Source organism: Pyrus communis, chromosome 15 (assembly GCF_041283825.1).
Source record: "Pyrus communis isolate YQ-2024b chromosome 15, ASM4128382v1, whole genome shotgun sequence".
NCBI lineage: Eukaryota > Viridiplantae > Streptophyta > Magnoliopsida > Rosales > Rosaceae > Pyrus > Pyrus communis.
In genome coordinates this window covers 28,417,111-28,555,464 of record NC_142579.1, presented here as the reverse complement: position 1 = coordinate 28,555,464, position 138,354 = coordinate 28,417,111, and the positions used below count along the sequence as shown (strand labels likewise).

At 37.4% G+C, this 138,354-nt stretch overlaps 16 protein-coding genes, 1 long non-coding RNA gene and 2 pseudogenes across 24 annotated transcripts; 11 read left to right on the top strand and 8 right to left on the bottom strand.

Annotated features, from left to right (window-relative positions):
- Window positions 1-10,849: 10,849 nt before the first annotated feature.
- On the bottom strand, window positions 10,850-11,547 carry LOC137747988 (auxin-responsive protein SAUR76). Its single transcript, XM_068488109.2, has one exon. The coding sequence runs from the start codon at window positions 11,476-11,478 to the stop codon at window positions 11,116-11,118; it is 363 nt and encodes a 120-aa protein (XP_068344210.1). The 5' UTR covers window positions 11,479-11,547; the 3' UTR covers window positions 10,850-11,115.
- Window positions 11,548-21,016: 9,469 nt separating this feature from the next.
- Window positions 21,017-29,419, top strand: LOC137708736 (uncharacterized). Of its 2 annotated transcripts, none has more exons than XR_015956867.1 (12): window positions 21,017-22,041; window positions 22,558-22,834; window positions 23,023-23,208; window positions 23,306-23,458; window positions 23,599-23,683; window positions 23,776-24,116; window positions 24,293-26,557; window positions 27,005-27,204; window positions 27,296-27,446; window positions 27,794-28,028; window positions 28,131-28,438; window positions 28,684-29,419. XR_015956867.1 is itself a non-coding variant. In XM_088686129.1 (12 exons), the coding sequence occupies exons 1-12, from the start codon at window positions 21,293-21,295 to the stop codon at window positions 29,012-29,014; spliced, it is 5,286 nt and encodes a 1,761-aa protein (XP_088542255.1). In that variant the 5' UTR covers window positions 21,017-21,292; the 3' UTR covers window positions 29,015-29,419. The 2 variants fall into 2 exon arrangements, 1 of the variants encoding a protein (XP_088542255.1); XM_088686129.1 differs by having other exon boundaries at window positions 27,291-27,446.
- Window positions 29,420-31,657: 2,238 nt separating this feature from the next.
- Window positions 31,658-37,605, bottom strand: LOC137734092 (sucrose synthase). 3 transcript variants are annotated; one of them, XM_068473371.2, is made up of 12 exons: window positions 37,373-37,605; window positions 35,274-35,406; window positions 35,019-35,145; window positions 34,782-34,933; window positions 34,405-34,597; window positions 33,862-34,293; window positions 33,586-33,762; window positions 33,356-33,472; window positions 33,108-33,274; window positions 32,794-33,018; window positions 32,131-32,694; window positions 31,658-32,043 (listed from the first exon to the last, which is right to left on the bottom strand). In XM_068473371.2, exons 2-12 carry the CDS (start codon window positions 35,369-35,371, stop codon window positions 31,872-31,874), a joined length of 2,424 nt encoding a protein of 807 aa, XP_068329472.2. In that variant the 5' UTR covers window positions 35,372-35,406; window positions 37,373-37,605; the 3' UTR covers window positions 31,658-31,871. The 3 variants fall into 3 exon arrangements, with proteins under 3 accessions (XP_068329472.2, XP_068329489.2, XP_068329481.2); XM_068473388.2 differs by lacking the exon at window positions 37,373-37,605 and adding an exon at window positions 36,105-36,994; XM_068473380.2 differs by lacking the exon at window positions 37,373-37,605 and adding an exon at window positions 35,507-35,718.
- A 5,619-nt stretch (window positions 37,606-43,224) lies between these two features.
- TES (ATP binding microtubule motor family protein) lies at window positions 43,225-48,803 on the top strand. Of its 2 annotated transcripts, none has more exons than XM_068457336.2 (15): window positions 43,225-43,456; window positions 43,917-44,169; window positions 44,398-44,487; window positions 44,590-44,690; window positions 44,800-44,913; window positions 44,993-45,074; window positions 45,372-45,439; window positions 45,540-45,599; window positions 45,686-45,810; window positions 46,096-46,294; window positions 46,412-46,504; window positions 46,648-46,737; window positions 46,815-47,750; window positions 47,838-48,148; window positions 48,241-48,803. In XM_068457336.2, exons 2-15 carry the CDS (start codon window positions 43,938-43,940, stop codon window positions 48,566-48,568), a joined length of 2,829 nt encoding a protein of 942 aa, XP_068313437.2. In that variant the 5' UTR covers window positions 43,225-43,456; window positions 43,917-43,937; the 3' UTR covers window positions 48,569-48,803. The 2 variants fall into 2 exon arrangements, with proteins under 2 accessions (XP_068313437.2, XP_088542030.1); XM_088685904.1 differs by having other exon boundaries at window positions 43,247-43,456; window positions 46,809-47,750.
- Window positions 48,804-53,408: 4,605 nt separating this feature from the next.
- Window positions 53,409-55,806, top strand: LOC137719896 (eukaryotic translation initiation factor 3 subunit K). Its single transcript, XM_068458889.2, has 8 exons — window positions 53,409-53,734; window positions 53,831-53,887; window positions 54,322-54,372; window positions 54,464-54,526; window positions 54,839-54,889; window positions 54,967-55,033; window positions 55,191-55,273; window positions 55,411-55,806. The coding sequence occupies exons 1-8, from the start codon at window positions 53,609-53,611 to the stop codon at window positions 55,612-55,614; spliced, it is 702 nt and encodes a 233-aa protein (XP_068314990.2). The 5' UTR covers window positions 53,409-53,608; the 3' UTR covers window positions 55,615-55,806.
- Window positions 55,807-56,042: 236 nt separating this feature from the next.
- Window positions 56,043-64,296, bottom strand: LOC137719882 (phosphoinositide phosphatase SAC3). Its single transcript, XM_068458878.2, has 17 exons — window positions 63,762-64,296; window positions 63,394-63,670; window positions 62,928-63,132; window positions 62,684-62,849; window positions 62,050-62,272; window positions 61,585-61,661; window positions 60,933-61,120; window positions 60,759-60,856; window positions 60,369-60,502; window positions 60,143-60,271; window positions 59,314-59,695; window positions 59,018-59,139; window positions 58,642-58,755; window positions 57,898-58,086; window positions 57,288-57,461; window positions 57,005-57,116; window positions 56,043-56,816 (listed from the first exon to the last, which is right to left on the bottom strand). Exons 2-17 carry the CDS (start codon window positions 63,499-63,501, stop codon window positions 56,697-56,699), a joined length of 2,541 nt encoding a protein of 846 aa, XP_068314979.2. The 5' UTR covers window positions 63,502-63,670; window positions 63,762-64,296; the 3' UTR covers window positions 56,043-56,696.
- A 7,276-nt stretch (window positions 64,297-71,572) lies between these two features.
- LOC137741859 (suppressor of mec-8 and unc-52 protein homolog 2) lies at window positions 71,573-75,598 on the top strand. The gene is made up of 11 exons (XM_068481570.2): window positions 71,573-71,792; window positions 72,076-72,219; window positions 72,289-72,338; window positions 72,585-72,699; window positions 72,926-72,974; window positions 73,059-73,148; window positions 73,448-73,516; window positions 73,596-73,719; window positions 74,245-74,609; window positions 74,725-75,105; window positions 75,203-75,598. Exons 1-11 carry the CDS (start codon window positions 71,746-71,748, stop codon window positions 75,479-75,481), a joined length of 1,713 nt encoding a protein of 570 aa, XP_068337671.2. The 5' UTR covers window positions 71,573-71,745; the 3' UTR covers window positions 75,482-75,598.
- Window positions 75,599-81,509: 5,911 nt separating this feature from the next.
- Window positions 81,510-84,659, top strand: LOC137740624 (uncharacterized). Its single transcript, XM_068480461.2, has 5 exons — window positions 81,510-81,790; window positions 82,117-83,008; window positions 83,184-83,384; window positions 83,684-83,879; window positions 84,143-84,659. The coding sequence occupies exons 2-5, from the start codon at window positions 82,133-82,135 to the stop codon at window positions 84,325-84,327; spliced, it is 1,458 nt and encodes a 485-aa protein (XP_068336562.2). The 5' UTR covers window positions 81,510-81,790; window positions 82,117-82,132; the 3' UTR covers window positions 84,328-84,659.
- Window positions 84,660-85,294: 635 nt separating this feature from the next.
- On the top strand, window positions 85,295-86,769 carry LOC137708828 (E3 ubiquitin-protein ligase RSL1-like). The gene is made up of 2 exons (XM_068448019.2): window positions 85,295-86,374; window positions 86,546-86,769. The coding sequence occupies exons 1-2, from the start codon at window positions 85,359-85,361 to the stop codon at window positions 86,622-86,624; spliced, it is 1,095 nt and encodes a 364-aa protein (XP_068304120.2). The 5' UTR covers window positions 85,295-85,358; the 3' UTR covers window positions 86,625-86,769.
- Window positions 86,770-87,422: 653 nt separating this feature from the next.
- LOC137739788 (E3 ubiquitin-protein ligase RSL1-like) lies at window positions 87,423-89,419 on the top strand (annotated as a pseudogene). The gene is made up of 2 exons (XR_015956431.1): window positions 87,423-88,454; window positions 89,209-89,419. The product of XR_015956431.1 is annotated as an E3 ubiquitin-protein ligase RSL1-like (transcript).
- A 10-nt stretch (window positions 89,420-89,429) lies between these two features.
- LOC148690821 (uncharacterized) lies at window positions 89,430-90,141 on the top strand. The gene is made up of 2 exons (XR_015956432.1): window positions 89,430-89,510; window positions 89,600-90,141. It is a non-coding gene; the product is annotated as an uncharacterized LOC148690821 (long non-coding RNA).
- A 1,044-nt stretch (window positions 90,142-91,185) lies between these two features.
- Window positions 91,186-93,545, top strand: LOC137742885 (E3 ubiquitin-protein ligase RSL1). The gene is made up of 2 exons (XM_068482831.2): window positions 91,186-92,248; window positions 93,318-93,545. Exons 1-2 carry the CDS (start codon window positions 91,344-91,346, stop codon window positions 93,400-93,402), a joined length of 990 nt encoding a protein of 329 aa, XP_068338932.2. The 5' UTR covers window positions 91,186-91,343; the 3' UTR covers window positions 93,403-93,545.
- Window positions 93,546-93,685: 140 nt separating this feature from the next.
- LOC137708986 (uncharacterized) lies at window positions 93,686-97,314 on the top strand (annotated as a pseudogene). Its single transcript, XR_015957204.1, has 6 exons — window positions 93,686-95,414; window positions 95,546-95,626; window positions 95,794-95,892; window positions 95,990-96,055; window positions 96,147-96,212; window positions 96,789-97,314. The product of XR_015957204.1 is annotated as an uncharacterized LOC137708986 (transcript).
- Window positions 97,315-98,352: 1,038 nt separating this feature from the next.
- LOC137740520 (1-phosphatidylinositol-3-phosphate 5-kinase FAB1B) lies at window positions 98,353-106,702 on the top strand. Of its 2 annotated transcripts, none has more exons than XM_068483350.2 (12): window positions 98,353-98,745; window positions 99,038-99,746; window positions 100,119-100,853; window positions 101,043-101,196; window positions 101,364-101,708; window positions 102,061-102,954; window positions 103,058-103,389; window positions 103,535-103,658; window positions 103,750-103,917; window positions 104,038-105,534; window positions 105,653-105,919; window positions 106,253-106,702. In XM_068483350.2, exons 2-12 carry the CDS (start codon window positions 99,121-99,123, stop codon window positions 106,568-106,570), a joined length of 5,460 nt encoding a protein of 1,819 aa, XP_068339451.2. In that variant the 5' UTR covers window positions 98,353-98,745; window positions 99,038-99,120; the 3' UTR covers window positions 106,571-106,702. The 2 variants fall into 2 exon arrangements, with proteins under 2 accessions (XP_068339451.2, XP_068302394.2); XM_068446293.2 differs by having other exon boundaries at window positions 98,386-98,745; window positions 99,035-99,746.
- Window positions 106,703-107,249: 547 nt separating this feature from the next.
- On the bottom strand, window positions 107,250-114,587 carry LOC137713310 (conserved oligomeric Golgi complex subunit 3). Its single transcript, XM_068455762.2, has 24 exons — window positions 114,367-114,587; window positions 113,983-114,180; window positions 113,860-113,904; window positions 113,692-113,766; window positions 113,472-113,567; window positions 113,266-113,343; window positions 112,762-112,847; window positions 112,569-112,635; window positions 112,398-112,460; window positions 112,186-112,287; window positions 111,876-111,980; window positions 111,671-111,763; window positions 111,316-111,404; window positions 110,834-111,053; window positions 110,619-110,705; window positions 109,887-110,000; window positions 109,755-109,787; window positions 109,471-109,557; window positions 109,322-109,384; window positions 108,951-109,067; window positions 108,657-108,749; window positions 108,083-108,193; window positions 107,841-107,941; window positions 107,250-107,689 (listed from the first exon to the last, which is right to left on the bottom strand). Exons 1-24 carry the CDS (start codon window positions 114,442-114,444, stop codon window positions 107,557-107,559), a joined length of 2,334 nt encoding a protein of 777 aa, XP_068311863.1. The 5' UTR covers window positions 114,445-114,587; the 3' UTR covers window positions 107,250-107,556.
- Window positions 114,588-115,598: 1,011 nt separating this feature from the next.
- On the bottom strand, window positions 115,599-118,383 carry RAD51 (RAS associated with diabetes protein 51). Its single transcript, XM_068457426.2, has 9 exons — window positions 118,134-118,383; window positions 117,570-117,714; window positions 117,352-117,462; window positions 117,162-117,253; window positions 116,708-116,802; window positions 116,514-116,627; window positions 116,211-116,340; window positions 115,985-116,106; window positions 115,599-115,910 (listed from the first exon to the last, which is right to left on the bottom strand). Exons 1-9 carry the CDS (start codon window positions 118,221-118,223, stop codon window positions 115,787-115,789), a joined length of 1,023 nt encoding a protein of 340 aa, XP_068313527.2. The 5' UTR covers window positions 118,224-118,383; the 3' UTR covers window positions 115,599-115,786.
- Window positions 118,384-120,765: 2,382 nt separating this feature from the next.
- Window positions 120,766-123,603, bottom strand: LOC137715745 (putative pectinesterase/pectinesterase inhibitor 45). Its single transcript, XM_068455087.2, has 3 exons — window positions 122,476-123,603; window positions 122,232-122,392; window positions 120,766-121,888 (listed from the first exon to the last, which is right to left on the bottom strand). The coding sequence occupies exons 1-3, from the start codon at window positions 123,414-123,416 to the stop codon at window positions 121,191-121,193; spliced, it is 1,800 nt and encodes a 599-aa protein (XP_068311188.2). The 5' UTR covers window positions 123,417-123,603; the 3' UTR covers window positions 120,766-121,190.
- A 1,584-nt stretch (window positions 123,604-125,187) lies between these two features.
- LOC137715608 (putative pectinesterase/pectinesterase inhibitor 12) lies at window positions 125,188-127,848 on the bottom strand. Its single transcript, XM_068454953.2, has 2 exons — window positions 126,708-127,848; window positions 125,188-125,954 (listed from the first exon to the last, which is right to left on the bottom strand). The coding sequence occupies exons 1-2, from the start codon at window positions 127,633-127,635 to the stop codon at window positions 125,266-125,268; spliced, it is 1,617 nt and encodes a 538-aa protein (XP_068311054.2). The 5' UTR covers window positions 127,636-127,848; the 3' UTR covers window positions 125,188-125,265.
- A 2,214-nt stretch (window positions 127,849-130,062) lies between these two features.
- LOC137742609 (pectinesterase/pectinesterase inhibitor PPE8B) lies at window positions 130,063-133,574 on the bottom strand. Its single transcript, XM_068482523.2, has 3 exons — window positions 132,916-133,574; window positions 131,619-132,140; window positions 130,063-130,819 (listed from the first exon to the last, which is right to left on the bottom strand). Exons 1-3 carry the CDS (start codon window positions 133,223-133,225, stop codon window positions 130,122-130,124), a joined length of 1,530 nt encoding a protein of 509 aa, XP_068338624.2. The 5' UTR covers window positions 133,226-133,574; the 3' UTR covers window positions 130,063-130,121.
- Between the last annotated feature and the right edge of the window lie 4,780 nt (window positions 133,575-138,354).

Below are 138,354 nucleotides of genomic sequence, written 5' to 3'. Positions count from 1 at the left end.
CAATATATGATTTGGCAATCTGAGATGTGGAAGTTATTTCGTATCGAAATTTTATGAAATTTTACTAAGATGCATAGATTAGGAGATGATACCATTTCTCGTTCTACTCTCTGTATTTTGTAAATATACATTTTAAAGTTAGACTCTAATCTTTATGTCAAATTGAATTACGATTCGGACAGCAAACCATATAAATTTTAAAGTTAGCCTCTAACCAACTTATCAGCCTTACATGTGGAAATACAAAGAGGGACCTTTCACCATCAAGTTTATAAACTGGTATATAGAGAATCAATTCCCATTGAATTCACACTAAGCATAGCTAGGTCTTTAGTTTGCATGATCCTGACTGCGTGCTGCCATGGCGCGCACCATTCAGCTTACTGCTCTCTACAATGTGACGCTTCCTCATGTCTTCTCGTGCCCTCTTGGTAGTGGCAGACGATGAACCCTACCCACACCCCCACTCTCTACTACATATATATGCTGTGGGCCGGCATATATAACCTTTTTTTTTTTTTTTTGGTATTTTTCCCCATTCAGTGATCCTTCATTTGTTTGTCAATTTCATCTCAACTCGTTTCCTTTTTGGGGTCAAGCCAATAACCACAAAAGATTAATTAAACATAGGATAAGACCCCAGTATCAAAAGAAAACCCTAGCACAAACAAAACGAATTGCTAACTCACTAACTTAGAAAACAGAACACAATCTCATAACTTTATTATTTTTGAATATTACTGTGAACAAAATAAGTATTCTATATCTACTAAAATTATCCAACATATTTCATATTGTGTTATATAATTTATAAATCCAACATGTTTTTTTTTTATATACATACATATGTCCACATAGTAGAAGAACTATTTGTAATATTACCAATTATTTCTTGAAGTACTTTTTTTTTTTTTTAAAACAGACAACTGGTTATCCACCTCTTTCGGGAGTCGGAAAAACTCACAGAGGCATTTCAGTGTCTCATTGGCCATAAGTTTGGCTTCCACACCAACAGTGGGTTTCGAACCCAAGACCTCCAATTTTTAGTTTGAAACAAAACCTTGCAATCCATCATTCACCACTGAAGTACCAGCTCGCGTTTATTAAAGTACATTTTGAGTCTGACTAACGAATTCAGTCTCTTCACTCGTGCATGCATGAATATTTTCATGCGATTCATTAAAAAATTAAACACTTCATCACATGGAGTGGGGACTGGGTCAAATCCGATTCGGCGACGTACTCCCACGTGGGCTGGTTCTTGGCGCCTGACTGAGTTGATTTCAGACAGAATGACATAAATATCCTCAGACAGATGCATGTCCAGTCACCAAAGGACACCGAAATCAATGCAAGGGATGATTGGCATCCGGGGGGGGCACCCCTACCATCAAAAGCGGCGAAAATTGCGTCTATTCTGCAACTCCTTTTTTAAAAATAATAATGTCATACCTTATCTTACGAATTTATGTCAATGTCACACCTCCATCAGTTTTTCTATTAATTTTTCTGTTAAGTGCTGACTTGGCTAGAGGCGGAACCCACTCATTAATCCAACTGAATTAAAAAATTATTAAATATATTTTTAATAATTAAAAATATATTTTTTTATATTAAATCTCTCTCTCGCCTGTCTGCATCCCCAAACCCCTTCCCACTCGACCCCCCCCCACCCCCGACCCCTTCCCCCGTCCCCCCCCCCCCAACCTTCCTCCACCACGCTCTTTATTTCCCCTCTCTCTCTCTCTCTCTCTTCTCTCTCTCTGGACAAGTATGGGGGATCCACCCCTAACCCACCTAAAGTCTACTTCCTCCCCACTTCTCTCTCGCCGTGCCCAAAACCCCCCAAACCCACCTGGATTTTTTCATCCGCCCTCCTTTCTCGGATCTACCTGTAAGCTCCAACCCGTTTCCCTCTCCCACTCCATTGCCCATCGCCGATCTGCCGTCGTTGCCGTCTCCAAAGTTGTCAAGGAGAAAGGGAGAGAGGGAGAGCTGTCAAGGTCGGGGCCTACAAGGCTTCTGTTACAGCATAAAAGGGTGAAAGGGAGAGAGAATACGAGAGGAAAGAGGATGGCGGATGAAAAAACCCAGGTGGGTTTGGGGGGTTCTGGGCACAACGAGAGAGAAGTGAGGAGGAAGGAGACTACGGTGGAGAGGAGAGGGAGAGGCAATGGGAGATAGAAGGTGGTGAATGAAGGTTGAGGGGGACGAGTGGGAAGGGGATGGGGGGACATGTGGGAAGGGGTTTTGGGGATGCAGAGAAGAGAGAGAAGAGAGGAGAGAGAGATTTAATATAAAAAAAAATTTATTTTTAATTTTTAATTATTAAAAATATATTTAATAATTTTTTAATCCAGTTGGATTAGTGAATTTTTAAATTCCTCAGAATCAAAATATTTTTTAGGTTAAAATTTTCATAAAATTAATTTAGTATGATCTACATAATTTTTTTTCTTTAAAATAAATTAACCTAAATTCATTCTTTAATATTCTAAGGCAAAAAATTTAACCAATAAGGATTGGAGCAGAATAGTTGTTTATGGGTTAAACCTAAATTTTATGGGCTAAAAATTTTAGGTTTTAACCTAAGAGTTGGAGATGGTCTTAGGAGTGTAATTGTGTTAGTCATAGTAGGTTTGGTATAAGAATCTTAAGAGATTTAGAAGACCTTTCATTGTGCAACTTGTATAAGTTGAAGATCAAGTTTCTCTCTCCCTTTTTAGTATAAATAAAGGAACAAGGCAAGAAAGATACAGACACAAAATTCCTCAAGCCCTTCTCGCCCTACTATTCTTCTTTGGCTGATCTCCCTCTCGTTTCTCCACTAAATTCATACTACAACACGTTATCAACACACTCCTGTTGCTGTGCTAAGGAACTGAAGGATTTTGGAGATGAATCTTCTACAACATTCAAATGCTTTATTGTTTCCGTCAAATCCAGTTCTTCTAAAATACGAAATCGATATTTTATAAGCCTTGATAACATGAAAACATTCAATGTGATGCATGAATTTATTTTTTGCATATGTTGCTCAATTATATATATTGTTCATGCATACGCAATATTATTATGTTGATTTGGCATACGCACTGTTGTTTATAATTCGATATTGTTGGAGTGAATTGTGTGAGTACAAAGAAAATACAAGTAAAAATTAGGATTTCAAACCCCTAAATCGCGAGTGAACCGTGGCCTGAAACCGCGTCACACCAAGCTGAGTTGAGCTGCGATTCATGGCCTGAAGCCATTTGAGCCACGCCACTTAGCCGAGTTGCCGACCCACTAAAACCCAGAACCCAAATTGGATCAAAATAACATTGTTATACATCGTCCCCTTCCTTGATCCACTGCGCACCCCACCATTTCTTCGGTGATTGTTTCTCACAGTCAAGACACTTATCGAAAAACATTGGGTTTTCTACCACCGCCTCCCACATTTGTAAAAGTTTGAAGACCAGGACATCATAGTCTTTGAAGTCAACATTGTTTGAATCGATCAATTTGATAAAATTCAACGCAATTTCATCAAGATTTCGACCCCAATCACGACTTACCCTAGCCGCCATCTTTCGAGACATCGCCCGTTTTTTAAACCCACGGAAAGCGCCTACAGCGGTTCGTCGTTGAATTTCTCTAACTAAAACTCGAACCAAGTTTCATTGGGCTTGTTCACGACTTGGACCCTGCCTTTTCGGCTCCACTATCAACCCGACCCATACCTAGCTTGATGTTGGGATGCCTCACATCGCTACCTGACCCACACCTATCAGATTATTTTAGTGACCCGCAATCAATAAATTCGACAAAAACCGTATTTTTGGCATCCCAATTTTTTATAGATAATGATCCAATATTTTATTTTATTTTATTTTATTTGTTTCTTTAGACTGTTGACATCATTTCATAGTCCTGGACCTACTGACATTTGGTCCCCCAAGCAACCCATATTTACCAAACCAGTTGTATATTATATCTCATGTTCTTCTAGGTACCCATGAACTGGATGTTCATTTAAATCAAACCTGTAGTTTTGAATTAGTGCATTTGAAACTCGAAGTTTTCATAAAACAATACACCTATGTAAAACTCAAAGTTTTTCATACAAACCAAACTATCTCTTAGAACTCGAATATTCTAACTTTAATGATTATGGAGGTATTTATTTCCCATGGCGCTAACCACAAACTTGTTCCCTCTATTTAATGGATTCCGAACCGTCAAAAGTTCAATTTCACTAACATGGAAGTTTATGATGAAACCTACTTTATGTAGGTACAAGACATGAAGCTTCACTTGACTATCAAGAAGTTGAGAATCCAATGAAGCTAACAATGGCGTAAAAGAGATGAATAAGCCATTGTTATGCTCTTCATTTGAAGACTTATGCCTGAAGCATTACAAATGGAAGTATATAGCCAAAGAGGATTCCATGGCTCTTTGGCTCGCTCTACGAACTGTTCAATCATGAAAGATGATCTTGTCTAAAGAAAAACATGATTGAAATCTTTACGTCCATGATTAAGTACAGTTCTAAAGCTTATGGCCTTGCGTGTTTATTAACAAGTAATCCGAATTGCTAAAGTTGCAGTTTATGTCAATGACAGAAATCTCACTAAGACTTTGAAAGAGCTTAAGAAAACTGCCACGCACCTAAAGATGAAATTTAAGATAAAAGATCCTGGGAAAACTCATTTATGCCTTAACCTGAAGTTCGAGCATTATTTTGATGGTATTTTGATCTATCAGTTGAACTACACCCAATGGATGTTACCTTTTGAGTATACATGTAATCATCCATAAGCTAAATGCAAATGAGGTCCTAGAAGAGGTTGTGAAACCCGAAGTTTTATATCTAAGCTCAACTTTGCGCGTTGTTATACTTAGCTCATTGCATAAGGCATGACATCTCTTTCGTTGTTGATATGTTGTAAAGATACATCACTGCACCTACACGCCGCCACTAAAATGGCATTAAAGGCATTTTTTTGCTACCCCAAAGGTATTACAGATTTTGGCTTATTTCTACGCATCTCGAGTAGATCTAACCCCATGATTGTTGGAATGATGTTTGCCTTGTTTGTTATGCTAACGTTGGCTTCTAAATGATTATATCATTACCGTTAGAGATACCATAATATCTTGGAGGTCCACGAAATAAACCTTAGTTGCAAAATCTTCAAATCATTCCAAAGTTCAATGCGCCACACATGATAAATATGGTTAATAATTCTTGTTGAGCATCTTCGAAGTACCTGTGGTTTTTCTTCCATCACTGAGTCCCAACGACGATCTATGAAGATAACATGTATCGACCAGACCAAGACATGTTACATCAACAAAGTCAACACTAAGCATATTGCACCATCATCTCATCGCATGAAAAGATTGACTTCGAGCAAATATGGCGACCATTTCATTAAGTAGCAACTGAAGTTAAGAAACTTGTCCGAGGAATTAGTATCTGTAAATTGTCTTATTTGTAATGTTTATACTTCTCATTTGGATGTTTTGTCAAACTTAGAAGGAGTATCCAGAGGTATACTTACTTGACCTCAATGTACTCTTTTTTCCTTAGATTGTGAGTATTTTTTCCATTGGATTTTAACTACATGACAAGATTTTAACAAGACACCTATTCTCAGGTGGTCATACACTTATGTGCGTTTAATTTGCATCTTAAAGGCATTTAGTTTTGACTTAATGCAACTTCTCACTTTTCTCCCTAGACTATGGGTTTTATCCTATATTGGGTTTTACCATAGCCATATGTTGTGAGTTTTACTACTTATGCATTCTTCTGTTTATTTTTCAAACTCGCATTCGCTTATTAGGCTGACTAGACGAGACGACTTCATCAATTATTTCTACATCATCACATGAAGACCTAATGCACCATTTACTTAAGTATTTACACACTCAAGGGAAAGTATTGCAACCCTAATTTTATTAGGAGTATGATTGTGTAAATCCTAGTAGATTATGTAGAGAAATCCTATGAGATATAGAAGAATTTTTTATTGTACAAATTGTATTAATTGCATAGCAAGTTTCTCTCTTCCTTATTAGTATAAATAAAGGCAATAGGTATGAGAAATATCACACATGTAATTCCTCAAGCCCTTCTTTCCCTTCTCTTCTTTCTGGTCGATCACTCTTTCTTTTCCCTCACTAAGTTCATACTACAACAAGCGAATTGTTAATTTAGCACGTTATTTCTAAATCAAAACTGACCAAAAATATTATTTAATCGAAGTTATTAATTTACCGAGTATTAAATATTGAGGTTTTACTGTACCTTATTATGCTAGTTAGTTAGTCTTTAAAACTTTGTCATTTAGAGGACACTTTAAAGATTCAAACCACCACCAAGGTCCTATTATCTATTTTTGTAAATATATAATTGATGAGTGCAACCACCTTCACCAAGAGAAACATGGTGTAGTATGCAAAAACTACTATGAGTTTTGGATTAGATTTTTTTGGATTAGATTTTAAAAACCTTGTTCATTGGCTTCAACTTATTCAATGGCGCCACGTAGATTAATATATTTTTTTGTGCCCAAATGGAGGTATTCCACACCTTGAAATGTATGATTAATTTTAAAGAAATCCTGAAAGGCTAAATATATATTAGCCCATTTTTTATCATAGAAGTTTTTAATCAGAGAATCACCCTTATTTTTACTAGCTTCGTGCCTTGAATCAAAATCAGAGAACATACCTAACTTAAAATTCTAATGTATTTCTACTATGTTGTGGTTATTAATATTCCATTTATATGTTCATCATGCATGCATGCATGACCTTTGGGCAGTAAGTAGGGGTGGGTTCGATTTCATTCAGTTCGGTTTTTTGCCAAAACCGAAACCGAATCAAAACTTCTTTTGGTTTTTTTTTTTTTTGTTTGGTTTTGTTCAGTTTGGTTTCGGCTCGGTTTTGGTTTTTTTTTTTATTTTATAAAACTTGACCTTTTTTCAATATGGAATTTAAAAAATAAGCTTGAATTGATAGACTAATAATAAGAACATGGGAAAAGTTGGAAGGTAATTGTACGTATACAAGATAATATAAATCAATCATATTCTATCAACGACTTCAATTGAAAAAAAAAAATTGATCACCATATTCATTCCAAAAGAAAACAAATAGAGAAACTCTTCCAAGTTCTAAAGGCTTCCAAAATTTTCCTTTATAACCAATGGAATATCCTCCATAATTGAACCAAGTATCCTTGAAAAAGCCCTAGGCATAGTTTGAAAACAAAGTTTCACAAAAGAAACATCATGGACATACATTAATAAAGTGTAAAGGAATTCGGTTTGGTTCAGTTTCCGAACCTTCAAAATCGAAACCGAACCAATAAAGTTCGGTTCAGTTTTTCTTTTTTTGGTTCAATTTTTTTTTCGATTTTCGATATTTCGGTTTCGATTTGGTATTCGGTCCGCTTTTTTTCCCTTTTTTTAGCCCACCCCTGACAGTAAGTATAAGCTGCCGCAAAGCTTAAAGACTTTGAAGCCTTACGGGTTGGCACTGGCAATCACAGCTCGGCCAAGACGCGTTACTGGTACTTGTGCGTGCATTCCAACAAAGTTTTGTGTCTTCCACTTCGTACTATATAATTGATTAATTAAATTCTTTAATAATTTCTAATTAAAAGTTTTTTTTTTTTTTTTTTAGTATATTGATATTTTTACAGTGAGGAAAGAAGTTCGGTAAAGTCATACAATTGACAGTCTAATTTAATATCGAATTCTTCATTCATGAGATTCAAATTTAAAACTTCTCACTTTCAAATAAAAAAAAATACTACTAAAATATAGTACTGAGTGACTAGATATATCATATAAATCAAACAAAAGAATTTAAGCGTGTGGTTAGATACATCATATTTCTATGTCTGTATGGATCGCAAAGGCATCTCTAACTACCTAATCATTAGCCTCCTATTTAATAAACTATATGTATTAAAAAGCATTTCTGACTTTTTATGTGTAAGAATATGTTGAGTAAAACTTAATAATGATAAAAAAAAGGTAGCTTAATTTAAAGCTGTTGACTTCCCTTCCTCTCTCGTTTTGCAGCTACCAACGTAATTTTACATGCCTATTAATTTTTTTTTCTGGCTATTTCAGAGTTTCTCTAGGTGGACCTTTATAATTGGTTAGTTACAAGGGTGTATTTAACTTAGTGATTGTATTGAAATTGACTTCTAAATTCCAATGGAAAAAACCTTAATTTACATTTTAATTCTCAAACTTTTCTATTTTATATGTAGCACCATTAATATGAAATACCTTTGTGAGTCTTCTTAATCTCTAAAATAAGTGGATAACCGTGATTTGTCAGTTGCCACCAATTGTTCCTTTTTTAAAAAAGAAGGGGATATAGCACCACTAGTATTTAATTAATTATCGCCAAGTCACATAATTCCTCTCCACTTCAACTTACAAGAAAATTTGGTAGGCATCTTGCGTCGACGGGCTCTAGCACACAAAGCAATGAAGTATATTAAAATAAATCTCCAACCTGTACAAAGAAGAAAATAATTTTAAAAAGTTTCACACCCATTTTTGAAAGAGTGTGCCGGCTGTATACAAAAATTTGTAATATCGTTTGTCTTAATACGTAAAGATTAGTGAGAGTTTATAGACAAAAGGACATCACTAGCTATCCAAGCTAACTCTGAATAAACTTTTTATACCATTAATATAATATAATTTCGGCGTGATACTTGTAGGGTTCGGAAACTTAATTTCATCAAGTAATTGACATAGTATTTTCAAAACAAAACACGTAGGATTAGTAAGGATTTGTTGTTTTTGAATTTGAGATATGAGAAAAGTATATGTATGAAACAAGAAATGAAGAAAGATGATTGGATTCATAAGAATAAATAAAGAAGAATGAAACGAAACAAAATCTTTCAATAGAAAACAACTTAAAGTACCTTTAATTTTTTAATTTGTAGTTTTCACTTTATGTCTTTCCTTGTACATTTCTCTCACCATCATCCTTCATTTACCCTTATTCATGTTCATTTTCCCATGCATTTCCCATATACCACTAGCTAACACAGAAAGGAAAATAAAAAACCAAAAAAAACAAAATGGGTATCAAACGCGACTTAAAATTATTGTATTGCAACATTGTTGGTGATATTATAAAAGAAAAATACATTTTAGTACACACAAGCTATTGGATATCTCATATTGGAGATTTGAAAATACAAATTACAATTTATATACAAATGGTTCCATTCTTTATTATACTGAGGCATTTTAGGATAAAATCCCACACCTCTTGCACTATATGTGGTTAAGTTGGGAATAATATCGGTGTTGAACCATTTGACCCCTCTCTTTGAAACTTTGACATGGTAGTAGAGCTGGTTTGTTTCGGCCTGAATACTAGGTATGTACTCTTTTTGGACCCCTACTGGGTATGTTCCAATGTGCGTAGTATTCACGTGTGGATCATTAAGGATATAGTCCTACGTGAGGGGGCAAGTTAGAAGTCTATCTTGTAGATTTGACAAAACAAATTACAATTTATGTACAAATGGTTCTATTCATATAATTACACCGATGTCTTTTAGGATAAAATCCCACACCTCTTGGGTTACAGGTGGTTAAGCTGTGGACAACATCGGTGTTAGACCATCCAACCCTTCTCCCTGAAACTTTATTTAGGCCTCGCTTAACATAGAGAATTGGCTTGAGTAGGACTACTCAATATATTGAAAGCATTTTTAAAGAAGAAATGGATGACAATTTTCTTATTTTGTCCAAGTTGAAGGTTACTTGTGGACAAAATAAATCGCAATTAATCCCCACAAAAATGATAGTATTAAAATTGACAACTATTCTTTATGAGTAACCATCAACTTAAACAAAATAAATTTATCATTCATTTATTCTTTTAAAATACGTTTAATATAGTAATTAGTTTTATCTAAGCCATTCTCTCTACCAAACGAGAGGCCAGAAGGAATTGGAGGCAGCCATTATATTTCTGTTCCTTACCAATTGTAAATCTCACACCTTTTTTTAACGGTCTTCAAAAGTACTCCTGTAAAGGACCCATGAGCATAGAAATTGATGGGTCATTTTTGTGACATAAAAATACGAACCACACACCATTGTTTCTCTTTTGCACAAGTAATTTGAAATTAATCACATTGTTCACAAATTGTGATAAAAGGAAAAATCTCATTTATTCCCAAATGTCACAAAGTTGTTAGTTAATTAACTAGGACATAGTTCTTATCCAAATAAGGATAGTGTCATCCACACTTATTTTTACCTCTCACACACTTAACTTAATTTCTAGTTTTCGAATCGAATGAATAAAAAAATCAATGGACAAAAAGTGTGAGGTAAAAAAAAAAAGTGTGAATAGCACTACCTTAAATAATGCCTCAGGTAATACCAAATTTGTGTGGGACATGAAAATAATGTATGTACTCTATATTTCGTTATAATGTTGACATTATTTTGGACAGACTACCATGTGCTACATATGTACCACTTTATCTCATTTCTCATATGGCTTGAATTTTTTTCAAATGATAGATTTTGTTAGATTAGATGTTAGGTTAGCCACCGACGGGGTTCGAACCTACACCGTCATGTAAGGACTCAACTCATTTCCACCAGTGTGGTAAATGGCCACTTATAGTATAATGGTAGTTAACAAGTATATTACTCTAAGTTACATTTTGAAAAATGTGAAGGTTCAAATCTGAGATGCAATGAGTTAAAAAAATCATATCATATTAATCAAGACAATCTACCACTTAAAAATTGAATAAAAATTACCTATGAAAAGATCAATCCATGAGAAATAAACAATAAAATTATATATATATTACGGAACTAACGAACTTTCCCACCAGCCCACATGTGAAATATTGGGTTAATTATCCTCAACCGTGCAATCAAATCACACTCAAATTTTTTCCCTCAGTCGATGATCTATTGACAATGTACAACTTTCTATACCGTGCAGATGACCACACAGAATCACCCCCACCACTCTCTCATTATTTTCCTCAATAACCTACTCGCTCGCACCATGCACATACATACAAGGCATTACTAAATATTTCCCTCAGCAGGCATAGAACTCAACTAACTCGTTCAAGGACTCGGGCTGTGGATCGGCATTGTCGAGCATCCACAACAAGTGCTCGAACAGCACGACCTCGCATGCGACGTTGATCGTGTCGTCGTCTGACCTGTCGGCCAGCTCCTTGAATAGCGGGTGGTCTACGATGTTGGAGGCCACAAGATAACGTCTTCGGGACTTACCCACGTAGACAGGGCGTAGGTCTCCTGAGATTACGTCCGTGAAGTAATCGTCATCGGCGGCGGAGACAACAGAATTAAGGCTGCGGCGGCTGTTCTGCTTGCTGAAGGAGTTCCACTTCTTCAGTACTGACTTGAGCTTTGTTAGCTTCCCACCTTTGGCCATTTGATATGAATAATGGTTTTTTCACACAGAGAGAGAGAGAGAGAGTTGAGTAGTGCTGTGTTGCTTTGGGGGGATTTGGAAAGGGGAAGGAAGGTTCATATTTAAAGGGAACTTAGGTAAGGAAAAGGGGTGTAGTTGTAATATCCTTATATTATTGGGCCTAATTGCATGAGGAAATTTAAAGGGATTATTATGTGTGCTGTGACATATTTTATTTTTAGAAATTATAAAAGAAATAGATGGGCACTTGCGGCGCAAACAATCAACTTTGTAATGTATATGTAATCGGTTGTATAATTCAAATGATTAAAAATATTTTCTTTTACGCATTTTTATTTTAATTTGATTTAGAGTTTAGTATCGTAGACGTAACAGTGTGCTTTCACTTTTCTCAATTACGCACATTTATTCTAATTTTATTCAAAATTTGGTAACATAGATGTGAGACCGTACTTCCATTTTTCTTAGTTAATATAAAAACAATATGACGGAAATGTTTATTTTTATTTATCAATCTAATAAATATGAGGGTTTTCTTCATCATTTACACTATGTTTGGGTGAAGAAATTTAAGATTACTAAGGAATTTAAAAATGACGGAAATTGAAATGACAAGATTTTATTTTTTAGAATTTGTAAATTTTCTTGTTTGGTCAACCTAAAAGAACAATAGAATTGAATACGGAATTTGTTATTTTTAATCTCTCAATCATAGAAATTGAGAAATAATACCTATTTACATGGAATTTGAACTTGGGATTTGGAGGACCCAAATTTCAAGTTTTTTTTCCACGCGGAAATTCTAAATTTCTATGTTTATGAATCCAAATAAGAGAATTAGTGTTTGTCAATTTATAAATTATGACTTTTACCAAAATTCCATGTTTATTTCCCTCATCCAAACATAATGTTTATTTCCATGTTTATGAACGATATATTTGTGAATATATCATCGGTAAACTTAACTACACTTTTAAAAAAAACTGTGCAGTTAACCATGCACACTGAAGAGTAATTGCACTTATTCAAAATAATCAATTAAATTCAGTCTTAGGACATAAACATATAAAGTTGTTTAGTAAGCAAACATTACTTATGTTGGCTTTTGGCACATAGTGCCTTCAAAATTTGGTTGCTGCATGACGCTTACTAGAAAGTTGCTGGTCTCCATGATGGGAATGCATGTATATTGATTCCTTTTATAAAAACAAAACTGATTTAATTCTAATATTTTCCATTTCAATTTTAAATTACAAAAGTATTGTCAGTGAAAGAGACAAACATGTGCAGAGTTACCAAGATGGTCTTCGTCAAATCGATCATCCATAATTTTTTTTGTTTTTGGAAACTCCATAATTTATTTGTTTGTATGAACTTGTTTAATGTTTTTTTTCTTCTGGTAAACGGTTTGAGAAGGTGAATTTTAAAATTATTGAGAATTAAGAAGATGATCGTTGCCTCCATCTTCCAGAATATGGGCGCCAACAGCTGGTAAGTGGTAACAACTAACAACCTTCATTTTCAATATTATCAAAAAAGACAATTGAATTAATTAATGCACTTTATACAGGTTGAAATTGTCATTATAATATATATATATATATATATATTTTTTTTTTATGAAAAATGATTAGACGAGATTAGCCTTTCAGCTATGATCACGTGCGAGGCATCTTTTCTCCCTCAAAAGGTTGAGAACCATTACACTCAAAACCCACCCGCCTGTCCATTCTCCACCAATTTTTTTTGTTTATAATAAATGATAGTAAACAAAAAAGATACATGCAGAGGAACCATGCCAAGACTCACAATGACAAGAACGATCAACGAAAATGGTAAAAAATGTCACGAGAATGAGCAGAGGCTACAAAATTTGAAATTGTGGACCACCAGCATAAGCATAACTATCTGTCCCAAAAGAAGCTAAAACATCTACAACCTAATTTCCTTCTCTTTAAATATGTGTACACATAAATCGCTTTTGACGAAGCCGCCGAAGACAATTCTTCCAATCCACCATAAGAAACCACAAGACTCCATTAGGAGCCCTAAAAAGATTGTAAATACTAATATGAACTTTGTTTTAATCCACAAATGAAGGCAAAATATGATGCTTTTAACTCCTTGCACTTTCTTTTAGAATAGTCATTAAAGAAGGAAATTCAACATGAGAATTTAGTGAATAAAGGTCATTTAACACTCAAACAAAGTTGTATTTTTATGATGAGGTTAATTACAACTAGGTATCAAACTATTACAAATAAATATTTTTGTCAGGTTCACGCGAGTAGAGTTCAAACCTCCTTGAACAAAGTAACGACAACAACAGCTAATTAGTACATTAGAGAATCCCAGTGAGAAGTTCTATATGAGGCTGGAAAAGTGGTGGATATACCCCATTTTAGAGCTTCAAGGAATCTTTAGAGCTTTATAAATATAAAAATAAAAATCTCCCAATGAGAGACTATTTCTTTTGGGCTCTACATGGGGTTATATATATTTATTTATGTAATAATTTGATTATACGATATTTTTTTTTTGTGTTAACTTTTCTTAAGTTGATTTTTGGATGTATTATCATTTTTTTTTTTTTGCTTTTATGAACCTTTCAACCTAAAAAAGTTCAAATTCTGAAAAAGTTAGATTTCATCACTTATAAAACGTTCGTTGGATTAGATTCTCTTATCTTAATCTTAGCTGTTAAATGATACAAACCCCCAACTTTGCCCTATGAAATAATTTGATTTTCACGTACAACCCAACAATTTACCTAGCACCAATTGGTGAGCTAGTATCATACAATTTTGAAAAAAAATTATTTGAAAATTTCACCCACCAATATCCATGAACGTTAAATCAATTTGAAATTTTAATTCTTATTATGGAATTTAAAACAATCATTAATTAGCCAAATTCCAATAAATTACAAAAAAAAAACACAACCAAATGTTTCATCACATAATAAGGGGCATTTTAGCATTATAAAATTTTGTAATCTGAGTTGTAAAGCAAATTTAATGAATTTTTTTTTTGTTAAAACCCAGTAAACGGGTTTAAGTTGTGAAAAAATATATAGGATGTGTTAAAGTTTTAAGAGAGAAATATAAATTTTTAGATTAATAAAAGTGAGCCTTTTTAGTAGAACAGTTTATCTCATTTAAGTCTTAAGCATTAAACATACAAACAAAATGTAGGAAGATCTTTGGAACAAAAATATATAAGGAAAAAAAATTAAAAAATGAATAAAAGGAGAGTATAAGTGTATTTGCAAGTGGAGAGAGAGTAATAGAATTTGACTCAAATGGGCAGTGGCAGATCCACAGAGGGACCTGAGAGGTCCTAGGACCCTTCAGCGACCCTAAATCGCTGCTAAAAATTTTCTGAGGACCCCTCGTGCAGTGCAGGTTGCAGGTACGACATCTTCTTGTCGGAGAAGATGATCGGAGAAGAAAGAAAATAATTGGCCCAAAAATTTCAACCACCAATGTCCATGAACATTAAATCAATTTGAAATTTTAATTCTTATGGAATTTAAAACAATAATTAATTAGCCAAATTCCAATAAATTACAAACAAACACAACCAAATGTTTCATCACATAATAAGGGACATTTTAGCACTATAAAATTTTGTAATCTGAGTTGTAAAGCAAATTTAATGAATTTTTTTTGTTAAAACCCAGTAAACGGGTTTAAGTCGTGAAAAAATATATAGGATGTGTTAAAGTTTTAAGAGAGAAATATACATTTTTAGATTAATAAAAGTGAGCCTTTTTAGTAGAATAGTTTATCTCATTTAAGTCTTAAGCATTAAACATACAAACAAAATGTAGGAAGATCCTTGGAACAAAAATATATAAGAAAAAAATGAATAAAAGGAGAGTATAAGTGTATTTGCAAGTGGAGAGAGAGTGATGGAATTTGACGCACATGGGCAGTGGCGGATCCACAGAGGAACTTGAGAGGTCCCAGGACCCTTCAGTGACCCTAAATCGCTGCTAGAAATTTTCCGAGGACCCCTCGTGCAGTGCAGGTTGCAGGTACGACATCTTCTTGTAGGAGAAGATGACCGGAGAAGAAAGAAAATAATTGGCCCAAAAATTTCACCCACCAATGTCCATGAACGTTAAATCAATTTGAAATTTTAATTCTTATGGAATTTAAAACAATCATTAATTAGCCAAATTCCAATAAATTACAAACAAACACAACCAAATGTTTCATCACATAATAAGGGGCATTTTAGCACTATAAAATTTTGTAATCTGCGTTGTAAAGCAAATTTAATGAATTTTTTTTGTTAAAACCCAGTAAACGGGTTTAAGTTGTGAAAAAATATATAGGATGTGTTAAAGTTTTAAGAGAGAAATCTAAATTTTTAGATTAATAAAAGTGAGCCTTTTTAGTAGAATAGTTTATCTCATTTAAGTATTAAGCATTAAACATACAAACAAAATGCAGGAAGATCTTTGGAACAAAAATATATAAGGAAAAAAAAATAAAAAATGAATAAAATGAGAGTATAAGTGTATTTGCAAGTGGAGAGAGAGAGTGATAGAATTTGACTCACATAGACAGTGGTGGATCCATAGAGGGACCTAAGAGGTCCTAGGACCCTTTGGCGACCCTAAATCGCTACTAGAAATTTTCCGGGAACCCCTCGTGCATTGCAGGTTGCAGGTACGACATCTTCTTGTCGGAGAAGATGACTGGAGAAGAAAGAAAATAATTGGCCCAAAACAACAGAATTTTGGCCAATTGTTTTAAATTGTTTTTTAAATCCCACCCAAAGTGTTTGCCCATTATTTTAAATCCCTCCCCCAACCCACATCATCCCCACTGTCCCACCCTTCCCTCGTTTCCTGCTCTTCTGCTTCCCCCAATGCCAATAACATATTCACCCAAATTTCTTTTCTGCTTCCCCCAACGCCCAGCTTTAACATATTCATCCAATTTCCAATCCCCAACTCCTCAAATTTCAAAACCCTAAAATTCTAAATCCCACACCCAGTCCCATATTATAATTTTATTACTCTAATATCATACCTCCCCAAATCTCTAGGCCACCACTATTTGATATTGATGAAGATTTTTAGTTTATTATTGATATGATTGTTGATATGTTTTATGTTTATACTCATTTGATCATTAGAATTTAGTTGGAATTTTTGTTTATTGGGTAATTGGTATATGTTTTGTATTTTTTGTTAAATGTGTAGTTTAGAAATAAGAAATAAGGAATTTTTGTTTATTGGTTAATTAGTATATGTTTTGTGTTTTTTGTTAAATATGTAGTTTAGAAATAAGAAATATGGAAAAAAAATTCAAGCCAAAGCTAATAGGACCATCTATTTGTTCAAGCTCAAGACAAAAGGACCATATTTTCAATGTTATTTCTGTCTATAAATTTTTTTACCTTTATTAATAGGATCCCCTTAGTTTTAAATCCTAGATCCGTCACTGCACATGGATTGCTACTTTTCTCGTAGGACTCACGGTTTTTTGGGGTTTGATGTAGCCCAATTTTATGTTATCCAAGAAAGGAAGTTGCTAGCCAAAATGGTGGATCTAACACCATTTTTCAGCTCATTGGAGATAAAATTTTTCACTAAGACTTCAAATGTAGTAGCTCATGAAGGATAAAGGCCCCATTAGGTATGCCCTTATGTTCATATAATAAAAAAAAAAAAAAAAAAAAAACGAGCCTAAAAAGTTTAGGGTTGAAATTAAATAAAGGAAAATATTGTAACTACTCCGAGCTTATGCCTTATGATAACGTGCGTGAGGAGATGAAATAATATAAGTTTGGGCACCATCGACATTAAAATTAGTGGTCACTTAACCATGATATAGTTTGGCATTTTATGACAAATCTTGATAAAGATACATGACGGGCGCTGGTGAGCAAAATCATGTGAACAACACATGGACTTGGCATGTCCTAGAATATTTGAGCCATGTCTACAGACTAGTAACATATGTCAGGCCATACTTCCCCAACGTGGATTTGTGCAACCAAGTATAACTAGTGGTAATGGACCCATAATCTTGTCAAATTATTTCGAATATTGTATGTCCAATAATGGTTAATCCTAACCTCATATTTAACTAATTGCATTTTGATTGATTATCTATAAAATATTACTGTACTAGATAATCCTACATGTTTTAATCATGCCATGTTCTCCATAAATCAGTTTAAACAAATTCGTCTTTTATGTCTTTTCTTGGGAGAAAATTAAACTTAAAAGTTAAAACCTCTTCTAACAATAAGAATAGAAGGAGCATGCATTGCACTAATAACTAGTTGACACTCGTATTATGTATGAGTTTCTGTCAAAACTCTATCTTACGAACTTTGTATTAAAGGAAAATTAATGAAAAAAACCTTGAAAACTTTTAGTTTTAACGATAAGAACAAAATGAAAGGTGAAGTGAATAGTACCAGGATTGACTTTTTAGTTTTAAAATGTGATTTTTTGTTAAAGTGAACAGTACCATGAACTTTTCGTTAAAGTTCCCTTGTATTAATTGGTTGTGTTACTATCTTAATCACGAATTCAGATCTTCTTCGAATCTCATAGTTCAAAGCCGACGGACCAAAGAATCTAAACCACTTATTTTAAATTGTACTCCATTAGCTCATTTCACTGACCCACCTCACACAAACTAAGGGTCTAAACCTCTCTCTCCCTCTCTTGAACGGTCCAGATTACTCTATCCATCGGCTTCAGATTGTGAGATCCGGGAAGGACCTAATTTCCAATTGTAAACAATACCACATAGGCACAAAGTAAATAAGATACTCAAAATCGCAAAAAGAAAGTAAATGATTTAGGAATTTAGATCATTTCCGAATTTTATGGTCCGAAACTGACAGATCAAAAAATCCAGGCTACTCATTTTAAATCCTTCAACAAATTAAAGAACCATATTAGTGGAACCACAGTTGATTTGAGAAGCTAGTAAGCTACGAATTGCAGAGGACATTTGTAATGATTGAAAGACATACAAGCAATGAGAAACATGGACGCCGAATATAATCTTGTCATGTTGTATCCAATGATGTAGTTCGTAATTAATTAGTGATAACATCAACTAATCATGACCGATGCATAGTATATTATCGGACTTGGTAGATCAATTTCTTAATCATTCATTCATTAGCTCTGCAGATAATACATGTCTACTCAAGCACTAATAAGACGACCCTAATCTCCAGAAGGGAACAAAGATTAATGGATTAAACACAGCAAAAACGTGATACGTGGTTGAGAGTAATTGGGAGAGAAGGTGTTCAAGATTCTTTGTGTCCTCCTATATATTCATACGTCAATTTATATTTAGTTGTTTCTATACAACGTTATATTTACATCAGGTAGGTGGGGTGAAATTGGTTAATTAACGACACAATGATTAATCATAATAACATAATATCAAACTTATTGTACGATAAGAAAAAATCCAACTAAAATCTTTCACTTATAAACAACAAATACTACTCATCCGTAATGTTAAATAATAATTTCCTTTTGTTCGTCAATTCGAAAGCTATGTTGCATGATGGGCCAAGTAAGTTTGCTCATAATCAAAGAGCAGAAAATGATGTGATTAGACTGATTAGTAGAGATATGCAATCTGATTCTCTGTTGGAGACACAATCTCATAATCTGCAGGTGGGTATGTATGTGACAAAGAGCATATGAACAAATCTATGCCACATTTCGTGAACAACATAATTATTTGCTCTTTCCTATCAAGAAAAATTTTAAAAAAAATTATTATATATGGACAAGAAAATTTTCAAAATTGATTCCTACTGATTGGATAAAATAAATTGGAACAAAATATTAAAAGATATTGATTGGATTGAACATAACTAAGTAGATACATGACCTCATTTATTTCTGTAGCAATGGGCAATAATATATATAGGTTTCAAATCACGTGCTTAGGAAAATCTGGTCGACCCCATTTAAACATTAATGCAATTATCTTATCATATATGAATCTGGCTGTGTTATTAGTTTTGTCTTGCTGCTTTCTGATGCTCATATTTATCTGTTATCATAGGCGTGAAAAATCAAGGCATAAGATAAAATATTTACTGACATTGTGTTTGATCATGCATCAAGCTAAATACTATAATATGTTGTGCAAATTTTTTTGAAAGTAAATGGAAAACACTATAAGATGATGTAGTAGATGTTATTTTCTATGTAAAAGCGGTATTCTAGAATAAATTCATCTAAACTACGGTGAGAGAGATTCGAACTCAAGTGCATAAGAGAGAGAACACTGTTTTAGTATAATGTAATAGATGTTAGTTGATTGAATTGTTGCACTCCCTTTCTCCAACTCGGATTTTGTCCCACTCAGTTTTCTCGAGGTAAGGTTCTAATGACGTAAAGGATTGTAGAAAATTTGGCTTCTTCCAGACAAATTAGACTTTGCCATAATGTAAAGGAAAAACATTTTTCTTTTTGTAGTTTTAATATGATGATTTTGTATGTGTGTTAAATTGATGTGTGCGGTTAAATGAATAACTTCTTACATGTAAACGGGCAAACAATGTTGGCCTTCCCCCTTGAACTAAAACCTAAACCTCCCCACCGTGCTGTTGGAATCGAAGGATTTGAAGTTCATGATGAAATTGATTTTACAGGATAATGAAGGTGGGCCTGCCTAATGGGTTTCATCATGAAAAAGTATCCATAAGTGGACTATTCCAACACTCACAAGAGGCTTGGACTCTTGGTAGGTTCGTTTGAGACTAAAATGTGGGCTGGCTACAATAAGCCCGTTCTAATCGAAGAGTATACTTGGGCCACGTAAGAAAAAATCAAAACCCGAATGAGCTACGAGATATACTAAAGAAAAATTACATAACTAGTGAGAAAAAGAAAAAGGGGATTCTACTTTGCCTGCATATCTCAATCGGACATATATGTATAATCACTTTCTAAGATTTCTTATGGCTCGTTTGGATGTGCTTTTAAAATGATTTAAAGCATTTTTAAATAAAATATTTTTGGGTTCCAAAAACACTTTAAGTGCTTTTTCTAAGAAGTACTTTAAGTTCTTTTCAAGGATTTGCTAACATTTTTTTTCTTCTAAGGATTGCTTTCAAAAATATTGTTGGTCTTAGAACCAGAAAAAAATAGGTTGACTCTTCAATTGAATTGAATCAAAATAAAATTCTATTTCACTAAAAGCGCTTTCAGTTATTTTAAATGTACATCCAAACGAACTCTTAGTAACACTTAAAAATAAAATTGTGCGTTCACCAATAATTAAAGAACAAAGAAAAATGCAAATGATTGTTTTGAAGTGTCAATAAGAATACTCTTCTCTTTGTGATTTTAATTTGCATGTTATGCTGAGAAAAATGACTTTACACGTCTAATGATCATAACGTTATGTTATTAAATTAAAATGTCACCTTAAGCATGTACCCCGTACACTGAGTCCTCCTCCTAGCACGTGGAGCTGGAAAGCGAAACTTGTACCACAAGGCAGGCACGGCCTCCTGCAAAGATATGGACGGTCGAAGTTTACGTATTGGTTGCTCTCGTAAAATTGCCTTATAGAGCATTTTATTTCCTCTTAAAATATTACTTGAAAATATGGACCGTTGAAGCTCCTTTCTTTCGCTCCCGCCTCTTCTTCTTTTCTGACCAATCAGGTCGGATCCCTCCAACCTACTTTCCATCCACCGTCTTCTTCTCCACCGTCTATGTCACTCTCCATCACAACTCTCTCTCTCTCTCTCTCTCTCTCTCTCTCTCTCTCATTTTTTCGAAAACCCAAAAACGATGAGCAATCTGAGCTCGAATCTCTCCCACCAGTCTGCCTTCACTCCCTGTTTCTCGCCCAGGCACGCTTTTCAGATCCACGAGTTCCGCGTCTTCCGCCGCCGCAGACTCAAACCCGTCCCGCGAAGCCAACTCGGAATCGGAATCCCATTCCACGAATTCATTTCCCGATTCCCGTCCCCCAATTCCCTCGATTTCATCGCTCCGGTTCTCGGATTCGTCTCCGGTGCCACTCACTTCCTCTCCAACAATCCGAACTCGAACCCGAACTCGGTCGAGCAGAAATTCGACTCGGATATTGGGGAGTGGGTTATGTTCACCAGTCCGACGCCGTTTAACCGGTTCGCGCTGCTACGGTGTCCGACTGTGTCGTTTCAATGCAGCGAATTGCTAGAAGACTTGAACGAGAAGCTGGTGAAGGAGGACAGGCACTTCGTGCGCCTGAGTAGCGGCAGAATCCGATTTGATTTGGGAAGCGAAACGGGGAGTTTAGTGGAAAAGAAATTCGACTATCAGAGACTGTGTATAAGTACGGACGACGGAGGAGTAGTATCTTTGGATTGGCCAGCCAAATTGGATTTGAGAGAAGAGTATGGCTTGGATACCACCTTGGTTCTCGTGCCGGGCACGGCAATGGGAAGCTTGGATTGGAGTGTCAGGTCGTTCGTGTGTGAAGCTCTCCGGCAAGGCTGCTTTCCGATTGTTATGAACCCGAGGGGCTGTGCTGGTTCGCCTCTCACCACGCCGCGGTATGTTCATTCACTCAATCATTTCAGTGAGACTAGGATTATGTGTTTGTGAATTGTAGTTCAAAACTTGAAATAATGGGTTATGTTTGGACATTTGAAATCTTGGATTGAGTATTGCCTTTATTATATATAGCTAAGAAGTGGGTCTGCATTTGTTTTGGATTTTATGTTTTGGAAGGCTAGGATCATGTGTTTGTGAATTAAAGTTCAAAACTTGGAGCAGTCGTGGGCAGAGCCACATTGGATAGAATGCGTGTGCTCCCCCATATGCACCCAAGTTCGATTCTCCTCATAGTTTAGCTTAGTTTAAAGTAGAATATCACTTGTATCAAAAAGTTTAAAACTTCAAAATTTATGGTTGGAAATTTGGTATCTTGGATTGAATATTGCCTTTGTTATATATAGTTAACGAAGTGGCCTGGGTTTCTTGTGGATTTTTTTCTTTCTGTTTTTGGATTTTGGGAGAATCACAAAGTGGTGATCGTAGGGCTACTTAAGCTACTTCATGTTATATAGGTTATTTTCAGCTGCTGACAGCGATGATATCTCCACTGCTATACATTTCATCACTAAGGCGAGGCCGTGGACCACATTGATGGGTGTTGGCTGGGGTTATGGTGCTAACATGTTGACGAAGTACCTGGCAGAAGCTGGGGAGAGCACACCGCTTACAGCTGCCACCTGCATTGACAATCCTTTTGACTTAGAGGAGGCCACTAGGTCCTCTCCTCATCAGACGGCTATTGATCAGAGTCTCACTGATGGTTTCCTAGATATTCTAAGATCTAACAAGGTGGTTAATCAGCTTGAAACTTCTACAATAGTGCAAATTCATTACCTCTCAGGCTTTCCATCTATTACGAAACAAATTTCTACTTATTTCTTAATGTGGTTGCCATCTAATTATGTTCAACCCTTTACTTTGCGAAAACTATCCCTTACTGCTAGTAAATTATGCTATATGCATGCCTGGTTTTGTAGGAACTGTTTCAAGGAAAACCAAAAGGGTTTGATGTGGAACAAGCGCTTTCAGCAAAATCTGTTCGTGATTTCGACAAAGCAATCTCCATGGTATCTTATGGTTATGAGGCCATTGAGGATTTTTATTCCATATCAAGTACAAGAGGTGTGATAGGGAATGTGAAGATCCCCGTCCTATTTATACAGGTGCATACGTAGTTGTCAACTCAATGCTATGTTCTTCAACATTGACAAGAATACTTGTTTATTATACACTGATAGTTAAAATCTGTCAATTTATCAGAAAGATGATGGATCAGCGCCACTCTTCTCAGTTCCACGCAGTTTGATAGCAGAAAATCCATTCACAAGCCTACTGTTGTGGTCTTATTTGCCCTCTACTGTTACTGATGGTGGTGGATCTGCTCTGTCGTGGTGCCAGCACATAACAATTGAGGTAATCGTTGGTTTTGTTTCTCTTTCAGGTTAATGAAATTTTGTTTATCACTGTATCATTAAACCACCTCATGCTGAAGATTTGATGGAATCTAAGTTTGCATTCTGATATTCTGATAAGAATGCATGTGGTATGTGCAGTGGCTCACAGCAGTAGAGCTTGGACTTTTGAAGGGCCGTCACCCTCTTCTTAAAGATGTAGACCTACCCATAGACCCTTCAGAAGGTTAGCTCTTGTGGAAGGCAGACTGTTCAACAATAGTGGTTCCAAGCTGTTGGATCTTTCCCATTCAGATTCTTTAAATGGATATTCTGCAGGTCCCGCAGACAATATGCCAGAAGAAAATGATACTGCTGCCAGCTTCAGGATACGCTCCAGAAAGGACTCCGAGAGAAAGTCAGAGGTCCAAAACACAGGGTTGCAGGATGTGGATAATGGAAAGGACTCCGAGAGAAAGTCAGAGGTCCAAAACACAGGGTTGCAGGATGTGGAAAATGGTTCCCTGGATCAGACTAACTCTGATGATCGAGAATTGGTCAATGAGGAGGAAGTCAATCCTGTAGATGAAAAAGGTCAAGTACTACAGACAGCAGAAGTTGTTATGAACATGCTAGATGTAACCATGCCTGATACTCTTACAGAAGAAAAGAAGAAGAAGGTGGTGCTCGAAATTGCAGTTTCATGCTATTGTTTTACTTTTGTGGTTGTTTTAATGTTAATTTCATATGTTAATTAGGGTCTTTGATCTTCTCTATGTATGTTTCTGGTCTATCCAAATCAAATAATGTACCCGATTTAAATTTTATCTCACATTTATCTGGTATATGGGCCCAGGTCTTAACAGCAGTTGATCAAGGAGACACGCTGATGAAAGCTTTGCAAGATGCAGTGCCGGAAGATGTTCGTGGAAAGCTAACATCTGCTGTTTCTGGAGCTCTGCATACACAAGGAACAAAGCTAAAGTTTGATCAACTCTTGGGTGTTGCTCGGATTCCTGACATGTCTTCAGGTCTAAAGTCAAAGATCGAAGACAAGGTCATGGAAACCTCAAGTTCAGAAGGTGTACAGAAAGAAAATTGTTCGTCGGATCTGTTGAAAAAGGATGGTGATCTGGTGGATAGCTCAATTAACGAACTACCGGATGCAAACAAGCCTCCAGGGGGACTAGAATCAGAGGATCCTCCCGCAGAGGGATCAGAAAAGATTTCAAATCTAGACCAGTCACAATCATTGAGCAGTCAGGAAAGTGATATTTCTGGTTCTGTCGGAAAGGACCCTAGCAAATCAGGAAATGATTCTTCCAAAGAAAAGGCTTCCGAAGATCTTTCCAACAGTGAAAAGAGTTCAAACCTAGATCAGTCTCAATCACTGAGCAGTCAGGAAAGTGATATTACTGGATCTGTTGGAAAGGAAACTAGGGAATCAGGAAATGACAAGTCTTCCAAGGAAAAGGCTCCTGAAGATCTTTCCAATAGTGAAAAGGGTTCAGAACTAGAAAAAAATCCTAACAATTCCAGCCAGGTTGAAATTGTCGGTGGCACTGAGGAAGCAGTTGTAGAGGAGCAGAGAGACCAAGATGGTAGAAACAATCCATCAGACACGAAGAAAGAAGAAGAAAACGACATCCAGAAGAAGGATAATAAGAATGTGCTGCCCGTGGCAGACCAAAGTAAGAACTTCAGTGTTTCTGAGGCATTGGATGCATTGACAGGGATGGATGATAACACCCAAATGGCAGTCAACAATATTTTTGGTGTTATAGAAAATATGATAACTCAAAAGGGGGAGAGTTCAGAACAGGAAAGTGAAGTAAAAGAAGTTGACTCTGTGGCACAGTCTGAATTTGCAGAGGACCATGTCAATGATGACAATAGTCAAGAAGATTCAGAAGCCAGTAAGACTGACCAAAATGTACAAATGGATACATTAAGCAATGTCCGTGTATCTGATCACCCTGGGAATGGTATGGATTTGCAACCTGATGCACCAAATGGATGGGCAGAGAAGTCTAATCATACCCCCCCGTCAGCTTATAGGAATACTTTGAACAATTCTCAGGGAAGTGATGCAGTTAACAACGTAGATGACGATAAAAATGAAAAGAAAGATGAATTGGTTGGTCCAAATCTTCTTGCTGGAAGTGTAGACAAACTTAATCATGAAAAGAAGGCTCCAGTTTCCATAACTTCAATTCCAAATGGGGTGAATACTCTTCTTTCAAAGGTACCTGACGAATCACTTGATTTAGATTCAACCACCGCTCTGTTGTTGGACTATTTTCCAGAAGAAGGTCAGTGGAAGCTCTTAGAAAAACCAGGACATGTTTCCGATGGTACCGTTGCAACTCATAGGGGTATTGACAGTAAGATTCACACCCATTCACCTGCAAAGGTAAATGGTAAAGTTATCGAACCATCATATGCAATATTAGATACAGAAAGGCATCAGGAACCAGCGAAAGAGTATGAAACGGTGGAAAATATTGAGGGGAGAGTCAAAATTGGTGAAGAGAAAGTAGGGGAGTTTATGCGATTTGTGAAAAATATTATATTGAATACTTTGAAGATTGAAGTGGGTCGCAGAGTAAGTACGGATGACATGAAAAATATAGAACCCTATCTTTCCAAAGATATGGAACAAGTGGCTAATGCAGTTTCATTTGATGTTGGATATGACAAGTATGCTCCATGTTTGGAAGTTGAATACCATAGTATTATTGACTGCACTACAGAAAAAGTTGGTACTCTCCATGGTGAGCATATAATAAGAGCCATATCATCTTCTGTTCAGGGCACTAGTTACTTGAGAAGAGTTCTGCCAATTGGTGTTATAGTAGGCTCGAGCCTAGCGGCGCTGAGAAAATATTTTGATGTGGTTACGATCCATAACTATGATCAAATAGAAGCTCTGACGCTTAGTCGAGCAAAAGTTTCTGGAAAAAAAGATCTGGGCAAGGCTAGTGGCACAGAGATTCAACACATGCCTGTTGATAAATCTGATCGAAGTGCTAGCTTGGACAGTTCAGTTAACAGTGTTATGGTTGGTGCTGTTACAGCTGCCCTAGGGGCATCTGCATCTGCGTTATTCGTGGAGCACCAGGTAATCTGTTCATTTCTTCAGACATTTTTAGTTTTATAAAATGGTAGCTATACAAGTAGATGCCCATGCAAAATTGGTTTTAGGGCTTTTATTTCTTGAACCACTGCCCAAATTGGTAGTTACTAGACAACCTAGTGTCTTCTTTGACATTAACTTGCGGAAATCTTCCCATTTGTATTGAGACAGCTTTACTATGATTATTTCCACTGTTTATTACGAACTGGTTCAAAATCATTTATTTTGCATTTACCTTCCTTTTGGTGTTGTTCTGTTATTCTTATCAGTACGAGCGCTGCCTAAGATGATGTCCATATCACTATGTCAGATCCCATTGCCTTATCCTCTATTTTTGTGTTTATTTGAATTTGTTCTTTGTGAAGACAAAGTCAGCTGACTTTATCTATTTTTATATGTTGCTACTCATTATGCTTATATACAAACACACAGGATTCGTACAAAGGTGATGAAACTTCTGGCGAGAGTTTGTCCAAGTCGTTGGTGAAAGGTAAAGGTCAGAAGGAGCCTGACATGTTTGAGGAGGCTGAGAAAAACCAAAGTAACACTGTCACAAGTCTTGCTGAGAAAGCCATGTCAGTTGCTGCTCCCGTGGTACCCACCAAGGAAGATGGTGAAGTGGACCAAGAAAGGTATTAACACAAGATATATGTATTTCCAATATGTACAGACGTACCACTACTTTCTTTTACTAATTTTGTAACCCCTTTGCAAATAGATTAGTCACAATGTTGACAGATTTGGGACAAAAGGGTGGCATGTTGAGGTTAGTTGGAAAAGCTGCTTTGCTTTGGGGTGGTCTACGTGGTGCGATGAGTTTGACTGACAAGCTTATCCAATTTCTTGATATAGCTGAGCGTCCCTTAATCCAGAGGTATTGTGTAAGTTGTCTTGAGATTAACTAGATAGGTTAATTCTAATTACTGCTTTAGAAAGGCAAAAGGGAAGTCTTTATCTCAAAATTATTCGGGGTACAAATTTCTATGTTCAGGAAGTTAATCTTCCATGCCAGTCCATATAGTTTATGACTATGAAGAGAGTTTCAAATTGGAATTTTTATCTGTATGTTGCATCATGCATTCGCGAAATCGGAGATCTAATTTCATATAGCTTGTTGGGTTCCTTTGGTTTGCATGGTGATCTTTTTCCATTTATGCCCAGATTCTGTTCTTGATTATTTTATTTCCTGATATGCTCTTTTATCCTGATTTGCTTCTGTAGGATTTTTGGGTTTGTCGGTATGGTTCTTGTTTTGTGGTCACCAATTGTTGTTCCACTACTTCCATCGTTTTTGCAAAGCTGGACAACCAATACATCCTCTAGAATTGCTGAACTTGCTTGCATTGTTGGCCTCTACACGGCTTTTATGATACTTGTTGTGATATGGGGCAAAAGAATACGTGGATATGAAAATCCTCTTCACAGATATGGGCTAGATTTAACGTCATTGCCAAAGGTATGTGTTAGCTGAAATTGTGGACATGTACTCTAAGATCATGCAAAATAAGATAGTGTTCTTTACTTGCAGTTGTATGATTTTTCATCTCCTTGCTTGCAGTTAGGTGATTTTTTGAAGGGCTTGGTTGGTGGAGTTGCCCTTGTTTTGTCAATACACTCAGTAAGAGCACTACTTGACTCTGCGAATCTCTCTTGGCCCTCAACTCCATCTTCTTTGGATGCTGTCTCACAGCTCAAATTGTGTACGCAAGGGCTTGTGATGGTTGGTCAAGGAGTTATAGTAGCTACTGGTATTGCTCTTGTGGAAGAATTGCTTTTCAGGGCATGGCTGCCCCAAGAAATTGCTGCAGATCTTGGATATCATCGAGGAATAATTATATCAGGACTTGCGTTCGCTTTATCCCAGAGGTTTCTTTCTATTCATTTTACTTTACTCATCGCCTGCTAAAATCAGTGCTTTCTTTTTGTCTTCTGTACGGTTACTGGAATCAATATTTACTATAATCTTTTAACCCTTAAGGTGGCCTCAGTTTCTGCTATTGTTGTGATTTACACGATCAGCGCAATGCAATACTGGACTTTTCTGCATAATGATTTCTGCTGACCACGTGCAAGACAAATCTAACAGCCCTTTTATTTCAATGGAATTTCAGGTCTCCGCTATCAACACCAGGTCTATGGCTTCTATCTTTGAGTTTAGCAGGTGCTCGGCAAAGAAATGAAGGCAGCCTTTCCATACCAATTGGGTTGCGTGCAGGAATTATCGCTTCAAGTTTCATCATACAGAAGGGTGGCTTCCTGACCTACCGGGGTAACTTTCCTCCTTGGCTTATGGGGACACAGTCATTCCAACCGTTTAGTGGGCTAATTGGTTTTGCATTTACCTTAGTTTTAGCACTAGCTCTGTACCCTACACAGCCTCTTCGTGAAGAGAATGCAGAAAGGACTGCTGAAGAATTTAAGAAACAGAATGCTAGTGAATAGTGAGGCGGTCTTCTTGTTGCTTACTGATTGCGTTTGCCTGGATACTTCCACCTTGTAACGGGAACAGCCTCGGGCCATGGAGTTCAAGCATGAAAGTTTCAGAAACAGAGAGGTTTCTTAAAAGTTCAGTGCTTCATGGGAGCTTTTTGTCCCTAATGCTACAACTCGCCAAGGCGATGGCCTTAGTGTATATATACAAAACCACAGACCCTGCAGGCAAGTTTTGTAACTAGGAAATAACTGCACCAAAGTGCTGGTAGTTTAGCTCATTTTGCTTGTTTGCTGTTATATATTATGTATACAGTGTACAGAACGAACCACCATCAGTCTGGAACCCTACATTTGTTATATATCATGTGAATTCGTTCTTATTCCGATTCCATATACGCAAACAAGACATAAAAATGATGTCCGATAACTTGCCATGTTTTTCGTTTCGTGATTTCGTATATTTACAGAATGGTTCTACCTTCTTTGTAAATACAGAAATTCACTCAAAATTCTTACAGGCCATAAGAGAGTGGAATCCCACTGGTCTGAATCCAGTCACCTTCCCCATGCAAAAACAACCCGACTGTAAACTGCCTCACAATCTCCCCACTTTGACCACCCCCGGGGGTGTATCATATCTCCCAGCTAACCCTTCATCACAACTCTCCTTGAACAGTTCCTCCATGGCATTCCCAAAAATGTCGTGAAATTTTGCCTCTCGGTCTTGTTAAATTCCGGTGCAGGGACAATGGTGCACTTTTGTAGTGAAATGCCGGTGTTCTGATTCCGGTCCGTTCTGCCTTGTGCAGTGATTGTCACTTTCTGTGCGGGATTGGTTTTCGCACAACCGCCCCGCAGTTTTGGAAGACTGCAGCTGCATTTCCAAAATGAAATCAATCGTGCCTTGGATGATGCAGTCGCGGTAGCACTGGCAAAGCGAATGGACGTGGAGGCTGTCTTGGTATGAACTGAAGTTGCAGTGGTAGAAGGCAGATTTTGAGGTCACTCTTGCAGCAACCGCCTGGAACTTTATTGAGCCCCCTGTGTTGGTTATGGTCAGGTCCCTAGCTAATAGCTGCAAACATCAGAACAAGGAAAGGGTTTAACTTTCTTTCATCAAATTTCAGATACATATAAGAAGAAGGCCAACAACACACAAGACTTTAAATAATTTCCGGAACCACGAAAATGTGACGTACTTAAACCCTGGCTAAGAACCCCCGATTACAGCAGTAAAGATCCGAAAACACCCAAAGGGTTTAACTTTCTTTCATCAAAATTTTCGGAACCGAAAAAATGTGACATACTTAAAGTGGCTGTAGCAAAGGTGGAAAATCCATCTGCAAAGCTCTTAGACCGTTTGATTATTGTTGATTTCATTCCATCTCCAACAAGCATGATATTATACTTTTCGCTGCCGACCTCTACAGTCTCATTGTAAACACGGGATTTGAGTAAGCGGGAGACTAAATTTGTAAACAAAATTTGCAAACTAAATGATGGATCACCATAGAAATGAGCACGTTTATCAACACTTAATAAACCAATCATCAACTTCCATGTTGGCTCAACGATGGATTTTCAAGCACACTGGATGTGGCTCGACGTTGCCAACTATGCTTTTTGTTCGACTTTTGGCAAAAACGCCATGTCTACGAGGAGAAAAGATTACCTTCATCAAGATTTCGGGATATGTAATCGACAAGGACAAGTTGAGAAACGGCGCATGCAACTCGTTGCCTCGGCCTCCAGAAACGCCATCTACAAACTGACCTTATGTGACATCTATGTGGCGTCAAATACTGTGATTGCCGTGGGGGGCGTTTACAAATACGGATTATCAGTTGCCGAGCTCATCGTGAACGCCTGTATCATCCAGGGATTTAACCCCGTATTCATTATAAACAGCTATGGTAAATATTAAGGGCCTTCCAGAAGGGGCTGTACCGTGGGTTGACTTTGATCCTTTCTTTTCCAAACTTCCAAATGGGGAATTGGTTGAGTACCAAGACAAATTCGAGACGTCTCCGTTGGAGGAAGAGTTAATATTAGATGTTGTCAAGCCGAATCGTGAACAAGTGCAGCAGGAGATGAAGGTTCCTCTGCACATATGTGCGCCGGCAAGTCTCGAAAAAAGAAAACCAAGAGAAAAAGATGATGATGATGCAGCATTTCCTGAGACAAGTTTGAAGAGAATCCGTTCGGATTGATCATCGGCTTCAATTAAATAGCGAGGATTGCTTGAGGAAAGATGATGAAGCTTGTAATTTGTCAACTTCACCTGCACTTGATATGATCACTTAATGTATTTCACTGTCATTCGTACTATCTCAATCCGGCTTGGTCTGTGTTTGTCTTATTTTTTCTTTGTTTGAAGCGTAAGTAGTTGCCCTAGCACATAGGCGCATGCATACCCCATGCAGACTTTGACATCGAGAAGAAATGCATTGTTGTATTTGGACGGTGGCGATTTTCGCCATGACACGATTAGTGAACCAGGGAATTTCGTGCCAACTCGTTTAAAGGAGTAGTTTTTTGTTTCGTGATTTCGTATTTTTACAGAATGGTTCTATGTAATTACAGATATTCACTCAAATTGTTACGACCCATAAGAGAGTGGAATCCTTTTCGTGTTAGATTATTAAGAACAAGTGAAGCAAAGTTGACTTGAATTGATTAATGGGGTAAAAACCCAGATTCAAACATTTCCAATGGGAATCGAAAATCAAAAGTAAAGAAAAAAGAAGTTAAAGATCCCTTGTAAATCATAATATATCCAAAATCCGCATTCGACGGAGGAAAAAACTTCACCCAAAAGCCCAACCACTGCCTCCGCCTCTTTATTTACTTGGGAAAACGTTCTCTTTCACTCCTCCACAGCAAGAGGAACAGACGCCGCCAGCTTGCTGTACTTGAGGGCGTAAAACATCTCCAGATAGCGGCGGCTCTCCAGGCGATCAAGGTTTGAAACATGCTTCCAGAAGCCATAAACTCCCGTGAGGGTCAGGAGCCTCTGAGAGTAGATTTGCCATGTGTACCTAAACAAAAACAGAGCAAACATGTAAGATAACTTACAAGGCAAGCAATATAATTTACCGTGAAAAAAGGGACTTGATTTTGCTTACTTCTCATAAATGCGCTGCAAGCCGCCTTGAGAAATCTTGTCCCAGTGGCTAGGATCTGCCATGCTCTTCTCAAAGAAATCAACAAGGATCTCAGCAGCTTGATCGCCGTGATATGGATCAATGTGGTAGCCAGATTTCCCATGCACTATAATTTCAGCCGGGCCACCCTTGCAAGTGGCAAATGTGGGCAGTCCACAAGTCATGGCCTCAACGACAGTCAAGCCGAAAGCTTCATACACAGCAGGCTGCACAAAGGCTCCCTTGGTGTCACAAATGTAGCGGTAAAGTTCACCATTCCTGACACGGTTCATCTGGGAAGAAATCCATCTGAACTGCCCGTTCAGCTTGTAGGTGTCGATAAGCTCATACATCTTCTTCATCTCATCCTTCTCCTCATTGTCCTTGGACTCCTTGCGGCGATCACCAGCAACTACAACCAGGTTAACCAACTCTCTGAGCTTGGCATTCTTACCATACCACTCGACAAGCCCAGTGATGTTCTTCACGCGGTCCAGCCTTGCCATTGTGAAGATGATTGGCTTGTTTCTGTCCTTCAACACACATCTGTTCGAATAACAAATATAAAACCCATTAGTACATATTTGAACGGAAGATGAAATGAGCAAAACATAACCGCGGCAAAAAAATGATGCGGAAACTTACAAGTGTTCCTTATTTTCGACTTGGCTGTAAAGGAGCTCTTCGATTTCAGGGTGGAAGTTAGTCAGCCTCTTTTCTTTCTCAGTGTAAGGGAAGTAGACGCTCATGTCAGCTCCTGGTGAAACAATGTTGAACTTGGGATCGAAGACATCAATACCATGAACAACACGGTAGAGCCCAGGAAGAGTAAAAGCAGTGTGGCTCTCATACTGACCAACAGTTTCTTTGCTGCAAACATTCATAGAACACACATTTAGGATCCAAAAGATGTGACGGTTGAATGTACGAAAAAATCTAACGCCAGGTGATATTATTACCTTCCAGCAATCTCTTGATAGGTACTGGTGATGATGAAATCAGTGTGGTTCATGGCGATAAGATCAGCTGTAAATTGGCATGAGAAGTGATAACTGTCATCCAATTTCTTCCAGTAAAGGTCAGAATCAGGGTATTTTGACTTCTCGAGAGCATGAGCAATGGTGCACTGCAGGACCAACAAAAACCGAACAATGAATTTAGCGACTAAGATGCAAAAGTTATCAAATCGGAATCACAATTCACAAACCTGTGTAACACCCAATTTGAGTGCCATCAATGAGGCCACAATGTTGCCATCACTGTAGTTTCCGATGATGAGATCAGGCTTGCCATGCATTTCCTTGGAAAGTTCCTTGATCGCATCCTAATAACACAAAAATCGGTATGCATTAAAACCAAATACAAGCAAAAATTGGAATATGTCAGTGAAGGAAAAAAAATATGGAAACTGATATATATATTAACAGAGAAATTCACCTCAGCGTATGTCTCTAGGTAGGGCCAGACTTCGAATCTTGAAATCCATCTGCGGACAATGGCTCCTTTCTCATCTCGGAATGGAACACGAAGAATATCTGAATGCTCAGTCCCGTATACTTTCTCAAGTCGATCACCACATGTGGTTCCAACGGCATCAGGAAGAAGCCTTGTGAGCTGTGTTTAAAACATAATCAAAGCATCAGAATGGAGAGCATAAAATAAAATCACCAAACAACAAAAATTTCGGAGCCACAAAATTTCAGATAAACTCACAATGATAATGCGGGGTATGATATCCAGTCCCTGTTGCTTAACACGCTTGAGCATCTCAGCCTCCAATGCGCGAACTTGATCCAAGATATAGACAACCTGGCCACCGGTGTCAGGGTACCCCAAGACATTGTCTTGGGCGAAATAGCCGTGGGGGGAGAGGATCACAACATTAAAGACCATGGGGATTTGGTCAAGGAATTTCTCAAGAGTGCAAGGATCGGGTGCCTCAAGAAGGTCCAACAGAAGTTGCATCATTTCGAGCACACGCCCAGCAGTGTCACCCCAACCCCTTTCCAAGCCAATGGCTTGCAACTTCGGCTCGAACTCCTTGTACGGAGTTTCCGGGGCAATTGCAGATAGGAAATCCTCTGCCTTCCTCAGAACATGTTGCAGCTCATTCACATCGTTAATTTTGTTATTCAGCATCAGGTTCTGCACGAAAATGCCGATCAAATTAAATACAGAGATCAGCAAAGCTGCACAAGAGTACTAATATCATTCACAATCAAAGATGGTAAAGTTGAAAATGAGAGGAAATCATACCCTGCCCTCGTAGCAGTGAACACGGAGAAACTTGAGCAGCGGGTGCAGGCTCTCCTTGTCATGGAAGAGCTTTGCAGAAAGGTGGCGGTTGAGGAACTCAACGCCGTTTCCAATGGACTTGGAAAGAGTTGGGCGGGGGAAGGAGGCGTTGAATGGCTCGAAGTCCAACTCGAGCACAAAGTTACCGTTGGCACTGCAATTGAAACCAACACAAATTATTAACATCACAGACAGAGTTACAAACGGGTTTTATTCTACAATGCGATATTCTAAACTACTCTAATGAGTCTAATCTACGAACTCCAGCACAAGTAACAAACAATTAAGAACCAAATCGAAACTTTGGAAATCAAAATATAAAAAGACCCAAAATCTACCTTCCATCAACAAGTTCCTCCTTGAATTGCAAGTACTCAGCCACACGTAACTCCTCGACAACGAGGGCATGGACATTTACACGAATGTACTCCCAAACACCAGGCCTTGGGCGGACAGCAAGCGCCACCCATGGGGGCAGAACAATTACCTCCTACATTACACAAAACATCCACAAATCGTTCAGAAAACTCCTAAAAAAACACAGAAACAAATGATGTGTAATCGAAAATGTTTACCTGGGTGTTCTTCAAAACTTCACCAAAAGCCCCATCCAACAGCTTCCGCCTGTTCGTTTCAGGAATCTCTTCGAACTCGGCAAGAAGCTGATGGGGTTGCAGAAACCCTTTCCCCTTTTTCTCAATCCTAAAACCCCAAAAACCCTTTTAGTGATCAAACCAAACAACAACCTCAACAAATACAAAAGACAACAACTTTTTGCATGTTTTGAAACATTAGACAAAAACCCATTCGTGATCACGACGTAGTAGTACCTTGAAAGAAGGGCCAGAATCTCATTGCGGTGAGCAGAAAGGGTTTCGTCCAGCCTCTCCCGGAGACTCTGAACGCGGGTCAGCACACGTTCCGCCATCGACAGCAGCTTGGAAAATCAGACAACCTTAAAAGCTGCAAGAAAAAGCAAAACTGTAACCATAACAAGTCATCCAGAAAAAGTCAACAAATCAAACCTTAAATAAGACTAAAATCATGTAAATAATAATATTACTATTAATATTCTGGAAGACACAGATTTTATTTTTTAAAACTAAACCACCACCATCCAACAACGACTGTACAAAAGGTTCATCTAAGATTTGCAACCATAAATAGTGCTAAAGAATAATGGAAAAAGGATTTGCAGAGTATTCTCTAGAAGCAAAAGCACTGATATTTTTAATAATTAGAGCCCCGGAAACATTTAAGAGTTCAAACCCCATCATTAAATAAATTAATAATCCAGGCTTATCGTAATTAAGGGCTCTTAACAAGGATATTTATGGGGCATTAGTCAAAGTTGATAAGACCAACCAGATGAAAAATTAAAAAACCATATTTTCCTTTTGCTTGTTGGAGTAGAAAACCCAACACATCAAAAGATAAGAACAGATTTTTATATCTTGAACAAAAATAAAAATAAAAACAGGGATCTACACGAAAACAGAGCAAAAACCCATAAAACAAAATCTAAACCCAAAATTAAGAAGCCATTGATCCATGCGAAAATGTAACAAAAATCCGAGAAAAAACATCATTCGGCCTAAGAGAAACCACCCAAGAACAAGAAAAATAGATAAAGTAAAAAATGGCGAAATGAAAAGGAGTACCTAGAGAAAGATCGGTGGGAGAAGGAAGATGATTTGATGAACACAGATGGAGGGGAGTTTTATAGTGAGGGGAGCGCGAAAAAATATGGTAAGAAACAGACTTGGACAAAAGTCCATTTCACTTTTGACCCTTCGTCTTAATTTCTTGCGAAAAGTAAACAAAAACAGTGGTAATTTTGTAAAAATATCCACATTGGAATCGGATATGATGAGATGTTTCACTGCAAAGTATTGTAAATGTGGAAGGAAATAAGGGGCAAAAAGCATTTGTGCTATCTTTAATTTTTAATATTAGTATGCTAGAATTTAATTTAATGCATGGACGTGCTCTTCAAGAATTTGCCTTTACCGTGGGCCTTGCTGTCCAAGAAAAAATCCGATTGGATTTTTATTTGTTTACTTTTATGGCACGAAAATTTGGAAAAATTGCAGGGAAAGAGGGCTTATGTTAGAGAAAATTTTCAATGTGCTGCCAATACGATCCTATATATTAAGTATTATAATGTAATTTATTTAAAAAAATCCAAGTTTTCACTAGTTCATGATTACATTTATGTATCAGGCTGTATTTATAAGACACTAAAAAATCTATCATAATGTTAGGCATGGAATGGGGTCTAATTGTAGTTGGTGATGATTCAAAAGTTGGACTTTTTTAATACGTCTAGAACTTTGTAGGTGTTCTCTATAAAATTTGATGATGATAAAACCCTGAAATTTTGTTGCCCATCTCTTCGATTTGTGGGTTTGATGTAATCCACTTTTTAGAATTGGACAAATTTATGTGCATAATATTAATATATTTCTTTGTAATATGCACCAATGTCCGGTGTGGAAAAAAGTTTAGAAAAGAGATTATTTCGGATCTCTGCTCTTAAAGCTCAGAGATCAAGTGATCCGGATATTTGAAATTTGATTTAATAGCTAAAAACAGAGAAATTAGTAAAAACTTTTAAAAGTTAGAATAATTTTTGACCGTTTGATCAAATTTTAAATGTCCTGATCACTTGATTCCTGAGCTTTTGAGGAAGAGATCAGAAGAGGATCTCTTTCCGAAAGTTTATGCTTTATAGTACCATGTAGTAGGAGACACAATACAGGTTTTTAACATGCCATCCACAATAGATAAGATGTTTGAGGAATATTCCCAACTTATCATATTGTATAATATATAGACTGCGACTGCAACTAGTAGGAGCAATCATCGGAGCGAAAACAATGCGACAAAAAATTCTTGAAATGCGACTAGTAAAACTTTCTATCATTACCTTAAAATGTACGGAGAATTACCGCCAACGAATGCTCTTGACCAGAAGAGTAACGAATCGACGAACAAATTGAATGAACGAAGAACTTCAATATACAGAAACACAGAGAACGACAGAAATGAAGAGAGGATGAATAAGAATGGGATGGAGAAGAAGGAAAGCTAGAACGGCCCTTTATATACATGGAGGATGGAGCAAGGGAAAGAGAAAGATGACATGTCATGTGACTCATCGTCTTCCTTGGTGCGATTGGTGGGTAATGCTGCTAATTGAATTGATTATTCATTGAAAATTATTTTTGCTCATCATTCTCAAGTGATAGTTACGTTCGTCATTCTATTTGTCATCATTAAATGAGTTTAAATTTCGATAACTATGTAGTTGATGGATGCAAATTTCAAGAATTAAAATCGTTCGACAATAACAAATAGGATGGTAAATATTAATAAACTTGATGTATCAGATCGTGTTTCCGCCATACCGATGGTAAGAAAAACTAAAACCACTGGTTACACATTTCCTGTGGTTTCATTGTTGTTTTCACAAAACCGCTTTACTTTTTTCTGGTCTGACCCTAAGTTTTTTTTGTTTTTTTTACTCATTTTCCTCACCCACTTTCTCCTTCAACTCCCCCTTTTTCTATTCATTTTGTATAGTTTGTAGGCTCTTTTCCCATCATATATTATTGTCTCAGTTCCTTCTGAAACCTATAATTTTAATTAATCAAATGCAACTTGTTCTTATGTAATATTTAAAATTAACATGTGCATGCATGCTCTTATCCATTAACTAGCCTGGTTTTTTATGAATCCTGTCTTCTTTGACTCGACGCTAAACGGTGGTATTGAGTATTTGACCTAACAAAATGAAGCTAAACGGAAGTAGCTGGTACAGGCTACTTCGAGTTTGTCTTTGGTAGTTCAACAAATCAAGTAATTTGATTTTTAAATAATTTTCACTGTTCGATTATTTAGAGCCAATCTTTACTGCGCATATGTTGAACTACTTAATCCTGGGCTATTGAAAAAGAAAAATGAGCTAAAACATGTAGTTTTTATGAAGTTTCATTTTTGTTTTTGTATTTTAAATTGCATCGAATTTGATTTTTATCGTTAATTTGAGTTGATTATTTATGATAACGTACATTTTACATGCTGCACAGGTGATATTTTGTAAACTTAACGATGCTTATGAACTAGAGTCGTTTATCAAAATTTCAGACCAAATTTCATGCAATTGAAAAAACATCGAGGAAGAGTGGAACGTTGTCCAAGTACAGGGAAAATTGGACGGTAAAAAGGGCAAAGCTGTCATTTTCATTAAGCTACTTTAATCAATTACTTGTCAAATTATAAAAAGCTGAGAAAACATGGAATATTGGCTGAGCTGAGCTTTGTGGGCGAAAGTCACAGCGCACCAGCTGCGTTACGGGGCGGAGACACATCACCGCTTTGAAATCTTCATTTTTTTATCGTGACGTGGCGATTCCTGATGGGACAAAAGAACGAGCGCACAGTGTAGGGGCCAACAGAGAATCTCATTTCCGCAATGAGAGGCCACAACTCGAGGGCGTCAGCGAGGTAGCGAGTTCGAATCTGTTGCATCAGGGCGGCCAGGATTGTGGTACTCTGTGGTCTTGAGGCGATACGTTTCCTGCGGGGCCCACGCGTACCTATAAATTGGCGAGGTCCATGAGCATGTCACTGCAAACAACCAATAACTTTCCTTTATTTATATAATTACACGTAATATATTTTTTCCTGTTTTAGGCATATAAAATTTAGAAGTCTCTCAAATTTTTTTACATCTGATGAGGCAAACATTACCGACTTTATTATACAAATAGTAGAATAATATAGCGTACCACCAAGCACGTCGGACATGTTGAAAAATCTTTTTATATTTAATGTCTAATATGGCAAATACCACCGACGTCGTCGGTTTTTAACGTAAATCTGTGTTGCCTCGTTGGTGAGTAATTATATAGTTGGAATGAAACTGATAGTCTAACACGAGGAAGAGCACATTGGTTCGAAACCCATTGGCAGTTTTAGTGGTTTTTAGGACGCTGTTTTTGAGTGAGTACACTGTAAAACTCGTGTTCTATGGTTAAAGTTGAATAGTAGGGGGTTTTCAATTTTCGAGGATTCAATTTGTGTACAATGCATTCAATTGGAGTGTCCTTGTTTGGCATGGTAGGAAGTTACCGTTTGACCAATGAATTGAAAAGCGTTTTCATAGCATCTGCTCAGAAATGTAACGGTAGCGCAATTCCAGTTGTTGAATATTTGTTGAAATTACGTTACGCGTTATACTATATTGTACTTGTATAGTATCACATTTTATTCATTGATCACGAGAGTTTTGTTGTTTTCATTTTTGACAACTAGTGGTTATGAAGATTAAACATAACTAGTTTCTTATGATCTTGAAAAGAAACAAATTCTGCAAACTACAATATAACACACATGCATCTGTGAGATTGTATCCTATATCATAGTCTTCACAGAAGAATTTCTCCATATTTTGGGACCAACCGTTTCAATATAGTTTGGTACCATTCTAATTTTGCCAACAAGTTGTTTTTTGTTGCCATTACAGAATTGTCATCAAGGACGTTTTCCTACTCGATGGCAACTTTTTATTTGTTGCTACACTTAGGCTGCTACAAAATGTAAGTTTCTCTATTTGAAGTGTATGGTTCTATCAAAATCCTAGTTGGAATATAGTCGTGCATGGCTAACAAGCTCAAAAAGTGCATTGCATGTGTACGTGAGTGTATATGCAAAAATATTTTTGTTCGTCACTCTAAGGTTATGGTCATACTCGTCATTCTATTGATTATCGTTGGATGTAATGTATTGCATGGGATAGATTTTCAATGTGCCAGGAATACGATCCGATACACTAAATGTTATAATATAATCGGTTCATTTTCAAGTTTCCAACCAATTATATTATGACACTTGTGTACTGGGCCATATTTCTGACACTGAAAAAATATGTCCCACTTTAAGGCTATGAGCAAATATGCACTCATGTATAAGCCATGGCATCATATGTTTCCTTACGGCTCACGTCAATTTTAATTTGCAATTTTTGTTCTCTTTTACTCATCAAGTAATTATTCACATCAAATATTGCAAGGAAATTGGAAATCGATTTGCAAATCATCACATTAAAAGCAAAATGGAATATTGGGCTATCACAAAATGGAATTAGGCACTTCAAGGTAACTATGTTTGTGGTCCGTTGTGAAGTTTCTTAATTAAGAGTAATGAAGAAGATCAACAAGTTTTCTACTACCATTGGAAAGAAGCTAGTAGAGGTAGCTTGAAAATTAAAGGCACTTAGAATTCCCAATTTGAAAATTTATGTTCTAAACACGCCATTTCATTTGTGATTGAACCGAATTATACCTATGATGACACATAGTAGTTAACTGTTAGATTTGATGTATGAATTATTTGCTTTTGTCACTGTATGTTAAAACTGGAGCATATCCAACTCAAATCCACCGTCATTTACAAGTTAAGATTATCTTTTCGGAAGGAACAGTTTATACGTTGAGAGTACTACACCTAAAAATTGGTGAAGGGTTCATGCCTCTTTTGTGGTGGCCACAGAAAAGGGCTACAGTTAATTTTGTTGGTGAAGCAGATCAAAGGCTACATTTTGTTCTGTTTAAATGGGTAATAGATTGATGTTGCATTATAACTCACTACATGCTAGCTTAGAATTGAAGGAAAGATTTACAACTTGAGAAAGAAATTTGACCTATCTATTATCAACTAGGATATATAATTATGTCACCAACCTGCAATCCCCGTTCAACCCTTTTATTAACACAGAATAATTGAGTTTCCTTTGAGACGTGTGTTTTGTGAGTAATTGCACTTGAAAATTCGCTCAACGCGTGCTTTGTTCTTAACAAGTGAGTGTGTCATGAGAATTCTGATCCCTCATTACTGAAAACAAACCCTTCAACCCATTGCAGTACACACACACACACACACACACACACATATGTGATCAAATTACTAAATGAATCGTGAAGCACCGATCTTAAGTTACTTTTTTCTATTACTTAAAGGCCACGTTAATGATAAGATAGAACATGTTCTTCCTTTTTGTTTGGTGGAAATAGTCGAACTGAACACATAGACTATTTACCTAACTGAATCATTTTTAGTGTTAATTAAGATCCAAAGTGGCTGGACCCTTTTTCACTCCTAACTATTGAAGTAGTGGGGCGTAGAAAATTGGAAAACGATCGTCCAAGCGAATTAGGTTTTTGCATGCAGTCCTTGTCAAATAGGGTTAGTGAGATCGATGCAGCATGTACGTGTTTGTTGATTGGCAAGCACATATTTCAGAAAAAAAAACTCCACATTCAGCAAAGTCTACTCATTTTATTTGTCTAGTCAAATTGATCACTGAGAATGTGGCTTGTAAACCTCTACTCTGTCTCGGTGAAATTTTTATACAGTATCAGAGCAGACTGCTTGTCTGTGAACTATGAAAGCACTCGACACTTGTGCACTAAAAGGTTTTGAAATAGAAACTTATGTGCTTCGTAAATAAGAACAATCAATATAATTACCTGTACACCAAAAGAGAAAAACGAAGAATCCTTAAGGGCGATTTCAAGCCAATAAGGCTTTCGGTTTTGCAGGAGAAGGAGGGACGTCTATTGTACGCAATCTTACTCTTGTTTTTAAAAGAGGTTGTTTCCACGACTCGAACCTTTGAACTTTTGATCACAAAAAATCAACATTTCTATTGCGACAAGGCTCGCCCTCAGAAAACGAAAAATCCTTATTCCCAAAATTTGACTAGTGTCACAATCCTTTAAATCTTATCCGAGTTTGTAGAGAATTGGCGTTTAGCTTGCACATTGGTCGGCTTGGATCTAAAGTTTAATGGAACTATTAATTACATACTGATTTTTTTTTTTGAAGCACAAAGATATTGGATTGGAGTTTGTACTCTTTGAATTTTCCTTGCACATTGGTTGGCTTGGATTTAAAGTTTACCTTGAGATTTGACATTTGTGACTTCTAAACATTTGCTAAGCCTTTTTCTTTTGTTCGCTTGGTTTATTGCGACTCGATAATTATTCAAAGCACCCTCCCGTCTAAAAGTGTTTACATTTTCCAATTTTTTTTCATAATGAATTGTCAATAATTAAATATCAAACTCGTCATATATAGGAGTTAAATTTCAAATCTTCCACTTACAAGTAAAAGAGACTATAATTAGACAAATGCTAACGTATATTGATCACATGCCTTTTAATTTTATGTGTTAAACTGGCTCACCCAACTTACCAGTCATTGAAATGCAGATTACACCACCCAACAAATCAATTATCTTAGATGGTAAACAATGACGACATTGGAGATTTAGTAGTGCGGAAAATTGTGATGATTTACGGCACATGTAGTGCTTACTTTGAAAACTGTGTGTAGAGGAAAGCTACCAAAATGTTGAGAATTATACATTTTTTTTCCTAAAAATCGAATCGAAACCGTTTGAAACCGCACCAAACGAAACGAAACAGTGTCATCTCCAATTCAAGGGCTCAGAAGAAGCTAAATGGTGTCATAAGTTAGCAATCTACTAAAGCTTTGACTCTTCTTTATTTGCGGGCCTATTTTTATTTTGGGCTTCGTTGTTGGGTTCGGCTCGGTAGCTAATATTCCAGCTCTGCCCCGTGTCTTCGAGCTCCACGCCCTGACATTAATCGCCCCGTTTCCGTTTGAAAACTCAGAACGTGACTACTGCACGGGTGACACGTGTCCGTAACTGACGTGGGTCCTAACCCCCGTCCTCCCTGCTTGCCAACACCCGGGCGCCAGAAATTCAAAAATTAGGAAACAAATCTTTTATGTTCTCACTTCAGGTGCGCCTAAGCGGACGGAAAAGTTAACCGAAATTAAATAACGCAAGCACTCACGCCTGAAATAGCCGTTACTACTTCCATCTCCGTCTCTCTCTCTCTCTCTCTCTCTCTCTCTCTCTCTCTACAGCATTGCAGTTCTTCACTGGCACTCTCAAACCTCCAAGAACTCCAGTTTTACAGTAAGCATTTCTCTCTCTCTATTTCTCTGTTTCCCATGATTGCAGTGCTTTTGGATTCATGAAGTTTTAGTGCATAAATCGGCGATTTCTTTAAATATTTCTGTTTTTTTTTTTTTTTTTAAAGTAGTTTTAATTTTTCAGGTTAAATTTGTTGAGAGCCAAAAATATCAAGAATTTGAAACGAGTCTGACAGTTTTTTTTTTTTTTTTGTTGATTTAGGTTATTAAGATTTGAACTTGATTTCTTTATACTAATAATTCGTGAAGCTAGGGTTTCGTTTGCTCCAATTTGTTTCTGTTAAATTTTGCAATCCAAGAAAAGCAGTCTCTTTGTCACCATTAGGAAATCTCTGGATTGTTGAAGAACGAAAATGGGATTTGATTTACCATCAACTTACTGCACTATTGAATTTGTTATGATCGGTGATGATTCCGATTGATTTTGCTTCTGTGGTTCATAGAGTGGAGGTTAGCAAGTGAAGATGATGCCGGGGACACCAGCAACACCGTCTACTAAGGTGCGGAGGACTCCGTGCTCCACTCCGGGCGGTTCTAAAGTCAGTGAGGAGAAAATTTTAGTTACAGTTCGTTTGAGGCCACTAAACCGCAGAGAGCAGGCGTTGTATGATCTTATAGCTTGGGACTGCTTGGATGAGCACACTATCGTATTCAAGAACCCGAATCATGAGCGGCCCTCAAACCCCTACACCTTTGGTATGCATTATATGAAAACTTTCGTATTCTTCCTGTGCTTTCGCTAGTCTTGTTGTGTTCACTGCTGAAATTTGTCAACCGCGCAGAGGTTTGGATGTACGAAAATATTTTGATCTACAATATTGTAGTTTTAGGAAAGTACGTTCCTTTTTGTTTTCTTCAGAGGGCAGTTTCTGGGCAGACTTGTTTTTACTCAAGTAAATTCTTGTTGTGATTTAAATACAATAGATAAGGTTTTTGGCACGATGTGCTCAACTCAGAAGGTTTATGAAGAAGGAGCCAAGGATGTTGCTTTATCTGCACTTACAGGAATGAACGGTAATTGAACATTAAGCTGGTAACCTGTACTTTTATATACATTTTATGTTGTGCCAAATGGAAGTTTTCCGATTGTAAGTTTCCTACCTTTTCTTTTGACAGCAACAATTTTTGCGTATGGACAAACTAGTAGTGGTAAGACATTTACCATGAGAGGAATCACCGAAAATGCAGTGAGGGACATCTTCGAACACATCAAGAATGTAAGTCATAGTTCATACTATGATCTTTTATATAGCTTTTGGAATCCTCTTGTTATTGCTGTAACCATTTTGTACTTATGCCCTTGTTGCTTTCTTTTTGATCTCGTAGACGCCAGAAAGGGAGTTTGTTCTGAAATTTTCTGCCTTGGAGATATATAATGAAACTGTTGTTGACCTCCTGAAACGCAAATCAGGCTCGCTTCGGCTTTTGGATGACTCCGAGGTATACAAAAGAAACTTTCATGATGGAGATCAAATGGATTCATTTTCATGTTAACATTTCATGCCCTTTCTGAATGTAGAAAGGGACCATCGTGGACAAGCCACAGGAAGAAATTGTTCAGAATGGCGAACATTTGAGGCACTTAATTGGAATTTGTGAAGGTAATCTGTTAATTTAAGTTCATTGCAAATTGTAAGCTGTTTGGCCAAAACTTGAGGTGATTTTGTTGAATTGATGCTTTACAATTGTTGTTCCAATGAACAAATGTGTTGTTAACTATCCGATTGTAGTCGTCTTTCCTAAGCTACTGACATTACCTTCTTATCATCCGGTGAAAATATTTTCCCATTTGAAAATTGGTGGCCAAATGTAAAAACCTTTCTGCATAGAGTAAGATGATCCTTGTACCATATTTTCTATTTTGCATGAATGATCTAACTGTAAAGTTGTCTTTGCAGCTCAGAGGCAAGTGGGAGAAACTTCTCTAAATGACAAAAGCTCAAGATCGCATCAGATAATCAGGCTGGTATACTGTAATAATGAATTTTTCGTATTTAGAGTTTATGTTATGTTTTTCACTGGAAATGCTTGAGGATGGAATTACCAATTCGTTTAATTTTCTTCAGACCATAGAAAGCAGCCTCCGGGAGAGTTCAGGGTCCATGAAAGCTTTTGGAGCCAGTTTGGTATGTTTATCCTCATTCAGGTGTTTGGTAGCAAACAACAACGAAATTTTTATCAATAGAATTACTAGAATTCTGAAAATCTGCAGAACCTTGTGGACCTTGCTGGAAGTGAACGCGCCTCCCAAACGAATGCAGATGGTACAAGATTGAAGGAAGGTAGTCATATTAACCGTAGCTTGTTGACACTCACAACTGTTATCAGGAAGCTAAGGTAAAGCTATTGCAAAATGTTGATGACTTAGAGCATCCGCAGCTTTTGCTCCTTTAGTTTTGTGCTATATGTACAAGTTCAACTTATCCTATCCTGCCTTTTGATTTGGTGGTAACAAAAACCTTGAAACTTGTTGTACTCATCTGTGAGCATGGAAGTCCATGCTCAGCAGTGGTATCTAAAAAAGAAAAGTACGTTTTTGGGATAAATGCGGAGAATTCCTGTGTTTTAATTTGTTGAACATGTAAGTGCATGCAAGCTATCTAACAAATTTTTCTTTCACAGCGGTGGAAAAAGAAGTGGTCACATACCATACAGGGATTCAAAACTTACACGATTACTGCAGTCGTCACTTGGGGGAAATGCTCGGACAGCTATTATATGTACCATAAGCCCAGCTTTAAGTCATGTAGAGCAAACAAGGAACACACTCTCATTCGCAACTAGTGCCAAGGAAGTCACGAACAGTGCGAAAATAAACATGGTACAAGAATTAACTGCAATTCTGTCTCTGAATTGTGTAATTGTAATATTAATTTCTTGCCAATTAGTTAAAGTTTTAAAAATAAAACTAGTCTAACTTCGTGTACATAATTTGCAGAAGGAAGTAGCCAGACTTGAAGCAGAGTTACGAAGTCCAAAGCCTTCTTATTTGAGGTCTATACTAGAAGAAAAGGACTTGAAAATCCAACAGGTACGGTGCTTGGAAATACAATATTTTTTTCTGTTGGTCAAATACTAAATACTATCGTCAAACTTACTCATTGGCGTAAATTGAAAATAATGTCATTCTACCTATGTGCTGGCTCTAAACTGTGAAGAAACTTCCTTTGACAGATGGAAAGGGAAATGGAAGAGCTAAAGCGAGAAAGAGACCTCGCACAATCACTACTTGAATCAGAACGCAAAGCAAAGAAAGTGCAGAAGGTACTATTGTTGTTTGTATATGTTAATGATTTCTATGAATCTGGATTAATGTAATTGTTGACATATAAAAGTTCCAGGGGTCGGAACAATGTGGACCTTCTGGTCAAGTCGCTAGGTGTCTTTCTTTTCCTGGAGAGAATGAAATAGTTCCTTCTCATAGTAGAGATACTCCAGTAACTCCACGGTCCCAAACCAGAGGTGCAAACCGAAGAAAGGCTATGGTAAGGAGATCAGTTACTTCTACAGATCCATCCATGCTTGTGAATGAAATTCGAAAGCTTGAGCAAAGACAGAAGCAGCTTGGTGATGAGGCAAATCGAGCACTTGAAGTACTGCATAAGGAAGTAGCCTCGCATCAGCTCGGAAATAAAGAAACTGCTGAAACTATAGCAAAGCTTCTGTCTGAAATAAAGGAAATACAAGCTGTTAGATCCATTTCAGAAGAATCTGTGACCGGAGATGGGGCCAACCTGAAAGATGAGATCAGTCGTTGGCAAACCCAGGCAGAAGATATTAAATCTTTAGAAAGGAAGCTTGAGAATGTTCAGAAATCGATAGACCAGCTGGTTATTTCATTTTCAAATAGTGAGGAAATTCCAGAATGCAAGGCCCCGTCAAAAAAGAAGAAGATTCTTCCTTTCAACTTGAGCAATAGTCCAAACATGCAGCACCTAATTCGCTCCCCTTGCTCACCTCTGAACCCTTCTCGTAGGGTGATGGAATATGAGACTGAAAACAAGGTTCCTGAGAACAACGATGCTATGCCTAGTGATGAAACCGCGGCTGGGAGATATAAAGTTACTCCACCAAAGAGTGACGAAAATGGTACCCGTAAGTCATCCAAAGAGGGAAGTCCTGGTGTGCAGTATTCAAACACAGTTAATGTAAAGAAAATGGAGAGGATGTTCAAGAATGCTGCCGAGGAGAATATACGGAGCATTAAATCTTATGTGACTGAGTTAAAAGAACGGGTGACGAAGCTTTCATACCAAAAGCACCTTCTGTTGTGCCAGGTAAGATACATTTCCCATGTTCTTCAATTTCAAGAGTACTAGTGATGCTTTGTTCGAAATTATATTATACATTATATATGGCTTCAGGTTATTGCATTGGAGAAAGATCAAGACGCTGTGATCGATGAGATGGATAATATAGATGAATCTCTTCCTGGGACATGGGAGTTGACTTTTGAGGAGGATAGGAAGGAAATCATCATGCTGTGGCACCTGTGCCATGTCTCGATCATACACCGCACCCAGTTTTATCTGTTATTCAAGGGAGAACCTTCTGACCAGATCTACATGGAAGTCGAACTCAGAAGATTGCAATGGTTGGAGCAACACTTCTCGGATCTTGGAAATGCAAGCCCCGCGCTTTTAGGCGATGAACCAGCAGGCTCCGTTGCAGCAAGGTAAATCCATCAAAGTGTTCTTAGTATTCTAATTAGACTGATCAAGTATTTGAAGTAATCTGCTGAAATATTTGATATTTAATGACTTGCAGCATCAAGGCTCTCAAGCAAGAGAGGGAGTATTTAGCTAAGAGGGTGAGTTCTAAACTGACAGCGGACGAGAGAGAAATATTGTATGCGAAATGGGAGATTCCGCCCGGAGGGAAACAGAGGAGGCTGCAGCTGGTGAACAAGTTGTGGACAGACCCCCATAACATGCAAAACGTGCAGGAAAGCGCTGAAATTGTTGCGAAGCTGGTGGGCTTCTGTGAATCGGGTGAGCACATTAGCAAGGAGATGTTTGAACTCAACTTTGCGCACCCGTCTGATAAGAAGACGTGGATGGGGTGGAACTTGATATCAAATCTTTTGAACCTGTAAACAAGTAGTGAAGTGGTTTCTGTTCACTGTTGCAATGAAGGTTGTGTTGTACAAAAGTTTGTCACCGCAAGGAATTGCGATGTATGTATTGCTTTGATGCGATGAATACAATAACCACCGCCAAGTCTTATCCGACTAAGTGGGGTCTGTTGTATGAATCCTAGAATGCCACTGCACTCGTTTTTGTGCTAAGTTTTCTGTTAGCTTCAAGTATTACATATCTTTTCTTATAGTCTCTTTCAAAGTCTTCGTATACCCCTTTTGTCTTGAGTCTCTGTCTCATAGTCGCATTATCTAACCGAGCATCTGTAGGTATTCAACAAACCATCTTAACCGATTTTCTCTTATCTTATATTCAATTGTGGTCACTTCTACTTTAACTCGGATATCCTCGTTTTTAATCCTATTCTTTCTTTTGTGCCATACACTTCCAACGAAGCATTCTCATCTTTATTACACTTTTTTTTTCAAGTGTTGCTTTTTGACCACCTAACATTCCGTACCATAAAGCATTGTTGACCTTATTGTTATCCTATAAAATTTTCTCTTGAGCCCTCTCTAGCTTGTATTCTATGATTGAGATCTCCATCTAATTCTCCTTCATTTTGCAAGATAGATCCAAGATAATAATGAAAACGTTCACTCTTAATTTCCAACACTTCCCGCCAAAGGTTAAGCTTCGCATTTATTCTCTCCTGCGTTTCATCTATCAACACTATAGCATCTGCGAAAAGTATACACTTCTTGCCAAAGGTTAAACTTCGCATTTACTTTGATGAAATGAATGTAAAGGTTTATTTTAGTAGAATTTTATATGTCACTTGAACTCATGGGCTTGAACACATGACTTGAGGCGTAAATATAAGGGTGGTACTATCTACACGCTTATTTTTATCTCTCACACTCGTACTATCAAATTGAATGATTGATGAAGATCGATGAACAAAAATTAACAAAGGTATTTGAAAAGTAAAAATAGGTATGTGAATAACACTGCCCAAATATGAACGTGTTTTAACAATCTTGCGCTATTTTGGGAGGTAAAAGAGAAATAATCTTGTAACCATTCTTGTTTAAATACCATTTTGAACATTCCAATCTGCTGTATACATACATTGGATTGACTATTAATCAACCCTTTTTAAAAAAAAAAAAATATTTTTATTTATATTTTTTCTTATGGATTTTAAATGTCAATTTCTTTAATAATACTTTTTTTATCTTTCAAATATCCATTTGGAAACGGAAAAGTCTTGGCTGCTGAAGAATTTAGTAGTAGGTCCTGCTTACAACCAATTCCGGCTGGATACGTGTAAATCAAAACTTGGACATGTGTTCAGCCGGAATTGATTGTAAGCAGGACCTGCTGCTAAATTCTTCAGCAGCCAAGTCCAATTCTTTGGAAACAACCAAATCCTCAAAATTACATTGTTTTAGGCTTGATTGTAGCAATGATCCTTAAACTTTATCCCTAATTTTGATCTTTAAACTCTCACATTAATTTCTTTAATCCTTAAACTTAATAATGATTTCGGGTATAAATATAAACGCTCTTCAACCGTCTTGCAGTATTTGGGATGTAAAACTTCAACCCTCTTTTGCGTTTAAATAGTTTGTAATTCCTTTTTGAACATTCCAATCAGATAAAAAGGCTTTTTTTTTTTCCCAGATATCCATTTAGAAACAACCAATTCCTCACATTTACAATTTTTTAAATACAGGAGGGTATCCCTCACACTAAGGCTATCTCCAACCGAAGGGTCCAGAGGGCTGAAAATAGCCTGAAAATAGTCTCCAACCAAGGGCCAGGCCAAAGGGTTCGTGGGCCCTAATTGGACAAAAAAGGGCTAAAGGGTCAATCGGCCAGCCCAAACTAGCCAGCCAGCCAGCCTCGAGTCGGGCTGAAATTCAAATTGCAGCTAGCCGTTATTCTTTTTTAATATTTTTTACAAAATTTGTTTTAAAAATTGTAATTTTTTTTTTTATCCCCCATAACTTCCTAAACCATTAAACATTAATAACATTAAGTAACATTAAACAACATTAAATAATATTAAACAACATTAAATAACATTAAACAACATAAAAATAAAACATTTAACAACATGAAACTTAAACGTTGGAATTTGGAATTGGATGAGGACCACCAGTTGGAATCCGAAGAGGATCCAAAGTTGGAATTTATTGCAAACTTGAATTGAAAGAGATTGAATTGAAATAGATTGAATTCAAAGGTGTGTGAATTATAGTCCAATATCCACCCTATTTATAGCCCAAAAAAATCCAATGGCTAGCTGACGTCACTTAGCCATTGGATTTGAATTTAAGTTGTAGTTTTTAAATAATAAATTATGTTTGGCCCTATGGCCCTCAGTTGAAGATGGTAAGAAATATGACCCTGCACTGTTCATTAAAATATTAATTTCTTGGAGGGCCAGAGAGCTAAAACGAGCCCTCTGGCCAGCCTACGGTTCTTTTCTTCCTCGACAAAGTCATTTTGCTCCGCCATAAATTGTAATGAGGTCACAATTTCCTATTGAAAGGCGTAATCATCATTTGCCTTGCCATTTTCCTTCAATTTTCGGGCCTTGTTTCATATCATAGCCCTAGGTATGGAACCTTCACCCGAAGACGGATTTTCTACCCTTGTTTCTTGAATGGTAGAAGATCCATATTCATCCCTAACTGCATTTGAGGCTGCATTTCCGAACACTGGCATAAGACCAACTCTTTCTTGAGGTGGATCTTCAAATAACACCCACCCTTTACAAATTTCCCAACAACTGTGATGATTAAAGGGTTTCGAGTTGTCCTCCATATACAATTCCTCCACTTGGCGTACCTAGAAAATATAATTAGAAAAATTAAAGGACATTAATTTATGAAATTAAATGTAATATAATTAAATATTTAAAATAACTTGTGAAAACACTTACTTCGTCGTAGTAATTGGCTCCGCTTTCATGTTTGCTTTTGGCCTTTAACACTGCTTGATGCCATTTATTCAAATTTGGATGAAGATGTTTTTTCCATCTTGAAGAACAACCTTCGTGGTTTCGAGAATTTGGTGGAGTGGTACATTCGTAGAACTCATAGTACTTTTTGAACGTACGAGTCCAAACACATTCACTTGTTTGAGAACTCCCCTCACACTATCTTCCGAGACCCATCTATAAGCCCTGCAAAAAGCTTCATCTTCTTTTCGGTTCCAAGCCCTACCTTTCATTGCAGATGCGGTCATTTGAAAATTATTGAAATTTTTTGAAGGAAAGATTATTGGAAGAGGTAAGAGAATAGAATGTGAAGAATTGTGAAAATTATGTGAGAAATTGTGTAGGAATGACTTAAGTATTTATAGGAAAAAATGAGAAATTTTTAATATATATATTTTTAATTTTGTTTGGAAAACAAAAAAAAATCAAATCCAACGGTCACCTGTCAGCTAGCCGTTGCTAGTTGGTTGGCCTGAATTGGTGTTTTTGGCCCGGTGGGGCCCACGAGCCCTTTGACCTAGCCCTCGGTTAGAGACGGTTTTTGTGTTATTTCGGACTATTTTCGACTCTATGGCCCTCTGGCTAGATCGGTTGGAGATGGCCTAATGCCCCTCTCCATGTAACCCTGCTATCATATAATGTGACATCATATTTTTGGCCTCTAGTAAAACGATATACTAAAGTAGAGTTGGTGCACCCAAAATTGCGTTCGTGAGATTTATATATTTTTCTTAATTCCATTTTTGCATCAATTTTTTCCTCAATTCTAATTCTAAAGTTATTTTTTCTAAATCAAATTCTATTCATGAATTAAAATAAGATATTTACGGTTAAACAACTAAAATTTCAGGTTTTGATCAAATTTCAAATTTATTTTCTAAGTGGTGCTACGCACACCAAATTAATGCACAAAGTTTGTACGCCAATAATATAGCACATTCCACACTGTACCAATTTAAATTACAATTATTAATCAAATTCCCACTTGAATTAAATTATAAATTTGTAACGAAAATTTTGATTTACCTAGAGTTATTTTGATTTTCCCTTTTTTTTTTACCTAAAAGAAAACCAAAGAAAAAAAAAAGAAAGAAATATCATGACCAAAATATATAGGATAAAATGTGGTTTGACCCCTAAAACTATTACTCCAGTTGAAATTGGTCCCATGAACTATTTTTTTTGAGTAAATTAACCCTCTGAACTATTTAAAATTAGCCAATTAACCCATTATCGTTATATTCCGTCCACTATATGGTCAAATTCAAAGGCAAATTAGTCTTTCATCGTCAATTCTTACTTATGAGTTATAACCACTAATAAAACAATAACACTTAGACACATAATAATTCAAAAACTTATAGCATATTAAGAAACATAAAGAAACCAAGCGTTTACACAATGGAACATTTCACATTGTCATTCCACATGTCATAATTTTATTGGTAGTTATAAGTAACATGTAAGAATTGATGATAAAAAGACTAACTTGCCCTTGAATTTGATAGAATAATGGACAAAATCTAACGTCAAGGGGTTAATTGGCTTATTTCAAATAGTTCAGGAGTTAATTTACCAAAAAAATAATTCAGGGGATCAATTTCAATGGGAGTAATAGTTCAGAGGGTCAAACGACAATTTACCCAAGGGGTGTGCTATCCACACACCCCATTTTACTTCTCACACATCCCTTGATAATTTTGGTTCGTTGAACTTCTTCAATTAATCCGATTTAACGGATGAAAATTAAAAAGATGTGTTAGAAGTACAATAGGATGTGTAGATATCATATCCTTTTACGGGCTTTACTCAAATATATATGGAGTCTCCCAAACCAAAAAGGAAGTAAGGGGTATGTAAGTAATTTGGCACGACTCCAATCGCTAACGCGTAAGGATCCTAAACCCTCAAACCCTCCTCCTCTGCCTCCTTTAGTTCTCTCCACTTTTACAGAGCTATTGAAGGATAACGAAGATACAAAATTCACAGAAAACATATTATTTCGAATAATCAAACCAGAATAATAAAATACATAAATCGGCGAATAATGGGAAGAGAGGTTCTGCAGCAACAGCAGCAGCAGCAGGTGGCGTCCGCGGTGGAGGAGCTGCTCGCCGTGAATCCGTACAACCCCGACATCCTTCCCGATCTCGAAAACTACGTCAACGAGCAGGTCTGTATATCTCTCTCTGTGTCTTTTGATTGATGGAAACCGATACTTGGGTTTGATTAGTTTCGATTGAATGACTGGGTGATTTGGTTGTTTTAGGTTTCTTCGCAAACCTACAGTCTCGATGCCAATCTCTGCCTTCTTCGCCTCTATCAGGTAATTTGAGATTGGGTTTTTGTTTTTGATTGGTTTTTTGTTTTAGGTTTTGTAATTTACTGCAAAGCTGAGTTTTTTTTTTTTTTTTTAAATTTTTTATTTATTTAGAATTTAATGCATAAGTGAAAATTTTAAATTGGGTTTTGTTTTGTTGCAATCCATAATTTCCTGCAAAGATGAATGGTTAATTGGTCTTGAATATTTTTTAGTTGGTTTTTGTTTTAGAATCCATAATTCACTGCAAAGCTGATTTTTTTTAGTTGGTTTTCGGTTTAGAGTCTGTGATTTACTGGAAATCTGAACTCTGTAAAATTGGTTTGTGTTTTTAGATTCCGTAATTTACTGCAAATCTGAATTATTTTTAATCGGTTGGTTTTGGATTCTATAATTTACTGCAAAACTGAACTTTGTTGTTTTTTCCGCTTGGAGTGCAGTTTGAGCCAAATCGTATGAGCACCCAAATTGTGTCCCACATCTTGGTCAAGGTCTGTATTGAATCTTGCTGCTTTGAAATCTTTCGTTTAGCTGTAAATATGAAGTGTGTTTAATGTTTGTGAGTGTTATATTGATGTGCAGGCACTGATGGCAATGCCGTCTCCTGATTTCAGCCTTTGTCTCTTCTTAATTCCAGAAAGAGTGGTATAGTTCTCTCATTTGCTTCCTTCTTTCAGTGTATTACATACTCGGTTACAATTCTTTATTTTCATTCACATGGGTGACCGAGGTTTCAAATAGGTCGTGCACTCTGTGTGTGCGAGTCAGAATTGCAGAATGGTTTTCAAGTTCCACGTTTATTCATCTCTCATTAGTTTCTGGTTCTCTCTTTTATCATCTTGACAAATTTCATTATAAAAATTTGAGATATTTTTGGATGGTGAATGTTGTTCAACGTTTGGCCAACGAAGGTTGTCCAGCTAATTCTCTCTTTTGTTTGCGCTAATTCTTTATTAGCAAATGGAGGAGCAGTTCAAGACACTAATTGTTCTATCTCACTATTTGGAGGTATGTTTGTCTCTGTTGTCTTTGATTCGGTACTCAATACTCATGCATAGCCATAAACCTATTTCTTCCCTTTGCAGACTGGACGATTCAGTCAATTCTGGGATGAAGCATCCAAGAATCGTCACATAGTTGAAGCTGTTCCAGGTACTTTATAGATTTGTTTTGTGCTTTCGTGAGATCCATGGTTTCGATTTCTGGAACTGTTATGGATTTTGTCCTGCTACTGGTTTTTGTGATTGTCATCTTTCTTTCATGTTGTGTGTTTATGTTATGCACGGACTTACAGAAGAATTGGTTGCAGGTTTTGAGCAAGCAATCCAAGCCTATGCAATTCATGTTCTTTCCTTGACTTATCAAAGGGTACCCAAATCTATGCTTGCTGAGGTATATTTTTAAATTTGTACATACTCCGCATGGTTTTTAGGACTGTTTAACCCTACCACTATACTAAGTTGAGGGAGGTCACTGAATTTTGTATATTGTGCTCCGCAAAACGTGTAATCAATTGTGCTATGTCATAGGCTATCAACATCGAAGGTTTAGCCCTGGACAAGTTCCTTGAGCACCATGTAGCTAATAGCGGTTGGATTCTTGAGAAAGTTCAAGGCAGGGGTCAACTCATCGTCCTACCTCGAAGTGAATTTAACCATCCTGAGCTGAAGAAAAACAGAGACGATGGCATTCCATTAGAGCACGTGGCTCGCATCTTCCCCATTCTTGGTTGATCATCGTATTTGCTGATCTCCGTGCTTATGGCTCAGTGGGTTCATTCCGTCTTCTGTAGCTTTGTTTTACTCTGTTTGACTTCTTGAGTTTTATGTCGAAAACCAGGCGGCTGCTTACTCCGGCGGTATTCCTTGACCGTAATTTTATTTAAGCTATCAATTTTGTTATTGGAAAAATTTTCCGAGGCACAACAGGACTCTTCCTCTGTTCTGTCCGTTTCTTTTTGCTGTTTTCGATCCCAGTTTCTTTGCAGCCTCGACCGGCTCTGCTTCATCGGCCTTGGTCTTATGAGCATGAATATGGAATCGTGACAAAAGAATAAATAAACCCATATTGTTAGCTCTTTATTGTACATACAACATAATAGAGCAAGAATCGAACTTGAAACCTCTGAATGCGAAATAAACGCTCTCAACATAAACTGGGATTAATTAAATGGGGAAATTTTTATTGGGCCAAATTGGACAACTTATTGAATGAATTTTGTACAGTGAATCTTTATGCCAAACGCCAAGTCTTGGAAGGCTAGGCCTAAAATAAGCGCTTAAAGGCAAGAATCGCTGCATCATCAGTTGTACTACTACAACAGTAGGGTCTGATATTCCGCAACAGTCACCCGGCAAAGTCAGTTTTTTCGCCGGTCCACGAATTAACACGACGGAAAATAAAAGAATCGACGGCCTGCAATTCTAAAGTGGAGCTCCAACGAGCAACATATTTACAAGATTGAAATCTATTATCCATGAACTGACGGAGAAAGTGCTCCTAAAGAATCTCTTAACTGTTGCTATTTACTCATTTGTACTTTGGTATAACCTCCGATTGACTTTTTTTTCTTCTTCTTTTCATGAACAAATCACTGCTGTATCGTACCCGAGGGCCGGGACAACCTGCCTCCAGGAATAGTATCCTCTCACGAACGCCAGTGGAACGCCGGTTCCACTGCCTTTGTTTCTCCATTGTTCCCGATATCACTAACACGTACTCTAATAGCTTCTAATCCGTGGATCAGCATCTTTTGGAAAATGCTCGAGCCAAATGAAGGCAGGAACGAATTATTGAGGAAAATTGATTGAGAACTTCAGTGGCATAGCGTCTCTCCGAAGTTGACCCAGTTCACAAAGCTATCGGGGTACTCCTCGAGAACATTGGAACTCTCCCCATTATTAAGGGACAATCCCGTTCCTGTCTGCTCCTTCCCCTACAGAACATAAGGCCACAACAAAAAAAGAAATATCAACGAATGAAAACGGTGACATATGTTGAAGTGAAGAAAAATATAAGGAACAAAATTCTACAGAACCGCAGAATTTAATCAATTGGTTTCATAAACGGCTACTATTAAGTGACAATATTCATTGCAGATGTTAATTGCAGATGGTTACTTACCTTCAAGCTGGATCCATATTCACTTGTAGATGGAGTCGGATCCCCCATTATTCCATTAACAACATTCTCCGATGATTGCCCCTCAATTGGAGAGTTTGTAAGTACTGACGACCTGCAATTATTGCATCTCAAGTCTCAGCCAACACACATGTTAAATACACCACCCCGAAAAAGAAAAGGAAGAAAACAGGCTTTCAGGATTTCCATCCTCTTAAAATTTTGTTAACCTCTTTTCCATGATCAACAAGAATGGTATCTCTTCAGAGCTCGATTAAAAAAGTACCTCTCAAATGGCTCCTCCTCACAAGAATTTGCAGATGACGATAGCCAGTCTAGGTCAACAAAGTTTGAGAAGTTGTACGAATCTCCTTGTTCGGAATAGTAAATATGATCACTTTCACACCGGAATCTTTGAAACTCTCCAAAAAGTTGCCTGCGAGGCATTGAAGGAGTGTACCTACAGAGATACCCAAACCATTGAAGCATCATGACATGTATAGCAAAAACCGTATTATCCAGTCTTCACAAATCACAATATTACTTTTATAATATACCCATTTTGGTTATATGTCTTTATGTTCTGATTTTTCCATTCTACACGAGACAGAATTTATGGCATATCATGTGCTATAGTGAAGAGAAAACAGGATTCATTCTAAAATCAACTATTTCATACTCTATAAATAAACTACGTTTTTCCGACTTCCTAGTTTCTCATGTGCTCTTTGACAAATTTCTTCTCCTGATTGGTTTCCAATTTAAGATAAGTTACCTAACAATAGAGACATTACTTCATCACGTTTCGACAATGCTAGCACCAAACAAACAGCAGTTTGCTTGCTGCATCTACCAAGGAAAGTACTGAACCAATAAAGACAGGGTTGTAAGAAAACCTTGAAAATGCAATATCACTCTCAGAAGTTGATATATCAGGTGATGACTCTGAAAGAATCTTGCTTTCTTGTTGTGATTGATCAGGCATACAAGGGTTTGTAAATTTCTGCTTAACATGTGTGGATGAAATAGGTGAGCTGCTTTCTCGAAGAATGTTGCCATCTGAATAACATCTTTTGAAAATGGACCTACAGATACAAAAGCTATCAGGTGAGCAAATGGTCCAGCAATCAAATTGTAGGAGACATGCATAAGTAGAAAGCAGCTGAAAATTACACAATAAATACAAGATCAAACACATGTTATGGCCCATATATCATTACTATTTGGTACACGTGTTAAGGAAAAGATATTCATCAAGGATCACGCTAGTGAAAATTCATTGCAAAATATTCATTGGGTTAAAGGATGCACACAAATAAGCGCAAATATTTCATTGTAAGGTTCAATTTCACAACCATTTTGGACCGAAGGCTCCTCTGATGCAGCGGCTAAAAACATACAATGGGATAAAACGACGATTGAATTTAAATTTACTCTATGAAATGCCAAGTTACCAACAGGGTTTTCTCCCAGTGCCTCCATGGATAGAAAATGCAAACCGAGCAACTTTAATGTCAGGACAATCGCATACGAGTTAAAAGGAAATCCCAGCATGACTTGTGCGATGCACAGAGTTGGAGACTCAAATTGATGTATTCTGACATAAATAATGAATTCTTGAGGCTTTAATTAGGACATACCTTCCATCTAGATCCTTATCTTTTGTTTCATCCCTCCCAGAGTAATAATGTTGGTCAGAATCCAATTCCCACAGTGCAGGTTTACCTTCTTGTGGCTGAAAATGCCCAAGAAATCTGCTCAAAATATTAAAGGAATAAAGTCAATTCTAGCACTATATGCATGCAGTAATAAAAACCAACATAAATCAATGCAAGGATTGGCAAACAGGAACTTATAAAACACAACAGTTTCAAAGACAGGCGACAATACAATAAGTTATAACATTTATTGGCAGGCAGAAAAGCTCAGGGGAAAGAACTATCCTTTTTACAGCGCTGAAGTTGAAAAAACAGTTCAACAGGAAAATACGAGACTGAGACTTGGTGCAGAACTTACACATTAATTGCATCTTGCTTCTCTGCATCCATGTAAGCATTGCTGTAATACCGTTGAAGAGTTCTAAAGAACTCCTGAGACTGAGTTGCTGCTCTCCACTGACCCCTTCTCTCAGAAAATATCTGTGCAGAATTACAAGTTCAAAAGTTTTAAAGATAAAAATATAAAATCAAGGTCATTGATTAACCAATGATTTTTACATTTTGAGTTGGAACCACCGTAATAGTGCCAATATCTAATCAACCATCAGATCCAAAGCATATTAATTCATCAACATGCGAAATCAAACTTCTTACCTTGTTATGAGCAGCGGAACCACCGTACTGGTGTGCAAGTGTGTCACCCATTCTTTCGTAAAATCCCATCAAGTCATCAGCCAAAGGAGCATCGAGGTCTATCCTTGGATTGTCTATAGCTCCCAAAGCATGAAGCTGGTGTCCCAATGCAGCCAACCCATATGCATACTGAGCAACATTTGTGCGATCCAGACAGTCTATGCAGTTGGTTCTAAGCACCCCATTCTGGAACATGGATGGCTTGACAGAATGATCACCATTTGCAATATTTCTGCCTCCACTTGGTTTACACTCTATGTTATCGGCATCCTCTTTACCATTAGCTTCCTCATCACCATTAGCATTATGTATTTCAACAGACAAGTTACCACTGTCAAAATGCCTGTTCCACATTTACACTTTCAATGTTCTTTCACAGCGTTTTGCTAAAGAGCAATATACAGCAGTAAACCTCTTATGAGATCATATTATCTTATCATTTGAGGGTAAATCTTTACGAAGCTAGTGAACAAAAAAGTGCAACCACTTTTTCAAAGAGAGTGCCCAACAGGAAATGGAAAATTGTTCCCCAGTATAAAAGCAAGCAGAAAACTGGTTGAAATATCTTTCAATTCAGAGAGAGAAGAAGAAAAGTTTCTCAAGGGTTTAGTGAGGGACACCAAAAACAATAAATGCACAATAATTGCCGTTATATCTGCATTTTTCTTCTTCTAATGACTAAAAAGAACAAATGGTGGAAATTATAACAGACAAGCAATAGAACAAGTTTATAGTACAAGACAAACAGCAATTGGAGCACGAAAACCATCAAAACGAGATGACAACTTACCCAGGGGAAGGCCACTTAATGACACTGTCAGGTCGCAGTGCTGGGTTAACTTGACAATAGAAGAACCCAGTTAGTGTCAAGGCATATGTAGCCACCTTGCCCAAGAGTAGTAAAGCATTTATAGCTTTGCTGGATGGAGGAGAAACAATGGTAACATTTTTCAGTCAATTTAATTTAGAGTACCACATGATTAAAATAAATATTACAAACCAACCAGAAGCTATACCTCCGGGAATGCTTGTGGAGATCCCAGTGAAGGAATCTCAGACGGTTCTCATCAGATAGGTCTTTATTAATGAAATCAATTGCATTAGCAAACTCTGTACGCAGTATGGACTCTCGAGGCCTCCTCTCTTGTGTCTGTTGATTGCCCAAAAAAAGATAAGCAAACAAATAATTAGAGCAGAAACATAAACCAAGAAGGCAAGAAGACAACCAAAAAGAACATGTCAATTTCAGTTCAGCATATGTACTACAATTAGGCTCAGAAGGCAAGACTCTAGGTGAAAATTAGTTTCTCCGATGACATGCAATTTGAGAAAGCAAGAAAAAGAAAATGATGAATATTAATATGATACACAGCATCAACATAGAATCTGTCGCTGACAAAATTTACCTTGATCAGATTCAAAATAATTATGGGGTTCCCATATCTCTTGACAAGATTTTCAAAGTGAAGCCTAGTGGCTTCATAGTTTTGGTCCTTCTTTGACACTGGGAGGAGACAAAAGTTAGCAACAAGAATTCACGGAATAAATCTTCACAGATGCAGTTTATTCAAAGGACATACATATTATATCTGGTTTGATATTTAAACGTGAGGTTTCCTGTGACCAAAATAGAGGGATTGAGCCCCGGTTCTGCACAACAGAACTTATTTGCATAGGAAACCCCTCAGGAACATTCTCACAGACAATCTGTTCTGTCTCAACGTCATTAGCTACTCTTCCCTTCTCATTAACACCTCGTTTCAGATACCTACATGAGTAAAAGCAACAAGTGAGGCATGCACAATATAAACATGTCAATAAGCGTGTGAACCTATAAAAAAAAAATACATATGTTAACATCACATACAAGTAGGCAGTCATACACAATGAAAAAATGTAAAAGATCATAATCGTGTTACACAGCTTCGAGAAATCTAAAGTTATGGTATACTAAGAAGAAAATATCACATCACAACTTTGACAATCATGGTAAAGATAGTCCCATCGCTTTATCTTCTTTAAAGTATGGACCACATAATCAGCAGAAGATATCCCAGATGTACCGCAATAGAGGGTTCCAGATTACATCTTACAGGATTATTCAAACCTAGTAGCCAATAGTTCGAACATATTACCAGAAAGCCAATCCAGTTCTCTCAAACTATGTCTACGCATCCATTCATATTAAACATGGAATTCGATAAGGGAACCAAAGTATGAATGCCCCCTCACCTGGTGCCTGCATAATGACGTGAACGTCTTGCAATAAGGGTCAGCTTGAAGTCACGTCCAGATATAGAGAAAGTGGCCTACATTTAAATATCATTAATCCATCAGTATAAAGTCCAAAAATAAAGATCAATAAGAGGACATAAAGACTGCACTCAAGTTTTGCCATAAATTTTGAAACACGAAGAGCAGGTAAAGATCTTAAGAAGGTAAAAATCACAAAAGCACATTTACTTGAACAGATAATTTTTTACAGGACTTCATTCACTCCACAAATGAAATCACCAAAGATGTGAGAACCTTTGTATCAAAGGACAGTAAAAGGTACCAAATTTTGCAGTTAAAACAAGTTAAATACCCCATTAACGGGTATATTTGAAACCTGCACTAAAGCGCTACATATTAAACTAACCAGATAAAGCATTACTAGTTTCTTTCCAAATTGTCTAAAAACCATTCAAACCTGACCTGTTTAAAGAAGCCATAAACCAATGCAACTGTCCAAACGGTATTTTGGAGGTGATTCCGAATTCCCCGAGTTAAGAACTCATTCCAGACAAACATGGTTTCATAAAGGACATGTCCTGTCTCATTCTTACACATGTTCTTTTGCAGACTACGCATAACATGGTATGAGTAGCTGAAAAAGAAGTCCTTTGTAAGGTCCACTGTGCTTAAGAGCTTCTTATATCTGAAGCCATCAAAGAAGTAGAGAAATCATTAACAGTTGAAACCACACAAAAATTTTAGAATAAAACATTTGGTAAGAAGAATAGCAAAATGGGTGAACTGTAACAAAGAATATGAAAAGATTTTACAACATAAACCTTGGTAACACAATGCTTCTCCATAAATAGGATTGAAAATGAACTCATTAAATTTTAACAAGTCTGTCCTAATATTTGCAGAAATTCAGTTACATATATACCTCCATGCCAGCATATCATGACATTCTTATAGAGCGAGGGGAAGAATGTCACATCATAAAAAAGTAATTCCCTTCAAATAGAAGAAAAATATACAGTATTTTTCTGAGCAATATTCATTGTTTCCTTCAATGTCCACTAAATAAATACATGTACAAGCAAAATGGACTAAAGACCTGTTTTCATTTTTAGAATTAGTGGTACTGGATTGGACAGAAGAATTTGGAAGTGGTATCATTTCACTCTTGGAAATTGCATAGACCGTATGACCACATATGGCACCTATTTGTCTTCTTTTCGTGATAAGCAGCATGTAATAGGGCCCCAGAAATTTTACAAATCCTGAAAGCAGAAACCCAAAATGAGTAGTGAAATTATTTTGATTTTTCATTAATTGAAAGTGATGTCAAAGTCCTATACCAACAATTCCGTAACAAGTGGTAACAAACTTCAATCCACCGGTGGCCTTGTTCCCTTCATGTATCCGCCTCAACAGGTCAGAACATTCTCTTTCGGTGTACGTAGTAGAATCTTCACGAATGTTAAGCTCACAAGGGTCCAGCCGGTCAATCTTTAGCACTCTCCAATATGTTCTACTCTTATCTCTCCCAATCATGTAAAAGTTCTGAGGCATGAAAATGAAAATGTATAAGTTAGTACGCATTGAAACCCAGTTTCCACAAAGCACAATTAACATTTAAACTGATGAAAATGCAGCAATAACTAAACATATCATAAATTTACAAATTTGAGATTTCATATGGAGGCAATACAAAAAAAACAAACACATTTTTGAGAAACTTCACAGTTAAACAATGTAAACATTTTCAGTCCACCAAATGACAACAGATTGAACATAAACGGATCGAACGCAGCTGAAACTTACCGATCGAGTCCCATAAAGCCGGAATTTCTGCATATCTACGTGTTGAGGAGGAGGCCGAGTTTCGTCGCCACACAATTGAGACAGAGGTTCATTCTCTGAGGACGCCATCGATTCAAGCTTCGAAATTTTCAGATCCCCGAGCCTCAGGCTCAGGGTTTCTATCAGAATGGCATGCACAGAACAACCAAAATCCAAGCCACACAAAATCTTGTACGACCGAAAAACTACTCGAACTTCATTCACCTAAAGAACCCCATGTATGAATTGTGGGGTTTGGCTGCTTCAAATACAACATTTACAATCAAATTCCCAGCTTTTACAAAAAACAAAAAAAAAAAAAATCAAAACCTTCAGCTGCAGACTTTGACCTTGCCAATTCCAGCTCCTCCTCTTCCCATTCGCAAATCCAAATCTGGGTTCGTTTCAGGAAAGCAAGATTGAGCTTCTCCTGGTTCAAATTTCTGATCTTTTCAATCAAGCAAATCGAATAAAGGGGTCAGAGAATCAATTTTTTCCGGGATCGAATAACCCAATTGCCAAAATTAAGCAGGCAATCGGAATATATACGTATAATTATAGATATATACAGAGAAAACGCAGAGACGAAAGATAAGAGGAGAGAGAAAATGGAGGTTTGAAAATGGAAGCTTTATATGGAAGGGAAAAGCAGCAACTCGGAGAATATCAAGCAGAAAATTTTGGGGGCGAGAAGGATGATAAATACAAACCCAAAATGAAAGAAAATAAATTGTGGAAAAATAGAAAGAGTTGGGAGGTTCGAGAAGAAAGGGGCGTCGAGAGCTGAAAGCCTGAAACACTACAGCGCCGTAGAAATTTAAGACGAAAAGGAACAGAGACCTAATTATTGCTACTCATGTTTTATATATTATTTTGTTTTGTTTTGTTTTATTTTTGGTATGATTTGGTATTTTTCTGTGAGAAGAAACGTGAGAAAAGGGTAGGAGATCTCACACGGACTAAAAGGAGGCCACAACCTTGGGTGACCAGGTCGGACGGTCCACACATTTATTTAATGTTTTGAAAAAGGTGCTACTTGAAATTATGATCTAGTAATATTCTTCTTTATTTGTAAGTGAGAAATTCAATTCTCGTTAAAAAAAAAATTTGAATCACGTTATTATGGCTAGCCCTGTGTAAGGCTTAGTCTACTCATTTTTTGTTAAAAAAAAACGTATAGTTTTTATTGTTAATTTATTATGATAAATTCCATGAAATTAGTTGCTAATTTTTGCTAATCTTTCATTATAATTTGTTTCTAGGTACTCTTCTTTACTTGTAAGTGAGAAATTCAATTCTTATTAAAAAATGAATTTGAACCATGTTATTATGGCTAGCCCTGTGTAAGACTTAGTCTAGACATTTTCTGTTAAAAAAAAAACGTATAATTTTTATTGTTAATTTATTACGATAAATTTCATGTAATTAGTTGCTAATTTTTGCTAATCTTTCATTAAAATTTGTTGCCAATTTCAGCTGTTCTTGGTTTCTACTTAATTCCTTTTAGGCTTTTATCAGCCGACAACATAAGTACCAATTATTGAAGTTAATTAACCTTGTTAACCATAATTAACGTGTGTCATTAGCTTAATTGCCAATTATTCTCATGTCACCATTGTGTTAACAGCGTTTTTTTTTTTCCTTTAAAAAAAAAAAAAAAAGATCAACCCGTGGTTTCGTCATGGCAATCAACCCTTCCGGAATATTTTGTTAACCAAGAGTTCAGATAGGAATAGCGGAATATGAATATCAAATTCTAATTGTTAACAGGAAAACTCACACTCATTGGCCAATGCCCCTATCGTGTGATTCACGAGCGCTAGCAATCGAACTCAGGATGTGTCGTGTGAAATAGGGTCTGTAATTCGTCTCTAACCACTGAGTCACCTCGATATATTATTTTTTATTTGATTTGATAAGCAATCATGTGTAAGGAAAGAATCAAACTCGGGACATCAAAAGCAAGATCAAAAACTCAAAACCAATTGGGGTACAAATCTCTTGCTCAAAATTATTACTGGATTTGATCTCCTTTGGTTACTACTTGGATCTTGTCATCTTTCTAAACAACCGGTGAACTATAACCCTAACCCTAACCCGCGTAATGCGGTTAAGGGAAAGCACTGTAAACAAGTAACAAGTTCACATCTCATATGTTATGAAAGGAACGAGTCACTCACGGACTGCAGAACGAGAAAGCTCCATTGGCTTTGACGGATGAGAATCCCATTCAGATCCAAATGGTAGAGATCCTAAGGATCCTCATATCTTAACCGTTCATCGTATATCGTGTGATCATAAATCATTTGAATTTTATTATTTAAAATTAAACATAAATAATACCTGACGAAAACTGATCGCACGATATAAGATGAACGGTTAAGATGTGAGGATCTCTTGGATTCCCACCATTTGGATCCGGATGGGATCCTCATCCCGCTTTGACTTCAATTGCCGTACCAGAAATTAAAGATTGTGAAATATATCAATTTTTATTGATCTATTTGTTTTCATATACTATACACACATTGCTTTTTTCTTGGTCGGAAAAATATATATTTTGCTGATGGCTGAGAACGATCGGGCGATCGACAGGTTGATGTGAAGTGCAGTCATGAAATCAAACCACACGGATTTCGTCCTGGAAGCACTTGCACCCACGACTTCTTGTCACTTTATTTAACATCTGTCACTCTTCTATAAATAATTGAAATTGATTAGCATCACCGTTCACATTAGTATATGCTAACGAGAATTTCTTAAAAGTGATATTTTTATATTTTTTTTTAACTCATAATATTAATATAGAAATTGAAATTAAATTATAAAATAACAAAAAATTCATAAAGAATTCTACTTTAAGAGTCTTCGTATTATTTTTCTATTGACATTAGCATATTGCCCTTACATGAGTTGAGCTCACATTCTACATGGTACATATACAAACATCATCGTTAGGACATAAGAAGTCCTTTCAGAACAAACTGACAAATACAAGTAAATTTTATTTAAAAAAGAGAGAGTAATACGAACAAAATAAAAATAGAAAAACTAATGAAAATGATTTGAAAATTTTGAGTTTTAATAATAAAGATAAAATAAAGGGTAAAGTGAATAGTACCAAGATTGACTTTTTAGTGTAAAAATATGATTTTTCGTTAAAATAAACAGCATTATGATCTTTTCGTTAAAACTCTCAAGGTAAAAATGTGCTTCATAATTCAATGCTCTGTTCAATTATTGATGCCTTGGTTTGGTGGGATTTCCACGTGTTCAAAGTCTCCGTATTTGCAAGGTAGTTTGATTGGAGCAATTTTTGGATATGAATAGCACAATTGTTATTGTCATACTCATATTCTATAAAGTTAAAATTTAAAATTGTTGGAGTGTTATCAATTTACATCGGTACATGATACAAGAGGACAATATAATTTTAGCAAGTTGACTAGATAACATTGTGCTTCACCCTATACGTATTCAAGTTATGTCCTTATAATTTAGATTAAGTTAGCGTAATTATTTTGTAATTTGAAAACAAAAATATAAATGGTATAACATAAAAAAAACTTATGACAATGAGACACTGAAAAAGTTTTATCCTAATATACACTCTCGTTGTGTTAACATTCATACCACGACCACAAGGTGTTAAATCTCCCTTGCCCGAAGGAAAATCTTCGTCAAACAAGATTTTGGCGCCAAATCTCCATCAGCCTACATATTTCCTCCGCCTTCGTGCGACGAATATTTTCTGTTGTCAAGCAAAGGCCTCTTGAGCGAAGAAAATTTTCGTCGCTCTGTATTGTGCGACATCCCTTATTTCATCTCGCAAATAGTTTTTATACTACTGGTTGCCATCACAAGCAAAAACTTGATAATGCCAAAACAATTTTGGTGGGCGGTGGGCAGTGGTAGTGAAGTTTGTGAGGCAGCATATGCCGTACGGCTGAGGCGGGCTTGAGTATATACCATATGCTCTGTTATTAACCAAACCATATGCTTTTTTTCTTCTACGAACGACCTACCAACTTTAATAATACACAAATAGTACTTAAGAGGTTTTTTTTTTATTGTTTTTCTTTTCTTTTGGTAATTGGCACGTGTGAAATCATTGCTTTTTTTTTTTTTTTTTTTTTTGAGGAACTGGAAATTCATTAGCCAGGGCAAGAAGCCAAAAGTACAAGGAAAGCCACTGAGGGCTGACAAGACAACAACAAACAATGAGAAAGCAAGGAGGATATAAGAATTACGAGACGCAGCCGAACACATGCATTCATGTCAATCCAACGCTTGCCAATTTGTTACAAATAAATAAGCTACCACAACCATATCATTCAACTCATTTGATAATTCAATTCCTACCTGAATTAATCAATCCTAATGTTAACTAGAAAAATGTGTTTCACGAGCTTTTGCGTAAATACCACTCAAACAAAAAAGCTTGCCAATTTTTTATTTAGATTCTATTTTAAGCATGGATGTAACTCTATGAAAATCTTCGTAAAAAAATCCTTTAAAACTCATCATGTGTTGCGCATGTACGTCTGTACTTTGTCATGCGTATTTTCTCTACTCGAAAAATTTTAGACTAGGGATGGAAGAATAATATAGGCTTAACTTTGATTAACTAATAATAGGTGGTTTTAGGGAAACCCTAATTTCTACATAGTGTATCTTTAATTTTTTTTTTTTTTTCTTCAATGTATTAACTATGGCAATGCTGAATTGGAGTAGAACTGTAGAAGTGACTTTGTTGTTTTAATTAAAATAAAAGAGAATCATAGTGACTATATATAAGATTGTCCATGCTCTTACAATAAGCGTTCTAATATATGATAAACCTTATTCATAGCATATACATATAATTTGGAGAGAGAAGAAGGCATTCTTGTACACACGCAAATTCTTCTTTCACATATAAGTTCAATGTAATCGATTTATTATAGTTAATTTATTAAATCTATGATCCTAATTTTTGGTTGTTGTACTCTCCTTTCCAGAATATATCTTACGATTCTTACCGCTGGAATCAATATAATGAATCCTAATAATCGGGACCAAGTCAAGAAACAAAGCTACTACTGTTAAGTGTCAACAATTAAGAATAGCTTCTTGGCTGATCTGTTGATTTGTTTGTACTATTTAATTTATTCGATATAGTTGTTGTCTTGTTATATATAGGAATAGTATTCAAACTTGTAAATCATCCATACGAAGCAAATTTGTATCAAAAACGTAGATTTATAACTTGCCAAGTTGGCTAAAGTAGTGTCGTCTCTTATTTACACCCAAGTCGGAATTATCTCTTTTTAGATTAGATAAATTCCCTGTAGAATATCCTAGCTAAGTCAAAACTTGTGAACTTATCACGAAATTCTGCTCAACTCACATAACTTGAGTTTTTATTAAGCATGGATGATAGAAAGGTATCCAACAATTACAATCCGAGATCATATATAAAAATTTTAAAACAACCAAAGTGTGGAACTTGGATTTAATTGAAGATTATCTTAATTAATTCATTACCAAATTGTAAGAATATTGATTCAAAACATCTTTTGCCACTGCTGAAGCTGTCATTCATTAATCCAAAATGAATGAGAAAAAACATAAAAAAATCCTAAATAACCAAACGTAGTAGTAGTTAAGATCATAGCGTCGCGCTTTAAGTTTGACCACATATAAATCTCTGCAGAATAGACGGGCTCTTCGGGCACCTGCAAACCATCTAATCAGCCGGTTCAGTGAAACTGCACTTGGGGCATTTTTTCCATTGCTTAAGGTTCTTCAACATGTTCTTTTGATCTTCCCTCTTTTGAGCTTCCCTTCCCCTATCATGGTCACTTGGCTTCTGAAACTCCACACTTTCGATCCCATGCAAGGACAACGCACTCGATCTCAACCTCTTAAAAATCTCCTCGGGAGGAATCCGAGGGCAGTACTCGGGCTCCAGCGCCAGATTGTTGTTAGTCTTTAAATCCGAAGACTCTTCAACTTGATCATCAGTTTTACAAAAACTCCTAAACAGTTTTCTAATTTGCTTTTTCGAAGAAACCGTTCTGTTTGTGTCTCCGTTATTGTCATCATTGCTCTGGGGAATAATGAGTACTACTTTTCCTCCGAGGCCTGCGAGAGTAGTAGTAGTACTCTCTATCTTCTTCCATGACGAGGAAGAGTACTCTTTCCAAGGAGTGTCGGATGGATTGGACTTTGAAACTTTAACAATTTCTTCAGGAGCGTTGGAGGGATTGTTTGACACAGGAAGTTCAGTAAATCTATCTTCTTCATTAACATCACCATCACAGTCAGTTCTTACAACGTTTTTCGGAGGGAGAGTTTGAGCGTTTGAAGATCGTAGGCAACTGAATTTCTTCATCTTATTCATCTCTGGGTATCTCTTGTTTCGTCTCTTGAGTTTCTGTCGATCTTCTTCTACATGCACACACACACACACAATACATACATACATACATATATATATATATATTGGGATTATTAAGTTATCCTTTTGGTATTAGGTAAACCAAAAAATTTAGGAAACCGATTTAGACTCTCATCCATTGGTCATCTCAATCTAGGTTTCCTCGTCTTACTTGGAATCCATACGTACTAGGGTAAATAAAATTAAGTTAATTTTGTAATTTATTCTAGGCTTCGTTCTTGGCTTTGGAGTTGGTGGTCTTCTTGTTTCCTCTTCTACCCTTCTTGCTTGATGTGCACGTAAAAATATACAATCCTTACCAAGCATTGATCGAATCCTTACCTGGTAAAAAGATAATATTTTCCTAATCTCTTGTTTCTTCACTATCTTTTGCAATATTGACGTAAATTGAGTTTAGTTTCATAAAACTAAATAATAAAAAAGATTATTATTATTATTCTTAATACTATATAGGTCCTAGTTATTGTAATTTGTATTGTATTATACTTCAATGAAGGTGAAGGACTAAGATCAATTGCATCATCTTTGAGAGCATTTTATTTGTACAATAATGTTAGATTGATAATTTTTATAATCATATTATATTAGTTAATCACATAATGTGACATTTAGTGTTTAAAATATCGATACGCAAATTTATGAAAATATCGATATCAATTGCATTCAATGAAAATTTGTAATGGTGTGGGTATATCAACTGTCACATCCCAGCCCGGGGTCCACCACATCCTGGGCCCGCTTCACCACCGTAGCACGATATTGCCCGCTTTAGGCCCTGACTACGCCCTCATAGTTTTGTTTTTGGGAACTCACACGAGAACTTCCCAGTGGGTCACCCATCATGGAAGTGCTCTCGTGCGCTACTCGCTTAACTTCGGAGTTCTCATGGAGCCCGAAGCTAGTGAGCTCCCAAAAGGCCTCATATCATATCCCGGCCCAGGCCCCCAGCATATTTGGGGCTCGACTCCACCATAGCACGATATTGTCCGCTTTGGGCCCCTACCACATCCTCACAGTTTTGTTTCTGAGAACTCAGACAAGAACTTCCCAGTGGGTCACCCATCATGGGAATGCTCTCGCGCGATGCTCATTTAACTTCGAAGTTCCGATGGAACCCGAAGCCAGTGAGCTCCCAAAAGGCCTTGTGCTAGGTAGAGATGAGAATATACATATAAGGCTTAGAGGATCCACTCTCCTGGGCAATGTGAGATGTTAGACCTCATGCTAGGTAGAGATGAAAATATACATATAAGGCTTAGAGGATCCACGTCCTTGGGCATTGTGGGATGTTACATCAACTTAAAATCAGATAATTTAGTCGAAATTAAAGAAAATAATTTTAAAAAAATTTCAAAAGTTTGAAATCTACAATGGGTTCTGACAAAATTTTCGGAATGAATCAATTAATATCATCGATATTCATTGATTTTTGTATATCTAGTTGATATAGGGCGAAGTTTCCATTTCATCCTTTTTCATATACATTCTTAATTTTTTTTTCATATTTCAACGAAAATATCGACAATTTCGTTGATATTTTAAACACAGATGACAGTTGCTGTGTAATATAAATAGCTCTTATTACTCTATTTAGAAATTTGATAGTGAGATGCTGACCGATGTTGTTTACTAATCCAATTCCCAACTTAATTCTCATATAATTTTAAAAAATTGGAAAAAGAGAATAAATAGCCAACGACGGTGCGTTTCAATTATCGTTATGTAAAGGATGGTTTATCCGTAATTTTACCGCGCAACGATTTCTCCATGCGGCCTCATTCCCACGGCGACCTCGTTTTCGAAAGTTCGCCACTCCTCTGCAAACCCTAATTACTGCAATTGGAAAAATCTTTCTGTCCTCCCTGATTCCAGTTCGAATTCCCAATTCACCGATGACTTCGTCGAAGAAAAGTTACAAGGAGAAAGTTGCCCGCCGCAAGTGAGTTAAAAGTTTCAATTTTTTTTTTATTTGTTTTCACTATCCGACGCACTTATGCTTCCACTTCAATACAGGCAGTATTAATTTTGATCCAAAGTTTAAATTTTTATTATTATTTCTTAATATTTGTTATATTTTTTGTACAATTTAGCTGTTTTGCTAAAATCTGGGAAAAAAGATTTCAGCGTGATTTGCATGGTCATGTAATTATTGGGTAACGAATGTGGGAATGCAGATTATGCGTTTGATCTTTGATGCAATGTTTGTGTGATGGTGCATGCAGGGAGGAGAAAGCGGCGGAGCAACCGGAGTTGCCGAAGTACAGAGACAGAGCTAAGGAGCGAAGGGAAGATCAAAATCCCGATTATGAGCCGACTGAATTGGGTTCTTTTCATGCCGTTGCGCCTCCCGGAAACATTGATCTCCGGTTAGTATCAAATTTATCAATGCCTCTGCTATTTTAATAGCTTAATTATCTTTGCATTGGTATTTGCAGGGCAGCTGAGGTACAGAAGTTGTCCATTGAGAAGAGCAAGTATCTTGGAGGTTTGTGTTACGCTTTGTTTTAGAAATTTGTTCCCACTGTATTGTTTACAGGGTCTCAGTTTTCGGTATAGGATTCATTTTTTACCATGTTTGTGAGGCTAAGTGCGATTGACGTTGCATTTGTTGATATCTATGAGAATTCGTGGAGTCACGAGTCACCTAATCAATAGTTTTTTGGCTGGCCATTTTTGTACATGTGGAAGGGCGTTGACTTATTTTATGCTGAACTCGATTAATGTTGTCCAGGTGATGTGGAACACACACATTTGGTCAAAGGATTAGATTACGCTTTACTTAACAAAGTAAGAAGTGAGATTGACAAAAAGCCAGATGATGGAGATGAGACTGATGCAAAATCTAGGTAATTGTATGTGGATTACTTATATTGTCAAGTTATGTCTAATCTTAAAAACATCAAGTGTTAAATTTCGCAAACACGATGTATTTGGGTTAAATTCTGTTGATATTGTTGACCATATCTCAAGTGTTAATATGAAGAATGATAGCCATATCTCAATAAACTTCTTTAGCAGTTTCATAGTGCGTGTGCTACTGCTAACACTTGTGTGCTTCCTATTCACTGACAGAGCATCTAAGGAAGACCAAAAAATTTCATTTCGCACTGCTACTGCAAAGGTATGTCACTTTTGGTGATATGATGAGGCAGTTATTTTGTTAAATCATTATCTGTTTCATTGATGTCTCATTTCTGTGTTTCAGTCAGTGTACCAATGGATAGTCAAGCCCCACGCCGTTATCAAAACCAACGAGATGTTCCTACCTGGTAGAATGTCATTCATTTTTAACATGGTAAGAGCCTTTGATGCTCTTTTCATATTAAGCTTGCTTAATTTAGATCATATTAGTCTTTTCTGGGAACAATTTGTGCTCATGTTTTAAGCTTGCCTAAACCCTTATGAACCTTGGGTGGCCTGTTCAGGACCATTTCGTGTTTAGTTGCCACCTAAATCATGCGTGGAAGTTCAACTTTGAGAAGTGCTTGTAGGCACTTCTCTGAGAGCACTGAGCTTGCTATTGCAGGATACTCAATGAATGTGATCTCCCATTTTCCTGAAATTTACATCTTGTTCTCGTATTTTGCATCTCAGGAGGGAGGATACACTCATGACATCCCAACCACCTTGCATAGGAGTAAAGCTGACTGTCCACAGACAGAGGTTAAAAGATCTGACACTTTGTGAGGTCTTCCCATCATTGTTAGACTGTTTATCTTATTTTGGCTTCTACTTTGTGCAGGAAGCAGTAACTGTCAATGTTGATGGTTCTGTACTTGACCGAATTGCTAAAATTATGTCATATCTTCGTCTTGGATCTTCTGGGAAGGTTCTCAAGAAGAAAAAGAAGGAAAAAGATGCAAGAGGTATGCTGCTTTTGGTCAAAAGTAACTGAATAATCAGTTTTACGCAACATAAGGCCTTGATAGAGTTGTCTATAATAAACTGCTATGAATATCTTTTATAAGTCAAAGCAATCAGATACGTAAAAATGTATTTGAAATCATTTTTCATGATAAAAATTGTATGGCCTTTATGCCTAAATGGCTATATGGCCCTGTGCTTGGAGCTAAGCATCCCAAACTCACGGTGAAACAGGGCAGCTAACAACCAGTTCAGATAGTCGTATCTTATTCAACTCAGATTTTTCTGGGAGAAACTAAACCAAACTAAACTAACATATATCTGTGTACTTTTGTATCCTTGGTTGCCTGATATCATCGCAGACATTGGCATTTTGAAGTATTTCGTGATGAGTGAAGTGATCAGATTCCATAATTTGTTTTGAGATTTCACATCAACTATTTTCATCCTTCATCCCTTCTGCCCTTTTTGGTTGTTTATTCGTCTAATTACTTAATCAAGTTCTTTTCTTGGTCCATCTATTTTAGGTACAGGAAAGATTTCAGTCGCTGGTAATGAGTATGATGGAGAGGATAAGTCCTTGAAGCCTGATGAAGGGATTTTGAAGAAGGAAACTAGAAGGGAGATTTTGCCACCACCCCCTCCCAGGAAAAATCACATAGATTCAAAAGCACAAGGCCCAACTGTTGCCAGAGTAGACGAGGATGACATTTTTGTTGGGGATGGTGTTGACTATGTTGTTCCTGGTAAAGACTTGAGTCAAAGCCCTCTCTCCGAGGACATGGAAGAGTCTCCTCGGAACAAGGAAAGAGTTTCTTATTTTGATGAACCTGCTTATGGTCCTGTCCAACCCGTCCAATCCTACGGGGTGCCTCAGGAATGGCAAGATATGGTACATTTATCCTTTTCATTTTCATTCTGAAAATTGTAGTACAACTATGTTTCTAAACAAAACTTGACTTGCATTTCACCTTGGATGGGTATTTTATGTTACATTTTGGGTTCAGAACGGATACGATGCGGCACAAACACAAACTATGGACGGTGCCTACCAGGGAGAGTGGCCAGAATACCAATATGCTGAGCAAATGGCTTGTCCTGAACAATACCTCCAGGCAAATATGGAGGGTTACGATGAACAAACAGGCTTAAACATGCAGGATCCACGCTTTATGACTCAAGAGGAGAAGGATCGGGGTTTAGGATCTGTGTTTAAGCGGGATGACCAAAGACTTCAACAATTGAGGGAGAAGGATGCCCGAGAAAAGGATCCAAACTTCATCTCGGAGAGTTATTCTGAATGTTACCCTGGTTATCAAGAATATAATCGCGAGGTGGTTGACAGTGATGATGAAGATGACTTGTCAAAAATGGACATGGGTGGACGAGTAAGTTTCTGATAAAACATAAAGAAAATATGCTTGATTCCTTCTAAAATGTGTTGCAATCATTGCTTATGTTATTGTCACTATATTTCCCTGACAGGCTAAGGGTCGTCTTCACCGGTGGGACTTCGAGACAGAAGAAGAATGGGCAACATACAATGAGCAAAAGGAGGCTATGCCCAAGGCAGCTTTTCAGTTTGGTGTGAAGATGCAGGATGGTCGTAAGACACGAAAGCAAAACAAGGACCAGAAGATCACTAATGACCTGCACAAGATCAACAAGATACTTGCTAGAAAGAAGATGGAGAAGGATATGGACGGTGAGGGTGGCGGCCATTATGACGATGATGAACAGCCTGGCAAGAAGATTCGAGTTTGAAACTAGTTTAGTTAGGTTAACAGATTGTAATATTTAGTGGGAATAATTTGATTGCACCTTCAAACTGCGTTGGATGGAGGTAAGTGAATGGAAAATATCCTTTACGTTGTTTGGAAATTTAACACCAACTTCGACTCGTGTCTTGGGACGGTGGCTATCTAAGAAAGTAGGCTCGGAACAAACTCTTTCGACCAAAGCAGGGAGCCCATCTCTTGAATCTGGAAGCAACAAATACACGGAGAATTGCCGCTCCATGTCTTTGCCTTGTTCGTAAAGAAGCTTCAAGACTTTTAAACCGTCAAAGGCTTTTACAAATTGGTCCTTGGAGCTTCATGAAAGTTGTCCTCTTTTAATTGTTCCCCGTGCATTGAAGTTGTCGCTCCAAAGGCCTTAGAAGTATAAGGCTTTTGAAAATATAAGCATCGTTTTCTCGTCAACTGACTCAGGGTTCTGGAAATTAACATGTTTTATAGCCGCCTTGTAAACAGTGTCCACAACCTTCTTGAAAGAAGGTTTGATGGGGAGAGATTACTGAACCCAAAGGCCATTGGCAAAGTTGTTGACCCTAAAAATTACAAAGTTTATGTGGCGCGCAGGCCGAGTAATTACGTCCTTCAGTTGATGCGGGACATGCCAAATCGTCGGTCGAGCTTTGACTGAGGAGTAAAATTTGTTGATGTTGCGTTGAGCGCGTTGCTAACTTCTTGATCTTACGACTGCGGCCGAGGAAGGAACAAGTCTCGGCCTTCGGATTCTTGAGCCTGAAGACAAGGCTGCTAGTTCTGCGAAGTTCACGAATCGTCGGCGCCAGATTCGATCACAGTGATTATATTCGTGAGAGTATAAGCACATCGAATCAACACCAGACTATATGGACACAAGTATTCAAAGGAGATGTATGTCTTGATGGTAAATGTGGTTTGGCCGTCAGAATGCCGAACTCTGAAACTCACTTGTGAGTATCCAATCATAAAATCACTCGGCGTTCAATGTGCCGAATGTCGTAACTCATAACACCTTACTTCGCTGAGAAGGCTAATAAGATGACATCTGCCAATAAGGATTGGGAAACCCTTCTCGACCGAGACTTGGATAGGAAACCAGTCGGCCTCGACGCAGTGCTATTTATCCAAACTGAAGGTGCTCCTTAGTCGATTGATTCTACGACAACAGTGCTGTTTATCCAAACTGAAGATGTTCGCCGGTTGCTTCTACAGTGCTGTTTATCCAAACTGAAGATGTGTTGGTGGAAAAAGAAAATGAAAAATCTCAAGTTGTTTGAGAGGTTTGCGCAGGGCAATTATGTGCTGAATTCGAGAGAGCCTGATTGTTGCATGATGCCTTGTATTTATAACAACAAATCCTCCTTGAGATCGAGTTGAAACCATATCTGGATTAGGACTTCTTATTCTGTTCCAACTCTATCTCGACCAATCCTACTCCTATTAGGACTTTGAACTCACCCCTTTTTGAGGTCGTATTCATTGCTGGTCGATAATCCATATTGCACTAGGACCCTTTATCGTATTAGGACTTCTTCGACTTCTCTACTCATCCGAACTATTCCTTCTTGCGATTGGACTCGACCACCTTTGCTGAACGGCCCGAGACTGCCAGGCAGCCCATATAATACACTCGGAAAAGTTTTGGGCTGAACCTACGCTTGACCCAATAACATTTTGGGCCCAAACAAAAGCATAGGCAGGGACCGCCTTTATTGGACCGGTCTGCAAAGATTAAAGGGACAAGATGGGAAACGAGAAAGTGGAGTTGATCGGTGGAGTTGGACTTAAGGGAAGAGAGCAACTGGTCCTGTGTGGAACCCTTTGAACCGGCTGTTAACAGCCACAACATGACCTGGATGGATAGCGACGAGTACACATTGTTCTTCTCTTTTCCTTCAGTCATAAGAAGATGCTTAGTGATTTTGAGTGCGATGTCAGTTAGGTTGCTGGCTACTTTGGGATCCATGGTGAAACTGTTTATTTTTCAATCACAAGTAATATGTGAAATCTTTGGTTTTTTCCTGGATCGATCGCTATGGGACAAGGGAAACGACTCGTTTGCCTCGGCTGCAGCAGAAGTTGAGTCATTCGCATTCGCTAGATTTTTTATGAATCGTTTGCGACCCATTCTTTGAGAGTAAAACTGTCAGTGTAAAGAGATGGATTTGAGATAGTTGGATCGGTCGGTATGAGGAAAGAAAGACACCAGGCAAGTGAGAGATTTTGGGTAAAATTATTCAAACCCTAAAACACTCACGGCTATATTGTGAAGTAATTAGGTTTATATAAGAAAGAAATCCATGGACCTTGAGATGTGGAAGCCCATCTCTTGCTTGCCGCACAAGAATATTTGCTGTAAATTTCCTTAAAAAAATCCCTTATTGTTGTAGTCCTATTTGTTTAGGAATGTAATTGTGTAAATCCTATTATATCTAAGATATATTGAGTAGATCCTATCATATCTCCTAGCCTAAATATTATCCTGTCAGAGTTGTAATCCTATTATCCATTTACCTTCCTAATACTATAAATAAAGGCGAAATGGTGTGGAATAACACGCATCACCATTACACATCTCTCTCTTCTCTCTTTATGCCGCCCTCCCCCTTCTCTGTCCTATATCAAGATTTAAAGCTAGATTGGTTGCACATGGGTATACTCAGGAACAAGGTCTTGATTATTCTTAGACATTTAGCTCAGTGGTCAGGCATACCACATTTCGAATTATACTTGCATTATCAGTATAGTTTAGTTGGTCTTTGAGACAACTTGACATTAACAATGCATTTTTACATGGAGACCTTGAGGAAGAAGTTTATATGAAGTAGCCTCAAGGATTTGTGGATCCTGAGTATCCTAATCATGTTTGCAGGTTGGTTAAGTCATTTTATGGGTTGAAACAAGCCCTAAGGGCATGGAATTCAAAGTTCACTAGTTATCTTCCAGCTCTTGGTTTTCAATCATCACTTTCAAATGCAAGTTTGTTTGTTAAAGTTGATAATGGTGATATTATTCTACTTCTGCTCTATGTTGATGATATAATCCTCACTGGGTTAAGTCCAACTAAAATTCAAGAAGTGATTAATAACCTGGCATAGGTGTTTGACCTTAAGGGCATGGGTAAACTCACTTATTTTCTTGGTTTACATGTTCAATACAGTGGTGATGGAGCTTTGTTCATACATCAGTCAAAATATGCTAAATAACTATTAAAGAAAACTGGTATGGACACCTGCAAATCAAAATCAACTTCATCCAAACCTCACACTCAGATACTTGCAAATAAAAGAAGTATATTATCTGTTCCAAGTCACTATAAGAGTATTGTGGGAGCTCTCCAATACCTTACTTTTACAAGACCGGATCTTGCACACTCTGTCAATATAGTGTGTCAATATATGACTCAACCTACAGATGCTCATTTTCACTTAGTGAAAAGAATACTCAAGTATGTGCAAGGGACCATTAATTATGGGTTACACTATACAAAGAGCATAGAATTTCAAGTTACTACCTATTCAGACTCTGATTAGGTAGCATATATCAACACTAGAAGGTCTATTTCAGGTTTTGTAGTGTATATGGGATCGAATCCAATCTCATGGCAGTCGAAGAAGTAAACAACTATCTTGAGAAGTTCAACAAAAGCTGAATACAAAACATTAGCTCATTGTACAGCTGATGTGTTTTGGATCCAATCTGTGTTCAAAGACATTCATCAGTTCTTATCAAAACCACTTTCACTTCATTGTGACAATCTGTCAACCTTGGCATTAAGTTCCAATCCTGTGTTCTATTCCAAGATTAAACATCTTGACACAGATTACCATTTTGTTCGAGAAAAAGTACAAAATGGAGATATAAGTGTGCACTACATTCCAATAAAAGACCAAGTCGCAAATATCTTTACCAAACGTCTACACAGTCCAGTGTTTCTCAAGCATTGTAGACACCTTGGGTTTAGGACCTCCAACACCATTGCAGTAAACTACGCTAGGCAGTACTACACTTAGTTTGAAGGGGGAGTAATAACTATAGTGTACATGTGGCGATTGGTTGTTATAAGGTAGTTGTATGGATCAAGTTAGTTAGAAATAGGTGGGATTGTAAGAAAGGGCAATATAGTAATCCTGTCATTAGTTAGTTTACTATAAAAGTAGAGTGGTTAGGCATTTTGGAGATTACCTTGTAATTCATTCATTGTATTCAATTGAGCTTTTCCCTTCTCTCTTTTCTCTCTAGTATTTCTCAGAAATCCTTCAAACTTTTCATTGTTCTTTACACTATTATGACCGCTAGGTGTTGACATGTGTCCTTCTTGATGACTTGTCCAAATTTGATAAGTCACATCCATGTGTACCATTTGTGTGACGCATAGCGTATGCCACGTATGCCTAGACATGTCGAAACTTTAATGTATTGACGAACATTTATTTCATTGAAATTTTGATGTCTACACCATAGGTTATGCAAACGCAGGGAGATGCTCCTTTGGTTGACAAAGCACTTTTAGCCGTTTCATAAGTAACTGTTATCTACAGAGCACTTCATTATGACAATCTAAATGAGATACAGTTACAGGTTGCTTCAAATGCACGCCATAACGCCCGTCGTATTAATAGTCTCAGTGTACTGGTCGATTACTTTCTGTAAATTGTCATAGCACGTACAGTTACAATTATCTATCCAGTACTAATGTTGTAGAACCAAAAACTCTAGTTAAAGGCTAAGGGTTGAGTTTAAAGGTCAATATATTTTTATCATACTTTTGTTGCAATAATTGCTTATGTTATTGTCAATTATATATAAAGGGGTGTTATCCGCACACCTATTTTTACTTCTCACACATCATTTGTTAATTTCTGTCTGTTGATCTTCTTCAATTCATTCAATCCGACGATCGAAAATTAGAAGAGTGTGTGAGAAGTAAAAAAGAATGTGTGGATATCACACCCCTTATATATATTTTCGACGTATTTAGCTGTGGGACTTCGAGAGAGAAGAATATGGACAACATACATTTAGCTAAAGGAAGCTTTCCAATTTGGTATAAAGATGCAAAATGGTCGTAAGACACAAAAGCAAGACAAAGACGAGAATATCACTGATGCCTACACAAGATCAACAAGATACTTCAGAGAGAAGATGGAGAAGGATATGGACGGTGAGGGTGGCGGCCATTATGACGATGATGAACAGCCGAGCAAGAAGTTTCGAGTTTGAATTAGCTAGTTTAGTTAGGTTAACAAACTTTAATATGTAGCGGGAAATTTTTGATGTCACTTCAAAACTGCGTTGGATGGAGGTAAGTGAATGGAAAATATCCTTTTCATTGTTTGGAAGTTCAATAGAAACGAATGTAAAGATTATACACTAATATTAATCATTTGGAGCACTTTGATCTATTAAATATATACAGAGCTTATGAGGGAAGAGATTTTCATTTTCTTCAAAAAAAAAATATGGATTAGTTGTGGGACCTATTTTACATAGAACTTCAACGACATGCATGTCTATTTTTCAAGTTACATCTCATAGATTATCTTTACAAAATATTAGCCAAACTGAAAGTATTTGAGGCATCTAATTAGATTAAAAGAAATTGACGAACAGTATATTTTAAAAAATATTAAAATTTCATTGTGACAATTAAATAGACAAATGGTTTCGGATTGAATTGAATTTTTGCAAAAATGATCTATAAATTACTTACAAAATAAATGGTTAAGATTGTTAAAGCTTAATGTGAAATAAGTCCCACAACTAATCTTCATTTTCTTTAAAAAAATGAAAAACCATTCCATTAAAGAACCCTTAAACCTATACCATAAAACAATGGAAACTTTAATGAAAACTTTACAGTACTGTTTATTTTAACGAAAAACTATATTTTACACGAAAAAATTCAATTATGATACCATTCACTTTACCTTTTATTTTACCTTATTGTTAAATTCAAAATTTTGAAACTATTTTAATTAGTTTTTCACAATATATCGTCCTTCGGGAAACGACATATCACCGCGTGAACTACTGCCATAAAACAACGGCATGCCATTTCCTTTTAAAATGAGGAATTTTTATTTATTTATTTATTTTTTATGAAAAAAAAACGTGTACCGGACTGGATGTTGTTCTTGTGATCACACACGGACGCCAAGTCTTTTCGTGCATCCGAAGAACTCCGGGTGTCTTTTCTTCTTCTCCTTCTTCTTCTTCGTTGGTCGCAAAACCCTGAAAATTAAATCCCTAATCAAACCAGTTTCTCAATTTTGTTCAATTGCCAGCTCGAATTGATCAACAGGTACGTCTGCTGTCGGTTTATCTTTTTTTTTTTTTTTTTTTTAATTTAATTCAATTAAATTACCCTAGAACAAACCAGAAGCAAAATCCCCAATTCCCGAATTCGAATTCGTGTTATTTTTTGCTGAAAAGATAATTAATTTACGATTTTTTATTATTTTCCAGCTGCATATTGTTGTCGTGCTCGTTTCCCTTAATTTAATTCTGATTTTTTACCTTGATTTCGCTTTGACGTCAAAGTTGATTCTCTTTCTGGGATTTATTTATTTTGAATTTTGTAACATATTCTGGTTTCGAATTCGAACCGAAAAATTGAATTTTGTGTAGTGGTTTGAGGAATTGTATGGAGAGCTTTGAGGGGAGAGTTTCGTATTCGTCCCTTCCAAAGATAGACAAACACCAACCCCAATTCCACTATGGTGACGAGTATGTCGGTTCCGATTGGCCCGAGCCAGAACACTGCGGGAAAGTTAGTTACCCGGCAGTAGCATCCAAGCCCGAGAAGCATGATTATTCGTACCAGTTTCCTCTTGAGTCCGAGGATTTTGTTGATGGCTGCGAGTATGATTCGAGCGAAGAGCCTTGTGATTTACCTCAGACTAATACGCAACCGGAAGTCAATTTGAAGAATGTGCTGACTGGGGTATTTGCCATTCTGACTGGCGGGAACAAGGCACCGGGTCTTCCATCAGACAATCAGCTACCCAATTCGAATGTTTCATTTTTGGGCTCAGAAAAAAATGGTGATACATGCTTGCACTCGTCGGTTTATATACCCAGTGCCCCACCCCTGCTTGAGCCAACAACATTTAATTACAACGCATACAAAGATGTTTTGGAAGCTGAGCCCCCTGAGTGGCTTCCTGATAGTTCTACTACAGGTTGCATGCAGTGCACTTTGCCTTTTACTGCACTTACTCGTGGAAGACATCATTGTCGGTTCTGTGGGGGAATTTTCTGCAGAACATGTAGTAAAGGAAGGTGCTTGTTGCCTGTCAAGTTTAGGGAGAGGAATCCGCAGAGGGTCTGCGATGCCTGCTATGATAGGCTAGATCCTTTACAGGGTATTCTAATTAACAGCATCAGCAATGCTGCACAAGCAGCCAAGCACGATGTCATCGATTGGACGTGTACAAGAGGATGGTTAAATCTTCCTGTTGGGTTTTCCATGGAACAGGAGATATACAAAGCATCCAACACATTGAGAAGTTACTCCCAGGTGCAATTCTGAATTCCATATAAGTTTTGTTAAGTTAATTTTGTTCCTACATTTCTGGATTATTAGTTTCGTTAAGTTACTCCCAGGTGCAATTATGAATTTCAATTCATTTCGTCTAAAGAGTTCTCATATTCCAATTAAGATGATTTCTGACATCTTATGTTATGTTTGACAGGTTGCTAGGTTGAATCCTGAGAGGTCTATACCCGCAGCTGTTCTTAAAGGAGCCAAAGGTCTGGCAATCCTAACAGTTGCTAAAGCTGGTGCACTTCTCTCTTACAAACTTGGTACTGGTTTGGTAATTGCTCGAAGGTCTGATGGATCATGGTCTGCCCCGTCATCCATATTTTCTGTTGGCTTAGGATGGGGCGCACAGGTATATATGCAATATTTTCGTTGTTCTAATGTTATTTATCTGCTGTTTCCATCTATGATTATTTGTACATGCTTAAGTTGGAAGAAAGGAATTTCAGAGGAGTAATAATTCATATACATTATTTACAAAAATAATAATAATAGTTCATATGCATTTGTCACCAGCAGTTTCTTTTTAAAATTGATATGGTTAGTCTCTTCCGCTTCAGTAAGTTGAGAAATTCTAAATCTTGGCTGGAATTTTCTACTTAGTTCTATTCCAGGCGGTAATCTTTGCATTCCCATTGTTTCTTTTTCCAGATTGGGGGTGAGCTTATGGACTTCATCATTGTGCTTCACGATTTAAAAGCTGTGAAAACATTTTGTAGTCGCATGCATTTTTCTCTTGGTGCTGGGTGTAGTGCTGCCGCAGGACCTATTGGTAGAGTGCTGGAAGCAGACATGCGCGCTGGAGACAGAGGTTCTGGAATGTGCTATACATACAGTTGTAGCAAAGGTATGATAACAAGTTTAGATTGGTAAAGCTTTCCAGTTAATGACTAGGATCATTCGCTGTATACCATGGCACGAGGGTCTTTTCATTGGTACAAGTAGCAAAGATTGTAGTGGAGTATTGGTTTGTCATTTTACTTTTCAAATTCTTAATATGTATCAGCCACTGTTTGTTTAACGCATTTTGAGGGTTCTGTTATTCGGGGTAGTATGGGAGCTTGGAAAAGATCCTACTCCTGACGGTGTGACGTTGCGATGTTTTGACAGGTGCATTTGTTGGAGTATCATTGGAAGGGAACATTGTGGCCACGAGGATGGATACCAATCTACAGTTTTATGGTGACCCTTACTTGACGACTTCTGATATACTACTCGGAACTGTGGACAGACCAAAGGCTGCTGAGCCCCTGTATACAGCCCTGAAAAACCTCTACTCCAGTCTACAGTGCTAGTTCCGGTTGCATCTCCGATGACTACTTGTTTAAGCTTTCTGTTCAGAACAATTGACGGGGTTCAGAATTCGTTTCTTAATATTTCACCTTTGGTTTGAAACTGTACATTAGAAGTTAATAGGTGTTGTCTGTATAAAGGAAAAGAAAGATTCATGCCTGACAATTAAGTTTTTTTTTATACCAATTGTGAAATCACTTGGAACTGCTCTTGAATATAAGCAACCCATAGATGTGTGTATATCATATTATTTGACAATGTACCACTACAGAAAGACTCTACCCCTTATTATGTTGCTTCTGAAATAGCTAAAAGCGCTTTATGACCGTTAAAATCTCTGTCAAGGGGAGGGGGTTCTTTAAAAAGAATGAGGATCCTCTTTGGATCTTTTTTGTAAGGATTTTGGAATCTTCCAATCAAATTTGTTTATTGTATGTATATCGTGCGATCAGAAATTATTGTAAATTTTTTACTTACAATTGAATATAAACAGTACTTGACAAAAATTGGTCACACGATGCACGATGAATATACGTGATTGAAAGATTCTCGAATTCTCATGTAAAGATTTTTTTTTACTGCACGATATACGATGAACATAATTGATTGAAAGATTCTCGGATCCTCACAAGAGGATCCGGAGAATTAGTCCTATGTTTGTGAGTGGCAAAATGGTAATTCAAAATTGCCCAAAGTAAACGTTTAGGGAAGATGTACTCTCTCTCCAAAAGGTCAATCTTCTTTTATTTTATTTTTTATAATCCTTATTGACGTAGGAAGTCCCATTCCTTACCGCTCATGGACTCTCCTCTTGTGTATAGATGAAGTTGATGATCCAGAATTCAGCCCTAGAAATTTCATCACATCACTCAGTCTTAACAATTAAACCTCACCATCTGTAATTAGCCTCTTATTATTTCTTCACACTGCCACCTGAGTTAGATTCTTAATCTTAACCACTGAAGAGAGAGAGAGAGAGATGGGCAACAAACTTTGCTAACCACTGAAGAGAGAGAGAGAGAGAGAGAGAGAGATGGGCAACAAACTTTGCACAGGAGAGAAGTTGGGTGGCAAAGTTTTCACAGGAAACAAACTGGGGAGCAAAGTTTTCACAGGAAAATACATAAGGGGTAAGCACTTCTCCTTCGTGACCAAACATATAGTACTGCATACAAAAACAAATACGAAGCAACATGAACATGTTGTTGATATTGATATTGATCCTACTTTTGTATGTGACTTGTGTGATGCGAAAAGTCATCTCGAAAACTCATTCAACATCAAGGGTTGTGCCCATTTTTACTGTCGAGAGTGCGTTGTTCAATACGTAGCATCCAATCTCCAAAACAATGTCACATCCGCTGTTATGTGCCCTGTACAAGGCTGCACTGGCGCTCTAGACCCTGACTACTGTCGTCCAATCCTCCCAGATGACGTCTTTGATGGGTGGGGCAATGCCTTATGTGAATCTACACTTGCAGATGAGAGTGATGATATCGATTCAACTTTTGTATGTGACTTCTGTGTTGAGCCAGTTGATCTAAAAGACTCGTTTAACATTAAGGGTTGCTCCCACTTTTACTGTCAAGACTGCGTTGTGAAATTCGTAGCATCCAAGCTTGATGACAATGTATCTTCCATTACATGCCCTGCACAAGGCTGCACGGGCACATTAGAACTTGACTACTGTCGTCCTATCCTCCCAACCGACCTCTTTGATAGGTGGGGCAAGGCCATATGTGAATCTGTGGTTATCGGGCCTCAGAAGAAGTACTTATACTGTCCCTTCGTCGGGTGCTCTGCGCTGTTAATCCACGAGGGGCCAGAGGATACCAATCAGGCTCCGTGTCCTCATTGCAAAAGAGAGTTTTGCGCCAAGTGTAAGGTTCCTTGGCATACCGAATTCAATTGCTCCATGTTTCAGAAACTGAGAGATAAGGGCGAAGACGAGATGCTGGAAGAGCTTGCCAAGAATAAGAACTGGAGGAGGTGTCCACGTTGCAGTTTCTATGTTGAAAGAATAGATGGGTGCAGCTACATGAAATGCAGGTCAGTTGAACTTCTCTGCTACTTCTAGATTAATTCCCTATCTGTTTTGGAATTAAATAACTTGAGTTATCTCATTCAACTTGCATAAATTTTAATATTTTATCTTTTGGTGTATATATATTTGCCCTAATCTTCATTGATCACCAAAGTTGGTTACTATTATTGTTGTAGGTGCGGATTTGCTTTCTGTTACAGTTGTGGAATTCAAGCTATCGAACATACCCGTTATTGTCAAAGCTGTAAGAAATAATCCTAATTATTTGCTCATGAGCCGATCTTGCTGCAATATTATGGAGTTTGTTGCAGGTAGGATTCTAGGAATTAGATCATTGTGCTGTTTGTTTATACTCAGATGTGTAACATCTATTTGGATCAATATTACTCAAGTTCGAATCTCCCTCTTTGTAGTTGCTAGTTAATTTGCAGTTGCATCTCCGATGCTACGCATTTTAATTAAGTTTTCTGTTCAGAACCTTCGTTGGGGTTCAGGAGTAAAGTACTTAAAGGAAAACTACTCTTATTCCTTACAGTAACCGATGATGAACTCTCCACTCGTGTATATAATGAAGTTGATGTTCCACCATAATCTAACCTAGAGAGAGAGAGAGAGAGAGAGAGAGAGAGAGAGAGAGATGGGCACAGGAGTAAAGTTTGGCAGCAAAACATTTGTATGTGACTTGTGTGATGAGAAAATTCATCTCGAAAACTCATTCAACATCAAGGGTTGCACCCTTTTTTACTGTTGAGAGTGCGTAGTTCAATATGCAGGGTTATGTGCCTTAAATAAGGCTGCACTGGCGCGCTAGAGCTTAACTAATGTCATCCTATCTTCTCAAACGACGTCGTTGATAGATAAGGCAAGATTTTATGTGAATTTGTGGTTATGATGGATCAAACAATCAATCCGACAACAGACATAAATCGATCCAAGTTCTGTATTTTATAATACAAAAAGAGAAAATTGAAAATTCATTTCTCATTTTGAAAGGGTGAAATATAGTTAGTCCAAATATCAAAAGTACTATTTAAATAATTTCGTTGCGTGCACAGTAAGGAAGAGGAGGAAAGTGAAATAGGAGAGAGAAACAGAGTATCCAAAAGCCTCACAAACAGAGTATCCAAAAGCCTCTCTCAGTGACAGCCAATGGGAAGACGAAACAAAGTTAATATGGAGAACCCACCGTCGTCTCACTCTCACATCCACATCATCGACATGGAAGACGACGCCTTCTGCTTCACACCCACTTCGCGGAATCCGTCAACCAACCCCATCAACGTCGACGACGACGACGACGACGGAGACCTCCAATCGATCACGGCTTGTCTGCTCAAATCGGCTCCCATGCCCGCCAAAGCAGGCAACTTTATCGACCTTTCTGAAGAAACCCTAGACTTTTACGACGGCGACGACGAGCTCAGAATTCTTAGGTTCAAACCATCCAACACTCCCTTCGGAAAGCGAAGAAGAAAAAACCTTTTCGGATTTTTCCGTGACCGAGTCTGGGCAATCTTCAAATTCTAAAAACGACACAGACTTCGTTTGTGAAATCTGCGTCGAATCCAAGTCGGGAATCGAGTCGTTTCGGATCGAAAACTGCAGCCATGGTTATTGTACTGAGTGTATGGTTAAGTACGTGGCCTCCAAGCTTCAAGAGAACGTTACCAGCATTAGGTGCCCTGTTCCTGATTGTATAGGGTTGCTGGAGCCCGAGTATTGCCTACCGATTCTGCCTCCGGAGGTGTTTGATCGCTGGGGAACTGCATTGTGTGAGGCTGTGATTCTTGAGTCTGAGAAATTTTACTGCCCCTATAAGGATTGCTCTGCAATGTTGATTGATGATGGGTCAGAGGTTGTGAGGCAATCGGAGTGTCCTAATTGCTGGAGAATGTTCTGTGCTCAGTGTAAGGTTCCTTGGCACGAGGGGATCAAATGCGAGGAGTTTCTAAAGTTGAATAAGGATGAGAGGGAAAAGGAGGATATCATGTTGATGAACCTTGCGCAGAAGAAACAATGGAGAAGATGCCCCAAGTGTAGGTTCTATGTGGAAAAAACGGAGGGTTGCATGGCCATGATGTGCAGGTTAGTTTTTTATCTGCTATGTTTCTTCAATTGTTTGTTGGAAATACTACTTGGAGTAAAACTTTCATCGTTTGTTTCTGATATAATCGAATCACTTGGAATTGGATTGCTTTGCCATCCTTGTTTGTTGTGTAAATCTCCTGAGGTTGATTATGCTATCGTGTTCCATTCGCTATTGTTTTAAGTTAGGTAAGAACCAGCGACGAGGGAAACTGCATTGGATTACAAAACCAATTAGTACAACTTCAGAAGGCATTGGAAACCATCTAAAAACATGACTGAGAACCATCTACCTTTGTCGTTGTCATTGGAAACCATCTAATATGTAGAAATAAGGCTGCCATGCCTTGATAAAATTTACTAGATTTGTCACAAGAGTGAACGCAACTGTGACGTTAGATGGACAGAATACCTGGCATAGTTGCTCTGCTGAGCTTCACTTGAAGCATTATGTTTGATTCCGTTAAAAGGACGAGATAGGACGTCAATCCTTCCTTAAACTTCCCAGTTCTTTTAGGAGCAAAATTTAAATTTGAATTTTTATCGTTTATACGACCAGTCTACTAACTAAAATTTGAGTTTACTGCATATATACGGACAAGGTCTCCGCTATTTAGTGCTTGATATAGGCACACCCCATTGCTCTGCCGACATTTGACCTGTCATTACAAATTACTCAACACTATTTCAACTTGTTTCGTTCAGTAAATTCTTGAATGCACTTTGAATTTCTGTTTATTTGTGTTGGTTGCAGGTGCAGAACTGCTTTCTGCTACAAATGTGGAGACGTTTTAAAGGTAAGTCGTAACTGTCCCAGTTGAAAGGAGATTTGACGTGCTCTATAATCTAGGTTACGATGGTACTTCAAATATGGTAGTTTATCAACGTACGTCGAAGAAAGTTTTAGAGCGCCAGAAGATGGTTTATACCAACACTGATCTGCATTGCAGACATTTGACTTAGGAGGTTACAGTGCCTCCATTTGGTCCATCAAAACTCAGTCTCGTTTTCAACGGCAAATCTTGCCAAAAACATACAAAATGATCAATGACATTTGTAAGTGCTCTCTGTTTCAATACTACACGTTTCTCCAAATTTTGATTTGATTGAAGCCCAACTAAATCGACCTCACCAACGAAAAACAGTGGGGCATGGAAAAGGTTTGTTTTGGTCAAAAAGCAGGTGGTGAAGGAAGAACCTCCCACTACAACCTAAGGAACCGAAGCCCCTCCGCTTTAACTGGGCCGGATTATCACTTGTCACCGCCAAAATTACCAGAATGCCCTATATTTGCTGCACTCCATCTGCATGCATGCATCGGTTGGAGAGATTTTGGAGCCAACTTCGCGGCATTTTTAAAGCTCATTGAAATATCTGTGACGTTCTACAGTCAACAGGAATTTTTTTTTAAATCATGGTGACATGGACCAATCACTGGTTGACACCAATGCACAAAAGGGTAATATACTCTTGATTTGTAAAAGCCTACAACGGCCGTTTCTGTTGTAGTTTGCGAGTCTTAAAATTATTTCTCTTCTTTTGGTTGCACATTACTGCTTTTAACTGCTGCTTCTACTCCCGTGGCTTCTTTTCTATTTTCTTTTTTATACAAGAGATATCCGACGAAGGGAGATTTTGAGCAAGAGGACTTTGGTTAAGGTAAACTCTCTTCCCATTTGGGCAACAAGTTCCTTGCAACTTCTCTTTTGTGCGTGTTCCATTGTCGAGCTTCAAAACCAATCCTATCAGGCGGGTCACATGCAAGATGATGTGATCAATATGTTAATCTGTAAGTTAAGTTTAGCTGCTATTTAGAGGACGTTCTTCTAATTTCTTGCCGCAAAGTTTTTCATAAATTCAAACCAATCCTATCAGTCGGGTTAGATGCAAGATCAATACGTACCAAATGCACCCCAAAGGAAAATTACTTCTGATTCCTTACCGATGATGAACTCTCCATTTGTATGTATGATGAAGTTGATGTTCTACCAGAATCTAACCTACAGAGAGAGAGAGAGACAGAGATATGGGGACAGGAGTAGAGTTTGGCAGCAAAATTTTCACAGGAGAACACATAAATTAAAGGGTAAGGTTAAGCACATCCCCTCCTCTATCACCAAACACACAGTACTACATACAAAAAGAAAAAAGAAAAATAAGCAACATGAACATGATGTTGATATTTATATTGATCCAACATTTGTGTGTGACGTGTGATGAAGAAATTCATCTCAAAAACTCATTCAACATTGGGTGTGAATCTATAAGTCTATCTATTCTATATATATAATATAGATGCATAATCCAGAATAAATGATCGCTGAGATTCGCGCTGGAGCATATACTTTAGATTTGAAAGAGGGTTCAAAAATATATTTATTCTAATTCAGATGGAGAAGTGCATTGAAGTACTGATGTATACTATATGCCAAAATTTACGTATAGTAAGGTACACCTTTTACCAAAAGCAAGTCACTTGTGGATATTATCAGAGGTTCATGCAAATCTAGTTCAGTCCATTTTTCACTACACAAGGATCAAGATCAAATGAACGTTCATTCTTTTTTTGTTGTACCTATTTTTACTGTACATTCATTATGTGTAGTTATCATCTTATCCTCTTAAATGATGTCGTTAATAGGTGAGGTAAGACCTTATTTGAATCTATGGTTGATGGATCAAACAATCAATCTGACCAAATATATAAATCGATCGAAGTTCTATATTTTATAACGCAAAATGAGTCCAAATATCGAACTATCTCGAAATATTTTCCAAAATAGCGTGTACCGTTAGGAAGGGGAGGAAAGTGAAATTGGAGAGAGGCGGAGCATCCAAAAGCGTCAGTCTCTGTTAGTGACGCTGACAGCCAATGAGAAGAAGCTAAAGATGGAGAACCCACTGTCGTCTCACTCCCACATCCCCAATTTCGACATGGAAGACGACGCTTTCAGCTTCACACCCACTTCGCGGAATCCCTCAACCATCCCCATCAACGTCGACGACGACGATGACGGCGACGGCGACGGAGACCTCCGATCGATCACGGCTTCTCTGCTCAAATCAGCTCCCAAGCCCACCGAAGCAAGTAACTTTATCGACCTCTCTGAAGAAACCCTAGACTTCTACGACGGCGACGATGAGCTCAGAATTCTTAGGTTCAAACCATCCAACACTCCCTTCGGAAAGCGAAGAAAAAAAACCTTTTCTGATTTTTCCGTGACTGAATCTGGGCAATCTTCAAATTCGAAAAGTGTCCCAGATTTCGTTTGTGAAATATGCGTCGATCACAAGTCGGGAATCGAGTTGTTTCGGATCGAAAACTGCAGCCATGGTTACTGTACTGACTGTATGGTTAAGTACGTGGCCTCAAAGCTTCAAGAGAACATTACCAGCATTAGGTGCCCTGTTCCTGATTGCATAGGGCTTCTGGAACCCGAGTATTGCCGGCCGATTCTGCCTCGGGAGGTGTTTGATCGCTGGGGAACTGCTATGTGTGAGGCTGTGATTCTTGGGTCAGAGAAATTTTACTGCCCCTATAAGGATTGCTCTGCAATGTTGATTGATGATGGATCAGAGGTTGTGAGGCAATCGGAGTGTCCTAATTGCTGGAGAATGTTCTGTGCTCATTGTAAGGTTCCTTGGCACGAGGGGATTGATTGCGAGGAGTTTATAAGGTTGAATAAGGAGGATATCATGTTGATGAACCTTGCGAAGGAGAAACAATGGCCAAGATGCCCCAACTGTAGGTTCTTTGTGGAAAAATCGGTGGGTTGCATGTTCATGATGTGCAGGTTAGTTTTTGTCTGCTATGTTTCTTCAATTGTTTGTTGGAATTACTACTTGGTTATTCATTTGCAGCAAAAATTTCATCGTTTGCTTCTGATATAATCGAATCACTTGGAATTGGATTGCTTTGCCTTCCTTGTTTGTTGTGTAAATCTTCTGAGGCTGATTATGTTATCGTGTTCTGCTCGTTATTGTTTAAAGTTAGATAAGAACCAGAGATGAGGGAAGCTGCATTGGATGAACCAAACCAATTAGTACACTTCAGGAGGCATATACGCATACCATTTGCACAAAATTTTATATAAAAGCACCAACAATATAAAGTTGATTTCTTGCTTATTTCTCTCATTGAACCTCTACAACAGCAATTGCTGACACCCCGAAATTTACATGATTGAAAACCATCTACCTTTGTCGTTGTCATTGGAAACCATCTACCCTTGAGTACCTTTACAATACAATAACGAATCCCTAGTTGGAGGAATTGTTGGCATTCTGGAACCTCCGGTAAGGTTATATTCTCAAATAACAAGGGAGTTTGAGCTAATTTCCCATCTGTAGAATCCTTTGTCTTTGCTCTTCAAATTGGCCTGCGCAATGAGGAGTAGTCTGGAGTTCTGATGAGGGAGTATGTAGATATAAGCTGCCATGACTTGATACATTTTATTAGATTTGTGAAAAGAGTGAACACAACTGTGACGGTAGATGGACAGAATAACTGGCATAGTTTCTCTGCTCAGCTCCATTTGAAGCGTTACTGTTTGATTACGGTCAAAAGAATGACATAAGACGTCAATCCTTTCTTAAATTCAGATCAGAACTTCCCAGTTCTTTTAGGTGCAAAATTTAAACTTGAATTTTCTTCGTTTAAATGACCAGTCTATTAACTAAGATTTAAATTTACCGCATATATACGGACAAGTATTCCACTTTTTAGAGATTGATATAGGCACACCCCATTGCTCTGCCGACATTTGACCTGTAATTACAAATTACGCAACACTATTTCAACTTGTTTCTTTCAGTAAATTCTTGAATGCACTTTGAATTTCTGCTTATTGGTGTTGATTACAGGTGCAGAACTGCTTTCTGCTACAACTGTGGAGACCTAATGAGCAACAATCATGCCCACAATTGTCGCAGGAGTAACAGGAGTTGACTTGCTCTAAAATGTACTTCCAAGTGTTGTAATTTATCAATGTCTATCGAAGAAAGTTTTAGAGCGCCAGAGGACGGTTTAAACCAACACAAATCTGCATTGCAGACATTTGTTGATAAATAAACAAGTGGCTTGAAACTTTACATATTTGCTTTCTTATTAGAATGCATTTCAACATAATTTACTTCAAAGATTTTTGGTAGACATATTTGAAAATCATCAGATAAGTTCCACTTTGTGTATCTTCATCTTCTAGGACGGCCAAGGTTTTCCATGGAACAGAGATGGGGTTATAATCGTCCACATCTCCATGCTCTTATACTTCACAATTTTCGTAGTTCCAGTGAGTTTTCGGTTTGGACATATCTTCAATTCACTTTTAACTTCTAAGCAGTTGTAAACTTTCAGGTGTTTCCATCATCTCCCATCCTCTCCCCATCACCCTATCAAGTCACGCCAAGGGAAGGTGATGAGGATATTTCTCCAGTTGCCACTTGCATGTAAGAATCTCCCGTTCACCAGCCCTTTGGTATTTAGCAATGCCACCAAGTTGAATGTAGTTAACTCCCAAGGCGACCCTCCATTTGGTCCATCAAAACTCAATCTCGTTTTCCACTGCAAATCGAGCAAAAAAAAAAAAAACCATACAAAATGATCAAAGATCGATATGTCCAAGTGTCGTCTGTTTCAATGCTATACTATACGTTTAGTCGTCCACTAATATTGTAACACTCGAAGTTTTCTCCAAATTTTGATTTTGATTGAAGCCGAACTAAATCGACCTCAACAAGCAATGCACATACATATTTGAGCTAGTAATTGAATTACTAAAATATCCCTGACCAGTAAAAAACAGGGGGCATGGAAAATATTTGAGCCAGTAATGCACATACATTACTGCTTAAAACTGCTGCTTCTCCTATCTTGGCTTCTTTTCTATGTTCTTTTTTATACAAGTGATATCGAAAAAAGAGGATTTGAACATAGGACTTCGGTTAAGGTAAACGCTCTTAACCATTTTGAACTACGAGATCCTTGCAACTTCTCTTATGCAGTAGTCTCTGTATTGAGTTGAGTGCGAATGAGGCATCACACTTGTGGTTACTGATTTTCTCTTGTGTGTGTGTGTGTGTGTGATGCAAAGTTTTTCATAAATCTGTGTGTTGGTTGCTCGAATCTATGATTGGGGTTATGCTGCTGTTAAATTTAAGTTCTTTCGACACTTTATTACAAAGTTGTTTAATTTTTAAACCATGTGTGACTGTTAAATTCATCTGCAGTAGCCAAGTCTTTAAGCAGATTCATCTCCACTTTTCATGAAGTTTTAGGTGGAGCCAGCATCAAATGGCCAGAAGTTCTTCGTAGGCTCAACAAACCAAAAGGGAGAAGAAAAAGAAGAAGAAGAAGAGCCGTTCCTGTTGATGATGGACGAGTACATTAATCAAATTTTCAGTTCCACATCGTGGTCAGATGTCGATGTGCAGGAAATAGCATCTTGGGCATGTTGTTGATCTGAGCAACCGAATAAAGTGCTTCTTGGTTCAGTGGTTGCCGTGGATGAACATGAGGACACTAGTTCACCTACATATCTGACTAATTCATACAACAGTTTGGAGAGCCGGGTTGCTCAAGATGTTTCATCTATTCTTCAAGATTTCGAGCCAGATGCACAAGAGGGTGGAAAAAACTGCGAAGTTCAAAATATGGGCATGCAATATGGTGTGGATGGAAACATGGTGAGAACTTCTCTTCCCTCCATTGCACCAGAAAATGTGGGATGCATTAGCTTTGAACCACCCATCTTCCCGGGATTCAACGGAGATTTTGAAACCCTTTCTCCAATTTCTCAAGTGTGGCCTCTTCAATCTTATGAGGGCGTTCCTTCTGCTATTATTCCTGGTATGGGACAACACCAAATGTGCAGCTTTGGCATGAACAGAGACTATGGGGATAATGACATATATTCCATCGTAAGCGATCACAACAACCCGGCTGCTTTAGACTCCACTGATGTATCAATCTGCGATTATTGATAAATTTAATGTTTTTAGCTGCAGATATTCACTTGTATTTGGGATGTAAGGTATTTATATTTTTGGTGAGTGAAATGCTTTTACAATTGTTTGCTTGTGTAATATAGAAGGGAATGCATGGCGTACGAAATTATCCTTTGCCTTCTTTCTCTTCTGCTCCTCGTATGCCTGGATTGCAGACTTTACCACAGGTACTTATCCTGGATCCACTTTTCTCTTGGATTAGTTAATTGAAGGTTGTGATTCGTGTCGAATTTTGAGTCTGGACAGATGACTGTCATTAATTTTCTCGGTTATAAACAGTAGAGCAGGTACTCTATCTAGCAGGCATTACAGAAACTTACATCTTCACTTGCAGAATACAACTGCCCCTGCTGGTGAATGTGCTAGAACCAGAAAGCCTCGTATGAGGGCATGTCGAGGCCAGGCTACCGATCCACACGGTATTGCTGAAAGGGTTAGTTGTGTAATCTGATTAGCGTTTTGATTCTTCACTGCATTATCTGTTTCTTATATCTGAACAATTAGATTTTTGAAGTCCACTTTATTTGCAGCTTCGGAGAGAAAAAATTGCTGATAGGATGAAGAATCTGCAAGAACTTGTGCCAAATTCTAACAAGGTAAGCTCTTCTGTTTCACGCTGAAATACGTCATGTGTAATCAATTCCGGTTGGAATTAGAGAAGTACTGATATCATTCATGACTTTACAGACCGACAAGGCATCTATGCTTGATGAAATCATTGAGTATGTCAGACTTCTTCAGCTCCAAGTCAAGGTATGATGGAGAACTTTCACTCACATTTTCGATTCTGTGCTTCAGTCATAAAAAAATTCAGTTTTCCGAAATATTCACTTGCTATATGAATGTTACATTTTTGTTTTTTCATTGAACAAGATGGTGATTTACTCAAATTTGGTAGGAAAATTTGCACGAATCACTGTAAGAAGAACCGATATCATAATTTAGTGCTCGATATAACGATTTGCACGAACTAAGCATGAGCAAAATTGGGGCAGCAGGGGCAGTTGTCCCTCTCATCACAGACAGTAAGGGCTGTCAAACTAAGGTGCTAAGCCCCCTCTCTCTATGTGGCTAAGGTGCTTTGGTCCAATTTACTTATAATAAGTACCTTGTATCATAATTTCATAATCAAGGAATTCTACGCCTCGAGTCTTTAGTATTCTCTTATTTACTACTCGTAAACATTAGGCATAATACCGTCACCCATTATTACTAAGAAACTGAAAAAGACCTCATACACCCTAAAAAAGGAACCGCCCCAGATTTTCTTGTGTGCTAAGAAATAAGAACAAACTCGATGATTTTTTGTAACAAGTGAATCTATGTCAGGTCAAGAATGGTTTGCCGCAGTTGCCATCAATCGGTCAAGAAGCTGACATTTCCTTCGACGAAACTGCTTTAGAACAAGCAGTGAGGCTGATGGAATCGGACGCGAACAAGGCAATGCAGCATCTCAAAAGCAAAAGTTTCTGCCTCATGCCAGTTGCTCTTGCTGATGCCATTTCCACAGGAAAGGAATTGTCTTCATCGCCATCAGCTCCTGTTTCTGATGATTGGCAGAAGACGAAAACCGGTTTTGCCGGTGTTGCTCACAATAACAGTAGCAGTAGCAGTAACAGCAGCTGCTCACCTGATCAGGTCCAACGATAAGTCGACAACGCATTGGATTAGTTACTACTTCATGAATTTTATTTTATTTTTTCTGTTTCGATGACCTTTGTTTTTAAATTAAAAATAAAATATAAAAAAAACCAATTTCTGAGGCTTTTGTTTTGTTTTGTGGAACATGGTCGGTAGAGATTAGTACTTTCATCACATGGAACTACTTGACTTGGAAACATTGGATCAGTTCAATCACGTGTCCTTGCTAAATAAAGTTTTTTCCACAAGATGATATATGTTTTGAACTATTCTAATCAATGAAGGGGTATTCGATTGTAATTGTAAAAACTAAAAGAAATGAACGGTACACTATCTTGATCAACTGACCTAACTCACATCTGTAAACTAATTCTTAAGTCATTTAACTAACTGGCCTAACTCACACACGCAAAGTAATTCTTATGTCATTTGTCTTCCTTTTCATTGCGAGGTCATTAATTCAAATACTTATCCTTTACTATTCCCTTTTTTTTTTTTTTTTTTTTTTTTTGAAAAATCAAACTCAATAATTGAAGTTATCCACACAATTTTGAAAACTTTCTAAGATTTGATATCTCTTTGTTAAATCTTTATTCATTTCCCTTAGATTTAATTCGACATTATCCTTTTATCTTCACATGCACTCCTACTACTACTAGATAATTTCTATGAATTATCATGTCTCATGATAATTATTTACTACAAAAGAAAAAGGTAAGCACTCAACACTCAGCATGGAGAATAAAACTAAAAATAAAAACAATAATATTATTTCATAAATAAAAAAGTTTTATTTACAAATTGTCAAGGTTTATATGATCTTAAGTTTAGATATGTTTGTAGTTAAAATAAAATTGAGAAATAAAAATTAAAGTAGAACGTAAGTTGAAATTGCCGTGAAAAAGGAAATAACTTTGCTTACTAGTCTTCAATAAATCGCTCACCTCTCTTCAATAACTCATCATTCTGTTTAAACGATGAATTTAAATTTTATACTATGTGTGAAAATTTAAATTCATATAACAAAAATAAAATCGGGCGGACGACCGCGTGGGGCGGTGGTGTAAATACACACAGTCAGAAATCATTTAATAAATCGATGGTCTTTGTAGAGTAAGTAACGTGCAGTAGGAGGCAACAATGCGGGAATTACAGTTACAGGTGGCGGTTGACGTTTCCACCTTTCCGTGTCTTTCCTGCTTTCTAATTTACCTTTTTTGTGTGGCTTGGCTTCTATAATATTTATTTTTTTATAAAATATAATATAATTGTTACAGATAATACAATGCAACAGGTTTGCTGCTGTATGAACAATTTTATTCCGAAAATAAAACCCATATAAAATTGCAAATATTCTGCATATAAGACGGCCTTACAGTTTCTGGTGGGGTCTGTCGGAGACTCTGTGCCTTCTGGTTTGATTGTGAATAGGGTTTTGGTTTTTGGGGCAATTTTGCACAGAGACGTATTGCAATTGAAGAGGAAAGAAAAGCACTTTTGCTTGTGGAGGATTCAGGTTCTGGGAGTTTCTGGTGATCTCTCAGAAACCCAATTGGCAAAAGCTCTTAAATTTGCGAAAGCACTTAAATTTGGGGACTTTGGCCAAATGGGGTTTTGAATTTGCTGCTTCCCACTTTTAATTTTGGTAAAATTTTGCTGCTTTTCTTGTATACCATGAGAAATGAAGCTTAAAGTTGTGTTTTTTGGCATGCAACCCTGTTGCTAGCTGGAAAGATTGATGCTTTCTTGAACTCTCAGCATGAATTTTGTGTTTTTGAATTCAATTTTGTGATTGTGATTGAATTATGAGTTCGGACGGCATTTTGTATGTGTGCATTTCAGTTTCGATGAGCTCTTGAGTTCCAAATTCGTAGAGCTTTGATGGGTTTTGGCGTTTTTTCAATTTTTTTGCTTATTTGGATTCTATTTGTTAGCAGGTGATTTAGTTGCAATTCTGTTTAGGGAGAGCATACAATTATGACAGTGTCATCATGAGAGGGCTCCGGTGGGGTAGTTGTCGATGGGCAGCCCCGACAACAAACTATCCGAGTTAGTTGACGTATTCAAGTCTTGGATCCCCAGGAGGTCCGAGCCGCCCAATGTGTCCAGGGACTTTTGGATGCCTGATCAGAGCTGTAGGGTATGTTATGCCTGTGACTCTCAGTTCACAATATTTAACCGAAGGCATCATTGTCGACTTTGTGGCCGAGTTTTCTGTGCCAAGTGTACTGCAAACTCTATTCCTGCGGCATCTGATGAGCCAAGGGTTGGAAGGGAAGATTGGGAACGGATTAGGGTCTGTAATTATTGCTTCCAGCAATGGGAGCAAGGGGTAGCCGCACCCAATAATGCTGCCACCCCCGCAGCCAGCCCTGGTCTCAGTCCATCACCATCCGTGACAAGTTTGGCAAGCACCAAGTCCAGCTGCACCTGCCACAGCAGCAGCAGCACTATTGGTTCTACCCCTTATTCGACTGGACCTTACCAGCGTGTGCCATATAGTTCTGGTCAGAGCCCTAGTCAATCATCTTCCGAAATTTATTCAGTTCCGGTACAGCCAGACATTGTGACATCGCAGACGAGCATTAGTTCTGATGTAGCCATGGCCGAGCCGTCTCCAAATCTATATGGCTTTTGTATGAACAGGTATCTCTTGCTCTCACTGAATACTTTTTTGGTGTACTTCACAAATTGATAGAGCATTATCTTCTTTAGTTTCACATAAGTTTTCAAGTGTCATTGTAAGGTATTTGTGTACGTGTGAATAAAGAATACAAATCGTGGATTGGAAAGTGAATAAAGAGTTTATGTTTTCATGAAATATTTTTGCAGTCATTCTTTCTTCATTCAATGTTAATGTTGCGTGTGAGTATGCGATACATGTCGGGTCATATAAATGAATTTTGCGTTTATGTTTCTAACCATGATTATTCATTCAAGATCTCATATCTCATATCCTTATATTTGGCTCTTTATAAGGTAATCCATTGCTTGTTTTTACTTATCATCTGATACCAGGAGTGATGACGAGGATGATGACTATGGAGTTTATCGTTTAGATTCAGAACCAAGTCATTTCTCTCATGGCAATGACTATTATGGTGCAGTCACTATCGAGGAATTTGCTAGCGTCTATGGACCCCAGAATGTGCATCTTGATGGAGATAACACGAGTTCCTTCTTACCTGGGAGTTTTGATACACAGGATGTAGTGGGAATTCAGAAAATTGAGGAAGATCAATATGAACACGATAACGATGATGAATGTGGAACTTCTCCATATGACCTGCAAAGCACGAATACCGAACCTGTGGATTTCGAGAACAATGGGCTACTTTGGCTCCCTCCGGAGCCTGAGGATGAAGAAGATGAGAGAGAAGCTGTCTTATTTGATGACGACGATTATGATGGTGGTGGTTCTGGTGGTGGCGCAGGGGAGTGGGGATATCTGGGTTCTTCAAATGGCTTTGGTAATGGGGAGTGTCGTACGAGGGAGAAATCAATTGAGGAGCACAGGAAGGCAATGAAGAATGTGGTGGAAGGTCATTTTAGGGCTTTGGTATCTCAGCTTTTGCAGGTTGAAAACCTACCACGGGGTGATGAAGGCAACAATGAGAGTTGGTTGGACATAATTACTTCGTTGTCTTGGGAAGCTGCCATGCTTCTCAAGCCAGATACGAGCAAGGGTGGAGGAATGGACCCTGGGGGATACGTGAAGGTTAAATGTATAGCTTGCGGGCGTCGAATTGATAGGTAAATTTTTTATCTAAAGTTAATTCTTTCACCATTCAGTGCAGTGTGAGGCATATTCCTGTGCAGTATTATTTCAGCAAACCAAATTTAGAATGGTTCCTAAACTTTTATATTATATCTATGTTCTGTATGTGCAAAAATTATGCAAGCCATTAGTTGTTTGACAGTTTTTCATTTCATTTTGTTCAGTATGGTGGTAAAAGGAGTTGTTTGTAAGAAAAATGTGGCTCATCGGCGAATGACATCACAAAAAGAAAAACCACGCTTTTTAATCCTTGGAGGAGCTTTGGAATATCAGCGTGTTTCAAACCTCTTGTCAAGTTTTGATACGTTGTTGCAGCAGGTTCTTTTTACCTTTTCCGTTCATTTGTGTTAAAAGTTAAAGCTGTGAATTTGTAGGATTTTGATAAGCAATTAAACCCTGCATATGTGTTCTATCACGCAGTTATCTTTTCTATTGATTTAGTAATCTTGGATGTTTCTTCTTCTGATGGACTATCCCTTTTTTAGGAAATGGATCATCTGAAAATGGCAGTTGCAAAGATAGACTCGCATCACCCTAATGTCCTTTTGGTGGAGAAGTCTGTATCTCGGTATGCTCAAGATTACCTTCTTGCAAAAGACATCTCACTTGTTCTGAATATTAAGAGGCCACTTTTAGAGCGAATAGCCCGCTGCACTGGGGCACAGATAGTCCCTTCAATAGATCATCTCACATCACCAAAACTAGGGTTTTGTGACATGTTCAATGTGAAGAAGTTTCCTGAAGTGCATGGCAGTGCTGGGCAAGGTGGGAAGAAATTGACAAAGACTCTGATGTTCTTCGAAGGTTGCCCGAAGCCCTTGGGTGTTACTGTAAGTCCTGAATATATACACATCAACACAGACTTTGTTGGGCATTAACTGGCACATTTTGGTGTCTTGTCAAATTTTTAGGCTAGGACTTATTGTTATTTGTATTTTCACTTATTAACATGGTGGGAGAACAAAAGAAATAGCAAAGACAATGGAATTGTAATCAGGTTAATGAGGCCGCTGATCAAGGATATCTTCATTCGGAGTTGTTCTTAGCTTGGACTGGTGGATTGGGGGCATTTGCATGACTGTTATAACATTTTTTGTATTAACTACTTTAATAATTCCCTTTACTATGTATTTTGTTTAAACCCAAAAAGTCATGTGTTAAGAAGGATTGGATTTGTTTCAGATAATGCTCCACGGTGCCAATGGGGATGAGTTGAAGAAGGTGAAACATGTTGTCCAATATGGAGTTTTTGCTGCTTATCACTTGGCTCTGGAGACTTCATTTTTAGCTGATGAAGGTGCTTCACTTCCAGAACTTCCCTTGAAGTCTGCGATTACTGTTGCATTACCCGATAAACCATCAAGTGTTGACAGGTCTATTTCCACCATACCTGGTTTTAGTGTCCCACCAGCTAGCAAGCCTCAGGGTCCCAATGCTAGCAGTGAGCTACAGAAATCTAATCAAGGGTTAATTATAGATAGCAATTCATCTACCACTAGTGGCCCTATTTTGAACCCTCAAGGTGCCGATTCAATTTGCTCATCTAAAGCTTGTTCTCAAGCTTTTCTCATAGAACATGCTTCGAGCTCTAGAGAATCTAGATCTCTCTTTACTTCGTTGTCTCTTCCCCAAGAGGATATCACAGAATCCTACAGTAAAGAGCTCCCCTCAATATGTGCCTCTGAAAATAAAATTGATGTGGGTTCTAAAGATTCTTGCCTGGACAATTCAGCTCAGGCTGGGGAAGCTTTGGTCAACAATGTTTTAATCTCTAATTCTCTTGCCACCTCAGAGGCATTAGGACATGGTGGCGGTGCTTTAGCTGCAACTCTTGGTGAGACTCCAGAATTCACGTCCATAAAACATCATAGTGATAATCAGAATGAGGAGGTAGGATCTTCAAAGGAAGAGTTTCTGCCCTCACCTTCTGACCACCAAAGCATTTTGGTTTCCCTGTCAACACGTTGTGTGTGGAAGGGAACTGTGTGTGAACAGTCCCATCTGTGTCGAATCAAATATTACGGAAGTTTTGATAAGCCTTTGGGGAGGTTCTTACGAGATCATCTGTTTGATCAGGTATTTTTATTTTCAATCATTACCTCTTGTTTTTGCTAATTTGATGTGGATAGATTTTTCATCAGCAATCTCATAAGATGAAGTTGTCATACTTCTTTATCAGAATTACCTTTGTCGTTCATGTGGGATGCCATCAGAAGCGCATGTTCATTGTTATACTCATAGACAAGGGAGCCTTACAATATCCGTTAAGAAGCTCCCAGAGATTTTGCTACCAGGGGAAAGGGAAGGAAAAATTTGGATGTGGCACAGGTGCTTGAAATGTCCTCGAACCAATGGCTTCCCTCCTGCAACTCGAAGAGTAGTCATGTCAGATGCTGCTTGGGGTTTGTCATTTGGGAAGTTTTTGGAGTTAAGCTTTTCAAATCATGCAGCTGCAAACAGAGTTGCAACTTGCGGTCATTCCCTTCACAGAGATTGTCTTCGGTTTTATGGGTATGCATTTTCACTTATGAACTGCTAACTTTTGTACCAACCTCAGTTTACCTTCTTTCTTCGTGTTGTTTAATTTCAGAGAAAAGCATATGCTGTTTTATCGCTATGTTATTATCTTCTTATGCTATTGTTCTTACATGTACAGTTTCGGAAGAATGGTTGCTTGCTTCAGCTATGCCTCCATTCATGTTCATTCTGTTTATCTTCCACCACAAAAACTCGAATTTCACAATGATAATCAGGAATGGATACAAAAAGAAGCGGAGGAGGTGAGTTTATTATCTTTTATTTTTAATCTCAATGTAGCAGGTGATTCCAAATTTATCAATGCTTATGAGATTATTGATCTTGTTTTACTAGGTGGGTCATCGGGCAGAGCTTCTCTTTACTGAATTGCGCAATGCTCTTAATCAGATTCTGGAGAAGAGACCAATTTCGGGGACAGCAGATGGTGGTAAGAAAGCACCTGAATCAAGTCAAATTGTAGAACTTGAAGAGATGCTTCAAAAGGAAAGAGAAGACTTTGAGGTAGTTTACGGGAATCAGACCCCCTTTCTACATGCATTGTTTGTTTTTTTTCATCTGTTGGAGAAGGAAGTTATATGTTTGCATTATTTGGTATCTCAATTGCGACATGACATTGTTTAGGAATCATTACAAAAAACGATGCATAAGGAGGTGAAGTTTGGCCAGCCTGCAGTTGATATTCTCGAGATCAATAGATTAAGGAGGCAGTTGCTTTTTCACTCTTACATTTGGGATCAACGCCTAATTCAGGCTGCCAGTTTAAGTAAAAAGAGTTTCCAGGAAGGTTTGAGCAGTTCCCTTCCAAAACTCAAGGAGAAACCTATCAGTTCTATGGAGAAGCTTGTCGACACAAATATAAACTCCATGCCAGGTAAAGGATTAAGTAGTAGTGATTCCTCTCTTCGGGAAACAAAGCCTGATGTAAGTATTTATCAAGGAGGAGATGTTGGCAGCTTTAGCCAGCCTGGAGGGGAGCAGAACACAAATGAAATGGTTCAGGGCCAGAATCATAGTAATGAGGCAAAAAATTTCACACCTTCATCTGACAATTCCATTGATGAATCTGATCCATTGGAATCTGGAACAAGTGTACGAAGGACCCTCTCAGAAGGGAACGAGAGTCCAGTAGTGGCGAATTTATCTGATACCCTTGATGCGGCTTGGACTGGTGAAAGTCACCCAACAAGTACGATACCTAAAGAGAATGACTACTCTCTACCTGATTCAACCTTGGTAAATTCTGCAACTGTGTTGAGAAAAGTTGAATCGAATTCAGATTTGCAAAATTGTGCTGTTGACCAAGCTGGGGTAAAGGCAACTGCTCCAACTCATTCTCTTAGCTCTAAATCTCTCAAGGTGTTTGACAAAAATTATTCCTTTAATTCTCAAAAGATCATCATTGGTGAATACAATCCCGTCAATGTTTCGATGTTTCGGGAATTGGAAAGGCAAAGCGGTGCCAGACTGTTACTGCCCATTGGTGTTAATGACAGTGTCATCCCTGTTTTTGACGATGAACCCACTAGTGTTATTGCATATGCACTTGTCTCGTCAGATTACCATTTGCAGATTTCCGAGTCTGAGAGACCAAGAGATGCTCTGGATAGTTCAGTCTCATTACCTCTTTTTGATTCCGCAAATCTTCTCTCACTTAGCTCTTTTGATGAGTCGCTTTCTGAGACCTACAGAAATCTTGGTTCTTCTGATGAGGGCATGTTATCTTTGTCACAGTCACGGAGCTCTCAAGCTTTGGACTCACTTTTGTCAAAGGACATTCATGCTAGAGTTTCTTTTACCGATGGTGGCCCCCTTGGGAAGGTGAAGTATACAGTGACATGTTACTACGCAACGAGGTTTGAGGCTTTAAGGAGGACGTGTTGCCCTTCTGAAAGAGATTTCGTGCGATCTCTTAGCCGTTGTAAGAAGTGGGGCGCCCAGGGTGGCAAGAGCAACGTCTTCTTTGCAAAAACCTTGGATGATCGGTTTATCATCAAACAAGTTACAAAGACAGAGCTGGAATCATTTATCAAGTTTGCACCATCTTATTTCAAGTATTTGTCGGAGTCAATCAGTACAAGAAGCCCAACTTGCCTGGCAAAGGTCCTGGGTATTTATCAGGTATTCTTCGTTTCTCTTGCGCTCAATTAAAACGCTTAACGTTTTTCTTATGAGACCTGATACATAACTTTTCAGTTGTAAGTCTGATCCAATTTTTCATTTCTCTTTTGTCTTGAAGGTTTCGTCAAAGCATGGTAAAGCAGGGAAAGAGTCCAAGATGGATGTATTAGTAATGGAGAATTTATTATTTAGACGGAATGTCACGCGGCTTTATGATCTGAAAGGATCTTCTCGATCGCGTTATAATCCAGATACAAGTGGGAGCAATAAAGTTCTACTCGACCAGAATCTGATTGAAGCAATGCCAACTTCTCCAATTTTTGTGGGGAACAAGGCAAAGCGGGTACTAGAGAGGGCTGTCTGGAATGATACTGCATTCCTTGCTGTAAGTCCGATTTTAACTCCCTGTTTCCGCCTTAATGTTCCTCAGTAACCCTATTGTTTTCTAATCAGAAAATTCTGTGTGCAAAAAGATTTTAACAAAAACTATTTTACGAATTGGCGCAATTTCTTGAATGGCATGGCACACATATCATACTACGGTACTACCCTGCACCAGCCGATGCAGTGTGCAGAGAAGAATGCATGTATTCTATTCGTCGCCACCTCCCACCAAAAATCCTGTGCGATTGTTTTTGAGGCGGATTGATTAGATTTTGGGGTGTGATTATCATGGCATCCGTTGTTTACTAACATCTTGTCATCTATTTTGCCACAGTCGATAGATGTCATGGACTACTCGTTACTGGTCGGCGTGGACGAGGAAAAGGATGAGCTAGTTCTGGGGATCATAGATTTTATGAGGCAATACACATGGGACAAGCACCTTGAAACTTGGGTGAAGACCTCAGGAATTCTCGGCGGAGCCAAGAACACGTCTCCAACCGTGATTTCTCCCCAGCAATACAAGAAACGATTCAGGAAAGCTATGACAACTTATTTCCTCATGGTACCCGATCAGTGGTCTCCCCTAACGATCGTTCCAAGCGGGTCGCAATCTGATGTTGGTGAAGAAAATGCGCAAGATCCGACCTGAAACTGTGCTCTAGCCTCTCTATGTGTGAAGATTTTAGCTGAATAACTTTTACTTGTATACTTGAAGATGTGAGTTGAATGGAATAATGTCCAATGCAAAGCTATAAAGCAGAATGCTCAATTCTTTTTATCATTCTCTCTCTTACTTGCTCTGTAATCTTTATTCAAAAGTCTTTCTCTTCGTTCTTTATAAGAGGTATAAAGAGGTAAACAGCGTTTCGATTATTACCCGAGTGAAAATTAAGTTTTAAACTATTAGAAACTATTGATCTCCTTCTTTGTTAGATTAGAAGTTATTACATCTAATCCTCCGTCAATTTAAGCAATGTGACTTGCACATGACGCACTATAAAGGGTGCTGCTGTCATTTTCTTGTCCATAAATCCTTACCATTGCAAATAGGCTTTAAATGTAATTGTCAATTTACCCTCTCATTATAAACTGCCAACCTACCTTCAAAATATCACATACAAGTCAGCTGACTTAAATTAACGAGAAATTGAAAAATATCTTTGAATCGTCATCAAATCTTACGGATGAAGGAAATTGGCAGTTTAATAAATTCAAGGTCTAGTTTTCCAAAAAAATTATAAATAAATAAATAAAATTTAGAGGCCTAATTTTCACTTGGTACTAATTTAAGGATTATTTCAGCAAAACCAAATTTGGAGTAACATATATTTCCCAATTGCAAATAGCATATTCTGATATAGATTATGGCCTGTTTTCAAAATACAAATTGTGCTTCGCTGAACCAAAAACTAGAAACTGAAATCGAACAAAAACTGCTCATGAGCAATCTATCCTACACAACCTATAAGACCGCCATTGGCTTATTACCCGTTACAAAAAATGATACATATATTTCCCGTTTCATAAAACTGTTTCGACATCGCAGGATTTCTCTAATCCACGAATAATAACATTTAAATCGCACGGCAAATAAGAACAATGCATATGGTAAGAGGCAATGGCTTCACAAACACTCTAAAGGAGTTTATCAAGTTGTGCATGTAGTTCTTGTATGGAAGGCATGTTTATGATGCCTTGTACCTCTTCCGCTGAATACTCGTCCTTCAGCAGCGTCTGTACTCGAACATGTGCTTCGACAATATTTGTCCTGCAGAAAAGGAGAAAAGAGAAAGCTTGTCAGGACCGAGTTATAAAAGGAAGGCAAACTCATCTGTCATCAAGTAAAAATATCAACTTAATCTGTCACAGGTGTATATGTTGAGGACCCCAAATTTTCAACGAGTGAATCCTGTACTCACTTTATAGCTTTGAACAGTATAGTTCGTGTTGACGGGTTCTGCAAATAAAGCTTCATTTTTGTCATTACCATTGGCAACTCTTGCTGAATTGCAGCAGCTACCTGTCCAAGAATACATTATGAGAACCAGCGGTTATCAAATATATAGAGAGAGCAAAACACGAACCCTAGCAGACAAATATATAGATGGCCCTCCCTAACACGGCTCTCCACCGCACTCAAGAAAACGAGAAATATGCATACCTTTTGAACAAGTTCAGCCACCTTATCTGGGGTTGCAAAAGCATGATCCTTAATTGGTTTGGCCATAACAGAGTCTACCTTTTGATTCTGGCTACCTTTCACAGCTGTGACCTACAAAAAAGCACAATCAAAACCTTTTAGACATGAGCGAATTTTTGAAATACAGATGTAAGAATCCATGAGAAATCATATCCAAATGAGACCAAATTTAGTAAAGGCAGGACCCTTAATGACATTGTGGATTTTAAGTTATAACGAGCACTCAATTATGGATCCATCGATCCATCCTAGGAACCTCAACAACATGCCATAGGAGTCTACCAGTCTAGACAGTGTTAGCATTTTTTTAATGATAAGGGTTTATGGCAACGTAAAGTTTGAAAAGTTTCAAACATATCTAATTTATATATGAGTTATTAACATGTGACATGTCTAATGTGGATTTCAGCAATTTATTCTAATGTTCTGTTTGGTTTTTTTAATTGTGTACTTGTATCTACATGTCTGGTTTCTCATTTGCTCCAAAATACATTACAAAGCCATATTACCAAAGGAGGAAACGACAAACACAAACCTTGGTAATAAATGAAAGCATAGGATCCACAACTAGCTTCGTCACTGACATAATGAACTCCTCACCAGTGGTTTTCAGGCTTTTCTCCAAGTCCTGCAAGTACATTACATTGAACTTGTCACCGACATAATGAACTCCTCATTGTATTTTGAATAATACAATGAAGCATCCCCAGAAAATGAACCAAAGTGAAAAGTATAATTGAAACGAAAGCAGCAACGGAAAACAAAATGATTAAAGTTATGCTCTAAAAATAAACCAAGAACACATTGATTAAAAAGGAAAATGACAAACCTTTTTGGCATCTATTTGACTTTCCAAAACTCGGGGAGAAAGGGTTCTTGCTAGTGAAGTTGACCTGGACCAATCAGATAGAGAGGCTTGACCTCTAAGAATTCGTCTTAGATGCTCCTGCCAGGAGATTAAAAAATATTAAGATTTCCATTCCATCAAATTTCAGGCATTTAAGTAACTTTTAATGCTTACTGCTAAACCAAATCAACATTCAAAATATCTTTGTCAATGAAATACTGTCCATACTAGAACTGATTTATTTGAAAAATAAAGTTTATGAAGACCGAGAGGATATATCAAACAATAATAGAACTTTACTAAACACTAGATAATGCATTTGAATAGGAGAACTTTTGCATTAGAAAACTAACCAGCAAGTGCGAGAAATCAAGTTCCTTATGTGTGACAGAAAACTCAATATCGAAAGGCGCAATCTGGGAAGACAAAATAGATGCATTAACAAGTCATCTTTAAAGAATAACTACCCATGATATAAACAGCAGATAGGAGGAAAAATCACCTGCTCCCTTAAGATAAGAAGATGCTTTAAGAGGAAAAGCTGACCATCCATTGGAGATGATCTCTTTGTGATGAGTTTGCCCGCTTTCTGGCAGATGAAAGAAACAACAATCAAGATAACACCGAAAAAGCTAGTCACCATATTAAGCCCATGCTAAACAAATCTTATCAGCTTAATAAACGGGGATAATATGACAGTCAAGGTAACCCCAAAAAGAAAAGTGGAATTATGCACAGAGAATTTCAAAATGCGCTGCATATGACAGTATATATTCAGTAACTCACCTGGATAGATACTGAACAAACTTCAACTACTTCCTGAATACCAAAAAACAAAAAAAAAAAATGTTTTAACAGAATTTATATGAAGGGAATTTATTCAAGACAAGTTTGACACCTGAGCAAAGGTTTAAATACCTGTGCTAAACCAGTAAAAACTTCTGGTTCTAAACAGCGATACAACTTTGAAAGGCAAGATATTGTTTTCTCTAGAGGTGGATACCATGTTTTAAAAACTAGGTTTTCATCAGCCTGTGTTTGACAAAGATAAAGATAAGGAAAGATGAGAAAATCGATCAAATTATATATAACAATCCAAGGCGAGCACATTAAATCACCAGAAATGATGCAGAACTCAAGCTAACAATAGTGTAACCACTTGCCACCAACTTCTATAAAAAAGATATTCCATCGTGCACGAGTAATCCCAAATAACCAGCTTGGAAACGTGTTACATGGGCAAATGCATACTAGTGTCCTTACAGGTAGGCTGCAAAATTAAAGGATATATTTAACAAAAGTAGTGATGAATAAGTTCTAAGGCCACTAAATGGCATCTTAGTATGTTCTATTCTCACCTCCCAAATATCACTTGTATCGAAAACAGAACACAGTTTGTTTCTGTGTTGTGGATATTCCATTAAGTGAACAACCAATCTCACCAGACTATGAATGAATAATTCATCAAGGCCATTAAAGACTTTACATAATGGAAAATTAAAGTTATTCAACCATGTAGAGATGTCCTATAAACCTATAAGTTTGGGTCTAGCAATGTTGACACCACCTAAATACGCATCGGACAGCATAAACAAATATTTATCTCAGACATCCATAAAAGTTAAAAAAAGGAAATGGGAAAAAAGTTACAGAAGTAGTTTCAAGTTGATCTGCTGCAGATCTTTCCAGCTTAGCAGGGTAATCCAAGTCTTCATCCAGAGGAAAATAATTTGCTATCTGGAAAAACAAGATTAAGAAATTTAAAAAGGAAAAAGGTACTAGTCAAGAAAACAAGATTAACAGGAAAATTAAGAAAAAAGGTAACTACTCAAAAAGCAATGAGAACTCTCAGGAATAGAGATCACCTCATCACGAATATGTGTTCGAGCACGGAAAGTTAACCGCTCATGAACATCGGCAAGAATTCTCTCTAATGTAGGACGTAGACCAGCTAATGATTCACTCCTCCGACTTAACTGTTCACCTAGGACTTCAACTTTCAATATGTCAACAAGTTCACAAAGAAAATCAACATTTGTTTCATGAATAAGTTTTGGCCGCAGTGTATCATATAAATATGTGGACCTGCATGAATTATCATCAAAAGGAGGTTATTATATAGTTTAAAATGCACATAAACCAATCAACCAGCGAACCTCCATCCTACAATGTAACAGCCTAACAAGGAATGAAGGAATGAAGTGGAAAGGACCAAACCAATCAAGCTTCATTCGCTTTTGGCACATTCAATTTAAAACAGATTGCTTAACCCATTATTACATGTCAGCCTCTCGAGAAAGCAGAAAACGAGAGAAAATGACTAAAAAGAAAAGATAATGGGACCTACAGAGGATCTATCAATGGAGCCAAACTTGAAACGTCCTCTGCAGAAGATGGGAAAAAATGATCAAACAGTTGGTGCTCTAGCTGGCAGACCTGCAATGAATAGTGGTTTCAATTACCATGGAAACTTTGTGGTCCTACAACATAAATGTTCACAATGTATGCAGCTCTGATTCATACGTGAGAATAAGTTGCATATCACATTACATCTTACATCACAGATTTTGCCACTATCATTAAAGAGAACAGGGTCAATCACCCCATCCTCACTTTATACTCTACAATAGACAAATCTTTCGCTTGTATTCTTTTTAAGGAGTCTTTCCTCAATGAATGTCCTTGTAACATTTACATCTTACCTGCATTAGATATGCACATCCAGATCTAGTCAATGATGGCAAGGCCTCTTTCTTGGCAAATTCAGATATTCGTTGATGTACTATACCTCTCACCTGAAAAATGCATTAACAAGGTGGTTTACAAGTGATAAAATTAAGGAATAAATTAGTATGGTAAACAACTAATTATCCTTTTCAAAAATAAATAAAAAATTCATCAGCTCACCAAGGAAAGTCTCTGTTCACAATATAGTTTGTGGCATTCTGTAAGGATCTGAGTATATTCTTTCCTTGATGCTCTGCTTTCAATTTCCTCCAGCACTGGCTTAAGCTGCAGAGATTCTATTTGTTAGACATCAACACTTAAACGAGTGTGAAGTTAAAAACTTAAGGCAGAAAATTGCATGCCCGCATTCAAATAATAGGATAGAACTAAAAATGCTTTCCAGACACATCTTGCTTTCAGCTTTTCACATCCTGGCTGGTTAAATGCATTAATCAAATTTTAACTAATTCAATAGAATCATCAATGTTACCTCACTTGCTGCTGCCTTGAAACGGACATATATAACGGATGCTTCTACACCCTCAGAAACAGATGCGTTATTGCCACCACTGCCCCGGATAGCTGCCTGTACCTGATGACAGTGGCCATAATTCAAAGCCAGGTAATATACACTAATGCATATTAAGACTGAAGTCTACTACGATGTGTTAATGGTAACTCAGTTCAATAAGGTAACATTACCTGAGAAGAAGCACCTTTGAGAACTGAAAGTACATGAGAACGAATCATTCCCAAGGCTCGAGACTGTCCAAAACAAGTAAACTATATATTACTGAAGGTCAAAACCAATCTTACTAGATGACAATCTCCATTCTATACTATTCACCTAATCAACGCTCTTGCAAATCATACCTGCAATTGTCGAAATTTGAGCAGGTAAACACTGGATTCTGCATATTGTGGATTGCTTTCAACATACCTAAAGTATGCACAAATTGTTTGAAAACAGTAAGTTTTAATCCAATAAATATATCCTTATTGTTTTTAACTGAATAGTGTCTGAGACATAGAATTGCAGAGAGTTAGTAACAAAAAAGATACTTACGATATGCACTCATCAAGGCGTTTGAGAAGAGGGAGAAAGTTCTCGTGTAGGACATTCATGTTTGGAGAATAAAAATTAGTAGTAATCTGCACACAGTTGAAGAATTAAACGTGAATACAATATAATTATGGGATGAATACACACACACACACACACACACACACACACATATATATATATATATATATATTATATGTATTTCATACAGTTTGTGCATCATGATATTTTCTCACATATCAGAACAAACAAAAGAAGGTAAGATCCTTGGAATGAAGCTTCAAAGTATATTAACTTCAATGTAAATTTGAACAACACTACAAAGTAATGCCTGATAAGGAGAATTCACACTAGGGACTAGGGAGAAGTTGACTCTTTGGAAAAAGAATCAATTAAATTGTTAGTTCAAAAACAAAAGTTTATCCATGCATTACGACATATATTTAACAAAACCACAATCTCAGCAAACAAAATAATATCTCTAGGTAAGGTAGATTCAAACCTTACATTCTCCAATTCATCAAAGTAGTTGAGCTTACTGCGGAGTGCTTCCGTAAATTCAATCAGTCGTTGCTTCTCTATTAACTGCAAATGAAAAATGAGGAAACATCAAGTTTTAAATAAGTTTCCAGGCCCCCACAACAATGAATTCAACCTGACACCAAGGAAAGTGGGAAGAAATAAAAAGGGTAACAATTGAAAGAAAATCCCACCAATCGGTCGCATGCATCATGAAGAGTTCTAGTCTTTGTTGCTACTGCCTGATGCTGATCTTGTAGTTCATTAAACAACTCCAGGGTGTCATCGACCTGCACAGAACGAAACCAGCTATCTCAAACAAGCATAACAACTTAAAACAAAGATGTCTTCAACGCCGATAGATATATATCGCCATTACCTGACCGAGTATATAGATATATATATCGCCATTACCTGACCGAGTATGCCATCACATGTCTGAATGCGTTCTGTCAAAGTGTCTACATAGTGTCGATACTTCTCCTCTGTCTAAAATGTAAAAAAATTTATGTGCGATGAGAAGTATTTACACTCAATTACATCATAAGGAGCAGTATTTGTCGGAAGAAATCGATAACTAACCTCCGACTTCAAGGCCGCTTCGAGATCTGTAAACCATTTGTAAAACTGCAAGTAGAAAATCTAATTTCAGTGAGAAAGCCTTCGAATTGGAATAGATAACGGAATGTGATGGCAACAATGTACCTGATTCGTATTGACAAGAACAGCTTCAATGGCGGCTGAGTGTTCTGAGCCAAAAGAGCTGTCCTTGGTGGAGACAGTCAGGCCATTCTGGTGGCCTGTGGTGCGGTCCTGTGCCAAATTGGGAGGGAATGGCCGCTCCGCGACGGAATGCGAGAGCGTTGCAATGGCTGCTTGCTGCTGCTCCGTTAACGGAGTTTTCTGCAGAGGAAAGAAAGCAATACATCAAAATTCAAATCGAGAGGATCCGATCCGATCTGAAAGCAAGATAGTTGCAATTAAAGCGAGAAAATTGCAGAAAACTCAGATGTAGAAGAAAACGGCGTCGTTTCCATGGAGAATTTTGAATCTAGGGCAATGAGGAGGAGGAAGAAGAAGACGCAGCACCTGTTCCCAGTGAGATGCGAAGTTGTAGCCCCTGGAAATGGCTCCAGATTTCGGAACGCTCGGCTTGCTTGCCGCCATTCTCGATCTTCTTCAACTCACAACGACGTCGTTTCAGGCAATGGTTGCAGTAGCTTTCGTCGTCTTCCACAATTCGCCTCCTCTCCTCCGCCCTCTTTTCTTACTCTTGAATTTTTACCCAGTCCCTCGCTTCCTTTTTCAACGATAAAGATTTAAACGCCCAGCTTTTATGTTGTTCGAACTACCACGACGTCGTTTGGTGGTTAACAAACAGTTGAATGTTGAGACGGTGCGAACTTGTTTGCTTCTTTTTTACCCTTTTTTTTTTTTTTTTTTTTTTTTGGCCCTTTTTACTTTTGGATTTTTATGTCACTCGGACAGGTAAATAACTGAAACCGCACTCAAACAACTGTTTGTTGAGACGGTGCGAACTTGTTTGCTTCTTTTTTACCCCTTTTTTTTTTTTTTTTTTTTTTTTTTTTGGCCCTTTTTACTTTTGGATTTTTATGTCACTCGGACAGGTAAATAACTGAAACCGCACTCAAACAGAATCAATTTTTTTTGGGTTCCAACTGAATAGGTTTATCGAGCACTATTCTAAAAATCTCTGTCTAGCGCCGTCTAGTTCTCATCTAGGCGGTTAGCCACTGCTCCGATTAATGCATAAGCATTTGAAAATTAAGAAATGATGCCTAGACCTACTGAGGCACCCGCCTAGCCCGCCCAAACCCGCTTAAACATCCACCTAGGTTGCAACTTAGACAAAAAATACATAATTTTCATTTTGCATTTTATTTTTTCAATAAATTGTAAGAGACTTATTTTATACTTAAATGAACACACATTATATATTTGTTCTCCATGTTTTCATTATGTTCCAATAGCTCATAATATATATGTTATTCCATTTTGTAGTTTATGATGAAATCATATATATTTTAAGTATAATCATACACTTATTTACATGAAATATAATATATTTAATTAAATCCGTCTAGTCCGCCTAAACGCTCATCTAGATCCCGCCTAACCGCCTAGACGCTAGGTCCTAGCCTGCCACCCGACTAGCGCCTAATGTCTTTTAAAACCTTGTTTTTAACAACCAATAGGATAATTTATGCTAAATTCATCTAAATAAATATTGTTTTTAACATTTATTGGTCGCATTTGAAGTCATGTTTTTTCACTCTTGAGAATTAACCCAAAAAAAAAAAAAAGGAAAAAGGGTCCTGTAAATTTCCAAGCTCTTGGCAAGTTGTTCAAAAATTGAACACAAACTGTAGACAAGAAAATACAAAGTTTGTGACATTTTGCTGGGATCCTTGCAGATCTATTACAATAAAGCTACCCCAAGAAAAAAAAAAAAACAAACAAACAAACAAAACAAAACACGAGAAGTGTATTAGTCCTTGACGTCGGTGACACCTTCCGGGGAGATCTGAAACCGTGCTTCTGCTTCGGCCAAACAAGGAGAACTTATCACTTTACAGATGCGCTCTTCGCCTCTTCCTTTCCTGACAGCAAGCCTGTCGTAAGAAGAGATAAGTCATTAGCAATGTTCATTGCTAAAGGAAAATTGATTTCTTCTAGTAGTACAAACCTTGTAGTGGAAGCATGAGCCATGATGTTACCACCAATAGGCTTAATTTGAGGACCGGCAAAGATTGCAGAACCATCCACTTGGGCAACCACTTGATTTGTGATCACAACAGCTACGCCAAACTGCGCTCACAGCATACGGAGGGTGAATCCTGATTAATAATAATGCTAAACTAGGGGGTCCAAGTATATGGTGTTAGGATTAGTGAAGCTGTAAGCATTTTTACCTCATCTGCTAACTTCTGGAGGCTCCGGAGAAACTTTGCAAGATGCATTTGACGGGCTGAAAGTTCACCTCTTCCTGAGAAATCTGTTCTGTATAGGGCTGTAGCACTATCTACTATCATGAGAGCAAACCTATAGAACCAACGTCAATTAGATAATTAGTCTTACCTAAAAATGTGTACACTTGACCAAACTATAAACAAGCATATATGTAGGACTGAGAGGCTCACAACAGACCTTAAGTCATGACTGTCAAAAGTCTACGCACAAGACAAAAGAATGGAAATCATAAATTGTTGTCACACCTTGTTTCTACCATCATGGAGGCTGCTTCGAGCAAGAGCCTTGATTGGTGATCCGTGTTATAAGCTCTAGCATACGCCACATTCTCCAAGACATCAGCACCATTGAGTCCAAACCTGTGGAAACATCATTAATAGTCTCATCTAGCATACACAAACCATATGAGCAAGTTCACCTCAAGGTATCTATAGCAAACCTCTCTGCAATCTGTAAGAGTCTTTGGGGCCTGAATGTACCCTCAGCATCAATGTACATTGCTTTTCCCTCACCGCCTCCTTGATCCAAGGGAAGCTGAAACATGGAAATGAATTAGAATTGCACTGTAACAAGTGAAATAAAAGGTTGGAGGTGGGTGGTTCCTTGTACAAATTGATTGATTGATTTCTTTGTCTAGCCTACGAGTGTGAACCATAGACAAGGATCTCAAGAGCCCATCCACGTGAATAACTTTTCAGTTATGGCAGAATTACATATTTTAGGAAAACATGACACGCAGTGTATGCATTATCCCTTCACGCGGTTGAATTGCAACCACATTGTCAAGGCAACAGAACATCTGGGAAGCCAGATCTAGGGTCTAAAAGGATTATACTAATTTCTTCTTATGAAGCACTAGAACAACATATTAAACAGAAAATAAATTCACTTACTTGGCAAGTTACACAAAGTGTGTGACACAACTGGGTCTTTCCAGAACGGAATTCGCCATATATCTCGGTAATAGATCCTGTCTCAATTCCTCCTGTTACAAGAAAACCACGCCATATCAACTTTAAGTTTAAAGTATTGCATTTGTGTTGGTAAAATAAGGACTCAATTCTAAGAACATTGGAAACTGACCCTCCAATATCTTATCAAGTTCTCTTGATCCAGAAGTAATTTGAATGATTTCGAGTCTCTGTGCGTGGAGCTGGCCAGCACTAGTAAAACCCAAAGGCACAAGTTTGGAGGCTGCAATGAAATGAAACAAGCCAGGCAGCGGAATATCAAATTATCGCAAATAGTGATTCGCTTTATAAGAATGGTGGGAAAATGAACAAAATAAATAAATGACATACCTGCTTCGATGATCTTGTCAACTTTAGCGTCGCTGATTCCTTTGATTTGCAGAAGATCCTTCCTGGGAGAGTAAGCGACAGCTTCAACAGTGCAAAGACCCGCATCTTTAAGTTTCTTTACATCAATGGAAGCTATGCCGGACGCCTTGAATCGAAAAAATTAGAACATTTCATCATCAGCTAAACAAAGATTGTTGCTTTCATTGAGATCTACGCAATCCAGATTCTCAATTTCTTCCAAAATATTTATAAAAAGAAAAGACAAACCCATATGAAATTGGAAATAACGCACAGGTCGGTTGCTGGCTAGGGTTTCTCATATCATAGTGGGTAAAGAACAAAACCCAAGACGGATAATTCAAAGTACAACGAAAAAACCGTATAAAATGTACAATCTTGAACAACAATTCACAGAAATTCGAACCCAATTTCAAAGAAAATGAGAACCCATTTCTTAAATTTCAAATCTGAGCAAGAAAACCCCATCGGAAGCAGATTGAAGAAGAACCCACATGGGGAAGCCATTCAATTGCTCGAAACGAGTGTGAAATGAAATGGGTTTACCTGAAGTTGATCGACGGGGACAGGGCCATGGTGCATTTCTTGGAGCTCGTCTTGTTGCTGGGCAGTCCTTTGATTGCCCTGCTGCTCCATGGCTCCGCTGATTGTAGCTCTAACGACGACGGCGTCGACCGACTGAAAGACACAGAAGAAGAAGCAGAAGACGAGCAGAGAGGATGGGGAAGAAGGAGAGGGAATTGGTATTTTAAAAAGCCTTTAAGGAGCGCCAAAGCAGCAACACAGAGCTTGCTACGGAAGCTTTGGAGAGGTGCTTGTTGATTGCCTAGGTAGATAGATTGAAGAAAATTGCTTGTGGGTTGAGGCCCAATTTTATAAATCTACGGTCTGGCCTGTAGCCAAGCCTGTTTGTGGTGGTTGAGTTGAGCCCAATTGAAATCCAATTGTGAATAAAACAGCGTTTGATCGTTCATTTCGCGCTCAAATGTTGTGACATGCCAACGAAATAGTTAAACATAACCCCGTCTAGAATTATAGCTCTAAAAAAAATATTTCTAAATGAATAATGTAGGCCATGCTTATATATCATCTCCATCCGAAGAGGCTAAACATAACCCTCTCAATAATTTATTAATTTTAAGTTTATACTTTAAATTTATTAGTTAATTTAGTTAAACTACCGTTCGATTTTTTAAATATAACCATTGAATTTAAATCAATTATTGCAACTAAAGAGCTGAGTTCCAAAAAAAGGCTAAGAGGAGAGCCACATTTGGCCAGTCTGATGCCCTTTGGCCAAATAATTGTCTGGTGGGCTTCACAGAATTATAGTTCAATCATCAGTTGGAAATGAGTTTTTAGACAATTCAAATCATTTTTTACTTTTAAATCTTTAGTCATCCCCATTAAAAATAGGAAATTTTAATGAAAAACTACAGGTACTGTTTACTTTAACGAAAAACCATATTTTTACACTAAAAAGTAATCATAGTGCTATTCACTTTACTCTTTATTTTGTCTTTATCGTTAAAACTCAAAATTTTCAAATCATTTTCATTAATTTTCCTTTAAAAATAACATCACAACCTGTAAATTGCACGACCAAGGCATTTGCTCATCATTTTAATTCAATCAGTAACATCGGTATATTGCTAGTATTAAGTATTGTTATCAACTTATTAACAGACCAATGGCATAAAAATTAGCAACAAAAAAGTAGATTGGATGTAGTAGCACCACTCGACATGTCAATGGTTTACGCGTCACACAATACCGCTTTGTGTACCTTATAGCTAATGCATTAATTCTACATAAACATATGTTGATGTATATCTATCATCTGGTTTTTTTTTTTTAAGTGGACCACTTATCATATCATAATTTAATTATATTTAATTGGATTCTAAAAATTGATTGGAGCAACTAGTAATACGGTGCACTGATGCAGTGATATTATTTTTTTTTATTTGTAAGTAAAAGATTTCAAGTTCGATTCACATGAATGGTGAAGATGTATACTAAACATTTATACAGTCATGAAAAATTATGATCTCAACTTGAGGTAGTCATATATAAGAATAAACTTCATTTTGTTATAATTTACAATATTTTTTTAGATTTCATCTTAAGAAATTTGGCTTCACATAATGATAAACAAGTCCAATTAATATGCAATGTAATATTGGAAATGAAAGGTATTCACTTAAATTGGTTGAAGACGTTGTTTTGTATGTATTTATAAAATTTTACTTAGAAAGAGAAGCATTCACGAAGTCACTGACTCGTTGAAAACGCACATGCAATAACTTTAGAGACTATGCTGTGCTAATGTAGTTCTTTGTATTTATAGAAGTTTCATTAAGGATAAGTAAGTATTTTTTTTACTACATCTCGATAAATGCACTCTTGTAACAATTAAGTCTCGACAAAATGTAGTCTTCTCGTAATTTAGCTTTAAACATGTGCAATTACAATGGTAAAGCGGCGACAATGAAAAGCCTGTTTTCATAAGACTGAAGCTGTGGCACAGAAAATGCCTAAATAGTGAGCCTGAAGCTGTTTAAGTTTTTAGATACATGGCGGCTCCAGGGTCATCATTGGCCTAAATGGTTGAACTGTAAGCGTCCTGTAATCACCATATTGTCTTAAATTGGATGAAATTAATTAAATTGTTGCTAACAAAATCCATGTAGTGTTATCAATTTTAATGTGAGAAATATGTGAAAGTTATTTTCACGTTAAAAGCCTACGTCGTCTCTCGATTAAGAATTATATCCATCTTCCTCCATCAATCATGAACTTTTTTTGTTCAAATTTCCGTCTTTTGCATCTCAAATCATCACCTTTTAATGTTAATATCGAAATCCTATCAATTTAAGCAGACCTAATGATTACTGAATATGGATTTTAATTAACATGTTCAAAGTTCTAAAACAACAAATGTGGTTAGGTCACTTAATCAAAGGCAGTGTGTCCGTCCTTATGTAAGTTCGAGAATTGCCCTCCACGTAAATTAGAATACAGGTTAGACTATAATTTGTATTAAGAAAAAGAATGAATACAATAATTTAACCCATATTTTGCTTGATGTAATCCTCCAATGTTTGTCCTTTTATTCTTGAAATTTGCATGTTTGAGTTTTGGTGTTATGCCTTTACTTAACATCATATCAAGGAGAGACGTGAAAGAACTTTTGTATTTGGAGCAAAATGTCAAAACAACACCAAAAACAAGTAGACAGTCCATTTCCAAGTACATCACACTCTTTTTGGAACAATGTTTCGGATCAAAGAGCTAAAATTTGGAAAACATGGAAACCTAAGCATTCAATCTGGTACAACCTAGAACTCAATTCAATGAATTTTGCTACACGATGAACCGTATGTTTTTCGTACATAATTCAATTTTTTATCTTCGTTTAAGGCTAATATATTTAGCGTGTTGCAAATACAAAAGGATGTCAATTTCACTCCCTTGATGATCGATGTTAAAACAAAGAAATTGACAACATTACCATTTCACTCCAGACACAGATGTTCCACTCTTCTTGATCAGATAACTCAAAAACATCATCGTCATCTCCGTGTCACAAACCAACTCCGTTTAACTTTCAAATAGGCCGAAGCGAACAGGAACACCCACACCCATAAGCCAAGCGTGCCCCTTCAAGAAAGGCCCTGCAGTATAATGCATTGCCTCTTGCTTGTCAATTTTCTTGTATCCATCCCACTTCACTCTGTTGTCAGTTTTTGCGCCCGGTCCCTTGTTGTTATACTCTGCGTAATACAATGTTTTCAGCGCGAAATCTCCTTCCCACTGTGTCCATCCATCGGGGTGAATCAGGTCCTCAATTGTCGAATCCATCACTATAGTTCTCGAGAATTCCTTCGATGGCCTTCCGAGGTAGGTCTTGAATTGGGACTTTACTGGCTCAAGATCTTTGTCCGACATGATTTTGCAATTCTGTAACACTATTCCTGTGGTTTCCTGTTTGTCAGTCCTTCCCTGGGCTGTGACAGTGTTTTGTTGGTTTTCCAAAGGCTTGCGGACGTAGATCAAGCAGTTCTGGAAGATGGCAGCAGCGTCGCCAAAGATGAAATCAACGGTGCCTGAAATGACACAGCTCTTATAGAACTGCCGATGAGTTTGTGTGTATAATGTGCTTTGGTACCCTTCAAACCGGCAGTTCAGAAAAATAGTGCGGTCTGCTTGGACTCTTGCTGCCACTGCCTGATGCTTCTCAGGCCCAGCCGTGTTTCTGAATCCCATCGACTTTGCCATAAAACCTTCCCCTAAGACCACTGCAATTGAATCAAAAGGGAAAAAAAAAAAAAAAAAAAAAGAGTTAAGTAACATTGACACTAGCTTGAAATGGTGAGTTAAGCCTTACACATGCTCTATATCTTCTATTGCTATAAGACATATACATCACTTGTTGCCTAATTTGAGCGCATGTATTGCGATGCAAAAGGAGAGTGATTTCCACACATTCATTTTCTCGCCCTATACACCCATGTTCATTTATGGTTCCGGCCTTTGGGTTTATCAAAAGAAAATCAAAGGACAAAATTAAACACGAGTGTGCAGGAGGATGAGAAGGATGTGCTGAAATTATTTCTAGGTGCAAATTTGTTGAGCCTGTACCGAAGGGTGCAGTTTGGAATATCCTAACTTTATCGGCAAAGTTCTTATTTCCGGTGATGATGCTCTTCTGTGACCCATCGCCGTACATTGTAACGTTCGGCATCTTCTTTGTCACAGTCACAGTCTCATCATAGACTCCTTCTTTAACATAGATGACATACCTGAATTTTCATAAGGGTAAAAACACTGATAAATAAAGATAACAAGATAATGAAAATCATTGTTTTTTTAACACAATACATACCGTCCTTCGTATTTTTCGGGTATTTTTTCCAAGGCTTCACTAATGGTTTTGTAGTTTCCACTGCCATCTTTTGCCACTGTCACCTTGGGGGTGAGCTTCTCGTCGTTTTTCTTCAACATCCTTCGGTCCTCGTGACTCATCCAGGTAGGGAATCCGCTCTTGTCTTGCGATAGAAGGCGGCGATTGGATCCTGCAGCTGCTTCTGCACCCGGTGGCTGCAACTGGTTAAGAAGCGAAAGCATGGCTAGAGAATTACTAGTGAATTCCTTAGAAGCCTGCAACATCTTCTCCAACTCGGACTTCAATTTTCCATCAGGAAACCCGTCGACACATGTCTGCTGGTAAGATATCACCGCACTCAACCAGCTGTTCAAGACGCCTGTGCGAACCTTCCCCGACTCAATGTTATTGCCAAGCTGGGAAACGGCGTCCCCTAATTCCTCCTTGGCATCATCGAACAACACTTTGCAATCCTCAAACGCTCCCTTCTCTTCCGGGCTGTTGAAAGTCAGCTCAGTAGTTTTGCTGTAGGCACTCTTGGCCTCGTCTAAGGCGGCTGAGATAGCGGTCTTGATGAATGCCTTGGGTTTCGTTTCGTCCTTTGCCTTTTCAATGATGCCCTCGCACTTGTCCTTGTAATCTGCCACGTTGCACATCTCCTTCAGGATCTTCTGACCATTCGAAGGCACTTTGTTCTTCGATGGTGCATTTTTCGGTTGAGGAGCCTTCGGTGCAACTTTGCCTTGCTTAGCATTGCCCTCCTTTGCATTGCCCTTCTTAGTACCTTTATTATTAAGTTTGTTGACAATGAAATAGGCTCCGACGGCAATCAAAACAAGGAGGAGAATGACGACGACCGCAATGATAATTCTCTTCTTGAACTTACGTGCATTCTCGGTCTTTCGGCGTTCGGTAAGCTGGTCGAAATCCTGAAATGCCATTGCGAGAGGTGGCTATAAGGCAGAGGAACCTCTGCCTTAATAATTCAGGGCCAAGCGCAGGGGGAAAGCACCGATTCAAGCAAGAGACGGTAAAGAGATTGAAATACAATGGCGTTTCAGCTTTAATCGTTTTTGCTTTTCGCCTCCTCTCCCTATCTCGTTGTTCTTCTCTTCCGGAATTTCGAATGTCCATTATTATTTTGGCAATTGACAAATGAGGTCTGGTCGGGAGTGTTTTCAGGTATTCTATTTTTTTAAAAAGTTAGTTGGAGACGACAACAAGGGGTCCTTTCCTTTCTTCCTTTCCAACCGCATTTCCCTCGCAGATCATTTCAAAATTACATTCATACCCCTTACTGCCAAACGACGTATGACATATATTGTTCAAAATTGTCAACGAATTCATGGTTGTATGTGTTCTTTTGTGAGGTTAGGATTGAAGTCATAACAAACTCATGACTCCAATCAATGGACTAAGCCAATCAAGCATTATATATATTTGGCTATTCTCAACATTCTTCAACTAATTAAAGAACAAATCATGCTAGAAGGGAAACATTTTGACTAGATTAGTTGCCTTTGTGATGTTTGTTTACTTATAACACCAATTGTTATTATTTAGTGCTAATCGACATATCAATTTTATCACGTCACGAGCAGGGACGGATTCAGAATTTTAAGGTCAAGAGGTTCCAATGTAAAAGGTTTAAAAATAGGGGTGTGATATATACACACACCCTTTTACTTCTCACACACTTTTCTAATTTTCGGCTATTAGATCAGATATATTAGAAAAGATCAAAGAACATAAATTAACAGGCACACACCCCTAAAAATAATATTACGAGTTACAAAGTCTAAACTGTAAGCGTCTTTTTTAGCAAGGTCATTTATATTAAAAAAAAAGTCCATTCCCTTAAAAAAATTGTACCATTTGGGTCTTCTTCCGAACGAGGAGTCTTCTGCAAGCTTGCAACCCATTCACCCTCCTTGAAAGAAATTGCTTAGACTATAAGGCTTATAACTATATGGCATTTGACAATACAAATAAAACTACTTAAACTGTAGAACTTATAACAGCTAGGAATGGAATGGTCCTCCCCGCCCAAACATTTGGAGGGTCCTCGAAGGACCTCCATAGACGTTTTTCCCAGATGTCAAGTGTTATGGGACCACCCCGATCCCTCTATGAATCCACCCATGGTCACGGGGTAGGTTAATATGGTCATTACACGCCAATTACGAATACAACAGGGATGACATGGAGAGTACATTTGTGTACCACATTTTAATCATATTACTTGACGAGTTATGTGCACAACATACATTGAAAGAGTTAAAGTCATTGATCAATTAAAAAATCACATGAATTTTGTAAAAATAGCATTTCTTTTTCTTTAGAATTTTAACTAGCAAACATGGATTTGGACAATTAGTTAGGGCAGTCTGTCCATTTTCTTGTACCAAAGTTTGAATTTATCTCCTTGTAGATTATAGTAATTTAGAATGTCGTATTGCAAAAAATAAAATAAAAAATTGACCGATAAACTACTCAAGGGTTCTTGTGAGGGCTCAAAATTACGGAGCGGCGTCGAGTGACTATATTTCTTTAACTTTCCAAATTTCCTTTAGAATCATGAGGGCAGTGGTCAAATTGTAAGCTTTTTATTTGGGGTGGTTTGAACTTTGAACTGTCCAAAGTGTAGAACATCCTATAAGAAAATACCCCCTCCCCCTATACCCCTAAAAAATCAGAAAATATTTCACCACATCCATGCAACTTCACCTTTGATACATATTTTGAAATTGTTGTAAAAAGTTATTTCAAACAAAAGTATTCATACAGAGATCAGATGCCATCATCATAAGGAAATGAAGTGTACTGCAGCCATTCATCACCCGCAATAAACTCTTGCACAGTGAAATTGGATGCATCATAATAGTCCATAACATGATGTCCTTTCCAGTTCACTCTATTTGCCGTCCCAGCGCCAGGACCATAATTCCCATACTCTCCATAGTACAAAGTGTTCAACCCTAGGTCCCCGGACCAATTTTTCCACCCAGTCGGGTCAATAAAGTCGTCAATGTAGGACTCCAGGACAACAGTCGTGGAGTAATTCTTCCACGGCCTGCCTAAGTAGCTTTTGACAATGCTGGAATTGGAGTACAACTCATCAGTGGCAATAATGGAGCAGTTCTGCACGGAGATTCCTGTGTTTTGATCTAGTGTCTCCCTGGACTGCGCTGTGACGACTGTGAATTGTCCCGGCATTGGCATTTTCGACACGATGTTGCATGCTTGAAATACAACTGCGGCGTTACCAAATATGTAGTCTATGGTTCCGAATATGTCGCACTCTCTATAGAATTGTCTAAAAGAGTGTACGTATAATGTGTCTTGGTAGCCGTCGATGGTGCATTTGTAAATTGCAGCCAAGTCTGCATTAATTCTCAGAGCAACTGCTTGGTGCTTTATTGGCCCTGCCGTGTTCTGAATTGTTATGTCTCTTGCTAGAAAGCCCTCTCCGGACACAGCTGGAAAAATTGAGAATGTTGGTTGGGTTAAACAAACTGGGAATGAACTCATGAAAGGTTATCAAATGTAAACATGATTTTCAAAAATTGCACTGATATCCACTACAATTAAGCATGTTATCGATCTCAGTCCAAATTGAGATTTTTATCGTAACCTTATCTAACTTTTATCACGTGTGCGTCTTATGAGGGGTGAAAAGTTCATTTTAAGACATTGAATCTTGTACTTTAACTGTTGGATGAGACTTGAAATGACATTTTCATCCTCTCACATGAAACACGTAAACAAGTGGAATAGACGAAATACAGATAGAAAGTCTGATTTGGACTAATAACAAGTTTAACTACAATAGTACCATTAAGGATTTTCTTATATTGCACTAATCCTCATTGTGGTGGGGTAGGAAATGTCAGTAATATCCAAATCAAACTTTTTATTTTAATTTTGACGAAAATTTGCTCATATGTTAGGGTTAAAAGGTCAGTTAAAAACATTGAGCTTGTTCAATTCATAAATAAGAATTTTAGATGACTTTGTCACCCTTTCACACTAACGCGTATGAGCAAAATTAAACAAAATCAGATGAAAGTTCGATTTGGACTGAGAGTGAGACGGTAGCATGTTTGACCACAAAAGTATCTTCAAGCATCTTCTCACCACAAGACTGACATTGACATATGACTCCAGTATGGGGGAAGAAGAAGACAGTAAAATTGAAGATAGCAAGGAAAGCATTTAGAAATATTAATTACCGACGGTTGCAGATCTGAATGTACTCCATCCATCAACAACACTCCGGTTACCAGTGATGAAAGTGATGTCACTTCCGTCTCCAAGAAGAACAATGTTCGTCTTGTAGCTCGGAATCTCCACATTTTCTTCGTAAACCCCTTCCTTAACATATATAATGGTCCTATCATAACTATTATTTGGAGCAAAAATAATAGCATCACTAATTGTGGTGAAGTTCCCTGATCCATCCGCGGCAACCGTTAGGACTTCACTGGGGTTATATTCGTCACCGGAACTCTCCAATATCCGCCGGTCTCTCCTCGATAACCACCTCGGAACGCTCATGAGACGGCGATTTGTGCGCCCTTTATTGGTCCCTTGTTTTGAGATAGCTGAGAGAGAATTGCTTACATATTTGTATGTGCTAGTCAAGGAGTTAACTAGGGTTGGCTTCATAGGGCCAGAAGCAGAATCCAACCCTTCCATGCAAGTGTTCTTGTTTGTGAGAGCGGCGCTGAGGTAAGCCCTAGCATCGTTGAGTTTCTTGGCGTTTCGCGCTTGGACTCGAGACACAGATCTTTGTAAGGAAGAGAGAGTGATTTGGTGCAGCTCCTTGCAGTCCTGGACAGCTCCCTTCTGCTTCTCGACGATGTTTGAGTACTGTCCGGCCTTGTAGATGAGATCGGTGAGCTTTCCGGCTTCGGAGATAGCGACTTGGAGGGATTGGAGGAGGTAGGAGATGATGTTGGGGGTGATGTTTATTGAGATTGAGAGCTTCAACGAGTCGAAGCAGATGTCTGGGTAGGGTGCGGACTTGCAGAATGATCTTATGGACGCCAAATGGGGATTAAAAGTAGTTGTGTTTGACGACGAAGAAGAAGAAGAAGAAATGTGGAGAAATAAGATTATGCAGAGGAGCTGCAGCAGTTTTGGAGTGGAGGAAGCCATGAGAGGACTCAGAGGAGGAGTTGGGAGAAATAGAAACTTGATGTAAATATGTAAGAGTCCAGAGATTTTTCAGCGTGATCGGTATACAGATAGTATACCATGTGTCATTATATAAATGATAAGATATGCATGTTAAAAATTTAATAACTTAAATAATAAAATTTACCATCACTTATATAAAAACATATAATGTATCACTCGTATTTTGATCGCAAGACAAAATTTTTGTTAAGAGTCAGAATATATAAGAGCATAAAAGTGCACAACTTGTCGGTGTGGCCTGTTAATATATCTTTTGGAACATAAATGGATATTTCTTAGCTTATGAACAACACGGATTCTGATATGGTCCTATTTTAAAAAATAATAATAATGATAACTAGACAACAATGATAATGTTAATTAAACATATATAAGTATTATTTGTCACATGATAAAAGAAATAAATATATAAAATATACAATCGATTACAAAGTAGATTCCGAATTCTTCAACTCTTGTTTTTTTAGTTTGATTCATGTTTCACGGAAAATATACTTTGCATTTTGGTTTGTCATCCCAGTGGAAAGTTCCAAAACAGATTAAGGAAATGGGGACTGCATTCAGAAAATCTATTTATCTCTACAATTTATTATTAATTTCAAGTTTTGTTGTTTTGCCTATGGATTTATTTTTTTAATTTAATATTCTGTTTTGGTTGGTATTTCATGTTATGCGGTTTTTGAGAGGGATGGGAGGAGGAAGGACCTCCTCGTTCTGCAAGATATTCTCGGCTTTGTAGGACTTGGAGAAAATACGGACATGGGCCACGACGTCTTGGCCTTGTGAGCGGACAATGGAGTCGTCATCTTTTGGGAGTTTCTGATTAGACTGTTGCTTGTGCTTTCAACAACAATGACAACGAAAGTTTATTCTATTATGTAGGGTCCAAGTAAATTTTAAGGCACCAGTACACTCGGTTTTACGTTTAAATTTTCATTTAACTCTAAGTACTCAATGTTTTTTTATTTTTTTAAAGTCTTTTCAATATCTTCATGGATCTACCTTTTTGCTCTGAGCCTCTGTCTCATTATCGTATTTTCTAATCGGAGCATTTGTAGGTTTTCGGTTCACATGTCCAAATCACCTTAACCGATTATTTATCATCTTATCTTCAATTGCGGCCGCATACACTTTACCTCGTATACCCTCATTCTTAATCATATCGTTTCTCGTATGTCCACACATCCAACAAAACATTCTCATCTTGGCTACACCCATCTTTTGCACATATTGATGCTTGATTTCATGTTTTTATATAAAAAAATTTGTGCAAAACATGTATTTTTTATTATTAATATCGTCAGATACATCAGTAATATGTCAATATGATTTATTCACAATAAATAATATTGACGCAACACTAGTATTTCAGTATTACCCTATTGAAGATGGATCATGTGCTTTCCGTAACCGGGCTATGTTTATGTAAAATGGAACTTCCGTGAGTGAAGGTTTTCTCCCAAACAAAACACACTCACAAAGCAACACAAGTTGAAGGAAATTGCATTTGCATGCCAACCAATTTGCAACTTGACCTTTTGTCTGGTGAAAAATCACGGGAGACAGAGAAAAATATGTGTGCCTTATTTCTCTCCTAATATCTGCCAATATCTCACATGCATAGATTCCTTTTTATCAATTTTTTTTTTAGTCTTCTTAATCTGCATATAGGACCTCTGTCACATTGTTTATCCCACTTGCCCAACGTATGAGCACTGCCAATAATTACAAAGATAGGGCTGTGCATACGCCTATTTTTACCATCACATACTTTTGTTAATTTTTTTTTAAATTTATTTAATCTAGTGGTTGAAAATTAAGAAGAGTGTATTAGAAGTAAAAATGAGTGTGTGAATAACATTACCCTAATTACAATTGCTAATTTATTGATACCAAAAAAAAAAAAAAAATTGCCACTCAAGGGAGAATTTTCAAGTTGCTCAATTCAATTAAGACATTACGGTAGTGGTATTTCGAGCCCATTGCACACTATTATGTAAAATGTTAAAATATATAATAACACGTGAAAAAATTAGAATATCATCGACGTGGCATCTGAGGTGTAGACAAATTTCTCCCCATAACAAACTTATACGCATGACTTTTTTCTTGTTCTGTTTTTTCCATTCCTTGTTTTGCAGAATGCCCGAGCTGGTTACCCAAAACCTATTTCAGTATTTAAATTGTACGGTAGAAAACTGACTGGTCGTTGGTTCAAACCCTACTTGGGGAGATTGGATTCAATACGAGTTCTTACTCAAAAAACTCGGAATGAAAGGGTTCACTTTGACTGTTAAGAGTAGATAACTGGTTCGTTTATAGTACTAAATTACTTATTGCTGCTCTAAATTTTCTTAACAAAAAAAAAAAAAAAAAAAGACAAAATTGATTGAAGAAGACATACTTAGGTACAAGATTGAAATTACACACAACTGCTTGAATCCTCAAGCCCCAAGTCCTGCAGTATATTTGACACCAGTAGTAGGCAACCACAGGTCGCCTTCAATAAATTGGGCTACAGTATAGTTCTGGACTTGAGTAGACTCATTAAACACTCGGTAGCCGGGCCATTTGACCCGGCTTTCGAGCCCTGCTCCGGGCCCATAATTTATGTACTCCCCATAAGACAATGTGCTCAAAGCAAAATCCGCATTCCACTCGAGCCACCCCTCAGGCCTTATGGCATTGCTCAAGAAGGACTGCATTATTACAGTTCTTGAATACAGCTTCCAAGGCCTACCAAGGTAAGTAGAAGTTGAGTTGACAAAGGGTAACAAGTCTGCATCTGCAGTTATGTTGCAGAACTGGATTGAGATTCCGGTCGGCTCATTCGGGTCCTTCCGGCCTTGGGCCGTGACGCTGTTCTTCTGATTTGGTAGGCCTTTTTTGGCTAGGATCTGGCAGTTTTGGAACACAACAGTTGCATCACCAAAAATGAAGTCAACTGTGCCACTTATTTTGCAATCTCTGTAAAACTGGCGCATTGCGTGTGCGTAGAGTGTGTCTTGGTAGCCTCTTATTTGGCATCTGTAGAACACCGATAGGTCGGAATCCGATCTTAGGGCAACTGCCTGGTGCTTCTCTGGCCCTGCCGTGTTCTCGAACGTTAGGTCTCTTGCTATGAACCCTCTACCACTCACAGCTGAAGACATAGTTCCATGAAAACAAGATCAGTTTTCATAACAGGAATGGTTGAATACAAATTCCTAATAACAGAAGGAGTAAATCACAACAATGGTCCTAAACTTATACTCATGTTTCACTTTTGCCGTTCAACTCAATTTTTAAATTTTGTAGTTCGTCAGTTGCGTCATCTATCTCACTTAAGTCATGCCGGACTTAAATGTAAAACGGTAAGTAGGACACATAACACAATTGGAAAACGTAGAATTAAATTACATAAGTTTAACAATTATAACATCAATGTTACCAATAGAGATGCATCGGTTGTATATAACCTATTTGCCACGGCGATATTATTAAGGAAAGACTTACACACAAGCAATGCACACAAAATCTGATGGCAAAATAATAAATTGTTATGGTCATGATGTAAGACTATCCAAGGTGATGCTCTGCTAGGTGAGGCCAATAAATTAAGTATGCTAACATGTATTGGGACCATGTACTTTCCTCTCGTACCTCCCACCTACCATTTATTAAGGTGAACATTATTGAATTGGTTGGGATCCCATTTAAGATTCCAATAGTCTTAGAACAGAGTACCAGGATAAAGCCAAAAAAAAAAAAAATCTAAGATACTTTATGTAAAAAGAAAAAGTTTAGGGTGAAAAATCCAAAAAAAAATAAAATAAAATAAAACTACGCTCTTTACATACAAATAACACTTTGAATTGTGTACATATTTTCATGTGTTAAGTTGTGATTTGCAAGTAAGAAGGAAAGGACAGTGTAGGAAAAATTATTAAACAGATGCTTACCAAATGTTGCGGATCGAAATGTGGTCCAACCATCGACAAAATTTCGACTTCCAGAGATTATAGTAGCATCCATACCATCTCCAATCATCATTAGGTTCCATTTTTTCTTCTTGATCTCCACATTCTCTTTGTAAGTGCCTCTCTTGATGTATATAACGTAGCGGGTCATGCTTTCATCCGGCGCTGCTAACACAGCATCCGTGACATTTGCGAAATTCCCGGTACCATCTTGGGCTACAACTGCATCCACATTGACACCACCGGCTTGTAGAAGTTTTCGATCTTCGGCTTTAACCCACGAAGGGATTTCGCCATTAGGCCCGTGGTGATCGGTATTAGGGTGCACTTGGGTGAGGAGGCCTTGGACTAAAGAGGTAACTTGGTTGAGGCCAGTTGTGACCAACCCTTTGACAATGCTGTTGGTGCCTTCGAACCCATCACTGCATGTGTCCTGGTTAACTAGTGCAGCGCTCAACCATGTCCTCAGATCAGAACTTAGTTTCCCTGTGCTGTTATCTTTGCCTAAAAAAAAGTACAAATTGGTGCCTTTTTTGTTAATTGGTTGACATGAAAATTCAATCTTGTAAAATGAAATTGGATTACAAATTGCCAGTCTGCAGACCAATTTTATGTCTATTGGACTTGAGTCAAAAAGCAACTCTATGATCAAAGGCTACTGATTTTTTAATAGAGCAATATTCTAATCAGTCTAATCTAAATTATTGGGATAGAGATTTGAACTTCGAGTGTGAAGAGAAAGTACGATGCTCTAGTTAATATGCCAATATGTGATTAAGGCCGTGGATGCAACTAAAATCATAATCTATTCAGTTTGAAGTGCAGATGACTAAACGACGAGTGCCAATCAAATCTATATTATTGGAAGAGAGCCTTGAACTTCAAGTGTGGAGAGAAAGTACAATGCTCTAGTCAATATGCCAATATGTGATTAAGGTCGTGGATACAACTAAAATCATAATCTATTCAGTTTAAAGTGTAGATGGCTAATCCACGAGTGCCAAATTAGTGTTAGTGAATGTGTGTCTTGCATGCAAAGCTTGTTGGAAATTGCAGAGGAAATAATTTTATTTTTTATTTAGCTTAGATTTCAATCCACCCCTTGACTTCATGAACCAGAATCTCAACTACCCAAAACAAGTCAATGGCTAAGGAAAATGTCACATAAACAAAAGGATCCAAAATTAATAACAGACTTAAGCACTTAACTTAAGGGATTAAAGGGAATATATTTATTTTTTTATTGAAGAGGGAATTTTTTCTGTTATGTAGTAGTTACCTTCCGGATTCTGGGAAGCAGAGAGAGACCAGTTCAGCTCATCAGCAGTGAAGTCAAGCAAATCGAGGCAGTCGGAAATGGCGTTGGAAAGGTGAAAATCGCCGAAAGCTGTTGCAAACTGAGAGAGTATGGAGGCCACTTGCTGCACAGCACCAATGGTGTCCCTCAAGGAACCTGCAAATTCGGATGCAGGCACTTTCAAGCACTCTGACCGTATGTCATTTGTGATGCTGCAGCTAGCAAAAGGGATTCTGCTTTTGGAGCAGGCACACAATAAGACTAGCAAAAAAAGCAGCTTCCCAGAAGCCATTTACCAAAAAAAGTGCTTAATGATGAAGACCTACTAAATTGTGTGCGACTAACAAATAAATATGAAAGTGGAGGAGGAGACTATTTAAGGCAAAGAGTGGATTGGGTTGATTGAGCAGAAGAGGTTGGATGGGCAGGTGAGGGAATTTAAGAGAGCCGGTGGATCATGGTTGATGCGGCATACGACTCAGTAGTCGTGCTGATTGCAGGTTGGGGAAGCAGGCTTCAAGACCGTATTATATACACATAGAAAGCAATATCTTTTAGAGTTGTTCGCGGCCCTCATGTCAAATACAAGCTGCTGTTAGATAGAAACAGAGCACACAGCGCGCAAAAAAAAGTTTATTCACAAGCATTTCGTCGAACATTGATGGGTTTGTTATCGTCAGTCAAATTAATTTTCATACATGTCAACATATATCGACATATACTAAAACAATATAATGAGTGATATAGAGAGAATTTGTCAACTGTTGTTGACGCAATCTGTCGAGATATGTCTAGCATGTATTACATCAAACACTTGGTGGCACAAAAAAGACATGTATCAGACATTGAATTGTTCTTAAAAGACATTCTCATGTATATTTTCTGAACTCTAAGATGTTCATGGGACAACCTTGGTCCCTAATTCCATTCACTCCTGATAAATCGACATAACAATGTTTGAAACTTCTAGCTAAACAATGGTATGAATTAAAACAATTATCTTTTTACCGAGTTGTATTGCTTTCAAACCCCTGTAATGTTACTTGACAGAAACAATCACCCGCAAATTAATTTTGTTTATCATATCAAATTTTTGCTTAGCAAATTATACGACTGTTCAAAAGTAGAAACAGTCCATGTGTCGGCAGGCCCTACGGTGCAGTTAGGATTTCATTCTCTAATTGAAAAAACCCACATGCAAATGAAATCTAAGTAATAATTCGCTATGATTTAATATTTAGCAGTGGTTACTTGTAGGACTAATTAATCACGTCCCATCCGAATGTCCCATAAATTATTCATGGGAAAACCCCTAAATTCATTTACGCGGTACTGGATTTTTAGCAGGATCCCTTTATGCATGTTATTCAGTAAGAGCAACTCCACCGATGTCTTGAGTCCGATGAATCGGTGACAAAAATAACCCAATAGCCCTAGCAATCTGCTCCAGTCCATACGGACAATGGGGCACGGGGGAGGCCCGAGTGAGAGGCCAACTCGAATTAGTGGCCCGAAAGCCTAAGGCCACATGAAGCAAGGCTGACGTCAGGACAACATCAACCACATTATAAAATTAATAAAAAAAATAAATAATTAATATAAAAAAATCCGAAAATTTTTAAAATAAAAAAAAAAAAGATTTAATTTTTCTATAACTATCTTATCATTATCTTCCACCTTACACCACAATTTTATATTTTCTCAAATACTTTGGGTTGTAATTTCTTATTTAATGAAACGTGGTACAACGAGATCGATTAAAAATCATATCCGAAATTTGAAATAAAATTATTTTTTATTATTTTATAAAATAAAAATACTAATATTTTATTACTTATTGTCATGACTATTCAGTTTAGACCGGTATAGATGCAAAAGGCAATTATTGTTCATTAAAGGCAGTTAGTGTTCATTAAGGGATTCAATAGTGAGTTGTCCTAGAGGGTCTTTGCAACACTGGAGTTGCTCTAATTATGTTCTTAGGAAATGAGCATGATAAGAGAAAAACGTGTATGATACAGATATATCGTTAGGATAACATATTGTGTTAATAATGTAATAATAATTTTTTTAAATAATATTTCGTTGCAGTATGTCTCATGTTAATAATGTAATAATATTTAAAATAATATTTTAGAAAACTTATATATATATTTACATTTTTGGTAAGAAAGCCACTAAAGCAGCATACCCATATCATATAAGTAGTGTTTGAAATTTCTTCGATAAAATTAGAGAAAGATATGGAAATGAGAAGTGAAGTCTAAACTTCACTATATGTTGGAAAAACTCTTAAACTTCAACTAAAATCGATAGATTTTATCAATATTTCCAACATATCGATGAGGTAAATTATACAAAACTACCTCAGTAATAGGTCAAACCATAATCTCATACCTCATGTTTTAAGCATTACAATATCATACCTCAATTTATGAATTCGCTGCAATGTTAGAATTTCGTTAAATTTTCTGTCAATTTGATTGTTAAATAACGATGTGGCAGGGATGTGACCGACTCCTTCCCCAATTCAAATAAAAAATTAATTAATTTTTAATTTAACTATTAAATTTAATTTTAAAAAAGCCTCACGCTGACGAGAAATTTTTCCAGTTCTAGCTCCACCACCCTTCTCCCTTTCCGTCGTCTCTGCAACTAGACAGACTGATAGCCTCCTTCCGGTGGAAATCGTAACCATCGTCAAAGTCAAGCCCTCAAAAATGTATTTTTGTTTCCTTTCCTTTCTAATTGTCATCTTCAATTGAATCAATTCACGTTCTAATGCTTAAACCCATCAGTTTTCTTTGTAATTTTCTTAGGGTTTTCATCTTTCTTTTTCGATTTATTTCGTCAAAATTGAAATGGATCTTGAGGGCTTGATTTTTCTTTTTCAAAAGTCAGTGATCTCTTGAGTTCATCTTCCTTCTTCTATCTAATTCTGTTGTTTCTGCTAGTTCAATTTGTAGGATTTAATTTAAGGTTTTAAGTTGGAGAATTTAATTTAAGAAAAACTAATGAAAATTTTTTCAAAACTTTGAATTTTAACGAAAATGATAAAAATGTATTATAAATAAGTAATACTATAATTAATTTTTTAAAGTAAAAATATATTTTTTTGTTAAAATGAATCGGGAACTTTTCGTTAAAATTCTTTTAATTTAAGATTTTCAGTTGCAGGGCTTGGTATTAGCGACAATTAGGGAGAATTTAATTTAAGGTTAAATTTGATTGCTGGTTCACTTCATGATTCCCCCACGGGATTGGAACTCGATCGAACAGAGAGTGGCGAAGGTTTTGTGGAAACGATTGAGGAACAGGGACGATGGAATCGAAGCTGGGTTTAATTGAGCAGTCGTTCATCAGCTGTTATTCGCTCCGGGTGGGTGAGGAAGAGATTTTTTTTTAATTAATTTTAAATGTTAAATAAAGAATTTATTAATAATTAATTAAGTTTTTATTTGAATTGGGAAAGTAGGGTCTTACTTCTGTCACATCATCATTTAACAATCAAATTGACAGAAAATTTAACAGAGGTCTGACGTTACAACGAATTCATAAATTGAGATATGACATTGAAATGTTTAAAACATGATGCATGAGATTGTGGTTCAACTCATAATTGAAGTAGTTTTGTGTAATTTACTCCATCGGTTATATATCGACAAACAGTCATACGAACTCTAAAGTTTTATTTTAAATTCTTTCATGTTTTTTACAAATTTTCATCATTTTCATTAAAATGCAACCGATAACAATACATTCATCGATATTTACACAAATTTAGATATCGATATTTAAATCAATGCACATGAGTCATTCTCGTTACTTGGAGGCCACCACATGCAAATTACTTGTCTTTCTACGCACCCTCTCCTTTTCCAAGACAAATTTTGGATTAATTGTGATAATTAACATACTGCATTGTCGGTGCGCCACGTGTACACATATCTCTTTTCCAGATTTCTGCACCTTCTAAAGTCAATTTGTTATGCTGGCTTACCCCAGAATATATTATTTTCCAATGTTTTATAAGGGAATGAAGAGTTCTTTTCTTCTTCTTTATTGTTTTTATCGACAGAATTCTTTTCTTTTTGAATTATGATATTCTGTCCACCATATGCAAGTCTACACACATCATTTATGATATGTAATGTTTGCTAGACGTATATCGATAGGTTGCGTTCATAACATTCTACAAATTTTCTCAATATCACTTTTTAGATGTTTTGGCATATATCCATATGTGTTGACATGTGTACATAATTTGACTGACGACAACAAGCCTATTAAGTGTTTGATGAAATGCCTTGATGAAGAAACTAAATTTTTTTTTTTTGCACTTTCGCACTCTGTTTCTCTATAAAAAAACTTACCCTTTAACGTTAATATCTCCCAAAGTTCGAATCCTAAATCCGTCACTGCATATCATAATCGTAATTAAAAAAAAATGAAAAGAAACATCAAGATCATTGTAAAGTATATGTATGGTGATGGAAATAATAGCAGGGTTATTGAATGAGCTAATGAAGAAGCCATATGAAGACACATGCATCTATGAAATTATGAATTAGACAATTCTAAAGCAAGAAAGGAACATTCTCTCTCTCTCTCTCTCTCTCTCTCTCTCTCTCTCTCTCTTCTATCTTTTTCCTTCTCATAAATCCTCTTGATAAGTACTGCCAACCTAACAAGTAACAACTCAGATCCCAATTTCCAAAAAAAACAAAAAAAAAAAAAAAGGAGAAGAGAATATTAATGTTCTTGGATCAATATTGATGCATGTAGGATCAAAATCATCCGCATTAAAAACAAATTCAAAGTTTGGAAAATTTGAAAGTTATCATCAATTCCATTTTGGTAGAACAGGTGATCAAATTCAATGAGATTCTAGAACACAATTAATACAAAGTATAATATACATATATATATATATATATATATATATATATATATATATATATATATGTGCATGTGTGTGTGCGCGCGCGTAACTACTAAAGAAGTGTGCATTTCGGCATATAGATTTGTCTCATTTTCTTGTTTGTTTTTCTAAATTTTGTTATGTTGCTCGATTTGTTTTGCAGTTATACTTTTAGGTTCAGCTTTAGAGGGGTAAGGTTTCATGTTCCCCTCTTTCATCTTTTTCTTGTATCTTTATTATTTTTGTTTTTAGAGGGATAAAGTTTATGTCCCCCTTCTTTTTCATGTAATTTTTTTTTATCATTTTTTCTTGTATTATAAGGGGTTAGGTTTATGTCCTCCATGACTAGATGTAACCTTTTTTCTGTTAACATTAAAGTTTCACTCGTATCGTTAAGGTTTTCTAAAAAAAAGTGTGGATCCAATTTACTCATCATAATACATGCTAATGTGACAATCACATCAACACATAATTACACTAATTCACGTATTATGATATAG

Coding starts and splice junctions, on each gene's coding strand:
- LOC137719896 (XM_068458889.2), top strand. CDS start 53,609: ATGGGAAGAGAGGTTCTGCAGCAACAGCAGCAGCAGCAGGTGGCGTCC. Junction 54,890..54,966: donor TTCTATCTCACTATTTGGAG/GTATGTTTGTCT, acceptor TTCCCTTTGCAG/ACTGGACGATTCAGTCAATT. Junction 55,034..55,190: donor CATAGTTGAAGCTGTTCCAG/GTACTTTATAGA, acceptor AATTGGTTGCAG/GTTTTGAGCAAGCAATCCAA.
- LOC137719882 (XM_068458878.2), bottom strand. CDS start 63,501: ATGGCGTCCTCAGAGAATGAACCTCTGTCTCAATTGTGTGGCGACGAA. Junction 62,850..62,927: donor CACTTGTTACGGAATTGTTG/GTATAGGACTTT, acceptor TTCTGCTTTCAG/GATTTGTAAAATTTCTGGGG. Junction 59,140..59,313: donor GTTCCGCTGCTCATAACAAG/GTAAGAAGTTTG, acceptor AATTCTGCACAG/ATATTTTCTGAGAGAAGGGG.
- LOC137708828 (XM_068448019.2), top strand. CDS start 85,359: ATGGGCAACAAACTTTGCACAGGAGAGAAGTTGGGTGGCAAAGTTTTC. Junction 86,375..86,545: donor TGCAGCTACATGAAATGCAG/GTCAGTTGAACT, acceptor TTATTGTTGTAG/GTGCGGATTTGCTTTCTGTT.
- LOC137708736 (XM_088686129.1), top strand. CDS start 21,293: ATGAGCAATCTGAGCTCGAATCTCTCCCACCAGTCTGCCTTCACTCCC. Junction 22,835..23,022: donor ATATTCTAAGATCTAACAAG/GTGGTTAATCAG, acceptor CTGGTTTTGTAG/GAACTGTTTCAAGGAAAACC. Junction 26,558..27,004: donor CGTTATTCGTGGAGCACCAG/GTAATCTGTTCA, acceptor ACAAACACACAG/GATTCGTACAAAGGTGATGA.
- LOC137747988 (XM_068488109.2), bottom strand. CDS start 11,478: ATGGCCAAAGGTGGGAAGCTAACAAAGCTCAAGTCAGTACTGAAGAAG.
- LOC137742609 (XM_068482523.2), bottom strand. CDS start 133,225: ATGGCTTCTGGGAAGCTGCTTTTTTTGCTAGTCTTATTGTGTGCCTGC. Junction 132,141..132,915: donor TGCTTCCCAGAATCCGGAAG/GTAACTACTACA, acceptor ACTTTTTTTTAG/GCAAAGATAACAGCACAGGG. Junction 130,820..131,618: donor ATTTCGATCCGCAACATTTG/GTAAGCATCTGT, acceptor CTATGTCTTCAG/CTGTGAGTGGTAGAGGGTTC.
- LOC137741859 (XM_068481570.2), top strand. CDS start 71,746: ATGACTTCGTCGAAGAAAAGTTACAAGGAGAAAGTTGCCCGCCGCAA. Junction 72,220..72,288: donor CCCGGAAACATTGATCTCCG/GTTAGTATCAAA, acceptor TGGTATTTGCAG/GGCAGCTGAGGTACAGAAGT. Junction 73,149..73,447: donor TGTCATTCATTTTTAACATG/GTAAGAGCCTTT, acceptor TTTGCATCTCAG/GAGGGAGGATACACTCATGA.
- LOC137715745 (XM_068455087.2), bottom strand. CDS start 123,416: ATGGCATTTCAGGATTTCGACCAGCTTACCGAACGCCGAAAGACCGAG. Junction 122,393..122,475: donor CCCGAAAAATACGAAGGACG/GTATGTATTGTG, acceptor ATGAAAATTCAG/GTATGTCATCTATGTTAAAG. Junction 121,889..122,231: donor ATTCCAAACTGCACCCTTCG/GTACAGGCTCAA, acceptor ATTCAATTGCAG/TGGTCTTAGGGGAAGGTTTT.
- LOC137715608 (XM_068454953.2), bottom strand. CDS start 127,635: ATGGCTTCCTCCACTCCAAAACTGCTGCAGCTCCTCTGCATAATCTTA. Junction 125,955..126,707: donor ATTCAGATCTGCAACCGTCG/GTAATTAATATT, acceptor CAATTTTTCCAG/CTGTGTCCGGAGAGGGCTTT.
- LOC137740520 (XM_068483350.2), top strand. CDS start 99,121: ATGGGCAGCCCCGACAACAAACTATCCGAGTTAGTTGACGTATTCAAG. Junction 102,955..103,057: donor GAGATCATCTGTTTGATCAG/GTATTTTTATTT, acceptor CTTCTTTATCAG/AATTACCTTTGTCGTTCATG. Junction 103,659..103,749: donor TACAAAAAGAAGCGGAGGAG/GTGAGTTTATTA, acceptor TTGTTTTACTAG/GTGGGTCATCGGGCAGAGCT.
- LOC137742885 (XM_068482831.2), top strand. CDS start 91,344: ATGGAGAACCCACTGTCGTCTCACTCCCACATCCCCAATTTCGACATG. Junction 92,249..93,317: donor TGCATGTTCATGATGTGCAG/GTTAGTTTTTGT, acceptor TGTTGATTACAG/GTGCAGAACTGCTTTCTGCT.
- LOC137740624 (XM_068480461.2), top strand. CDS start 82,133: ATGGAGAGCTTTGAGGGGAGAGTTTCGTATTCGTCCCTTCCAAAGATA. Junction 83,385..83,683: donor GCTTAGGATGGGGCGCACAG/GTATATATGCAA, acceptor TTCTTTTTCCAG/ATTGGGGGTGAGCTTATGGA. Junction 83,880..84,142: donor TACATACAGTTGTAGCAAAG/GTATGATAACAA, acceptor ATGTTTTGACAG/GTGCATTTGTTGGAGTATCA.
- RAD51 (XM_068457426.2), bottom strand. CDS start 118,223: ATGGAGCAGCAGGGCAATCAAAGGACTGCCCAGCAACAAGACGAGCTC. Junction 117,463..117,569: donor TGACAAGATCATCGAAGCAG/GTATGTCATTTA, acceptor ATTTCATTGCAG/CCTCCAAACTTGTGCCTTTG. Junction 116,107..116,210: donor TCCAGAAGTTAGCAGATGAG/GTAAAAATGCTT, acceptor CTGTGAGCGCAG/TTTGGCGTAGCTGTTGTGAT.
- TES (XM_088685904.1), top strand. CDS start 43,938: ATGATGCCGGGGACACCAGCAACACCGTCTACTAAGGTGCGGAGGACT. Junction 44,691..44,799: donor TCTTCGAACACATCAAGAAT/GTAAGTCATAGT, acceptor TTGATCTCGTAG/ACGCCAGAAAGGGAGTTTGT. Junction 45,811..46,095: donor ACTGTTATCAGGAAGCTAAG/GTAAAGCTATTG, acceptor TTTCTTTCACAG/CGGTGGAAAAAGAAGTGGTC.
- LOC137734092 (XM_068473371.2), bottom strand. CDS start 35,371: ATGGCGGAACGTGTGCTGACCCGCGTTCAGAGTCTCCGGGAGAGGCTG. Junction 34,598..34,781: donor GAGGAACTTGTTGATGGAAG/GTAGATTTTGGG, acceptor TTTCAATTGCAG/TGCCAACGGTAACTTTGTGC. Junction 33,473..33,585: donor ACCTAGAGACATACGCTGAG/GTGAATTTCTCT, acceptor TTGTGTTATTAG/GATGCGATCAAGGAACTTTC.
- LOC137713310 (XM_068455762.2), bottom strand. CDS start 114,444: ATGGCGGCAAGCAAGCCGAGCGTTCCGAAATCTGGAGCCATTTCCAGG. Junction 113,344..113,471: donor ATGATGCATGCGACCGATTG/GTGGGATTTTCT, acceptor TTTCATTTGCAG/TTAATAGAGAAGCAACGACT. Junction 112,288..112,397: donor TCAAAGGTGCTTCTTCTCAG/GTAATGTTACCT, acceptor CACTGTCATCAG/GTACAGGCAGCTATCCGGGG.